We start from the raw sequence: 131,577 nt of genomic DNA, 5'->3' as shown, positions 1-131,577 counted from the left end.
CCTAAATTTGCAAACCAAATAATGTGTCACCAATAAGAAATAGGCACACTTATCAATGTTTAACCAATAATTCACTCATCAACTTTCATATAATTTAGTCTACAAAATTTAGTCTACAAATTTTGTTTTCCTAGCATTACTCATTGGCTTATTACTTAAGCGTTAAGAAATGTGTTTATTCATATTGGTAACATATCATTTAGGTTGCAAATTTTATCTCCAAACTTAATCTCCTTAACATTTCCCTTTTATATATTAGAGAAATATTAGGTCGACCAACTTTTTAGACTGCATTTGTAAATCATGTAATGTGTTACCAATAAAAAATTAACACGTTAATTAATCATGTGATGTATTACCAATAAAAAATGAGCACATTAATTAATCATGTGATGCACTACCAATAAAAAATGAGCACATTAATTAATATTTAACTAATAATTCTAGGATTGTGATATCTACACATTTTTTTTACTTCTTCCACACCTTTTTGGTTTTCGGTCGTCGGATCAGATGAATTGAAAAAAATCAACCAACACAATTAACAAATGGTGTATAATAAGTAAAAAAAAATTGTGTGGATAGTAGATCCCTAATTTTATCATCCAACTGTTAGTGTCAGACAATATGATTTAAAAAAAAATATTCTTTCTATCAACAATTATTATACAGATGGACGGTCCAAAGGAAAAAGGGAAAAGAATAAAATATATTGGGCTGTTTCCCACCCCCAAAAATAAGAAAAATATCATGTTTGAGACGTAAGTGGGTCCCGCCCACCAAAGGTCGCGGCGGTGCTACGATATATGAGTGCTCATTCTTACCATAGCAATACCAAACAAGCAAAAAAGCAAATCAGGTCAATCAGGAAGGAGGAGGAGGAAGAGATGGATCCAAGCACAAAGTCACTAGTATCAGAATCAGAAGCAGCACCGGTCCGTCGCTACCGCATCGGGTACGCCTTCGCACCCAAAAAAGAGCAGACCTTCATCCAGCCCTCTCTCCTCCACCATGCCTCCCGATACGGCATCGATTTCGTCCCCATTTCAATCCCCGATTCCACCACCACCGCCAAGACCCTGATCGAGCAAGGCCCCTTCGATTGCATCATCCACAAGATCTACGGCCCCCACTGGAACCAACACCTCAAGGAATACTCGTCCCAGTATCCACAAACGCTCATTCTTGACCCGCCCGAGTCCATCGAGCGCCTCCACAATCGGGTCTCCATGCTCGACGTCTTCGCTGCCTTTGAATTGAAGCCGCGTCAGTCAGGCGACAAGTTCCAATCGAAGATCTCGGTGCCCAAACAGGTGCCGGTTGATCATTACCCGGAAGGCGAAGAAGAAGCTAAGTTGTTGGCTGGGTTGGAGTTTCCGGTGATTGCAAAGCCATTACTGGCGAATGGCAGCACCAAGTCGCACGAGATGTGTTTGATTTTTAGTCCCAAGGGGTTGCGCAGTCTTCTAGCCGATACTAATAGTCCCATTTTGCTGCAACAGTTTGCGAACCACGGCGGGGTGGTGTTCAAGGGTTACGCGATTGGGGAGCACGTCCAGTGCGTCAAGCGGAGGTCGCTGCCGGACATTTCGAAGGAGCGGGTGACCGCATTAGAAGAAGCGGTGCTTCCGTTTTCGCAGATATCAAATTCGGCGAATGACGAGCATAATCTGGCTCATGATCCTCACGAAATGCCTCCTCTGGAGTTTGTTGAGGAGGCGGCGAAGAGGATACGCGTGGGCCTCAAGCTCAACTTCTTCAACTTTGACATGATAAGAGATTCGAAGGACCCCAACAGCTATTTTGTGATCGACATCAACTACTTTCCTGGGTATGCCAAATTGCCTAACTATGAGCATGCCTTTACAGACTTTTTGCTGAATCTGCTTTCAACTAGTAGCCATCCCCAAAAGCAAAAGGAGCTGCTGCAGCTCAAGGAAGAAGAAGGTGCTACCAGTTTCGAGTCCGATGTCAAATAAAACAGGGGTCATGAGGAGGAGTGGGAGGACGAGGGAGAGGAGGAGATTTGGCAGTTGAAGAGTAATAAAAATTGTGTTACTTGGATTGGATTTGGTTGGGTTTTTCCAATTTAGGTACCTCTGATTTCTTCTTGTGATGAGAGACATACATATGGTCAATGTAGTGGAGAGTGGTGAGTGCATGATATGATATTTAATGGGTCGTCATCATCATCGTCATCATCATGAGCATACATGTAGATACGAATTACATGTACGCTGGGTAACTTGTAACATGTATCATCATGTGCACAAATAAATATTTGAATAATTGCAGCAGCTACCTTTAAATTTGCAAATCATATGTATGTGTCTATATATATATGGTTTTGGTCTTCTTATTTTCCCAGATGCGGATGTAGCAGCTGATTGTTTATGAAATGATAGATTTTAGGCTAATTCTCCCTCACTTGGCTATCTCCCTCCCTCGTACTCTCACTCATTCACTGACTCTCGGCAGAACAAGGATGAAACAATTAATTTTGAGAATTTGGAAAACAAGTGCAACCTCCTTTCGTTTGATCCTCTGGAGAGTGTTAAAATTGAATAATGCATGGTTTGAATCAAGGCTTGAGGTGTTAATATCATCTTAAAACGAAATCGCTGAGTTTATATTTAAATCAGATTATTAAAGTTGACCATGCTCTCTGTCTTTGCATACAAGGTTGATGCTTAAATGGATGAATCCTTGTCCTAAATAATTTGAATTAGGATTCTCTCTCTTCTTATTTTCCTCTTTTTCTCTTACATTCTTCACTTAATTTTTTTTTATGTATAAGAAAATTAACACAAGATATTAACGTAATTTAATAATGATCATTCAAATAAGAAGGAAAAAAAGAAAAGAAGAATAATTTATACGTGCCTCTGTACTTGTCGTTAACAACTTCAGCCCTTCAGTCCAGTGTATCGAAATCGATATAACTGTCTCTTTCCTTGCCGATTCCCGATTGCTCAAACAAAATAAATAAATAAAAATCCAAGTCCAAGGTCCCAGTCAATTAATTTAAGCCTATAACACACACACACACGTGTCTCGATGGTCTGATTGGCACGTACGCATGTACGGATCCTTTTCTAGGGATCCGGAGTATCCCGTAATCTTGTTCTTCCATCGTGCATCGTACGGTCAGTTTTCGTTAAGTACTATTTGTATTTAATTTTAAATCATTTTTAATCACACGATATACGATGAACGAATATGATTATGAAATCCTCGAATTCTCAGGAAAAGATCCTGCGAGGATTCTTTTCCGTGAGAATAATCTATACATATTTGGCAAGGATATAGGTATATATGTTAGTTGCTTTTACAGCTAGGTCAATACTCAATATATTTATAGGGTACCCTTGTTGTCGTTGTACAAGAAGGAATTACCTTGCTCTTGTAACTTGAATTGTCTAATTTTTCACTTACCAATTTCAATTGGTGCCTGGTTCGCGCGATCTGTACCAATTACCATACATGCATCCACCGTTGTTGGGAGAGATTTTTCAATGTAATTAATACATAACGTGTCATTATACAAATAGTATGATATGTGTACTAAAAAGTTAATCACTTAAAAAATAAAATTTTCCACCACTTCTATTGAAACACGTGATGTATCACTTGTGTTCCCGTCATATTTAAAAATTTCTCTATTGTTTGGTTACTAATTAATACTATGGCAAAGATCCCCTCTGGGTCTCTAGCTCCAACTAATACTATCGAGAATTCATGCACGATTAGTAATCATGTCAGGCGGACGGACACAATTAAATAATAAATTACAAAAAGGGAAAAATTACACGGATCAAGCATTAAGTAACACCTGATCATCATGGGGATTGGGATATTAGGGATTGGGGGTGTACCATCATCAGTCGGGCGCAGGACCCAGGGCTCAGGACTAGTACTGTACGTAACGTTCTTCTTCCCATTGCATGCATGCTTGTATTTAACCGAGATATATAATTTATATTACATGGCCGTCCAGCAGGAGGAAGTTCGTGGGTTCCAGACGGCGGGGAGCATGAACTTCATGCCCTTCTCTCCCACGGCATTGTAAGACCCACCAGTAGCGCGGTCGACCTCAACCTTGCCGGTCTTCCCTGGGACAGCGCCGCTTCCGAAGATGTTTTCGCACGCGGTGCCGGCCTCGACGGGGTCGCTCTTTCGTCCCGGCTTGAAGAATCCAGTGTTGAATGGGTTCGTGACGGTGGCAGCCAAGCCGGAGGCGAAGTTTAAGAGCATGGCGTCAATGCCCATGTTGCCGTTGGGGGGCTTCACCGTCACTTGATTAGGCGTACCGTAGTCCAGCCTCTGGAATGGCCAACCGCAAGCCCCGGGACACTCGATTTCGGGGTTTCCGACGACAAGGTAGGGTCTGTTCTCAATCAAGCCGTGCTCATAGCATTTGCCACGGCACAAGCTGTGCACCGTCACCTGGCTCCCGGTGAAGATCACGTTAATAGTGTTGGGCTTTCTGGAGCCGGCCTTATTCACCAGTCTCTTGATGAACTCAAAGGTTATCACTTTTCCGATCGAGTACTTGTCGTCGCTCTGCTGGGTCCCCACCTTGATGCGGAGTCTGGGTGGGGTACCTTTACCGGGGTTTGGACCAGCGAACAATTGGTAGCTCTCGATGACGTCCCACCACCTGTGCACGGCGGCGACGTGATCGTTCTCCGTGTTCTCGAGGGACCTCAGGAAACTCCGGATCACGTTCTTTTGTTCGGCTGTGAACTGGCCGTAAAATAGGATGGAAAGGTTAATGTCGCCGGTCATCAGAGGCCCTCCGTGGTATGTGATGGGTCCGCCACCTCCAGGAGCTGGGACGCTGCCGCCGGCAGCAGGTGCTAAACCACCAGCGTGTACGACACCACCGGGTTTGCCGCCAGCAGTGACAGGTGCACCACCTTTTCGACCGCTACCTTTTTGTGCACCACCACCTCTGTGTGCACCGCCACCTTTGTGTGTGCCACCACCTCTGTGTGCACCACCACCTTTCTTTGCAGCACCTTTATTTGCAACGCGGCCTCTTCCCTTGTTGGAAGCCAATACCAAAGTAGTGGTAGTAATATCGATGAGCAATACAAGGCAGAGAGCGAGAGCTGCAAGCCGCCGGTTCCCCAGGCGACTAGCCACCACTGGGAGGGAAGATGATGCTGCCATTATAAATTTATTCCTTGTCTCTTTCTCTTTTTTTTTTTTTTTTTTTTTTTTTTTACCACTTTTCTGTCGTTTCCTCTCTTCCGTATCTCGCCCCTACATATATATGGAAGAAACGTGTATGTATGCATGCATGCATGCGTAAGGCTGGGGGCTGAGTTTCCCTCCGCCCCACAAATTAAGGGCAACTCTCCCTCGAAATATTTTATTATCTTAATTAACGGACACACCACAAGACTAGACCACACACTAATTTTGTTTCTGTTTCTGCCAATAAAAAATGAGTAGACTATATTTAGTTGGGGTTGGGGAGGAGGAAGGGAAACTATAGGGAGAGTTGCCAAAAGTCCCCACCTTTCTACCTATTAATGGAGGCTTATATTCCCCATTTACATTTTGGGCAATATATACTAACGTTACGTGCACTCCAAAAATTTTTAGGTATTTTTGACTGGAGCCTGGAGGGAGGCGGAGATGACCTCGTCCTAAATCTTATACAATATGTGAGTCGACATTTAATTAAGATAAAATGTACTAATGCGTCGTAGAACGATTCTTTTCCAGATTCTTGAGGTTGAGAATAACTTAAAGATTAAAAAGAACATATGAACAAATAATCAAGGATCTCACAAGTGACACCCTGCTTGTTATCTTTAACTTCATCCAAGCCAAGTACAACGCTACAACGCTTATTACATTGACATGTTATTCCGCGGTAAATGTAAATGTATATTGGTATGGTTAAACCTGAATGCATGGGTAGAAAGCAGCATTTATAACTTTGCATCAACATAACTTCCCCTCCTGCTCACTCATTGCTCATCGCCGTCCGTTGATCCAACCTCTAACATGAACAAACAAATCAAACACACTCATACCCTGTACAGTCCGCTGCAGTCAGGTTTCTCCTGTTTTGTGTGATCGATATATGGCTACGAGTTTCTTTACATTTCGCCCACTTTGACACCTTCCTGTCATCGTTCTTCCGTAGCATTGCAAGCAGAGACTTAAGACCATTCATCATACAGTTCAGTGTTCCTGTAACCAGCTCCCTGCAACATAAAACAATCCCAAAATAAAAATCAATAACCTGTTCAGTTTCTAAGTACTTGACAAGACAGAGACTTTATTTTTTACAAGTATATAAAACCACAATGTCACATGCATCTAAGCTATGGTTCTCTCCACTATTGCATGTTTCTTATTATCTTCTACTATACAATCCTTTCCCTGCATCATTTTGTTGAGGAATCTCAACAAAAAATGTGTAAACTCTACGTTTTTAATAGCTGGACATACAGGTATAATAACTTACAACTTCAGAGATTCAAGATACCTATATCTAGCAGATAAATGCATATTAATAACAAAAATTAATTGAAAACTTGGTTTTTGTTATGTCTTTCTCCTAATCTTTTAAACTTGTTTATATATTCACATTGCCTCTAAAGAATGCAAATCCATGCCATGGGCCAATCGAGTGAGCTAAACATGTCCACTGCAGGTAGCCAAAATGTTTTATTTTCTAAAAAATCTGCAATCATCTTTTATTAAAGAAAAAGAAAAATATTTTCTTCATCAAAGCAACATGGTATATTAGAACAAACCAAAAAAGAAGCGTGTTATACTTACAATGGTGAGCAAGGAGATCGGCCACCATTTACATAGTACACAAACAGATATGAATCATAATGCTGACCATTGATCAAGTAAAAGCCTTGCAACCTTCTTACACACATGAATGACATTTTTTTGTACAAATGGATTGCAGAATTATTGTAAGAAATGACATGCAAGTAAATTGCTCGGCAGGTTGGAATACTTGAGGCATATTTTATGACCTCACGAATAAGTGCTGAAGCTGCAAGTCCAAGGAAAAAAAATTACCACATAGTGAAAGAAAGTCTTAGCCTCCATATCAAAAAAGAGACAAACTTTTACCTATGCCAAGATTTCTGAAAGATTCTACTACTCCCAGTGTCAAAATGTAGACCAACGTCTGATCTGAATTTGATGAGTCGAAACTGAGCAAATCCCCAATCTACAAGACCAATGGTTTTTTCATAAAAGAGTTAGGGTAATTCAGGAAACTTGAACAAAACAATGCAGCAAACCATACTTCCATATACTTGCAAAATCGTGAATGTAAACCTCTGTAAATACTCCCAATTTTCCAATGACTTCAATTAAACCAGAAAGACCAAATAATAACCAACATAATTTACAGTTAGTGGTGATTCCTCCCCATAAATTCACACAGGAAAGAAAGAGGCAGGAATATAGAGGACATACCTCACTTTCTCTTGCAAGAACAACTCGTGCAGTTACAAATCCAATAAGTTCATCACTCTGACCATTTGGACGACTTCGATCAACAGCTGCCCATGACACAATATCATGTCCATTGACGACATTTTGGAAAAACTCAGCCTCATACCTGTAGAGATTGGCAAAACCTTTTGTAGAAAGCTGTGTCACGGTAGCAAAGAACATGCCCATGCGAAAGTTGCAGATGAGATTATGTACCTAATGGGAAACAAATCGGCATGGATTTTCTCTAAGATCTCAAGGTCAGACGGTTGTATAGGCCTATAGGATATGGCTGGACGACAGGGAAGTTTTGGGTTCACCATTGGGATTGTGCTGTCAATCCCCAGCAAAGACTTGATATACTTGGAGAATCTGCCCAACTTCTCCTTCCATTTATGCCACATCAGCCACAGAGGCCATGCAGTAGTTTACGTCAACTGCAAAAGGAATGACGCCTTCCAATAATTTTCATATTTGCAAATCATAAATACAAACAGCAATATGACATTAACAGGTTGAAAAACCTGATGTGTCTATGAAATCCACAAGCTAATGAAGATTGGCACCTTCGAACTTTCAAATATCACTAGGTTGCCTCAAAATTTAACATAGAACTATAGAAGTTAGCAAAGTGAGGTGGTAGATGATTTTCTAATGTCCCATTTAATTTCCAAGAAGAGATTTGAAAAAGAAATCTTCTTCGAAAACAACATTCAGGTTCAACTACTCTGCAAATTCCAAATTCCCTTTCTTGATCTCATATTTATTGGCCGCTTGAATGTAACTTCTTTGCTTCCAGAATTGATAAGAAAAAAATTGGTAAAAAGCAAATTGAGAATAACAAGTTGAGTACATTATCCTGTACAGTTGAAGGCGAGTAGTGTACCACGTGGAGGTAACCGACGTAAGGGCAATGTTTGCCAAGATAATAAGCACAAGAACCATTACAGAGCAGGCACGCTTACGCATTAATACAGGAAAAGAGGTGAAACATAAAATCATGGGTACAACAAGTATTTACCTGGACTGACGCTTTCCTTGACAGTGAGTGGGAAAAGGGCTCTCGAGATGTTATCTGCAGAGTGAACTAGGGACGTCATTGCTTTTGTTTTACCAAAAATCAAGTCATGAAGTTTATTCCATAAGAAAGATTATCAGAAAGGTTTATGGGAGTGAATACAGACAGGATCGTGTATATTCAAGTCAAGATAAGGAACACGATATATTTGGAATTAAGAATATGAAGAGAAGAGGGCAATTGAGTAGTTGGGAAATTGTGTAATGGTCCAATTGAATCGAATTCTATGAACTGGAAGGGCCTGCAACTGTAAGAAGAACATCTTACAATCTTCTTATGATGAGAGAGAGACCAAAGGCGACAAGAAACAAGGTCAATTCCTCAAGTGCATCAAACCAAAGTGTGGAGGAATGATGAATTGTCATAGGCAACTGATAACACAAAGTGCAAAGACAAGAGAAAGAAATCATGTAATAATACTAATAGTCTAATAGTAATACCAACCAAATTGAATCGAATTGAATTCTTAGAAGCAAGAACCGCGTATTAATAATACTTGTTCCACAGAAGGAAAAGAATATTAACAAGCAATGCCTGACCTGAAGAATAATTTGATAAAAAAAAAAAAAGAAGAAGACAGAAAGCAAACCCAGGTGAGAGATCTCAGTCAGGTTACCTTGGTGGGGTGGGGTGGGTGGCTGCGACGCCGGAAGTAAGGGAAGGAAGGATGGGTTTCTGTGAGAAAATGGAGATTTGGATCCACTAAGTTTGTCGTCTCATCTCAGCTCAAGCTCTGTCGAACAAGGAAACATCAATCCATCAAAATTCCAATCCAACGAGACCAAGACTTTGCAGCAAGGAACCTTTTCCCTTATTTTAGTTTATTCTCTCTTTTTCTTTATTCTTATCTTTTCAAGATGGGTTGGGTTGAGTTTCTTGGGCTCAACTCTTATTCTCAAACGGGCTTACACAAACATAAAAGATCCAATCTTGTTTTCCCGCCAAGCTTTCCTTTTATTTACCTTTTTTCTTGTGTGTAAATCAATTAATTTAAGGGCATGTTTAATTATATAAAATAGGAATTCATTGGTTTTCATCATATGCACATATCTTTACAAAAAAAAAAAAAAAAAAAAAAAAAATGGAAACGGAAGTGGTTTTTCAACTCCATTTCTTTTTCTAGCCTTTGAATTTAATATATCAAAACAGAATAAAGGGACAGAAACGTGATAGAAACAAGGAAATGACAATAAAAGGAAAAAACAAGAGTGTAAAAATCCCCACCCTTTGAAACTTACAAAAGAAAAAATAGAACATATATCATTAGTTTACGGAAAAAATGATAAATACATCTGTTTGCTTGTTCTATGCTTAATGCTTCTAGTCTTGGATAGGGTTCAGGTTCTATACCCCACGTATACATAGTAACTGTTCAGGATGCCAACCACTCCAACGCCAAGAGGTGAGTCTGAGTCGTTTGGCATTAGCATCAGACCTAGTTCAAAGTTGAAAGAGAGGAGAGGAGACATGGAAAGGAGCTCTTCGTGCAAGGAAACACCAATACTTTATATATCATTCCTTTTCAACACTGCTCAAGCCACGACAACTATAATCACAATGATGAGGATGACTCCAAATATCACCAACAGCAAACAAGTCTGCCCAAATAGCACAAATAATTAGCAACCTCTATTAATCCAATGCTTTATATATAATAGCTGAAATAAAGAAATTAAACAACTACGCATATCAATCCAGCCAATATATCGCATCCTTTGGTTAAAAATGTTGAATAGCAACTTATCCTGGAGTTGAATACACAAAACAAGAGAAAAGAGGAATCGGGTTGAACAAACTCATGTTGAAGGAAAAGAAAATTACCAGAGATGAATTAGATCTTTGGGTCTTGGATGCTTTCACAAGGTGGGAGGTCGCTTGCACAGTTGCAGCGTGGGAGTTCTCAATGTTAGAACCAATATCATCTGAAACACACACATGTACAGACAGCATCGTTCAAAGTAGGGCACACAAAGTACAAGTGACTCAACAAACACAAATTCAATTTCTGAGTAACAATGAACAGAAACTGGACTAACCGATTATAGCTCCTTGATCATGGACCAGTACAGCTAGATCTTTGAAAATCTCATTAACCTCACTGATCTGTTGTTGAATTTCTTGGATCCCTTGCTCCCTTTCTTCAATAATGGCTTCATTGAATGCAATCTCATTGTCCGCAAGTACAACCTCTTGTCTGCATACAAAATATTCAAATCTATAACTTAACCATGGACTCCAGTTGCATCACATAAGACACTCAACATCAAGGGCAATAACTAATTTGCAGGGCAGGTCCCAATTACTGGAGAATGTTACGCAGTTAGAAGATGTGTTTCCATATAAAAAAAAAAATAAGAAAAAGGAGAAAACATCACCATGGGAAAGAATTTACATTCACCTGGCCTATCAAGGCTCACAAAACAATGAGAGGGGTCAACACAATCCATGTAACAATTTTACCGGTGAAATGGAGAACCTTTAGGATCAGGCACAAAAGAAAAATCCCAATAACTAGTTAAAAAGGTATTCCTTTCCTTTTAAGGGACGTGACTCATCTAGAAACTTGCTATGGTTTTAGGATGACGAATTTTCCTTCAGGGTATTACAGAGAGAAATAACAGAAGTGTCTAAACTTCTTGAAATATATTAAGTTGCCCACCTTTTTGATTCTAGAAGAAGAGCTTGCTGTTTGGGACTCCTAGATGAACTCATCTCCTGCTCATGGGCAGGATGACTGCACAATACGATGAAAGGAATTGATGAGTAGAACATATAAATAATAAAGAGAAGAATTAGAGTTAAATCGTCGATCAACTTAGACGTGCAAGTTTACACTATACAGAAACTTGAATGCTTGTGTAAAAGCTTGTTCCTTATATTAGTAAGAACATGTAACAAGATAATACCTGGATGGAAGAACATCTTTGGGAACAAAGGGAGCATATGTTGTTTCCCTTTCAGCTGCAAGCCTCTGAGCCTTCTGAAATTCTTTTAGAACCGCCTGGAAATCCTTTGCAAGCTTAGCATCCGCAATCTTTTTGACAACCTGCAGTTTGTCACCCAAAAAGGGTGAAGTCCGATAATAACAACTTACTTAAACATAGTTAGACAGGTATAATGAATTGAATGCTTACAGTAACTTGGGCATGGTGATCAGTTTCACTAGCTTGCTTGAGTTTGTCTGAAGTATCTTTCACCAACTGCCCAATGTGCGCCCTGGTCTTATGCCTGCCAGTGCCAACTCCCAATTCCCAATTTAGATAAACAGTGAATTAGGTCGGAACATTGATAACTCTCAATGTACAATCAATCAATCAATTAAGCAAATATTATGTTTAATTATGCAAACCTAACAAGAAATTGAAAAGAGGGGAAGAATTATTATTATTAAGAAGAAGAAGAAAATGAGAATATGAAAAGTAGTACTGACAGCTTGTCGCGGAGTTGAAGGGTGTCTTTTGGGGTGCCGAGGGAATTGACGAGGCGGTAATAAGTGGATACGGCGGTGTTGATCTGGAAAATCCCGGCAGACAGGGCCTGAGACGGCTCGTAAAGATATTGATTTCGATTTTGCTGCTGCTGCTGGTTCTGAATTGCATTCGAGTAAACGAATGGTCGTCGTTGTTGCTGCTGCTGCTGTTGTTGCTGCTGTTGCTGTTGGGGAGAAGAACCAGCCTCAAGATCTTGGAAACTCATTCTTCCTTCCACTTTTTTTGTTTGCTGCTGCTGCTGTTGCTGCCGTTCCCTTCCTTGTGTTATGGGGTTGCTTCCCTTGGATTGCGTTGTTTGGTGGTTGGCTGCAGACAAAGACTGACCAAGGAAATTTCGTTGGTTTGGTTTGGTTGTTCTTGTTACAATGCCTTTACAATAAGTACAGTTGATTCAATCCAATCACTTCTTTCTTCTCTTCTCTCTCAAATTAAAATTCACCTCTACTTGATACGAAAGGTCAAACTATGTTGTTATTCCGCAAGCAAGAAGGACTCACCACCTTCTCTCCCCCCACCCCCTAAATCTCCGCCTGTGGGACCCTCAAGCTCACCACAACGCTCTGTTAGGCCACGGCACAACCGCTGTTCAAGGCTTTAGTAGGCCTCAGAGCCAGCCCAATTTTATAACGTTGGATTGGGTTTTCGGCCCAAATTACAGCAACTGACATCACCTGACTCACTCGTAACATACTTTGCCACGCAGCCCTCCTGTCCCCCTCCCTAATAACTGCTTTTCCTCCCTCCCTCCGTCTCTCTTTTTCTTTCTTCTATGTGGAATCAAGCAAACTGCAAACACGCCTTCGGTTTGATGATGGAGGTGAGTGTAATGTCTTTTTTTTTTCAAGTGTATATGGTTTGATTCATTTTGTTATCTCCTTTCTTAAATAAATATCATTACCTTACCAAATTAAAAAAATTGGTTTTGAATGTTTGATCCGTTTTATGTTATGTTGTTTGATTTTATGATTTTAAGCTTTGTTTTTGTTTTTCATTTACAAATTGTGATGAATTCAAATAGAAAATTTGTTGCGGAATCTGAATTGTGAGTCTTTTAGTGCTTCTTGCATTTAGGAACACATCCCCTTATACAATATTAGTCCGATCTAAATTTTTTCTTTTTCTTTTCCTTTTTTTTTTTTTGGGAAAGGAAAGGGATTTATTTTAATTTCTTTAATTTGTACTAGAAAGCATTTCCTTTCCATAATTACACTTGTTCTCTTTATCGAAAGGAAAGTGCTTTTGTTTGTGGTAATTACCGTTTGAAACTTTGGCTGTAAGAGAACATAATATGGTTTTCTGATGCTTTTCAGTAGAAGGGCAGTTGTGCAGATGTGATCATCGTTAATATGGGCGTGCTATGATTTATACAATGTGATCGTCATTTCTTTACTCCGTATTCATGCTTACATGCATCTTCTCAATTTCACATGACAGATAAGGACAGTGAAAGTTAGCAATGTCTCCCTCGGTGCAACGGAACTTGATTTAAAGGACTTCTTTTCCTTCTCTGGTGATATTGAATACATTGAAATTCAAGGGTTGCATTTCCTCTCTCTCTCTCTCTCTCTCTCTTTTCCGTTTGCTAATTGTTTTAATGCATTGAGACGCAGGAAGTTGATTTCTTTTCTACTTTATTGCAGTGACAACGAGAGGTCTCAGGTTGCATATGTTACCTTCAAGGATTTCAAGGGGGCAGAAACTTCAGTGCTTCTTTCGGTCATTCACTTCTGAACGCTTCTTTAGTTTTCTTTTTTCTCTTCTTGTCCTTTTTCTCCTTAGTTGTTTAACTTATGTTCCCGACTTTTTACTTTTTTTTTCGCAAAACTTACCTATCTAATGGAAACCGGGTGGAATCTGATATTCTGATTACTCTAAATCAGTTTTATTGTCATCTCATCTGATTTTCTTAATTATGTGTCTTATCTTTCAGGGAGCAACAATTGTCGATCAGTCCGTTACCATAGATCTGGCTCCAGATTACAAGCTTCCAGCTGCTGTGGCTTCAGCACTTCCAACTGTAATATTATTTTCTAAGGGCACCTTTTCGTCTATCATCAATAATAATTGCTTCTGACGGCGTTTGGTTTTTCATCCTCCTCAGGCAACGGAAAATGTTAAACCTGTTGGTGCTCAACCTGCTGTTCACAACGCAGAAGATGTCGTGAGCAGCATGCTCGCCAAAGGATTCGTTTTGGGAAAAGATGCGATCAACAAGGCAAAGGCCTTTGATGAGAAACACCAGCTTAGTTCCACTGCAACGGCCACAGTTTCTTCTTTGGACCAAAAGATTGGTTTCACTGATAAACTTAGTGCTGGCACAACCATGGTAAATGATAAGGTGAAGCAAATGGATGAAAGGTTTCAGGTTTCTGAGAAGACCAAGATTGCGTTTTCAGCTGCTGAGCAAACGGTGAGTAGTGCTGGATCTGCAATCATGCAGAATCGTTACGTATTAACTGGGACATCATGGGTAACCGATGCTTTTAAAAGGGCTGCCAAGGCAGCAACAGAAGTGAGCCAGAAGACGGTGGATAAGGTTTCAGTGCAGGAAGAGGGTGGAAGGAAAGTGGAAGAAAGTGGTCCGGTCCATTAGTGAGTCCATTCTCCAACATCTGCTAGCTACTAAAAGCAACCTTCCCAGCCTAGCACGGAACCAAGGGTTCACGGTCTCATTTGCGTAAGCTTTTAAGTAGTGTTATACAAAGTTGATATTTCCTTCTACAAGTACACGGTTGGCAGTAGTAGCAGCAGTACTTTCCTGTTTGTTTGGAAATGGAAGTTGTAATTTAGAGGAGGAGGAATTGATGTTACGTGTGATGTTCTCATGAATGAAAACTTTGATGTTCTTTCGTTGCAGCTTATATAAATTCAAATTACGCATATACAGATAAGTATGTACAACATCAATTGTTTTATACATGTACCAGTCGTTTGCTTCATACGAGCAACCATACATATCACATCATTCTGATCAAACCATGTACATATAAAACCAATACAATTAACCAATATTTACAGAGACGTGTTGTAAACTTGCAGATGACTTGATCAAAGCTGTCCAACTACATTATTACTCGTTTGGTTATACTTTTAAAATGATTGAAAGCGTTTTAAACAAAAAAAATTTGGGTTCTAAAAGCACTTGAAATGTTTTCTGCAAGAAGCATCAGTTATGTATTTTTTCCAATAAGCACTTCTAAGTGTTTTTTTAATATTTACTTGCATTTTTACTAAAGATTAGTTCTAAAAATATTTTCACAAAAACGTCTTCAGTTATTTTAAAAGAACATCCAGAGCTCTTAGTTAATAGATTAACAGACAAGAAAAAAGGTTGTGGAATTCAGACTTGAACGTTTCCCGCTGCTGTTGCTTCCAAGTGAGGGTTGACTGGTTGTTGAGGGAGGATGAGGCGGAGGTTTGCAGGAGTTTCTAATGAGTTTACAAGTGCTTTGTTAAAATTAAATCTGAACCGTTGATTAGTTGACTGAAGAAACAGAGGCTCAGATTTGATCAAGCACACGAGCAGGGGAGAATATCTGGGTCCTTGTAATGCTAGTTTGCGTGTTAGTGGGGCAAAGGTTAGGATTCTAGGAATTGAAATCCGACGGTGCGAGATGAGAATATAAACAATTCGTCATTCAACAACTTTGACGTTGAGGACTGACTAACTGCCAATGAGAATAGTCCACGCGGCTTAGAAGCAACCGTTCCAACCCAATTTTTTATTTTCTATTTTCTCATTTCAATTTCTTCTTCTTGCCTTGAAGATGAAGGTATACCCCAATAGAAAAGTGTTTTTTTAATACTAAATGAATTAATACACGATGAATTAGTCACTAAAGACAACAACCGCTCCATGTAATAAAAAATTCTTAGTTTAGAGCGGAGTCACTGAACTATGTCATACATACGTTATTTCACATACATAAAAGGACAAAAATTATTACTCATAAGCGGTGTATGACAATTGACGAATTAAGGGATTTATTTCTATATTTTCTAAAGAGTAATGTTAAGAAAATTAAATTTATAGACTAAAATTACAAACTAAATGATATATCACCAATAAGAAATAAGTATGTTTATCAATGTTTATCTAATAATCCAATCATCAACTTCTATGTCATTTAATTTACAAAATTTAGTTTACAAATTTAATCTCCTAGGATTACTCATCTTCTAAAACCTCCAATTTGTTAATAATTGTTGTCAAATTTAATCACAAGATGGGAAAAAATGCCATCTGTCCTCCTAATTAATCAATAAACATGTACGCGCTTACCATCAGAAATATTGCTTTACTTATTGAGGACAATTGTAATTTATTATGATAATGAAGTGTGAATGCGAATAATTACATCTTTGATTTTTCTTACTTTTTGCGGGGTGTATGCCCTATTAACCTACAAATTGATTAACACGCTAAACAGAGGTTAGTGTAACCTTTAATTCTAAATCAGTGATGGTGCCAAATAATTATAGGAAAATGCCAAAAAGACTAAGTTTTTAAATCAAAATATACAAATTAAATGATGTATGACAAATAAAAAAATAAACACATTAATTAATACTTAATTAATAATTTGATGATCAACAACCACATAATTTGATATGCACAAAATTAATTTTAGAATTTGCCTCCCATAATTATATTTTGTTTTTCAAATTAATTAATTAATTAATTAAAAAGAAAAGAATGAAAAAAAATATAAAATATTCAGGTAGTGTAATTACGTTAGCGAACGTAGAAGAGAGAGAAAAGGGCGGTCAAAGGCTGAATGAAACTCCAAGGTAGGAAGGCGAGGGCCTTTCTTCACTTTACTGAGTCGTTGCGCCTTGTCATCTGAAGACTTGAGAGTCCCAACCGACCCCCCACTCCTACGCGCAGAGAAAGAGAGAGCTCCCATTTCCTTGCAGAGACAAACGAAGGAGGTAAGCAGGCACGCACTCAATTGTCACCCTCTGTTTTCAATTACGTATTCTTTGAATTTCCATCCAATTTTAAGTTTTAACCAAATATCGGATTCTTTTCCATTCATCATGACGATATCTGGTCTGATCGATTCCCTTTTTTTCATAAATACTTGCTTGGTTGCTGAGAAAAGCATATGAAAAGTCATCAAACCAAAAAAGAAAAAGAGCTTAAGAAACTAAATTATGGATTGTTGACTTTATATAGGGTTTTTGGAAATTAAAGTTACAGCCTTTGAACGGTTTCAAGAATTTTTATTTGAGGTATCCTTCAAGTATCCTCCTTTAATTGTTCTCTGTTCAGTTTGGTTGTCAAGAAAATTGAAGGGCAGAAAAGGGAGGGACTCCAGGAAAGAAAAGTTCCGGCGTTGCCAATCATTTTGGGGTTTAAGGTCGATTTTTATTACAGTTTTCTGCTTTTGATTTCATTCTTTCCATTAGTTATGGATCCTGGGTTTTGAGTTACTCAAAGATGGAGGAAAAAAAATAAAAATAAAAAACTAGAATTGTAATTAGATTGCTTGATCTTTAGGCTTGGCCCTGATAAAGCGGAGTGAAAATTCTTCTTCTTTGGCTTTGAATATTAGAAATCTTTATAATATTTCTTCTTTTCAGCAGAATTATATCTTTCCCATCTTTGATGACAATTAATTAGTATTTATCATACATTTTTAGGAAAACTTTTTGAAGGTTTTTGTTTAAGACTTAAAAGGTCTGCAACGATGAGCGACAATTTGATGGAGAAAGTGAGCGCTCTTGGTGAGCGCCTCAAGATCGAAGGCTCTGAGGTTGGTCGAAAAATGAGTGCTGGATTTAGCTCAGTGAGCTTCAAGGTGAAGGAGCTCTTCCAAGGCCCAAACCAAGCAGATAAGATCGTTGAAGATGCCACATCAGAGGCACTCGAAGAACCAGACTGGGCTATGAATCTTGAAATTTGCGACATGATCAATACTGAAAGAGTTAACAGTGTTGAATTGATTCGTGGGCTGAAAAAGCGGATTACGTTGAAGAATCCTAGGGTCCAGTACCTTGCGCTAATGCTGCTTGAAACATGTGTTAAGAACTGTGAAAAGGCTTTCTCAGAAATAGCTGCGGAGAGAGTTCTTGATGAGATGGTGAAGCTGATTGACGACCCTCAGACTGTTGTTAATAATCGCAATAAAGCTTTGATGCTGATCGAAGCATGGGGGGAATCGACTGGTGAGCTCCGGTATTTGCCTGTTTATGAGGAAACATACAAGGTACCTGTAAACCTTTGGTGCCTGTTTCATATATTGTATCAAATTTATCTTGCATCTTGTTCTTTCACGACTAGAACATAGTTAAGGACAAATACCACTTCTGTTACCCCTGAGTTTAGCTGGACACATAGGAAGTACTTAAAAATTTGAAACAGCCATCACAATTTGTCCTGAGGTTCTTCCTATGAGGTCTGATTGCAGCTGACCAGGAAATGTACAATTTAGCCTTGGTACTAGAGTGATCAGAAAATAATTTAGCTGGCCAGTTTACCATTGGTAAGGAACACAACGCTTAATGTTGAATTGAAAGTATACCGTAGTTCATAATTTATGTGGCTTTTATGCTACTATTATCCTTACCCACAATCTGATTTTCTTGAGCCTCCATCGTGTTGGGTGGTGCAGTTGTTAGATCTATATTTCTGTTATTTGAAGAAGTGGTTTCATGGTACTTATACTTTTATGCTTGGACCACCTCAATTTCAGAGTTTAAGATCAAGGGGGATTCGGTTTCCCGGTCGCGACAATGAGAGCTTGGCACCAATATTCACTCCCCCTCGTTCAGTTTCTGCTTCAGAATCAGATGCTAGTTTTTCCCAGCAGATTCCGGTTGAGATTCCTGCTCAAAGCTTTACGGCTGAACAAACAAAGGAAGCATTTGATGTTGCAAGAAACAGTATTGAGCTTCTTAATACTGTTTTCTCCTCTTCACCCCAACAAGATGCTTTACAGGTGATTTTTATTTTGTTTTCTCACATGCATATCCTCTTTGACTCCTGCATCTAATCTGTTAATATATGGGATTTCTGTCACCTACATTCTGTGAGATGCATGGAACTTTCAATGTCGCAACTTTTTCTTGTGTTATCTACTGATCAATATGATTTTTACTTGTTTTTTCTTTTTTAGGCAAGTCGGTTTTAGGGACACTACCTATACGCAAACTTAAAATGGGCCTTTGAAAATAGGTGAATATACCACTTGGCCTGTTCCATAAGACCATATCCCATCCAATCTAGAGCCAAGTGATACTGGGTTGACCTTAAGACGACATCTTCCATGGGGACAGCCAGTTCAAAGCTAATTTAACTCATAGTACAATGTCAGCCCAACAAGGAATATGAAAACCTGATGCAATTATAATGCTGCATGCGGGCATATGTTATCTTATTCAATTACGTATGTTTGTTCAAGAATAACTAGTTATATTTAGGAGCTAAGAATTAGATCAAAAGAGATATGGATTAAAATGTTGTTGCCTCATTGGCAGGATGACTTGACGGCCACACTTGTACAGCAGTGCCGCCAATCTCTATCCACTGTCCAGAGAATTATAGAGACAGCTGGAGAGAACGAGGCCTTGCTGTTTGAAGCATTGAATGTGAATGATGAGATCCATAAGGCTCTGTCCAAGTATGAAGAACTGATAAGGCCTTCAGTTGTTCCAACTGCACCAGAACCTGCAATGATACCTGTTGCTGTGGAGCCAGATGAATCGCCAAGTCGTGTGAGAGAGGATTACTTGATTAGAAAACCAGCTGCTTCTCGAGGTTTGGTTCATGCAGGGAGCAACGATGACATGATGGATGATCTTGATGAGATGATATTTGGCAAGAAAGGTGGAAGTTCATCTGAAGGAAGCCAAGATCCAAAGAAGCAGCAGACGCCAGCAAAGGATGACCTGATCAGCTTTTGATATGGTTTAAATTTATAATTCAATATGCTTACTGGAAAACTTTGCTGGTTAGCACCAGCAAAGTTAGGTGTTGATCGTTGGAGATGTTGAAGTTTGATGTTTGAAAGATTTCACCGTGAACATATATGTCGTCTCTTTTTTATTTTTATTTTTCCTTTCTTCCTGTTCTTCTCAGTACATTGACCATTGTTTCTGCACATTTTGTGTAAGTAATCGAATTTGGATGCACGGTATCTATGCAGTGGCCTTCATAGCTCAGATATCGTTGAGTTGTATATAATCGCATGTTTATCGCTTTGATTTATGTCTTGTGAAATCCGCACGGGCTAGTGCTTAGTTTTTAAGTATGTCACACAACCTCTTTGCTTGATGGCTACCAGATCAAGGCCTTGCTCGTAATCCATCCAATTTTCCTTATTTGTAAAACAAGTTTTAGCTGCCGGCCTTAACCATTCATTAACCCATTACCTGTCGACCTCCTAGTGAGTGCTTCTGTTCCAAGCTATAGTATGACATGTTATTTTTATCTCCTTCGTCACGTAATTTTAATATTTATTAAAATGGAGAATATGTAAAGGTCCAAGCAGGCTCCAGTGTGTCGATAAACAAGTGGGCATTTTAATTTGTATTTGCATCGCCGTCATCGGAGATGAATAAAACAATGAGGAGTTTAATAGTTGAAGAGAAGGCTCTCACAGGCTCACAGAGAATGCCTGCGAAGCAAATGGCTAGATCCAAATCCCCAGTGCTTCCCCTGCTTCTGGCTCTCCTCGCCCTCTCCCTCATCTTCCTACTCTTCTCCTTCCACAGCCCCTCCCCCGCCGACCCCTCTGCCATCCTCCACCCTAACCAACCCACTTACAAACCCGAAACCTCCTTCGTCGCCTCCCTCGAGCGCTTCCTCCTCGCCCACAAATCCCGCCCTTTCAAGCCCCGCGATGACACCGTCCTCACCACGCCCACCCAATCCCAACTCAAGCACCTGGACGATCTGGTCTTCCAGAGCGACAGCCACAGGTTGTACGCCGATCCATACTACCCGCTTAGCTTGCCCATGAGGGTTTACGTGTACGACATGCCCAGCAAGTTCACGTACGATCTCCTCTGGCTCTTCCGAAACTCTTACAAGGAGACCTTCAATCTCACCTCTAATGGCAGCCCCGTCCACCGCCTCATTGAGCAGGTTTTACTTTTTTTTACTTGTTATTGTTACTAATTCCTTTCTAATTTTCTTAATGGAGCATTTGGATGCGGATGAACTGAATTGACGGGGCTAATTTTGTGCAGCATTCAATCGATTACTGGCTTTGGGCGGATTTGATAGCTCCGGAGTCAGAGAGGCTGTTGAAAAGCGTAGTGAGAGTGCATAGGCAGGAGGAGGCAGACCTCTTCTACATCCCATTCTTCACCACCATCAGCTTCTTCTTACTGGAGAAGCAGCAATGCAAAGCACTTTACAGGGTCTGACTGCCACTCCTCCCAAGGTTTCCCTTAATTGTTTGCTAATTGCTGCACATCATCCATACATATATGTGTGTGTGTGTGTGTGTCATAAGTTCATAACATATCTCACATTGTTAGCATCATGTAATGCGCAGTCAACTTAAACCTTTGTGCCCTTCTGCGGGTTCGACTGTATTTTGACCCTTTCGTACTGCTAAACTTATCTAGTACTATTGTTGTTATTTGTGTACGAAGGAAGTTGTCAAGTGGGTCACTGATCAGCCTGCCTGGAATCGATCCCAAGGACGGGATCACATTCTTCCTGTTCACCATCCCTGGTCTTTTAAGTCTGTTCGCCGCCTCATGAAGAATGCAATTTGGTTGCTTCCTGATATGGACTCCACTGGCAACTGGTCATTATTCCACTTTATTTCCTTCCTGAGCTCTAAATTCACTAAAGATCATTACTCCACTCAAACTGATTTAACTCTATTTTGCTCTACTTATAGGTACAAACCTGGACAAGTCTATCTGGAGAAAGATCTAATTCTTCCTTACGTTGCAAATGTTGATTTTTGTGATGCAAGATGCATATCCAAGACTCGATCCAAGAGAACAACATTGCTCTTTTTTCGCGGCCGGCTTAAAAGAAATGCTGTAAGCCTTTTGACTTATTTTTGGCTACAAAATGTGTTGATTTGAACTGAACCTGCTGGAAGTGGTGTAACATTTTCTTTCGGGATTAATTAAAGCAAGAGACGCGTACACTAGAGGAGTTAGGCTTGAGTGCGTTCAAAATGATTTTAAATGATAAAAGAACATGTGCAGCTAAAGAATCATTGTGGGATAAAATTTTGGCCCATTCTCAGCTTAAGAACACCTGGCTCTTATTTGCAGGCGCACAAATTGTATTTCAACAGGTATAGCTAATTTATTGTGTTCTGATTTCAGGGAGGGAAGATACGCTCACAACTTGTAGCAGAACTAAGTGGTTCTGAGGGTGTAGCTATAGAGGAAGGGACAGCAGGAGAAGCAGGAAAGGCAGCAGCTCAGAATGGAATGCGCAAGTAAAATTTTTTGGATCCTTGCCCTGCCTTGTGATGTAATTTCATTGTATCATCGTTAATTTAGTTGAGTTGGTTTCTCTGTCAGGTCTGTCTTTTGCTTAAGTCCAGCTGGTGATACTCCATCCTCTGCTAGATTGTTTGATGCCATTGTTAGTGGTTGCATACCAGTTATAGTTAGTGATGAACTGGAACTTCCTTTTGAAGGAATACTAGATTATAGGAAGGTATGTATACCTAAACGTTCAGATTATTGCTCACAGTAATGTCTGTCGAAATCCATCTTTCATGGCGTTTACTTATATCGTTGGTCGTATACCCATTGTACTCAACAGTTGCTTTTTCATCTTTGCCTGCAGATAGCTTTATTTATTTCTTCTAGTGATGCTGTACGACCAGGTTGGCTTGTAACATTTCTAAGAAACATTAGCCATGCTCAAATAGAGGAAATGCGTCAGAATCTTGCCAAGGTCTGTGACTGAAAATTTGAAGTGAAATGTTATTATTTTGTTGTTGCTGCTATCTGTATTCGTATATCTTGTCAAAAGGTTGGAGTAGACATAGATCTTCACGGGGACTGATTTATACTATTTTTGTCTTTCCCAGTACTCAAGACATTTCCTCTACTCAAGTCCAGCCCAGCCCTTGGGTCCGGAAGACTTGGTTTGGAGAATGGTATGATTATCTTGGTCGACAAAACTGTATTGTCTATTACATGCAGCTGCATAAACAAACATAAGAAGCCCAACTCCGGTTTAGAAGTATTGATTTAAGGTTTGTTTGTTGTGCAACAGATGGCTGGTAAGTTGGTTAATATAAAGCTTCACACCCGGAGATCTCAACGAGTGGTGAAAGAGTCGAGAAGTATCTGCACTTGTGATTGCAAGCGTGCCAACTCTACAACCGCAGGTCACTTGTAACTGTAATTAAAGATATATGAAAAAACAAAAACAAAATCATATTTTCATCACAAGGGACAACCGGGAAGAACAGCCGTTATTTTCATTCTTCAATCCGGATCTCAGAGGCGGCAACGATTTGTAGCATGGGGGTGTAGGGTAAGATTAGGGATGGGCAAATACCCATCGGTTATGGGTAACTACGGTTATCCGCCCATTTAAATTTCGCGGTTACGGTTATGGGTAACCGTTAGGATAATTAAATGGTTATGGGTATAACCATTTACCCGTAAAATTTAAATGGACAGTTATGGGTATTAACCGCGGTTATAACCGTTACCCATTTACCCGTTTCTTTTAATAGGTATATAAATTCTCATGCTTTGAACCATTTGCTAGTATTCACCTCTCGGTATTTCTGGACTAGGAAATTGGTCCACAATATATCAAGTTGGCATGCATTCAGACTTAGTATCATTCCTTGGGATCTTTCAGGAAAGCTGAAGATTTTAAATTTCTGTTTCTCTTAACTTTGCACTGAGGATTGCTGAAAATTTTGGATGTAGACTATATTTCTGAGTCCTTGTCTTGCCAAATTTGGATACTTTATGACATGATTGGATGTAGATTCTAGTTCTGAGTCATTTTGACTCCGAATGATATATCAAGGGTTCATGTAATTTTTTCTCAAAGTTTTGATGGAGATTAGTAATTTCATTGTAAATTCCCATGTTGTTTTTTGTGATAATGACTACCTTGAGTTTTTAGAAGTTTTACTTTGTAATCATATGGATGTTATAATTGAATACTTACTTGGGTATGGAAGAAAAATATGTCGAAAATACATTAATTTTCTTTCCAATATGCTTGCTCAAGTAATGAGAGGTATTTTGTTAGTAAAAAATCAATTATTAGCAAATATATTATATTACCTTGATTGACTAAAACAATCGTTCGTCCTTATTATTTCAATTATTGGAGTTGTAACGGTTACAGTTAAAAAAAATATGTAAATAGGCGCAAAAAGGGGTAAATGGGTTAAAAAATGGATAAACGGATATACGGTTACTGTTAAATAGGTACACGGTAATGGGTATGGTTAATCGTTTATAAACGGTTAAGGGTATGGGTATAACCGTTTAGGTAATTATCCAACTGGTAAACGGTTATGCAAGTATGAGTATAAACGGCTATGGGTAAATAATCGCGGTTACCCGTCCATCATAATCATTGCCCATCCTAGATAAAATTGGTCATTGGTGTGGTCTTGGCATATCTTAGATCATTGGGAGCGGAGTACCATCAGTTGAATGAGTGTGTGGGAATGTAGAGCTCGGCCCAATGTAGCAGTGTTGATAGCGACATGCTCTGCGTGTATCTCAATTCTCAAGTTCAAATTTCAAATGCGTGTTTGGAAAAAGGTATCATCTCTCAATATAAAATGAATCTCTCTTTCGTGAAACCGTTTGTTATTCATACGACTGTACGAGCTTGGTTTGGTAAATGGTTGGGTTGGATTGGGTTGGGTAAAGAGACCAAATAAAGCATGTTTTTTTTCCCCCCTCTCTCTCTCAAAAGTTCAAAACAAAGAAAGGGCAAAGCGGTGGGGAATGCATGTGCTTGCTTGAATCGGGGGGCCCACGCGGTCACTATACGCCGAGGACCGAGGCAGGAGGGGCGGGCCAACAAGAAAGACAAACCTTGGACTAGACGTGCCCAACATTTATCGGATTTTGCTCCTCATATTAATAATTCTATCTTATTAGATTAATATAGACTTGCAAAATCTTCTCAAACCCACCTCATAATCCCATTTGAAATCTTTATATATATATATATATATATATATTTTTTTTTTTTCAAACATTATTTTATGAGGCTTTTAGATCTAGGTCCAAAAACATAGATGGTTTTTAGGAGTGAGTTCAGTTATCTAATTATATGTTTTTATTTCTTTTATACTCATTTTATATTTTTTTTTTAAATATTAAAAATCAATTAAAAATCTTCTAATATTATGCATTTTTCAATTCCAAAAAATCTAATTAATATCTTACAACAACAAAAACTAATATACTAACATAAATTATCTACAAAACATTCTACCTTAACTCAAGTAACAAATATATGAATATATACTATACCTATAAGCGAGATATGAAACATAACTAAAAGGTAGGAAAAAACATAATATATCTATAAGCAAGACACATTAATTTGTGACACGTTGATTATAAAAAAGAATTTGTCATATAGATACATAAAAATAATTAACATGTGATATAGGTTGATTATAAAATTAAAAATAAAATCTATAAGTTGGGTTTAAAGCAGGAGGAAGAACAAGAAATAATAAAAAATAAAAATAAAAAGAAATAATCAAAGAGATAATTATGAAGAAATTTGATTTTTATAATAAATCTTATCATTGAATAGATAATTATTAATAATTAAATTTAAGGAATTGGATCTATTTTAATAAATTGGACTATTCCTACTATTGGTAAAAAAAATTGGACTTATATCAAGTTTTTCCTTATTTTATTCATTAGTTTGTAGGCATTGTAGGTATAATTGTTTTCTATTTATTTAATAGAATTATACGTATAAATTATAAACGGAAGAAGAATATAAAAGAAGATACGTCGTGGCACCGATATCATGACAGATATGCCATGACAAATCGCACCAATATACGTAATACATGCATATATATTCATGACTCACAAGCAAAAACCAAATTTATTAATTTACTAGATAGGGATAGGATAAATTCATCTTTGGCTAGTGAGTATTTATATAAAAGGAAAATTAATGAAAATGGCTTGAAAGACAAAATAAAAGATAAAATGAATAGTATCAGGTTTGACTTTTTAATGTAAAAATGTAATTTTTCATTAAAGTGAACAGTAGTGTGAGTTTTTCATTAAAACTCCCTTATATAAAATGAAATACAAAGGGAAGCGTTGCCACAATACTTAATCACTTTTTTATAAGATTAGAGATTGCCCTTGCATCTTTGGTCATTTTCCTTTTGTCATAGTATTGCATTGCCATTTGGTAACCGAGTGGGGTGGAGTTGTCTTTTCCTCTTGTCTTGGTAAACTGGTAATACAGTTGTGTGTGTGTGTATAATTATTAGTTAATGTGAAATTTACAGGCTTTCTTTCTTCTTCTTATTCAAACCAAGTTTGATTTTGATTTCACACGTGACTTGAACACCGGCAGCTCATTATTCAGTAATCACTAACATCTCCTCAATACCCTTTTCTTTTTTATTTCTCCTTTTTTTTTTTTTTTTTTTTTTTTGATTCATGAGATAAGAATAAGAGATAGAGAAACTTAGAACAAGGCAATGGATTATCGTAATTGACCTGTTAGTGTTTGGCTCCAGATTCTCTTTGTGAGGATCCGGGAATCTTTCAATCACGTCCGTTCAGCATACATTGTGTGTTTAATTTTCGTCAGGTAATGTTTATATTCAATTTTAAATAAAAAATTACAATAATTTTTAACCGTATAATGTACGATAGCAAAAAACATAATTAGAAATTTCTTAAGATCCTTACAAAAAGGATAAAAAAAATGATCCTCATTCGTGTTATTCTCTTTTGTGTTTGGGCAACAGACATAAAGTGCTTAATCTCATTATATTTTTTATAATCACATGGAATGGAAAGGACAGGAGAGTGCCTGCTTTTTTAAGTATTTAATTGCTTCCCCTTGACCTTCATTTACCCTTACCCATTTGCTTTTTACTTTTAAGACTTTTAACCTTTTATATGCACGTTTATCTACATATTTAATCTTTCTTTATGTATAAAGTAAAAATAAAAAAAAACTGCCAGTTTTTGTTTAACCATTCTACAACTATGTTACTTCAAAAATTCAAACTTTTATTTTATTTTGAAAGATCGGTGACAATGTTATTTTATTTTATTTTGTATCTTTGATAGAATATGGAATATTCTTTGTCCAAGTTTCCACCCATAGAAGAAACGAGAGAGTCAAAACCTTACCATAAACTTATGGACACTGCAAAATCTGAGATGGTGAGGCTTCCCAATTGCGATAATAATAATAGTAATAAAAATGGAAAGACACCTAATCTTAGACTGCCACACGGAATTCATAACCATTAAGACTAAGCATCCATGAATGGGTCTTTCTTTCTTTCTAAATCAATAATAATAGTAATCAATCAAATAAATAAATGCGATATAAATCAACAAATTCACAATTGGAGGAAAATCTGCAGAGAGGGAGCTGGCCATCCACCGCGATTCTAAGTCATACCCACCAACTCAGAACCTTCTCTTTAATTGCCACCATAAATCCCATCGCATACATGAATCTATTGTTTTTTCTACGAAACCACTGTAATATGAATCTAAATTCGAATTCAATCAATAAATTATATAAAGTACTAATTATACTTTGCAATATATACTCAAGAGATATTCAATAGATAGCGAAAGAGAGAATCTTATGTCCAAGCAAACTTATAAAACTCACAATATAAAATTAGAGGTGAATGGAGCCATGATGCAAAGTGTGAACATAAGAATTTTCACGATGAGTGAGGGGGGCTTTTGACACGGTAAGCCGTTATATGCACAACAAATTTGGTGCTTATTGCTTAGATTAGGAAGTGTGTTGAAAAAATAAAAAGATTTCACATCAAAATTGACAAAATGTAATATAAAATGAATATTTTTATTTTTAATTACATCGAGACATTTGATGATGGAAGTAGGTGAGTAAATTGCAAATTTGAGACATTTGAATGTGATCATATTTAGTAGTGCTTTGTGTTTCTAATTTCTTAGACAATAATAATAATATGCAACTTTAAAGGATTGCATTTGCTAAATTTTGAAATACAAGGTCCAAATTAATACAAGGCCTGAATATAGGGACGTCAAATGTAATTTTGTAAATAAAAAGGAGAATTATTATTAGTATTTAAAAAATCTCATTTGGTACTTCAAATTTTATAAAATTAGAAAAAAATACACTTGTGAAGAGGGTAGAATGTAATTTTTAGAGTACTAATAACAATTCTCATAAAAAATAAAGCAAGAGATAGACCCGTTTGTATTGACGTGTTTTTATATTTTTATTTAAGAAAAATATTTAAAGTTTGAAATAATAGGTGAGAAAAGGCAACGATGTATTTATTAGTGCTTGCTTAGTGTCCTGCTCACGACCAAGTCCCCCAAGTCTTAAACCCCACTTTGAATATCTCTTTGTCTTCTCTTTTTTCCCTTCTTTCTTTTGTTCTCAAATGCTGCTGCTGCCTCCTCCTCCTACTACTAGATACTATAGATAGATACATAACTCAACGCAACGGACAATTGTAGAGAGAGAAAGAGAGAGAGAGAGAGAGAGAGAGAGAGAGAGAGAGAGAGATAACCGACTCGCCACCTTTGAAATTTGAATTGAACAATTCCCCTTGAGAGTTGAGAGACAAAACCCTTTCGCTTTCGTCGAGTCTCTTTGCAACTTCACCCTCACCCCCCACACACACATGTTTCAGATCTCCCTCCTCTTATAAACACTTCGCATTTTGTTAAGCGTTCCACCTTCTCTTCCTTTCTTCTCCCATTTTCTTTCACCCCTCTCGAATCGATTCGGACATGCTCCGATTTTTTCTCCACTAGACAACTAACGAAGAAAAAGGTAAAAACCTTTTTGTTTTTCTTCTTCTTGGTCCGTTTGGTTGCTGGGGAAAATAATGTCCATGGATTTCTGATGTGATGTGGTTTCTTAGACTAGCAGCTGGTTGCTGGTTTTCAAGATTTGGGGGTTTACTTTACTCACCCGATTCCATTCCATATGATGCGGGTTTTTAGTGTTTCCTGCTTTGTTGTCGAGTTTATGGGCAGCGGATCATATTTTGACTTTGCGTTGCTCTCCGTTGAGTTTTGATATTGACAAGATCCGCTGTTGATTTTGATTTTCTTTTTCAATTGTCTTGATGCAGTTTTGAATTTCTTTTTCTTTGTGAAAAGCAGCAACTAAGGATTAACCACTGCTACTGGTTCAAACATGGCGTCCAGATCGTTTAAGCCGAGCCGCTCGGATATGTCATCAAACTCTGATATGCCTGATTCCAACAACAAGACTCCAATCCCTCCAACTGTGACATTTGGCCGCAGAACTTCCTCGGGTCGCTACGTCAGCTACTCCAGGGATGATCTCGACAGTGAACTTGGGAGCGGTGACTATATGAACTATACAGTGCACATACCACCAACCCCGGATAACCAACCCATGGATCCATCCATCTCACAGAAGGTTGAAGAGCAATATGTGTCCAATTCCCTTTTTACGGGCGGATTTAATAGTGTTACGCGAGCTCATCTTATGGACAAGGTGATCGAATCTGAAACAAACCATCCTCAGATGGCTGGTGCTAAAGGTTCATCATGTGCAATTCCTGGCTGTGATGCAAAGGTGATGAGCGATGGACGCGGGGAGGATATTCTTCCTTGTGAGTGTGATTACAAAATATGCCGGGATTGCTATACAGATGCTGTGAAAACTGGGGGTGGTATTTGCCCTGGATGCAAGGAACCGTACAAAATCACAGATTTGGATGATGTGGCTGCGGATAACGATGCACGGCCACCGCTCCCACTTCCTCTGCCAAAAGTATTGTCTAAAAATGAGAGGAGGTTGTCACTGATGAAGTCTACAAAGTCAGTGCTAATGAGGAGTCAAACTGGGGATTTTGATCACAACCGGTGGCTCTTTGAAACAAAGGGAACTTATGGGTATGGGAATGCCATATGGCCCAAGGAGGGAGGTTTTGGGGATGAGAAAGAAGATGAAGTCGTTGATAGAACAGAGTTGTTGAACAAACCATGGCGGCCACTCACGCGGAAAATAAAAATACCTGCAGCTATTATAAGCCCGTATAGGTACATATCTTACCTTATGCTTGTCCAGTCTTTACCTCCTTAGCTTAAGATATACTAGGTTATGATGGCAATCTCATATGCAAAACTTTTAACTTCAACACATCACCATGCCACATCTGACTTTTGTTGAGATGCATTTCTGCATTAAGTGATTAGAAGATCCATAGAGTACGCATATGTAGTCCCGTGACTGTCAGCGTAAGGTAGTGATCACATGTGATCAAGGGTTAATTTTTTAGATTGGAGAATGCTTCCGACCTATGTGTCACCGCACCAAAATTTAATTGGCTAATGGGCAACATGTTGGTGTAGTTCTGCTGATAGATAGATAGCTCCATGACCAGTTATTTTGCATGGAAGTTGCTTTAATTTTTTTCATGGCCTATTGTTTGGATTACAAATATGCTGTGAATACTGACTTCTGACGAGTACCGGTTACGTAGTATATATAGTGTGTATTCATAAAGTGCATGCTTATGCTATTGTTTATGGTCTTCTAAAATTTACATACGCTCAATAGTTCCAAAATATCCAGACTCATTCGCTGTTTATCTGCCTGGTGAGTGGTGCTATTCCTTTTGAGGTCATTCTTTTCATTGCCCTGCAAATAATTGCCTTTTTTCTCTCTGTTACTTACGTGTTCACAGGCTTCTGATTTTTGTTCGTATGGGTGTCCTTGGGCTGTTCTTGGCATGGAGGATCGATAACCCAAATACTGATGCAATGTGGCTCTGGGGAATGTCAATAGTTTGTGAGATATGGTTTGCTTTTTCTTGGCTTCTTGACCAACTGCCGAAGTTCTGCCCAATCAATCGCTCGACAGATCTTAATGTCTTGAAGGAGAAATTTGAAACACCTAGTCCCAACAACCCCTCTGGGAAATCTGATCTTCCAGGCATAGATATCTTTGTGTCCACTGCAGATCCAGACAAAGAACCACCACTTGTCACGGCAAACACTATCTTATCTATTCTAGCTACTGATTACCCTGTTGAAAAGCTAGCTTGCTATGTTTCTGATGATGGAGGTGCCCTTTTAACTTTTGAGGCCATGGCTGAAGCTGCTAGTTTTGCTAATGTATGGGCACCATTCTGCCGTAAACATGCTATTGAACCCAGGAATCCTGAATCTTACTTCAGTTTGAAGAGGGATCCATACAAGAACAAAGTGCTGCCTGACTTTGTCAAGGACCGAAGAAGGGTAAAACGTGAATATGATGAATTCAAGGTTCGGATCAATGGACTGCCTGAATCTATACGCCGACGATCAGATGCTTATCATGCTCGGGAAGAAATCAAGGCCATGAAGCTTCAAAGAGAGAACAGGGAGGACGAACCAGTGGAGGGTGTGAAGATTCCCAAAGCAACGTGGATGGCTGATGGAACGCACTGGCCAGGGACTTGGTTGACTGCTTCACCTGAGCATTCTAAGGGTGACCATGCTGGTATTATACAGGTATTCCTCTAGTCCTGGTAACCTATATTATTTTGTTCTAACTGCAGATGTGAGATTGTTCTTACATATTTTGTATGTGCACACTATAACAAGTAGGGCAACATGAGGGTTAACATTTATTCGCCATGCAGGTGATGTTGAAACCTCCCAGTGATGAACCGCTGCATGGAGCTGATGATGATGCTAGGCTCATTAACCTCACAGATGTTGATATCCGTCTTCCCATGCTTGTTTATGTGTCACGTGAGAAACGCCCAGGCTATGATCACAACAAGAAGGCAGGGGCCATGAATGCCCTCGTTCGGGCCTCTGCCATCATGTCCAATGGCCCGTTCATTCTCAACCTTGACTGTGACCATTATATTTACAACTCTCAGGCAATGAGGGAGGGCATGTGCTTCATGATGGATCGTGGTGGCGACCGCCTTTGTTATGTCCAGTTCCCTCAGAGATTTGAGGGTATTGACCCTTCAGACCGATATGCCAATCACAACACTGTTTTCTTTGATGTCAATATGCGAGCTCTTGATGGACTTCAGGGCCCAGTTTATGTTGGAACTGGATGTCTCTTTCGTAGAGTTGCCCTTTATGGTTTTGACCCACCTCGGTCAAAAGACACTCACCCTGGTTGTTGCAGTTGCTGCTTCTCTCGTCGCAGAAAGAATACCTCAGTAGCCAACACCTCCGAAGAAAACCGATCCTTAAGAATGGGTGATTCTGATGATGAAGAGATGAATCTCTCCCTGCTGCCTAAGAGGTTTGGGAACTCAACTTTCCTCATTGATTCGATTCCAGTGGCAGAGTTCCAAGGTCGTCCACTAGCAGATCACCCAGCAGTGAAGAATGGACGACCACCTGGTGCTCTCACCATTCCCCGTGAGCTTCTTGATGCCTCTACTGTTGCAGAGGCAATCAGTGTCATTTCGTGCTGGTACGAAGACAAGACTGAGTGGGGAGAGCGCGTAGGGTGGATTTATGGATCAGTTACTGAAGATGTGGTCACTGGGTATAGGATGCATAACAGAGGATGGAAATCAGTTTACTGTGTGACCAAGCGAGATGCATTCCGTGGAAGTGCTCCTATCAATCTTACAGATAGGTTGCATCAGGTTCTGCGCTGGGCTACTGGTTCAGTTGAGATTTTCTTCTCCCGCAACAACGCGCTCCTAGCCAGCTCAAGAATGAAGTTTCTGCAAAGGATAGCATACCTCAATGTGGGTATCTACCCCTTTACCTCCATCTTTCTTATCGTCTACTGCTTCCTCCCGGCGCTATCCCTCTTCTCGGGTCAGTTCATTGTGCAGACCCTCAACGTTAGTTTCCTGACTTACCTTTTGGCCATTACTCTCACTCTATGCATGCTTGCCATCCTTGAGATTAAATGGTCTGGCATCGAGCTAGAGGAGTGGTGGAGAAACGAGCAGTTTTGGTTGATTGGAGGGACTAGTGCGCACCTTGCTGCTGTGCTTCAGGGGCTACTGAAAGTTATTGCAGGGATTGAAATCTCTTTCACCTTAACTTCAAAGTCGGGTGGTGATGACGAGGATGATGAGTTTGCTGACCTCTATATTGTGAAATGGTCCTCTCTCATGATACCGCCGATAACAATCATGATGGTCAACTTAATCGGCATAGCAGTTGGGTTCAGCCGCACAATATACAGCGAAATACCAGAATGGAGCAGGTTAATTGGCGGGGTGTTCTTCAGTTTCTGGGTATTAGCGCATCTGTATCCGTTTGCCAAAGGGTTGATGGGGAGACGAGGGAAGACGCCCACCATTGTTTATGTGTGGTCAGGGCTCATTGCGATTACCATCTCTCTTCTTTGGGTGGCAATCAATCCCCCTTCGGGTGCGAGTGGAATTGGGGGATCCTTCACATTCCCGTAGAAAGGGGGTCGTTCGTGTACTGTTAAATCTTGTGTGGAGTTACATTTCTTTATTTGTTTGATACCTGAACAAGTCAATCTTGCTTGTTCCACCATTTGAATTCTGTCTAGCAGACTAGCAGTAACAGTAAGGAAGAATGATGGGGACCAAACCGAGAGATAGGAGGAGGGATATGGATATATGATGTTGTCGTCTTAGTTGCTTTCTTTTTCTGGCATTTTATGGATGCTTTTTAATCAGTGTTTCGCCTTCACTTTCACTTGCTACACTAATTCCTTGGTCATTTCATATGCTCCTCACTTTTTATTCTTCTCACTAGAAATTATTTTTTATTTTTTTGGTCAAGTTTGGATTTATATGAACCCAACACTTGCATGTTTCTCATAAACTACGAGCTACAAGCCTACAACTTACGATTTTTAGTCGGTTTTGCAAATTTCAATAAAAAGTCGACATAAAATCTATTTTCTTGCAATCATTTTTCTCATAAACTGTGAGTTATAACCTACGATTTTTAGTCGAATTTGCAAATTTCAACAAAAATCCAACATAAAATCTAATTTCTTGCAATAATCGCACCACTGTAGGACATGATTCATGTGTCCAACAGTTGAATTTTGCTCAAAATTTGACTTGTAACGAATTATGCCATTATCGCAATTATAATCATGTCATTAATGAGTTTTTTTTATCCGCAATTTTTGATCCGTTCAGAAAATGTTTACAAGAGAATATCATAAAACCTATTTTTTAGTGTCAAATAATAATGCTAACTCGAAATGACCGAAATGGAGTACGTTCATGTTGCAAGATGCCATAACATACATTACAAGGACCAAAACTTGCAAATGTCTGCTATGCCTTAACTTTCTTACTGGATCCATCTTTCGATTTCTTTGACTTCCGTTTTTTCGTCGCTGCTGTTTCTTTCAACCGCTCAGAGGTCTTTCGCTCCTCATCTTCAGGTACGTTTATTAACGTCCCATTCTCATCGTCCGCAGCAGAGTGCATCAACGACTTGTCCTGCAATACTATTGTATCTGTCTCTGGTTCAATGACTGACATTCCAGTCAGAGTGTAGTTCACCAAATACGTGTTTGTTTCGTGCCTGTCCATTCTGCTAAAATGCCTCTGAGAATACGAGAGGAGACCTTCAAGGATTTCCCCAATGCCTTTTATCTGACAAAACCAAAAATCACTGTCAAGCCTTGAGCTATCTATAGAGCGCTGTGCTTTTCTTTGTAAGACGCGGGCTCAAAGGTATGTATAGCAAAGACAACTACCTCATTAATCTTTGTTGGACTGAGGATGTTGAAAACTTTGAAAAGCACAAAGTGTGCAACATGACAGAGCTTTGGCTTTGTATTCCATTCTCGAACATATTCAAATAGTAGCCTCATCTCTTCCTCGCCGAGGGCAAGAAGGGCTTTCTCCATCTGCTTTTCAGTTTCTCTCTTCCTGCAGACACTTTGAATAGGTTACATTCTCAAAGTTTACAAGACAACCATCAAGTGAAAAAAAAAAATAACATAAAGAGAAGATAAAAGCAAACCTCCAGATTTCAGAAAAGCACTGATAAAGCTTATGAGGCCTGCGAAGCTCAAATGCGACTTGAATTGCTTTAGAAAAGTCAGCATCTAATACAGCATTTTCTAGTTCTTGATTCTTTAAAACACCTTCCTCCTGTATAATCATGAAAATTTCCATTATATCCATCAAGTGAATTTGACATAACTAGATAAAGAAAATACAAATTGATAATCTGGTGCCGTGCGGGTTGCCTAGGAGGAATATTTATCCACATTTAATATCTTAAGACTTCACCTATCAATATAACTATAAATCTTTTGACCAAATCTTTCAATAACCTTACCTGACTTATTAATGAAATTCAGTTAAATATAATATCAATGGGCTTAGAGATGAATCCGTTCAATTTTTAACATTTTGCATTTGATGAAACCGTATTACCTTTATACACCAAAAATAAAAGCAATGTGATAACTCACCTCCCTACGAAAAGCTTCCTCTTTATCGGAAGCAGTACAATCATACCACATATTGATGACAGTATCGCTGCTGCCAGTTGCAAGCATTTCTGTCTTTTTTCCGACAGCCAAGGCATAAACCTGTAGGGTAAATCCTGTCAATGACAAGGAAAGCAAAAAACTACTTGGTGGGGAAGAAAGGAAGAAGACCAACATCAAGATATCTCAGCCAACCTATTTAGTTGCTATAATCCAAAGGTCCAATCTACAACTTGACCACTACATGTTGATGATCAGAATTTGACTACTACATGAATCTCACATGTTTTCCCGTGTATTTTCCAATCTTGTAGAGAACTTTCAATGAACTGATTAGAGCATTCTATAGATGTGACTACAACATGACGGTCATGTGTAAATGATTGACAATAACGAGAATTTCAAATTCCTAACTTCTAACCTATAACCTTTAACATCTTGTAATATATGAATATATCTAATGACGTAGCCTATAATATGCATTCTAGTGACAAGTAACTTGAGATACATATTTTCTGCACCTTGTCATCATGCTGATCATATGTAGCAATGCATTCATCAGTTTTGACCATCCACAGTTTTACCAACCCATCAGCACCTGAAAATGATAACATAGTCAATGTGTATATAATCAGAGTTTCAAGGGTGTGAGAAGAACCAAAGTGGGAACTAAGCCTCATTACCTGAAGAAATAAATTGGGTTCCACGAGTAAGAAATGATGCTCTTAATACACTTGATGTATGCCCTTCAAATGTTTTCAAGCATGAACCATCAGATATGGACCATATCTTTATTGTTTTATCACCAGAAGCCGTTATAACACATTGATCAACTGGAGAGAACTCTACAGACCAAACTCCCCTTTTATGACCCTTAAGTACAACAACTGGTACAAGATCCGGAAGCCTCCATACACAAGCAGTGCGATCCTGATCAATGAAAACCCAGAAAGTTTAATAAGGTAGTGTCATTCAGCGTATTTAGGATCTTCCTTTCTTCCAAAGAAACATCAACTATAAATAGAAATATGATAAAAATGATAGAACAAAGAAGCAGTGCCTCAAAGCTTACAAACCTGTGAGCCGCTACAAACTAAACTATCATTTGGTGCAACAGCTACTGAATTAATATCCTTATCGTGGGCCGCTACACCGGCCTTTGCTTTCAGATTCACTGGTTTTTCCGCATTGTCTGGAAGACCATCCAAACTCCACACCTTGAGGGTACGATCACTGAAAAAGAAATGATGTGGGTCATTTTAAGCACCTAATAGAGCTCAATAGAAGTATCCTCCTTGAGGTTGCAACCAATAGGGTAATCTTTCAACTATTTAAAGCATCACCAGTAACTCCAATGATAGCTTAGGTTACAATTGTAAACAAACTGTAAGACAGAATGCTGGTAAAAGGATGAGCTGCATAAGTGCTCACCTACTACCACTAACGAAGAAGTCTTTCCGCTTTTTTGAGAAAGCAATAGCTCCAATACCTCCCATATGACCTATGCCAAGACCAAGGCAACATTTGCTTGCTGAATCCCACAACCGAACCTACAGATAATGTAGTAAGAAATGTGAACAAACCACTTATTAACACGGCAATATAGAGAAAGAGAGAGATTCGCAGGGGAGGGGCGAGAATGAAGTGAAGTGTTTTCACACAGCTGTCGTCTCTAATAGAGTTCATGAAATCTATATGACTGCCCTATGAGAAGAACAGAAACTGAAACTTACAGTGTTGTCTTTGCTTCCAGTCACAATAAGTGGTTTTCCACAACTTGATACACAGGTGTCAAGGCATAGAACAATTCCGGTATGACCTGCCAATACGTACGAACATGACATGGATGCAATGTCATATACTCGTACCTGCATGTTTCCAGATTAAATAATACATCAATAACCAAATATATAACACATATTTCTTAATCACACATATACTTCAAGCATGCACACACATGGTAACTTCGCCCAACTTCAAATAGATAGGACCAGGTCACCAGGAAAACAACAAAAATGTACACTTGCGAACAATGTCAACAACAATAATTCCCAAATAAAAGACAACTGGAAATGAACAGATGGATATTCAGCTACAAAACACACTAAAAACAAAGAATGTGATCATCTATATCAGAATATTCATAAAAGAAGATTTGCACGCACCAACTCTAAATCCTCGTCAGTCAAGCAAGGATTTTTGCGAACATAAATGGTGGAAATACATAATGGTATACAGATTGAAAAAGGGCCTCTTATAGAAGATTTTAATGTCAAAACCAATTTTCACCAAAATTTCAGTTCACAGGTTTTAAGATAACAACGAAGAAACTTACATATTTAGTAGAAACCAATTCTACTAGAAAGCCACCAATATGCACAACTTAAGATAGATATGAATCCAGTACATTTACCTGTTCAAGATTTGTGGCAACAGCAAGAAATTGTTCCTCATCTCCGACAAACTTCATATCCACAATCTCATCGTTGTAACCTACAAGTCTTTTGCTCAATTCAAATTCCAGCGTCCCCTCTGGCAACTTAATTGGGGAATATAAAAGGAACTCCTGATCAGCAGTCACACAAAGAAACCCTTTATCTGAAGGAAGCATGACAGCTGCGGTGAAACCCCTATTTAATTGATCCACATCTGAAGATAGAGTAACATCTGAGGACTTTTGCTCATACAGGCAAACTGCACTGTCAAAATAAATAGAGTACCAGTAAACAAACTCAAAATAAAACAACCATTCATTCAAAAATCAAAATCACAATTATTTAATGCACAAGGAAAATTACTTATAACCAAAATTAATTCAAACGAAATAGTATAAGAACACTCTTAGGATTTACCCTTCAGAATTCCAAATCCGTACAATCCCACGGTCACCAACTGTTATAAAGCAAATTTCAGGTAATCCACTTTTCTTCCCACAAGGCTTCTTGCAGGAACCCAAATAGGATGATAATGGAGTTCCAGAATGGATTGCACACACAGCTTCAAGAACCTCATATGTTGTTACAGTCTTCATGCAGCTATAGTCATGAAGGTCCCACAAGATTACAACCTAAAACCATTCAGCAATCAATATCCTGTTAACATATCAACAGCATTGGAAAGTACACAGAAGGACAAATAATGCTCAGTGAGCTTTCCAGTGAGACAGAGTAAGTAGGCATTTGAGAAAATATGTTGACAAAAAAAAATTCAGGAGCGCATAACAAAAAAATAATTAGACAAAAGCATATTCTTATGTCAATACTCAATATAGAAAATCTGGTTAAGGTTGGCCACTGAAACCCTTCACTATCCATGATCTACTCATTCATGACCCAAATCAACCCCAGTCACAATATTTAATTGGCGCACACTCAGATCAAACTTAGCCACCACTATTACAAAGACTAAGGCTCAGAACAAACAAAGAGAATACTAGGTGGTACTGAATGAAAAAATAAAAGCGTAAACTGAGGCACACAGATGCATGCACATGTAACAGAAAATTAGCACTAAAGTATTGAGTGAACCCAAGATTAGTTCAAGCCTTACCTTATCTCTTCCAGCTGTGAGCAAAGTCCATCCGTCTTCAGACAGTGCCATAGAAGTTACTGTTGAGTCATGCGCATTAAGTGTCGCAACGCACTTCTTGGTTAATAGGTCCCAAACATGCACATTTGTATCATCGCTTGCGGAGAAAAGCTAGTAAAATAGGGATCAGCATGATGAGTCGTTACAAATGCACAAAAGAAGTAGTTTCAACCCACTTCATCTGGAAACATAAAGTTGGAAACAACAGGTAAGATCTATGTGGACATTGAGCTTACAAGTTGTTGAGTAGGATCAGGATGGAAGAGAACACTAGAAACGACCCCTTTATGGCCCTTAAAGTAATGAGTGCAAAAGCTGCCATCAACATCCCAAACAAGAACCTTCCTATCAGCTCCGGCAGTCGCAAGCAATCCACCAGACGGGTGACAAGACATTCCCATAACTGGCCCCTCATGACCCTAATCCGAAACCGAAAATGCCGTACTCAATAATTTTTCATTTTAGTAATAGTAACTAATTAATCACCAGCCAAAGAGAAGCATTTGATTTGATTTGAATTGATTAGGAAATTACCTTCCAAGAACGCACGCACTTCAAGGTGGAGAGGTCCCAAATCCTAATTTGGCGACTGTGACCGGCGGAGAAGAGCAGCCTGTTGTCGGGGCTGAGGGCCAACGCGGTAACTTCATCTGAGTCGCCTTCAATGGTAGACCGAATCGAGGCGTTCGATGAATCCACGATCTTAATGGATTCACCGCACTTGCAGGCGATGAATGAGCCGTCGGATGAGACGGCGAAGGGACCGCCGGAGTAGAACTGCTGCAGAGATGGCACGCACCGGTAGTTCTTCTTCAGAGGTAGAGACGCCATGAGAGAATAGGTGGAGCTCCGCTCTCAACGGTTGCAGAGAAAGAGAGAGAGAGTGAGTCTAAAACCGCTAAATGTGTCGGAGCTCAAATAGGGTTTAAGGATGCCGAATGGGGTTTAACGAAAAAGAAAAGAAAGACGGAGGATAGAGGGGGAGAGAGAGAGAGGCAGCCCAAAAGATGGGCCAAGGAGGTGATGGGCTTGACGTGGACTGGAGAGTTATTTTAATCCATTTTTGGTGGGCTTTTCGATGATAAAACTAGTGAGAACCATTAAATAGTTTCTCATCCAAAACCTTTCTTATCGAAAAACACTCGCATAAAATTTTGTATCAACATTTTTTTTACTTTGAGACAAAGAACAAAAAAGGAGTCACTCATGAAATTTTGATTAAATAAAAATGTCCTTAATAATAATAAAAAGTGCCCTTAATGATAAGAACAAGTTTTGCGAGGTGCTTTTTTTTTTTTATTGTAAATATTATTAGACAGTAGTGCTCCGTTGATTCTCATGTTAAATAATATGGTTATGGAGGATATAAAGACTTATTTAAGATTGCTTTTGAAAATATGTAGTACATTTATTCAGAATTCAATTTTTTTTAAACATTTGGAAGTGTTTCCTAAATAGAGGTGGACTATGTCCATTTATGTGTGACCCCTTTGTATTAAAGATGTGGTTAGCATTCGTAAAGGTGGTCACTAAGCGGGGTCCAAATAGCATCATTTTATAATTCATTTGTTTAGCACCATAAATCAAACTATTAATGACATGCCTACTTATTTAGAATATACACGGAAAAAATGATAGAATCCTCATATTGAAGATTACTATGATCTATTAAAAAGGTATTCCTTCTGGTGGATATATTTTTCAGTATGACCGGCACATGAAGTGGTACATCATGTGTCACTATACAAATAATAAATATGTGTGTTTAAAAGTTAATAACTTAAAAAGTAAAATTTTTCACCACTTATATAAAACACATGGTGTACCATCCATATTTCCGTCACAATAAAAAATTTCTCCTTCTAGTGTAAGTAAAATTTACTATCTAATACTACGACCCAATGGTTTTTCTTTTGACATATAAGTAAGAGGTTACATGACGAGGACTTGTTATCTTTGTGTTGAGTTTAGGTAGTGACCGACACATCCCATAGTATAGTCCAATCCCCTTTCTTTTTGAAGTAAAATTCACATGGAACGTGAAAGAAAAATCTTGAAAGTGAAATGGAGCAACAGTTCCCTCATGTTGTTAGACATCCATGTGGTACCTACCTTAAGATAGTTTCTCGTTTTAATGCATGCCTTGTTCGTATGTAGGCATATGCAGGAAGAAGAGTAGCTATTTGGTTTTCAACAACAAAAACTAGGGAATAAGAAGACCGTTGGGTACTTGAAATTGTATAATTGCCTGAGAAGGTCAGTTCTTGGGGGTGGAGGTAGAGGGAGGGGCTTTACGTAATAATCAATTAGTTGGAGGTGGGGAAGGCAGGCAGCTTGTTGAATTTTCATTTCTTTTGGTAAAATACTAGATATACTCATTATGTCTTAATCAGACTAATTATGCCTTAATCATAAGGCAACGCTCTAGCCATGCCTGGTCGACTTTGGACTTTGTTTTACTTTATCTTATGTTACTTTCAGTTATCTCCTCAATTGTTAATTATTTCATGATTTTTTTTTTTTTTAGGGTTAAACCCTGTTTACTACCCTGAAGTTTTGTAGTTTTTCAACATTTAGTACATCAAGTTTTTTTCGTCCCAGAGTCATATCTAAAGTGTAAATTTTGGAACAGTCTCATACATCCGTTAGTTGTTAAGTCTCCTGTTAACTGTGACGTCTATGTGAACAATGACTGGATGTCACGTGTCAATAAGGTTCCACGTGGATATTAAAAAAAAATTCTGGCGTTCATCCCCTCTATCCCTCCTGACCCCCTCCCTCATTCTGCCTCCTTCTCTTACCTGCACCCATCCTCCCCACACACCCACCCATTCCCCTCCTTTTCCCTCCCTTCTCTCCTCTGCAGTCCACACGGAGCTCTCCCACCCCTCCCTCCGATCCCTAACCATAACTTCAATCTGGTATAAAAAATTTTAAAAAAAAAAAACTTTAAAAATTAAAAATATGGAATTACAGGTCGTCGGACTTGATGGGTCCTCAAGGGGCCTTCGATCTCGCCTTCGTCCCAGTCCTCAAAGCAGGTGGAGGAAGGTTCAAAAGATTTGTGGATGGAGAATTTGAATCGGGAATCTGGTTGGGATCCGGGTCATGTATGGAGGATTAGTGGAGGGAGATGGGTTGGGTGAGGAGGTGGTGGTGAGGGGCTAGTTTTGCCGCCGTCGGGACGAGAGACAGAGATGATGGTGGCGCTCGGCCACTCCTCGAAAATCTGAGCGGGCTTGAAGGATAACAAACGGCAGAGAAAGGAGGAGGGCGACATCGCCGACTCCGATCGCATTTGGAGGTAGCAAGACCCACCCCCAAGATTAACTGCTCCGATTCCATTTTCCTGTTTTGAGGACTTGGAGATTGATATGGGGAGAGAGAAGGGAGGGGAGGTGAAGAGGGTGGAGGAGAGGAAGAGGTGGGTCGGAGAGTTGGAGAGGGAGGAGTGGGGGCGTCTGAAGAGGTGGGTCGGGGAGTTAGAGAGGGAGAAGCTCGTCCACTATGAAGGGTGGAGGAGATTTTTTTTTAATTTTTTAACATCCACGTCGGACCCTTATTGACATGTGGCGCCCAATCATTGTCCACGTGAACGTCATGTCATTAGTTAACAGAAGACTTAACAGTTTGACTAACGAATGTATGAAACTATTCCAAAATTTACACTTTAGGTATAACTCTGGAACTAAAAAAACTTTATGTACTAAATGTTGAAAACCATGAAACATGAGGGTAGTAAACAATCTTTTGCCTTTTTTTTTTAATTTAATGTGCAATGTACGATAAATTTTTATGCAAACAACTCTAACTTAACAAAATAATTGACAAAATCGATGGTTTAAAAGACAATGACATGCCATTTAGAATTACGGTCTAGTGGTATTTCTTTTCACTTGTAAGTGAAATGTTTTAGGTTCGATTCTCGCCAAAGACAAAATTGAACCACATTATTATGGCAATCTCATTATAACACATTATGAGGCTTAGTTCACATTCTTCCTTTATTGTAGATAATATCGTTTGTTTAAATAAAATATAAAAATAAATAAATAAATAAACAATAACATAAGTTGAAAGTTCAAAACATGCTATATAAGCAAATTAAAAATTTAAAAGAGAAACTGGAATAATAATGTCTAATGTTGAAAGGTCAATGTTGAAGGATAGGGACTAAGTAACAGCTATTGACAAGTCAACGATATCACTCTTGATATTTTGGCTTATTATAGGAGACAAATTTGCAATTGAATTGTATAAATTTATATTCCTTTTGAATATCGATAATGTAGGCTAGATTGTACTTGTTTGTCAAGAGAACCTCTTTGTATAAAAGTCTTCTTATCAATAGAAGAAAACTCACTTTTGCAAAACATGCTTTGTCCGCTATTTTATGAGCACTACTATTTATAACATGTTTTGTATTACATTTTCATACCATTTTTTATGTCATTTAATGTGGATAACTATATCATTTGAATTAATCAGATTTTTTAATTTAGTTCATTATCTAATAAACTAATAATTAAGAAAAACTAATTAATTAAATGATGATTGTGGTATAACATGTTTTGTACCACATTTTCGTACCATCTTAGGTGTCATTTGATGTGTACAACTACATGATTTGAATTAATCGGATTTTTAATTTAGTTAATTATTTAATAAACTAATAATTAAGAAAAACTAGTTAATTAAATGATGATTGTGGTACACGAAGAGTCTTTCTCTTTCATTTCCTTAGGTTTTGCAAATTTTTCAAATGATATGTTAGGTTTTGCAAATTTTTCAAATGATGTGGCAATCCATATCAGATGTCACCTAATATGAATAGCATTACTACTATTTTATATGGTATCAGACTTAAGTTAAAACCCTTGTTCTTTTGGCGCTACTCCCTTTTGTTGTTTCAAAGTAGCCTTTTTTTTTTTTTTTTGTCGACCATTGCCATGTCTAAAGACGAGCTTTTGAGCGGAAGCAATTGTGATGCCAAGGCTGACACTTCCAATCCATTGTTTATCCACCATTCAGATCATTCAGATCACCATCGATGATGTTAGTCTCGAAACCCCTGAACGGGCATAATTATATTACCTGGCTCCGTGCCATGAAGATCTTATTGGGTGTCAAAAACAAACTCGGCTTTGTTGATGGTACTGTCACACATGATAAATTGGTTACGTATAATATATGAATACGACAGTATGAAGGCTTGGTGGGTTGATGATTGCACGTGTGGTAAGGCATGCTTCTCCTCCTAACCCTTTTTACCCCTCAACCCCCACAAACTACATATTCAACCCCATCTGCCAAAACTCAACACCCCTCTCTCTCTCTCTCTCTCTAACACACACAGCAACCCTTGTTCCTACCTACCTCCTCCTCACCCCATCTGGCCTCTCCTCCTTTTTTCTGATCAACAACAACAACGACGCACACGTAGCTGCTCTCTCTCTCACACACACACAGAGCAGCCCTTGTTCATACCTACCTACTCCATCTTACCCGGCCCATCTCCTTGTATTTATTACTTCTCACAAACTCCACTTTTTGTGAGCAACAACAACAACGCGCACGTAGCTACTCTCTCTCTCTTCTCTCTGATCACCATTTGATTCATTTCTGCTAGCCTGCTATATTATATCAAGCCTCCTCTTTCTCCAATAATTCTTATTTTTCTGTATATTTCAATCTGTTTATTGGTCGATATATCACACACAAAGAAGCAACAGTCACCATGATCTCCATTGCTTCTAATTCCGTTGAAACCCAAAAGCCGGCAGACACATCTACCAATCTCATGCCTCCTCTGATTAATTCTACCTCCCAACAAAACCTAACCCAATTGCAACCCCCCGCCTGCACCAACAATATTATTGATTCCACCACCGCTACCGCCACCATTAACCATGTATTCAGATCAAAACTACCAGACATACCCATCCCCAACCACCTCCCTCTCCACACCTACTGCTTCCAGAACCTCCCCGAGTTCTCCGACAGGCCTTGCTTGATCGTGGGCTCCACCGGAAAATCATACTCTTTCTCCGAGACCCACCTCATTTCTCAGAAGACCGGCGCCGGCCTCTCCAACCTCGGCATCCAAAAAGGCGACGTCATCATGATCCTCCTTCAAAACTGCGCAGAGTTCGTCTTCGCTTTTATGGGCGCTTCCCTGATCGGCGCCGTTACCACCACCGCCAACCCCTTCTACACCACTGCCGAGATTTTCAAGCAGGTCAAGGCCGCTAATGCCAAACTCATCATCACTCAATCCCAGTACGTCGATAAGCTCCGAGAAGATCCCTCCTCCGCCGACCGTGCCGACCAGAATAAATATCCAAAACTCGGCGAAGACTTTAAGGTCGTCACGATTGACGATCCTCCGGAGAATTGCTTGCATTTCTCCGTCCTCTCCGAGGCCAACGAGAAGGAGCTTCCGGACGTGGTGATCGACGCGGAGGACCCGGTGGCCCTACCGTTCTCTTCGGGGACCACGGGCCTCCCCAAGGGAGTCATTCTAACACACAAGAGCTTGGTCACCAGCGTGGCCCAGCAGGTGGACGGAGAGAATCCAAACCTCTACTTGAAGGAGGACGACGTCGTATTGTGCGTGCTGCCGTTGTTTCACATATTTTCGTTGAACAGCGTGCTGCTGTGCTCGCTGCGAGCAGGGGCCGGAGTTCTGCTGATGCACAAGTTTGAGATAGGTACGCTTCTGGAGCTGATTCAGCGGTACCGAGTGTCGGTGGCAGCGGTGGTGCCGCCGCTGGTTATAGCGCTGGCGAAGAACCCAATGGTGGCGGAGTTCGACCTGAGCTCTATTAGGGTGGTGTTGTCGGGAGCGGCGCCCCTGGGGAAGGAGCTGGAGGAGGCGCTCAAGAGCCGAGTCCCTCAGGCAGTGTTGGGTCAGGTTAGTACAAGTGTACACATGACTTGTTTCGTTTCTCAATGGATTCTTCAGTCAATCATCTCACATTCATTTCATTCATGCTAGTTAAATTAGCACCGTCGATTCAGACAAAATCACTGAATATTATTACAAATCTAAATCGGATCGGATGACATTCATAGCCGTACGTAGTACGGCCCCCTCAAGACAACATTAAATATTGTCTAGCTCAATAACTCCCGCGTTGACCGTATGAATTGTAAATCTAACATTTCTTTGGTAGTAGTAGGGTAGAGCAGTACGAAAGTGTTGTCGTAGGGTAGAGAAGAATGACCGTTGGGAACATTTGTTGTTGTTGATATGCTGGTCAGTCAATTTACGTGATATGTGTACACAAACAATCTGCCACCAGAGAAACAAACTTACGTGGCTGTTTTGTTAAGTCGTTAGAGTGTGTGTCGAGAAACAAACTTACGTGTTCCTAATAATTTTTTCAAATTAATTAATTTAAGAGTAATACTAGGGAGACAAAGTTGTAGATAAAATTTGTAAACTAAATAATGTGTCAACAATAGAAAATGAGTACGTTTATCAACGCCTAAGTAATAATCCAATAAACAACTTTTATTTCATTTAATTTATAAATTTTATCTACAAATTTAGTCTCTATAATATTACTCTTAATTTAATCCTCACCCACATGGCATATATATCTATATACACACACACGCTCTCTCTCGTGCACCCCCAAATTGGCCGCTCCATAGCCTCAAACTTAGCTAATTCCCTTCAAAATTTGTTCTATGAAATGTTAGGATCACCTTATTGGATTACGGGTTATTAGTTGAATGAATGCATGGGGCTAATGGCTTGGAAATTTGTCTTTTTAAATTATATTTTTAGTTCTCTATAGTTTCGATAGAATTGTTGTATCCCAAAAAGAGTTATGATATGGATGTACGTGTTACAATAGCAGCCACAAAAGCAAGCAATAACAAATAAGATAGTTGAAGACGGGGACCCAATTAGGAATGGACAACGGTTATGCTAGACGGGTAATTGCGGTTATTTATCCATAATCGTTTATGTGCATACCCTAATTGCATAAACGGTTATACTCGTACCTATAACCGTTTATAAACGGTTAACTATACCTATAACCGTGAACCTATTTAATCATAACCGTTTACCCATTTAACCATAACCATTTACCCGTTCACCCATTTTTTAACCCATTTACCTTTTTTTCTTACCCATTTACCCCTATTTTTCACCCGTCTACATATTTTTTTTAACAACTTGAAAATTACAAAAGAAAAATTTGTCATAATTTTCGTTTTCTGACAATTAAACACCGTTATAGGTATATTTTAGCATGCATTTTCCTATTTTAATCATTTAAGTCCTCATATAATTCCAATAATTAAAATAATAGTTTACAAACGATATTTTAAATTTTAACTGTTGTATGTGATGCCTTTGCAAAGTGGCGGGGAAGTTCCATCCATGCAAAGAACTCCGCATGGTTTGGTGCTTCGGCGCAGGATGTTTGGCTTCAAAATGGCCTGCTAAGTTTTAAGCATCATGAATTCATGGAAGAGTACGAGTGTCCTTTGCAGTCGCCAAGAACCATTTGAGCTGTATAGATTTGCATGGAAGAGACACTTTAGTCGGGGCAAAGAGTTCAGAAACAGATTGAAATTTTAGGGTTTTTATTTTATTTTTTTAATTTTACATATATTAAATTAAATGGGTAAATGAATAACCGTTATAACCGCGGGTAATAACCATAATTGATGGATACCCGTTATAACTACGGGTAATACTCATAACCGTCCATTTAAATTTCACACATAAACAGTTATACCCATAATCGTTTGTTCGTCTAAACGGTTACCTATAACTGTAACCGTGAATCTTAAATAGACGGGTAACTGCGGTTACCCAAACCCATGAGTATTTTGCTTATCCCTAACCCTAGCTAATAGATTGGGGCCTCGGATGTATGGATGCATGCATGGAATCACACTCGTGGATAGCGATGATCAAGGGAATTAAAGACCACTCTTGTAAACCCTATTTTATTGGACCAAAACTTAATAGCTAATGTTTGATCGTTTAACAATTTCAAGGACTAATTAGAATCTGCTTACCAGTTATATTAACTGAGTTATGTGCATGTAAATCGTAATTAGTTGAAGCTATTAAGTGTTAACAACATGGTTAACTAATTAATTACTGTGAATGAAATGAATGTAGGGTTATGGGATGACGGAGGCAGGGCCGGTGCTGTCAATGTGCATGGCATTCGCAAAGGAACCGATGCCATCCAAGTCAGGTTCGTGTGGGACGGTGGTCCGAAATGCAGAGCTCAAGGTCCTTGACCCTGAAACTGGTCTGTCACTTGGCTATAACCAACCAGGCGAGATTTGCATCCGTGGCTCTCAAATTATGAAAGGTATAATTAACTACCTATCCTAAATATTATTCTGTGTTAATTAATTACTTATTGATCTCTGTTCTTTCTGATTAATTTCTTCTAAATAATTAACCATATATTACGTACGATGCGTACCCTACCAGGTTATTTGAATGACGTTGCGGCTACGGCAACCACCATAGACACGGAGGGCTGGCTTCACACTGGTGACGTGGGTTATGTGGATGATGACGATGAGGTTTTCATCGTTGACAGAGTCAAGGAGCTCATCAAATTCAAGGGCTTCCAAGTATGCATGTTATTATAATTTAATTTTCGTTAATGATGACTTAATTAAGAAGCTTGATATATATATAGCATTAATCTTTCAATTAAATAAAATAAAATAAATTCGAGCTTTTATGCAATCATTCGCGAATGAACGACGTACATATATATATAAAATCCTGTTTTACAGGTGCCACCAGCTGAGCTGGAGTCCCTCCTTATAAGCCACCCATCAATTGCAGATGCGGCCGTTGTTCCGTAAGTATTTTTACACAAACAATGTCTAGTTAATCCCATTAATTAATCACTAAAAATGCTCGCAAAACCTTGATCGAAGCATAACGTATTTGTGTTATGAATGATTGCAATTAACGAGCAGGCAAAAAGATGCTGCTGCTGGTGAGGTTCCCGTTGCATTTGTGGTTCGGTCTGATGGTCTTGAACTTACTGAAGAGGCTGTAAAAGAATTTATAGCAAAACAGGTACATCATACAAATATATATATATATATATATATATATATTTGCAATGGAATTGATAATAATTAATTTGTCTGGAATAGTGAAATTGAATGAATGAAACTGCATGCAGGTGGTGTTTTACAAGAGACTGCACAAGGTGCACTTTGTCCGTGCAATTCCAAAGTCTGCGTCTGGAAAGATCTTGAGAAAAGACCTGAGAGCCAAGCTTGCCACCGCAACCCCACCGCTGCCCTAATTTTGATGAACCATCTTAATTAGCATGTACTGTATCATAATGTTATTATTTTTCCCATTTGATGGTGAAAACAAGGCTCGATCATTCATACGTGTAATTCTTTGAAACACTATATCAAGTTTGGTATCCATCATATCATATCAAATTTGTTGATGAATAAGAAACATCACGATATTGGTACTAACCTACATACAACGTTTTAAGAAAGTTTTAAGGATGACTGTTATAAAAGAAAATTTGTTTTATAATTTTTTTTTTTGGTTAAGCCGGGTATGGCCGGCCAAAATTTTTGTCATTTTTTATTTTATTTTAAGAAAAGGGTGTAGCTTAATAAAATGAGTTAAAAAATTTATGTTCAACTTATGTTATAACAAAAATGTTGAGAGCTTAGATGGAATATGAACGAAGGATTGAAGTATCTGACCGGCCTCCGAAAATGAATACTGAAAGAACTTACCGGATGCACCATCGATCTTAGATAGGTCGACCAGGCAGGGGAAGAGCTAAAAAGAAAAAAAAACATAGTGGACGAGCAAAAAGCAAAAAGCAAATACCAATGAAGACCGAATTCTTATAATCTATTTGGACTATTATTTAATTATAAAAAAAATGAATAATATTCCCGCACGCATAAAATATTTTAGAAGCGCGAAAGTTACACAAACCCTACAAAAACACTCAACTGAAAACGTCTCAACCCGCCGTCTGCCGCCTTGTATTCTTTGCCAGAAAAACGAGGAAGGCGTTCATCCCCATTCGATGTGAGAGAGAATATTAGATTTCCTTGGTCATCAAGAAAAACATTTTTCTCCCAACAAACATAAATTAATTAAACCTCTCTAAAACCCTCCTCCCACTTTTTTCCCTTCCATAAATCCAATTAATTCCAAAGGGTTTTGCTTTTCACTAAAACCCCCAAAAGGAATTGCAAATATGGCCAAGCCCACATACACATTAGGGCTTATCACCGCCGTGGCAGCCTCCGCCTCCACCTCCTTGTCCAAGACCAACTCCAACTGTGCTTATGCCGACGGCCCTTTCAACTTCTCTCCCTTCTCTTCTTCTCCTTCCAATGCTTCCCAACAACCCTCCTCCCCTTCTTCTACGCTCCAATCTGCGCCGTCAGTTCCGCCGCCTTCGACCTCCCCGACCGGAGGTGCTGCCAAGCCCCCTCCCCCACCCAAGGTTCGCAATGATCAACCCAGGACATCTGCCGCTGGCTTCGATCCTGAGCCTCTGGAGCGCGCTGCTAAGTTGTTGGACAAAATCGCCAAATCTTCTAGTGCCAAAGAGGTTGCAAATTCAGGGCCTTTTCTTTGCATCTTTTTCAGGAATTATTTTTCATCTGTTTTTTTTAACTGGGATTTTGGGATTTGATCTTCTGCTTTATTGACGGGCTCTGTTTGTTATTTAGTTACTTTATAGCAATTTAATATTTGATGGTTCATGTCTAAATTCAGAAGTTGGGAATGCACTTATGGAGTATGCCATTTATTTCGTCTTATTATTTATCCATGTTTCATGTTTCATGTTTGTGCTTAGAGAGAAGTGACGGTATGTGTTAGAAATTTCATCAAGCAGCCCTTCTATTTTGATGGTTTTCCGTGAATTGATGTTTTCTTTAATGGTTGCTCTTTTGCCACTGCATAGGTCATCGGAGCTACGGTGAAGCATGAAGAGACAAGGCAGGCTGAGTTGAACGCAAAGGCTGCGGAGTATGCTGCATTGAAAGCCCAAACTGAAGCGGCAGGATGTTCTACTTATTACCCCCATTAGGCTTTTTTGGATTAATGACGCTCCTACAAGTTTGTAAATTCCCGATGTGATTTTGCCGGCACCAGTTTTTCTGAAGTCCTCTACTTCATGACAGGATACGAAGAAGGCCATCTACGAGGAGCAGAAAAAGCTAGCTCAGTTTCAAGCCCAAACAAATTCCCAAATGGCTAGGTATCAGGATGAATTGGCAAAGAAGAGGATGGAGGCAAGCTGACTTGGAACATTTTTTTTGGGATTTCACGCGGAAGCTTTTGGAGAATACGAAATTCAATTCTAGATTTAATTCGTTGATGTTAATGCAGAATGAAAATAGATTGGCAAGAGAGAGGAACCAAGAGATGGTAAAATGGCAAGAAGAATCAGCAAGTAGGCTGGAGCAAACTCGTCGACAAATAGAAGCTGATATCCAAGAGGATCGTCGACGGACTGCAAAGGAGCAGTCTGACCTAGATCGTAAAAATTTCTTGGCGAAGGCTTTGGCAGATGCAGAAGGGAGAGCCCTTGAAGCAAAGCTAACCGCAGAAATAAAAAGGGACCTGCTGTTAGAGAAAGCAAAAGCTGAGAAAGAGAAATGGGTTTCTGCCATAAATACCACCTTTGATCATATTGGAGGTACTTTCCATAGTCATTACCTATTCCTATATCTTGTACAAAGAAGGATGATTCTTCTTCAAACTAAAAAGGGGCAGCTCAGCGGCTCTTCTATTTGCCATCGTATAATCATTTGAAGTTTGAACTAGGAAAAGTTCATGTTATTTCTGAAAAAACTGTTGATGCAGAAATAGCTATTTTTTTGCAGGTGGCTTGAAAGCAATTCTGACAGATCAGAATAAACTAGTTGTTGCTGTTGGGGGAGTTACAGCTCTAGCTGCAGGTGTTTACACAACAAGGTCTGTGTTGATATTTTAAACCAATATTTGAAATACTGCATTTTCCCTTTACCTATGTGTGGCCTTTCCTTTGAAAGCTAGGGATCTATTTTTTTCTTTCTATACTCCTGGTTCATCCTCTTAATTTGCTTAGCAATTTTTGTATGTTTTCCATGTGGAGAAAGGAAAAAAAAAAACTGTGTTGGCATTTGACTCTCTCTCTCTCCCCTGGGACCAACTCGGACATGAAACTCTAGATCAGTTATTCCCTTAGTGAATGCCCATGAATTGTTAACTTCTGAAACTTAGTTTATTTTTCGTTTTGTTCTTCTTTTCTGGATTGATATTTGATTCACAGAGATAGACTTGCAGTTAAAGTCATAGCAGGTTAAGAGTCTACCTTCGTGAAATAACTTATGTACCTTGCCGTTTTCTTATGCACGTCTCATTTATCCAATGCAGAGAAGGTTCAAGGGTGATATGGAGCTACGTGGATAGAATATTGGGACAGCCATCTTTGATCAGAGAGTCATCTAAAGGGAAATACCCTTGGTCAGGATTATTCTCACATTCTATAAGTTCCCTATCTCTCGGTGGAAGAAAGGGTCAAATACAAAATGGGAAGGCCTTTGGTGATGTTGTTTTACACCCTTCTCTTCAGAAAAGAATCGAACACTTGGCTAAGGCAACTGCGAATACAAAATCCCATCAAGCACCGTTCAGAAACATGCTCTTCTATGGTCCTCCAGGAACTGGGAAAACAATGGCTGCTAGAGAGATGGCTCGGAAATCTGTATGATATCTGACCCTATCTTTAAAGCAGTATTAGTTTTAATTTCCATTTTGTTGCTTCTTCTGCTAGACAATAGTGAGCACTCCTGGACGTGCGGTTATTTAGGAAAGTGGTTACTTGCCATTAACTATAATAAAACTTCTAGAACTGTGTTTATGATTTTAATGTGTTTTTATATTATTTCAACGTAGTTTTTATGTTTTGACTTTTGCTTCAGAGTCCGTATCTTGAATGGAAAATTTCAGTAATTTGTTCCATGACAACTCCATTCATACTCATATGATTTTGATCTGCCAGCTTTTGTTTTGTTTTCATCCTTCATCCTCTTGCATAATCTTCCTTCTCATATTTGTCTAAGCTTGATTCAAATTGTCTTTAGGGATTAGACTACGCATTGATGACGGGAGGGGATGTTGCTCCACTTGGACCAAGGGCTGTTACCAAGATACATGAGTTATTTGATTGGGCCAAAAAGTCACGGCAGGGTCTGCTACTTTTCATTGATGAAGCTGATGCATTTTTGTGCGAGTAAGTCATTCAATTAACAGGCATGAAAATGGTGTTTTAATTTCGTTGTAGTCTCGTAGAAGTGAACTTGCACTCTCTGGCTGATCGATTGAAAACTCACCTGAGAGGGTTCGATGTGTTTAACAAAACTTGCAGGCGGAACAAAACCTATATGAGTGAAGCTCAAAGAAGTGCACTCAATGCTCTCCTGTTCCGCACTGGTGACCAATCCAAGGACATAGTCCTTGCCCTTGCCACAAACCGTCCCGCTGATCTGGATTCAGCTGTCGCTGATCGTATTGATGAAGTGCTTGAATTCCCTTTGCCTGGGGAAGAGGAACGCTTTAAGCTGCTGAATTGTATCTGGACAAGTACATTGCTCAGGCTGGTTCATCAAGCAGATCTGGTTGGTTCCGTAATTTGTTTAAGAAACAACCAGAGAAGATAGAGATGAAGGGGTTGACAGATGATATGGTCAGAGAAGCAGCGGCAAAGACTGAAGGGTTCTCTGGGAGAGAAATAGCGAAACTAATGGCAAGCATCCAAGCTGCGGTTTATGGGAGTAAGGATTGCGGGCTTGATCCAAGCCTATTTCGTGAAGTTGTAGACTACAAGGTTGCTGAGCATCAACAGAGAAGAAAATTTGCAGCTGGAGATAAAGGTAGCGTGTAGTGTGATAGCGTGTCCAGTAAGTTATTTTATAAATTATGGGGGAGGCAGTTTTGATTCTATTAGGTTAGGTTAGTAAACTAGGTAGAGATAAAAGACAGACCTTGATGTTTACCTGGAGAGAGAATCATAGAGAAGCCTGGCTGGGGCTTTTTAATTTTGGGCATGAACAAAACAAATCATGTTATTCATTATTTGCCCCCCATCATTGGTGGGGTTTTTGTTTAATTTTATAAATTTAATGCTCATGGCGGTTGACAAGTATTCATGCTTCATGCCACAGGCATATATTAGAATAAATTTACTTGTGTTCCCTTCCGTTCCCTTCCCAGGATTTTCAATGCAATTGAGATGTTACCGGTAAGAGAACAAACAGAAATAACCTTTGTAAATATTCAGCCCAGATAATGCACGTGTTCTTACCGGTAAAATGTGTAAATATTCATCTCAGATATTGAACGTGTTCTTACCGGTAAGAACACGTGCAAATAAAAGATGCATGTCATTACTTGTCTTGACATGCTAGGGAGCAAATGCATACGGATGCGGTTGTTGGAAAAATGAGATAGAAAGTAGTGGATCGCCAAGTATATGGACAACAAATCCAACCCCCCCCCCCCCCACACAAAACAACAAATTAGCATCTAATGCTGGACTCATTAACAAGAGTTTCGGCATTTTTTTGGTTCACTTGTTCTTGTGGTGCGGAGTGTTATTGCCAAATGAGCGGACGATTGTTGTATCGAGCACCAATAAACCATAAGCATTGTAATGAGGCGAAATATTATCTTAGTTTTGAAATGAATTCGTCTAAATTCACATCGAGTCTATGGAACTCCATTAAACTCCATAAATTACTCTTTTGAGAATTTTTTTTTGTTGTGTGAGAGTGGTCTTTGAATTAAAAGCATACTAAAACTAGTAGCTGGATTGTTGTGGAGTATTGATTATTAACGCAAATTGTGACGATATTTGTCAAAATACGAGTGATGCAAATGTGCTTGAAAGAGATGTTTGTGCACTTCTTCGATTTGGTCTTGGAAACTACGATTGTCGTGCGCTTAATTGTGACATAAACTATTGACTTTCGCGATTCATGACTTTGCACGTCCCATGTCAGTAGAGGTGGGTGCGACACAGAACGTTCATGTCGTACCTGTTATCTGGACACCATCATATGATGAATGAAACCAACAATCAAATGCTGAAAGACAAACGATGAACAATAATATAGGACACCGTACAGAAGAAACTGTCAAATTAATCGTATGATTCTATTCTTGTACGTAGGTGGACAATTCTCTTCAAACTACATAAACAATCCACTTTGAATTCTATTACAACGAAACGGAGGCCTAAAGACGGTAAAACTACAAAAAGAATGGGATAAAAATTACAATAGCACATATTGGACATGCAAAGCAAAACGAAGCATTTCCCACAGCCAACATCCTCCCGAGTATCAAACCAACCAAGACTCATCTGCTTGTTTGTAACCTAAACTACATCCAACTTATGGCAATATCTAACAGCGATAATCATGAGGGTGCGTGATGACCTATTCACTTCCGGCAAACTACTCCCGACAATATACAGATGCTAACACTATTGTCCATGGTGCTCATGCTTGACACGTGCTTTCAGTATTCCGGGAAGGGGTGGTGACATGGGTGGTGGTCTAATTGGCGTGTTTAACATTGAAGAAAGAGGGATTTGTGGCTGATACATGTCCGACATGCTACAACCTTCGCCTCCATCTACAATTAAATTTTGTGTCGCATCATCACCCTGCTGCCTATTACAAAACTTCATTGCCTTCAAAACATAGTTGTCATCATGGAGCTCAAATGGGGTGCTGCAAAAACAATAGATAAGAAAAATAATGAGTGCAAAACCTTTTAACAATTGAAAATACTTCTTATTGAGCCATTACACAGAGACAGAGTTGACCCATTAACAGCGGACAATCATGCATAGATGTTATGTTACTACCAAGATATTAACATCCATCATGTCGTTCTGTTTACAACAGTATAAGAATGAAAGTTACCTATTGAAGTCAAAATGCACAAGCTGCATATCTTCTGATATTTCCACCTCGACAGTTGCATGAGGGCGAGTCTAGGGATAAAAGAAATAGATAAATAGTAAGTACGAGGCATGATAAAGCAACTCAGAGTCTTGGGAAAACTCAAATGCCAGACCATAATATAAGGCACTTCTGATATCTCCAGGTAAAAGTTAAAAGAAAAACACTTGTACATCCTTCTAAAGCATCTAGGAAAAGAGGAGCTCAATCAGTGCACGAGTTATTAGTGTGACAACAGAAGTAATCAAGAACCAGATAACAACAAACTTGCATAAAAGGATTTCTGGCAGCATATTAGTCAAGTAAAGCTAATCATATGCTTGTTCTTCTTTAGAACGGGATTGAAATATGACGGTTATAGTTGGTATAAAATATAATAAATCTTGTATCAAGCAGAAGGTTACACGTCACATATCACAAACCAACCAACCAAATCACACCAACTCTTCAAATCCAAACCCTTTTGTTTTCATGCATCATACGTCAAAAAAGTACTAAATTCTGAACTATTTCTCAGAATGTGTAGTCATGAAACAAGGGAAACCTTGAGAAGAAAACTTGCCTGCACAAGAATGAAAGGTAAAGCCACACCTCCACTGGGCGCATCTCCAGAGTGGTATAATTGCTCATTCCGTTGTATCAGATTTTGAAGACCCACGTACTGATAAAAAGAGATAAGAATGTTAGTGTGTGTAGACACTGATCTACATGGTTGAGTGCATTATATCATTCAGACATGTTTTCGCAGAACTACATTAGTAATTATAGTTGACAATAGCTATTCATTACTTGTTCCTCCAGCTCTTGTAGATAGGCAGCTTTCTTTTCGATCCTATTTCTCAATCCCATGCGCTCAGTCTGCATTTAGTACACGTATAACTAGTTTTATAATCTCAAAATTGGTCTACAATGGTCAACAGATAATAAACCACTTAATATACAAGAGAGGAAAAATAGAATGCAATCAGACCTTCAGTTCTTCAATATCATTCAGGCTTGTACGAGGCAAACCCTTCCATTGTATTTCTTTTTTATCTTTAGATATAATATCCATTGCCATAAGAACATTGAGGGCATCATATACCCTTCGCCTGATGTTCTTCTCATCATCTTGTTGCTGCTAAATGAATTTGAACCCAAGACAGGAAAAAGTTAGCAAGTTCATTCCGGTTTTTCCCCATAAGACTGCAGATGCATCAGCTTAGTTATCAAACCTGATCAGGGGATGTAACAGCATTGCTAGGGTCAGCAAACTCCGCTACAAGTTCATCTGCAACCTGGAATGCACTTCAAACTCTTAGGTTTAAGATTGTACTCAAACTTCTTTACCAATAAAAAAAGAACAAATATTGTCTCAAAATAAAAGATATATGTTATACACTAACGAGAAAAGAGAAATAAATGGGGGTCAAAGGAACAGAACTTATATACATGTGGATCTTGCGAAAACTATTTTCTGTTATGTCAGTTTTAAATCACATTGCACTGCTCTCTTAATGCTAACACCATTGCCTAATGAGTCCCCTTTGCTCCAACAGCTATTGTTCCCAAGCAAGCATTTGATACATTACTCCCACTAAACAGCATGGCTTCAGATGATGTTGAAATTTAAGTGACCTCTGAGATTATACCACCCTCTGTAACAAGAAGGTCATTCATCCACACATGTCTAAGGACTAAGGAGTAAGCAACACCTCAGCAATCAGAGGAGGAACACCTCAGTATTTAGAGGAGAAACATTAGAGTCACTAGCCTGCGAATGCTAGCCTACGAATCACCTTTCTTTAGCACCAAACAGGCAGACACACATGTCAAGTGGTTGCTTGATAAGAAGAATCCAAATTTGTTAATTACCAATCCTTGATGGATGCTACAATAACCCACTTCAGTAACCCATTAGATCAAGATATGCATGAACTCTACTAGTTTCTACATGCAAACAAGTACTGAGGAGAAAGAAATGCTCCCTGATATCATGCATAATCCATTTGATACAAAGGACCAGGAGTGAGCACTCTTAGGGCAAAACGGAAAAAGATCAATAAACACAAACAAACAAACTGACTTGAAGAAACCATCCAACCTCATTATAAGTGGTTCTTCCTTTGCTCTCCACTTTCTCGCACACTGGACACGAGCAACACAGAATCAGACAATCAGGGAGACGAAGTATAAGCATGGACCAAAATAACAACAGTGTCCATCCCCTTAATGCAATACATAAGCAGTTAAATTCAACCACCTTTTTGGAAGGAAAAACAGAATGCAACAAGGAAATAAGATAAGACACGAAGGCGATCTATGAAGCACCTTTCATGCTGAATTGGCGTAGTCCTCTTCCATTCTTATCACCTGCCACGGCGCGTTGACCTCGCTTCTTCTTCTTGCTACTGTTCAAAAGAAATTTAACAAGTACTGTAAATGAATCTGTCAATTATCAAACAAAAGTTTTACAAACATGTGCACACATCAGAGTCCTGATTTCGGCTCTCTCGTCACCATATCGTAGTAGCATAAAGTAGAGTGCTAGTTAACCCAATCTAATCGGTGACGAGAGAGTCAGGACTCTGAAACTAAACAATGTGGCTGCATATTCTATGAATACATGCAGTGGACATGCATATAATCAGAGATTCAGGGGACTCAAATGAAAAACAAAATCAAATTAATAAGCAAATATACCATATACAACAGAAATAATATTAGACAAACAAGAAAATGAGCACATAAATATAATATATATATATATAATTATACAGAAATAAATAAAAATAATTTGTTTCGGTGCCCTAATAAGGCCGGAAGCAGAAAGAGAAGGGAGGGAGGGAGGGAAGTGACTGACCCAACGGCGCCTTGGGAGCCAGCGTCGTCGCCGTGAACGTCGGGATGGTTCAGTCGGAGAAAACTGTTGTCGCCGACGGGCGTGGCCATGGTCTGCTCGCTGCGGCTGGAGGGCGAGCCCACGCTGCCGCTCATGGAGACGGACTGACCCCCGGCCATGTCGTCGTCGTCCTGCCCTACTCGCTCTCGGCCTGGTTGCTGCTGGGACCTTGTCCCCATCCCAATTCCAACCACAGCACACCACTGGAATCTGGTATTAATCGGAGAATTAATTAACTAATAATCCGTATTAATCTGTAATTACGGGACGAAACCAATTGAATTGAATTCAATTAAGGTAAGCTGATCCTTGCAGTTTAGGGGTGTCTGTTGAATCTTGATTCTTCAAACCTCTTTCAAGATTACAAAAACAAAGAAGAGGAAGAAGAAGAAAGTGAAATCAATCAGTCGCGAGCAGTCCTGGAGAGACCCCTAAAGCTCGCAAAACCACATGCCCCAACTAAAGTCTTGCCCTTTTTCCTTTTTTGTTTTTTTTTTAATCTTAATTATATATTATTATTCCCTGCTTTAAGAAAAGAAAGAAAGAAATATTAACAGCATTTCATTTTATCTTAGGGTATTTTAGCATTTTCATCTCGTGATAGTATTTTCCAAAGTCAACATGTGAGGAAATAAGTCACCAGACAATTTGAACCACAGCTTATCCCTTTCTGTTAGCTTATCTTTTTCTGTTAGTGTAAATAATATTGTTTGTTTAAAAAAAAAAAACATTATGTGAGATGCTCATTGTGAGACTAAGCTCACCATTCCTTGTTAGGGTAGATAATATCGTTTGTTCAAAAAAAAAAAAAAATCATGTGAGAAAAGAATGATCATTGGATATACTATCGTCCACTAGTTAATCCAATTCTAAAAATTGGGTAATTCCATTACTGATTCTAGATGCTCTAATTAAAGATTTTAATTTCTATTTTTAAAGGACATTTTTTGTTTTAATTATACAGGGGAGAGTAAGGTTGGATAGAGATTTAAAACCAGGACACACACATTATCCATTAAGATATTAGATAGTATGCAAAATTTGATGGATTTTAATTTCTTACATGCAAATAAATGCAAAAAACACTTAGTATTACAATTTAATAGTATTGCTTTTTACTTATAAGTAAAAAAATTTAAGTTTGATTCCGGCCAAAATCGAATTTTAACCAATTCTCATGTTCACTCGTACGGTCGTACCACAATGTCAAAATACAAAGTCATATTCAATGTAAACCTAAACAGGTCCTCATTCTCTCACTTGGCATGAGTGGTTTCGAGAAATATTGGGTAAGTGATACTTAGATCACTTAGTTTGATATTTCATTTTTTTTCCCAAAGTATTTGATTTTGATTTTTTGATTTTGTTGGGAAAATCAATAAATCTCGGCAAGAAATAAAATATCTAATTTATAAATGTTAGGAATGAAGAACTGCATCTTTTGTGTGAACTCTTAGATAAAAGAAACATTATATTATCTTCGTAATATGGGAATAAAATTCGAATTGCGGAAATTTTATTTCTAAAATTTGTTGTGTTTAGGTAAAAAAAAAAAAACGTTATATTGGTTTCGTCATTTGTTGTGTTAGATGAGAAAATTTAAAATTATTAAGGAAATCTAAAATTTGTGAATTTTCTTGTTTTGTTAACCCAAAAGAACAATGAAATTTGAATACGAAACTTAATATGACTATAGTCATTAATAAACAAATATAAAGTAATTAGAAAGTGGTGGTGGTGGTGGCGGCGGCGGGTGGTGGTGGTGACAACGATGATGGAGGTGGGTGGTGGCAGCAGCAATGCTCGCCATAAACGATATGTGGCGGTGGTAGGGGGTGGTAATGGTGATTATGATGGTGGCTGGTGGTAATGGTGATCATGATGGCAGGTGGTGGCAATGGTGATGGTGGTGACATGTGATAGTGGTCGCAACTAATGGTTAAACTTTATTGTATTTTTTATTTTCAAACTCTCGCTCATATAAATTTGGAATGACACATATTTACATGAAATTTAAACTTAGAAATTAGAAGTCTCAAATTCTAGTATCTTTTTTCGTGTGGAAATTCTAGATTTTCATATTTATGAATTCAAACAAAAAATTGATCCATGTCTTTCATCTGAAGTCCAAGCTTTTAACCAAGTGGTCGGGGGTTCGATTCCCACATACGGCACCAACTGTTAATACATAAAATCGGGCCGATATTGGACCAACTAAATTCAACCGTAAATCACACATACGCATAAGAATACAAAGATATATTATCAGAGACAATCCCTGGCCGGAAGTGTGCCGATGAGGACATCAGGCCCCTAAAGAGGGTGGATTGTAAGATTCCACATTTCCCAGGGGTGAGGATCCTGTAAGCTTTATATGTATATTCTCATCCCTGCCTAGCACGAGCCTTTTTGGGAGCTCACTGGCTTTGGGTTCCATTGAAACTCTGAAGTTAAGCGAGTTCGCGCGAGAGCAATCTCAGGATAGGTGACCCATTAGGAAGTTTTCGTGTGAGTTCCTAGAAACAAAACCGTGAGGGCGTGGTAGGGGCCCAAAGTGGACAATATCGTGTTACGGTGGAATCGAGTCCAGGATGTGGTGGGGGCCCAGGCCGGGATGTGACATATATCATGGTTCGCCTCAAGTTGTGGTTACGTCCACACTGGTATTGATCCATTTCCACCATGTAAAATAAGAGTTACATTGTATGTGAAGGCTTGTTTCTAGGGAGGCTAAGGTTTGTCATCCTTTTAAAGTGAGGGTGTAGGATCCCAATGGTTTCCTCCCCTCTTACATAAATCATAGGTTAAGTAATGAGACTCAATATATGATAAAACAAGAACTAAATCATCTCACTTCTCACATAGAGAGAAAGTTGTAGCAATAATCCCTCAACTTTACCTAATTGGAGCAATGGTCCTTCAACTAAAAATTCATGAACATTGGTCTCTTAATTCATCAAAATGTGCAGAGATTGTCATGTGTATTGCTACAATTGCGTGGCATGTGTCATTATGGCGAAAGTTCTCATGGAGTTAACGAAAAATATCATAGTTGCACGTTTTGATTAGTTAAGGGACTGATGATCACGAATTTTTAGTTGAAGGACTATTACTTTAATTGGATTAATATTGATGGATTATTACTACAATTTGCTCTCTCACATAATAAGAAGTGAAAAAAGTACCCCAAATTAAGTTTATAATAAATTTTTTTTTTCAGATAACTTGAAAAATAATTATATATACACGTTTTGGTGCGAATCCTCACCGGTTTTACTCCCTCTTGCCAACTAACCATAACATTGTAAACAAAAGTTACATTTTCTTTTTCAAGATAGAAACCAAGTGATTTATACAAAGAATAATGCTAGAAAGATCAAAATTTTAAATTAAATTGTGTAAATTAAGATTTAGTTTTTGATGATTGAATTATCAATTAAATATTAATTAAAATATTTATTTTTCATTAATGATGCATAATTTGATTTGCAAATTTAATTTAAATTTAATTTCCTACGTAAGAACGGGAGCTTGTATGAGGCCCGGCAACCCAAACGACGGTGTAAACTCCTTTATCATATCGATGGCTGGGTCCGCCACCTCGACCGGCGGGAGCGGTCCGTCGAATCCTCCGAAAATCCTACTAGCAAAGCCGGGACTCGTGCCGGGGACTCCGGTGGCGGGTAAATTCGGGCGTGGCGGCACCGGCGACGAGTACACGACGTCGCTTCGGTCCCGTCTCCCTTCTTCTATCGGATCCCTCAACCTCCTCTCTGATTCCTGGGACTTCCACATCGACCGCTTCCTTCCGGTAACCAACCAATTTCACAAACACTCTTTAATCTTTTGTTCGTTATTTTTGCTATTGGTATTCCTTGAATAATTGAATTTCCGGCGGAAAATTGGCGCAGTTTTTGACTGAGAACACTGAGTTTACGGTGGTGGGGGTGATCGGTCCAACGGGGGTCGGCAAGTCCACGATTATGAACGAGCTTTACGGCTTCGATGCCACCTCACCTGGTCAGTTGTCACTCCTGACTCTCCTTGCTTGTATTTTCTATGGGATTTATTTGCCTTTGTTTTTGGACGTTCTTGTGTGAAAGTGAAACTGTAACTATTTGAATATGATAAATGAAGTAAATTGGAGAAATTGCAGGAATGTTACCCCCATTTGCTATAGAGACGGAAGAGGGTAAAGCAATGGCAAGGCATTGCAGCATGGGCATTGAACCCCGGGTTTCTGCTGAACGCATTATCCTTCTCGATACTCAGGTCTGCTACTTCTGCGTCCTAACCTTGTTCTAATCTGATTATCGATATTCAATCTTGATTCGTGATGTTAGTATGTCATATTTGTGTAACAAATGACTTACTGAGGGGGATGATCAAGTCTCCTTGTTTTCACTGGCAGCCTGTTTTTAGTCCTTCTGTTTTAGCTGAGATGATGAGACCCGACGGCTCATCAACCATTCCTGTTCTACCTTCAGCCGAGTCTTTATCTGCTGAGTTAGCTCATGAGCTTATAGGTATTCAGGTAAACTACAAAGACCAAATGAAACCAAATGATAGATGTTTACTGCTTTTGTTACCTGTATGCAGTGTTTAATCAACTTTTCTTTTTCTTTTCTGGGTGCTTTGCTGCAAGGAATTCTTATAGCTTGGTGTTCTTCTGACCTCCATCTGTCACTTTTTGCTGGTTATATCAGACGGAGTTCATGATCATAAAATGTGGCGTCTAATGTCCACGGTAATTCTCTCATCTCCATTAGGTATCGTCATATTTCAAATCTATCTTTGAATAACTTCATTTGCATGCAAGTTGTTTCTGTTAGATCCATCTTTTCAGTTTCTACACTCGATGCGTAGTTTTCAAACCAAACATTCTGATACTCCAAATATCATTTCATTTTAATCAGGCACTTGTTTAGGTTGATTGTTCAGATCCTCCGTTGTGTATTGCTCGAGTGTACTCTGCGTGATGAACCTAATATGATATTGTTCTTGATTTGATAGTGGATATATGCTCCCCCAAAGCTATGCATTATTTTGTTTTTCTTACTTGCTTTAAATGATCAGGAATTTCATAAATTCCTTCCATTGTATATTTATGCAAACTTCACAGGTTTCTTTGAGAGCGTAACATATATGTTTTGAGTGCAAAAGGAGGCCAGGCTTCGAGCCATCTTGGTTTTGCTTCTGGAAACAGCTTACAAAGGTCTTTTAATAATTTTAAACATTATGTCTTCTGACTGTAGGTCGACCTCTTGAAACATGGCATTCCTGATCCATCATCACTGACCCTTGCCCCTTCCCAAAGCTCTAATACAGGGCCTGAAAAGGATAGAGAGAAAGTTCATGAAGGCAGAGAATATATGGCTATGCCCGTCTTTGTGCACACAAAGTAAGCTTTAAATGTTGTTCCTCTTCAATTAGATTGGCAACATAATGATACAAGATTGTGCTCTTACTGTTAATTAGACTGCGTGATCGTGATCTTAGTCCACATAATATTGCGCGATTGAGGAAGGCACTTGCACAATATTTCAGTACCTCTTCTCTCACGAAGGCAGACAATGGAAACACGTCCATAAGTCGTGATCCAGATTCTGTGGCTCCTGGTACTCAAAGTCATGATCTGGATTCCTTAATGCCAAGTTTGTTTGTAATCCCAACAAAGAATAAAGATGACTCCCCAGGAGATCAGTATGAAAGTTATACCTCTATGCTATGGAAATTGCGAGATAAGGTCTACCTCTCTGTCTGCCCCTGTAAAATTGGATCCATTCTGTAACACATTGCCGAGTGTTGTAACAATATTTCCTCACATCTTTATTCAGGTTTTATCAATGAATTCTCCTCCATTTGGAAGGACGGTGACGGAACGTGACTGGTTGAAGAATTCTGCAAAGATATGGGAACTGGTGAAGAGCTCTCCGATCATTGCAGAATACAGCAGAACACTTCAAAGTTGTGGAATGTTTAGGAGATAAACAGCTTCAATGACTGATGCCCGCCTTTCTTAACTCTCAAGGTGACAATGTGGTTTGTTCGACGTCAATTATTTAGTTAGTGGTTAGCATGCCCTAATTTTTAACATCTCCATTCACACTCAGTGTCTAGTTTAGCACTTGATTAGCGAAGGAGATTGAAAGTAGGAGAACTTGATGTGTTTTTTTTTTTTTTAACAGATTCAATGATAAGTTAGTGCTCCCGTTTTCCTTTTCTTGGTGGTTTGTGTACTTTTTTGTCGTACTTAATGGTAAATCGAAATATATGAGTATCGAATGACCTGATATAATTGGTAAACAATAATTTTTCGTTGAAATGAATAGTGCACCACGGTGGCAAGTTCCGGTCTTAAAATGCATTCGATTTTCCAATTAGAGAAAAGCATTACACTCGGATGGGGTTGAGTACAGTGTTGACAAGATCTCTCATAAGCTAGATACAACTAATCTACTCTAGCATTGCATCCCCTGAAGTTTCGGCAGTAGCAGCTGCCGCCTTCTTCGAAGATTTTCCTTTATTCTTACCTGTCCATTGAGAAAAACAGCAAATTTGAGCACTCACAGAAAATGATGACAGCAAAACAAACATAACAACGTAAGACGGGAAGAGACGCGAGAATATCAAAGTAACTTTTACCTTTGCGTTGTAGTTGTTTGAGCTTGACACTCTTCTTCTTCATGGGAAACTTTGAAGTTGTCTTGGTGTCTTTAGATTCTTCCCCTTCTACAAACAAAAGACCTTATGTCAACTTCTTGATGCAATCTCCGTTGGATTTAACAGAAACAAGTTAACTAGCAATGCGTTGTTTAATTTGGTGTACAACGATTAAAGATTAATTAATCATGATTTTGAAGCTTAAGATCAAGATTAAAAATTCAACGGAGAGATTGAGAGGAGGAGTTACCATCAGCATCGGCAGCAGCCATTTCCACATCTTGCATAGTTATCAGTCCCTTTTTCACAGCCTCGTTCTGGTCCTGAAATCAAAATTTTAAACTACACAAAAATTAACAAAATTATAATTTATAACAACACGTATAAACAGAAATTAAATTTGATTTTGAATCTTTGATGGAGTAATTAATTACGGGTCAAGGAATACAAATTAAAAGTTAATAATGAGAGGAAAACGTACTCGGCGCCATTTTTTCAAGAGCTTGCGCTTGCGCTTGCCGGAGATGGAAAGGGGTTGGGGCTTGTTGTGGAGCTTCCCGGTGGTTGCATCGCCGTGAACCGCTCTCTTCTTCTCCGCATTCTGCGCTCGCTTCCTCTTCTGCACCTCATTAAACTTCGCCATCTCTCTTCTATCTCTCCTCTCTCTCTCGCACTAACCCTAGCCACCGCCAACTGCTTCAACTTAGAGGAAAACATACTCGAGTTGTTTTACGACTACGACGGCTGATACGGATCGGATCTCCTTGGTAAGCCCAGCCCAATACAATATACGAAGAAGGAGACAGTGCTGGTTGACCCCAAGGGCCCCCGCAAGTTCAAAATTTTGGTTGTTGCGAAGGGCACCCAAGTGTTTCTCAACACCACATCCAACACTTCAAAGAGTTTCAAATAATTGTCTTAAAAAACAATAAGGCTTTTAGCCAAAATGATTATTGATATTTGTCTGACTACTCACTTTGGTTCATGATATTTTGAAATCAATAGAAATGGTCTCTGAGGTTGTCTACTATCAATCATTTTGGTCATTCGATGAAAAATTATGTTAAATAAGGATTCAAATGACAAAATTACCCTCAATATGATAAACAATAGACCAAATAATTTTACAAAAATTGAGTGTATTTTTGTCATTTTATCCTTATTTTATGGAGATTTTTCATGAAATGACCAAAATGATTGATTATGCACAAACTCAGGGACCAATTATATCAATTTCAAATAAACAAAGTGAAGAGTTATACAAATCTCACCATTTTGGCTAAAAAGCCAAACAGAAAAAAAATATGGTCGTTGGAAATCCAACGGCTTTCCATTCACCACGTGTCCAAGCCGTTGAAAAGCAATCAATGCTCTACTACAGCGAGGCCCGGTGCTCTCCTGTAGTGAGGCCCACCGCTGCAGTTTTGTTGGCCCACTCTGTCTTCTTCACACGTGTTACACTTGCTTGACAAGAAAAAACGAAATAAAATTGTGGCTAACATCAGCCTAATGTTGGCACAAGCATGAATTTGAGAAGAATATGCTTTTGGGTGGATAATGGTTGGCCCACCACTTGTCCTTGCTTTTTTAGATTGCCAGAGAGAGTTTTATGAGCTGTATGGCAACATTGTTTCCTTCGCTCATACCTTCACCAACAGGTGGAGATGCTCTTAGAGAGAATTTAGTAGGACAAGTTTTATATTACAAAAAATATGGACCTGCCTCTCTTACTTATATATTACAAGAATATATATATATATATATATATATATATATATATATATATATATATCTATACTACGTCATATTTAGGTGAAGTATGATACGTGAAGATTTGGATCACAACTCTAATGACTAATGTTTGGTTACACCACCACCAGAAGTCCAGAAGTCCAGATGGCCTAAAGGCACTTGGCCTCAATTTCCTCAAGAGTAAGCCCCTTGGTCTCTGGGACGATGAAGAAAATGAAAAGTAGAGATGCCACTGCTATTACTCCAAATACATAAAACAATATTCCAGCTCCCAGCAATGCCTGTTTCAATCAACCCAATATTCATAAATTATCTCACTCACGATACATGAACGAACATTCCCAAACACAATTTAATCAAGAAAATCCTGAAAGAATTAACACGGCTGGTAATCTTAAGCACCTTTAGAGGAGAAAATGCAAATGTCACCAGTGCATTTGCAGCAAAATTCACAAGCACTGCTATACTGAGTCCTCGTCCCCTTAACCGTAAGGGGAATACTTCTGATATCATTAGCCAACCAATGGGACCGAAAGATATCTGCACAACAAGTCTCCATGGGTTAAACACCTCACCTATCTCAAAGGAACAAAATGGCGTAAAATTCAGCACGGTATACAACTTTCTGATTACCTGATAACATCCAACATACAACATCAGTGCAACTACAGCTGCAACCGGTGCATCATCAAAGAAAAGGTAATATGATCCCAAAAGGAATAATGAGATGACCTGTCATGTGAATAAAGTACATAAATTTCTCATGGTGCTCAACGTTTGAAGATTGTTGGTTCAAGTCTTATAATTCATATGAAAAACAAATAAAAATGAAAACATCAAACCCAATGAGGACTTACCATCCCCGTAACACCTCCAAGTAGTAGAGGTCTCCTCCCGAGTCTATCAACAACAAGAACAGCTGCTCCAGTCATTATTAACTACAATAAGAAAAGATCAATTCAGACATATCTTTTTTGGGAGTCAGTTTCTTCAATAGGAATGCAGACACACTTCTGAGCAGGGAAATTAAGCAGAAAAGTATGGAATCTGCATCTGGATAAATAGCATGGCATATCTTTTAGAAAACATACCTTGAAAACACCAAGTAAAATTGAGACCCGTGTTGCATCAGATGCTTCAGAGAATCCTGCACTCTATTAAATTATATGGGTTATGATGAGAGACATTTTCCTAGGAAACCCTCGGAAGGGATAATCTTTCCAATCAATGTCCAATCAGTACCCTAGATCTAATAAGCAGGGTACCTGAAAAATCGATGCAGCATAGTACAGCACACTTGGTTGCCCTGTGATCTGTCATAGTATAGACGAAGTAAGTATAAGCCAAGATTTCAACAGATTACAGCAGATCATATTCCTTGAAACTACCTGTTGGAACAAGACCAATCCAGCACCAATCACAAGGGCTTTCAAGCATTTTCCATGAAACATCTCCCCTAATGTGGCTTCTTTCTCGTCACCAACATAAGCAAGCTCAACCAGCATCTCATCTACTTGTGCAGGAGCTGAATCACCAATAGCACTACCCCTAAGCCGGCACAAGCAACTGATTGCAGTCAATTTTAACTCATCCATATTCCCTCTTCCCTGAATGGCACGTAGAAGGATCCATCTGGGTGATGCTGGTAGCCACCACATTCCGATACCCATAATTATTGCTAAAGGGCCAGTAATTCCATACATGTAGCGCCAACCAGCTACTGTGTCAACTAAAAGGCTACCAATTCCATAACCCGCCTGCATAAAATTCAAGGTGCTTATGATTTTCTGGCCTTACAAAAAATTAGTAACATAAAACTTTTGAAGAATAAGCTTACAAAAAAGAGGAGCAAACTTGAAAACAAGCTTTTAGTTGGCTTCAGTGCATGTCACGAACAAAAAAAAAATCATATACTCTCAGATGGAATGTAGAACTTACAACCATCCCAAGCACTATGAAGAACTCTTTGAGCGATATTAAGCGACCTCGTATTGCACTTGGAGCTGTCTCTGCAATATACATCGGAGCCGCATGCATTGCCTAAAGAGAACAAATTGAAAATTTATACATTCCAAGTTTCATAGAAGGAGCTAAGTATAGCTTTGCATTGAAAAAAGCATTCTATTCATTACCAGTCCAATTCCTATACCATATATGAAGCGTCCAATCACCATAACAGGCAAGTCGGGTGCTAATGCTGTTACTAGGCCTCCAAGAAGATACAATAAAGCAGCCAAAATCAACTCCCTCCTTCTTCCTTTATACAGATTAACCATTCAAACTTCATCAGTAGTGGAAGACATCATCGGTTTTACTTGTATAACTCGGAATGTATTAGGAAAAGTGAAAACCCCACCTAAGAAGTCAGCAACGTTAAAGGCCAGCAAAGATCCAATCAAGGCCCCATATAATGAGCCACTAGTCTGCAAATGAAACAGGTACCAATTAGATACATTAACCTGCTTTGAAGCCAAAGAAAGATGCACAAGAGAACTAAAAGGAAAAACACTCGTAGAGATTTCAGTGACAGCAAGGAAGTTTGTTGTAAACTTACTATGAGACCAATTTCCACAGATGACAAGTTGTACCATGATACTCCGCTTAATGTGGCCGACTGCATTGGGTATGTTCTAAGTGAATCAGCAGTTACAAATAAAAATGAAGACCGTGCTATATGAGTAATAGCTCATGCATACCTCTATTGAGATTGTAGCACATGATGTTGCGCCAATATCATAGCCATATAGTAGTCCTCCAAAAGCTGGGAATAGAAATCTGACATCATTAAGGAGCAGTGTAAAGCCTGACTAATGTGGATTATCTGTAAAATGTTCAGTCTAAACAGAAGATTAGAGCAGATAAAACTGAAAAAAGAATACTCACGGTAGGATTGCGGCAATAAGAGAATAGTTTTCTGAATTGTGAGCCCCATCAAGAAGTGGCTCCTGTGCGTCGCCAATTTCACCTGAAGATTTCCCCACCTGAAAAATGGCAAACCATTAACAACTCCCAACAGAGAAGAGTTCTAAAACATGGATACGGATACGGTGACGACAGCCGATACATAAAATCTCTACAAACTAGGATATGGATACAACAACAACAACAACAACAACAAAGCCTTTTCCGACTAAGTAGGGTCTGCTATATGAATCCTAAAACATTATTGCGCTCGGTTCTGTGTCATATCTTACGTTAGATCCAAGTACTCTAAGTCTTTTCATAGAGTCTCTTCCAAAGTCCTCCTAGGTCTTCATCTACATCTTCAGCCCTTAATCTCTGTCTCGTAGTCACAACAAACTAGGATATGGATACGACAATAAAAATAAATAATTTAAAACATTTTAACATGAAGACATCCAAATTCAAGTTCATTCAAAGTTATATTCCTTGTTTCAATTAGAGGCAAGCTCTTATGTGTTCATCAACTTTCAACTAAATCTTTGTTTCCTATTAATTTTTTCCTCAAATTTTTCATCTGAAGTGTAACGGTATCTTAAAAACCGAACACTTTTGTCCGGAGTATCCGACAAGTATTGCATCCGATACGGCACACGCGCCGCGCTCCATAGATTGAACGTTCGGTAGTATGTTCCATCAGCGCAAAGAAAAAAGGAAATGAGAAAGTGCAAAAGAATAAAAATTGAGGGTAGAAAAATGAAACCTTTCCGAGAGAAGAGGGCGCGTGTTGCTCAGGATCGGACTCCATTGCTGCCTGCAGTTCACTGCACCAAACAGCTCCCTAGAAATTATGTGATGAATCTGAGCAGCGCAACGGTGATTAACGACAAGTCTGTGAAACTGAATTGAACGGAGGAGAAGGGTAGTTAAGTAGGGCAAGTTATTGACAAAACCGAACTAGCCGAGTTGGGAGGTTGCTGTCCACTCGAGTATTTACAATATTTGTAGTCGGGCGTATGAAAGAATCAGAAGTGAAGAGAAAGTTATCGAAGCTGGAACTGGGAAGGGAGACGAGGTGGGGTCGTAATGATAAAGTTCATAAGTTGTTAGGTGCGTACAAATGCAGATGCAGTGGTCAATGTCATGCAGCACTGAGTCATGACTCGTGACTCAAACACTCACTCGAGAGAAGAGAAGGTTGGTTGGTTGGCTAATTAACTCGTTTACGTTAACGGTTATTTACATTTACACACTTTGCTTTTTGAAAAATTTACAGTACTTGTCATGGTGCGGTTAATGTCATAGAATTATACGGGTCTAGATTCTCTCTATCTCCTCTTTTCATTCTCTTTCGTCGTTTCCTCTCATATTCTTTATTTTATCTCTTTTTTTTTATAAGAAAAATTAATATAAGATATTGAAGCGGCTCACGTTCAAATAAGAAAAAAAAAAAGAAGAGATAATCCTACTCTTTATACGTAGACGCACCACATCTCTAGCTTTTGGCCCTTACACTAATTTTCTAAGATAAAATTTGGTGTAAGATGTGATTTTTTAGGTAAAAAATTGCCATAACATTTTGGCAATGACTTATTGCAAATGTAGCTATTATCTAGAATACTAGAGAAGCATGTCGAGAAGCGAAATGTAGCGGAAGTTGGACTTACATGGTTCGTTATTATACCACGTCATTACTTAATCAAAACGCGACCATTTCGACTAGTAAGCTTCTCCTTCACTGGCTTGTTAGGCCAACTCGTGGTGAGTGTGAGTTCTCCACTCTCCGGTCCATTCACTCCCCTCAATAAAATTCAGAGAAATCTTTTTGCCATATTTACTTACTTAAAATGATCGGAGGAGCCATAAATCGGTATAAAAAAAATGAAAAAAAGAGATATCTAAGTAAATCACAAAGAACACTCTTCTTTTTACCATATTACGAATCAATGTGTGATCCACATACTTTTTCATTCATTTTAAATTTATTCTTTGTATGTAAGCAAGCCGTTTATAGAAAGAGATCCTCTCTCGATCTGTGTCCGAAACCGACAGACCGGAAAATTTGAACCACTCAATTTAAATCATGCGCCCTCAATAACCTATTCCACTAGCTTTCCTTACACAAAACCAAACCCTCTGGTCCACCTTGCACAAAACCAAAACCCTTGAACGGCGTGTATCTCCCTCTCTTGAACGGCTCGGATTTCCAGGTCTATCAACTCCGCATACATAGATCCAAAGATGATCTCAACTTCCCTTTATATAACTGTCTGTTTCACTCTAACAGCGTACCCTTTCATGCCTCGAGAAAACCACCGAGTGGAGATTGCTCCTACTCTTACTGTGAAACACAACCCTTTAGATTTGAACTGAGATAATTTACCCTCAACAAATCAAAATACCAGCATTTCATTAAACTACGAAGTTCGGGACTGTTATTTCCGTACAGCAAGCAATCCAAAGGATTCACAGCTATCAAATGATTCACATGCCATTTATTAACCGAATGGAATACACAGCACAATACTGCCGAATTTTTTCAAGTTCGAGCACGCACATGCCATAGAAACAACTCACTCCTTCTTGGCTGGTTCCCAAGGTTGGTACCTGGTCCAGTCTCTCTGCCCCGGATTGAGGCTGTGCCCTTTGGAATGGTAAATAAACTCATCACCCTCCCCGGTGAAATTCTCTTTGTGTTCAATGCTGTACCTCTTTGGTTTTAGCATCAAAAGCTGCAACAGGAATTCATTTGTTTGTAAGCTACATGTAACAAGTTTTTTCACAGCATACGCGATCAAATATCTAAAAAGGAAGCAGGACTTGCCTCATCTCCCGTATGATCGGTTATGTAGTGCAGCCAACCGTGCCATTCTGGTGGTACTTGAGAAGCGTTATAGCGACTTTTCTCTGCATATTCAACCCATCTGTGTCTTCCTGTAAAATTCCTCCAATCAACTAGTAAGCTGTGAGCAATGAGCATACCTACCACAATAACCTTGAAGCAATGCAAAACTTTAAACAATGGCACATTCCCAATGCATCAAAGAGGAAAATGAGAACAGTCTTATATAACTCATGGCAGCAACTCACATGGATGTGGTGAAATCATATGCACCAAGGCATGTAAGCATCTAAATAAGCAGTGTTCAATTGCTTGGCCAACCCCCACCAGTAATTTGCTTACATTCTTACAGAGAAATATGGGACCAATTGTATCACCAGGAAGAGGAATTTGCACACTTCCTAGGAAACTAAAATTATTTCTTTACATTCTTTCATAAACTTAGTAATAAGGAATTAAGATTTGAAATGATACATACGATCAAGAATTGTATCATGATTTGAATATGGCTTGTGCTTGGAAATGCTAATTGACACCAACGGCACAACTCCAGTGTGCAGTAAAGAACTAATATTCTTATTGCTACAGTAAGAAAGGCTGGGTGAAATGTAGAAAACACTAACCATATTGAGTGTCAAGCTTCTCATAATATTTATTGCCAATTTGATCAACACCTACAAGCCTCGCCCCAATATTGTGGATCTTAGTTTGCCTATACGAATCAAATAAAATTTGTTAGATAAACTAGAGAAACAAAAATGACTAAAATATTCCAACACAATTAAAACCTGAAAACCACAAGGAAGCAAAAGTATTCCCTCATTTCAATATTAATTCAGATAGCCTTCTTTAGAAAAGAGAAACCATTAACCGTATCAAACTTCCAGAATTATGAACTAATCCTTACAAATTCTAACTAGCCTACCAGTCACTATTCGATGTTTTATGTTCTCCTTCGAGTATAATACCAAATAAATTTCTGTGACGTAGAATTCACTAAACACCTTAAACTTTAACAAAGATGGGATAGTCTGTTGAATGGGCACATAACTTAGGTTATTTTAACAAACATGACTTTGACGAGACCTTACATTCAAAAGAACTAAAATTCCAAATATAATGTAAACACTGCACTTATGCTCGTTTGTTAAGAAAATCAAGTATGAGGGAAGTAATGTAACTTACGTAAGGTTTCCATCGAAAATACAGTTTCTGCAAGATTTGGAATAGTATAAACAGTCAGCACAGTATAAAGAATCAACGATATAGGATACGAAACCAAAAAACGCAATTTAAGAGCCATTCAGCGAGCTACTAAAAGACATCTCAGTGAACCCTGTACATCAGAAAATGCTCCAAATCCCAAAACTACAATTATAGCAAAAGATATCGTCCCTGAGCGCCAAAGAGTAAAACTTTATGACAAATGTTTTAGCTTTTCATTTGTTTTCTTTCCTACATTTTCCTACCAAGCCAACAGATTATCATTAGAGAACAGAGCAACAAAATTATCTCAACCCACCCAGCTCAACACCTGTTTGCTTCAGCACCTTTCGAAGTTCGAACTCCCAAAAATTATTGCTTTTTTTTTTATGCAGCAAAAATAAGAAAAACCCAAAACCAAAATCGAAAATTCAAAATCTGATTTGCCATCCCAGTTTGATTTATCAGGTACCAAGGAGGACAAATTGGATTCAGAAACACTAGTTGGAATAAGAAAAACACCAACGATGCTCTTGGCATCCAATCATATACGTTGCAGAAGCAAATTTTAGATCTTTGACATCCCCCAAAGCATTACATTAACAAAAATGAATAAATCAATCAATTCAAAAAGCTAAAGATAGAGAGAACATACAAGAAGCCATCCTCCTTGAGCTCCTTTAAGTAGCTGCGGAGACCTCTCTCTCTGATCGCCTTCACGACGCTCTTCACCACCGTCGCCATTTCTCTCTCTCTCTCTCTAGCTCGCTCTGTATTTCTCGCAGATTTGGGCAAGCACACAAGATAGGCGGGCCGGGCCAGGCTCTCGATCTCAGCCCGTTGCTAATCTTTGACGGGCTCGGATTTACGTCGGGTCGGAAAGAAAAAATAAACTCGGATTGGGTGCTGTTTGAGTCCTTCACACGTGGCAATTAATCATTGGTTAACCTACATCATTTTTGTTTTCCATTTTTTTGTTGGCCTGATAGCATTTTTTTTGTTTGTCTGAAAAAATAAAAGCCGGGAGGAAGAAGAAGAAACAGCACAAAACCCAAAACTTCCACAGAGCGAGCTTCTCACAGGTACTCTCAGTTGCTTCAATTTTTCTATGAATTCTCATTTGTTAAGATGAAATTATTATTTACTTTCTCAAAATTGCTTTCCAATTTCCGATTTTTAATATTTGCTTCGGATTTAGGGTTCATTTGAGGATTTTCATTTGTGTTGTTTGAATTTCTAGGTGTCACCTTGATGGCACTGTAACATTATTTAATCTGAATCTGTTCGGAAACCGAATCGGAAACTGGTCAATAGTTGGCCTGTAAGAGCAACCTCATCGATTAGTTTTGAGGAAAATGATGAAGCTGCAAACCTATGCCGGGATTAGTTTGGTAGCAACCCTAGCGATTGTTTATCATGCATTTAGCAGTAGAGGCCAGTTTTATCCGGCAATGGTGTATTTGTCGACGTCGAAGATCAGCTTGGTGTTGCTTCTCAACATGGGTCTGGTCATTATGTGTACTATGTGGCAATTGACTAAAAAGCTCTTCCTTGGATCACTCCGGGAAGCCGAGGTTGAGAGGCTTAATGAGCAGTCGTGGCGGGAAGTCATGGAAATCCTCTTTGCCATCACTATTTTCAGGCAGGACTTTTCGGTCTTGTTTCTTGCTATGGTTACGGCTCTGTTGTTGATCAAGGCTTTGCATTGGTTGGCTCAGAAGAGGGTTGAGTACATCGAGACTACTCCGTCTGTGCCCATGCTGTCTCATGTTCGAATTGTCTCCTTTTTGGGTTTCTTGCTTGTTCTAGATAGTCTCTTTTTGTACAGTTCAATTAGCAACTTGATAAGCACACAAAAGGCCTCGGTTTCCCTCTTCTTTTCGTTCGAGTAAGTGATCCATCTTAATGCTTTGTATTTCTGATTCTTTTTGTTTGCATTTTGGAACATGCTACATTTTATTTGATCAAACTTAGATCACTTAGGCATTTTTTAATCTGATAGTTAATATTGCATTAAGCTTCATTATATTGGAAATGAGTGGAGCAAGTCTATTATGTTGTTGTGGAAAGTGGTTGATAGGGCGAATGATATGAAGGTGCATTGAATGATTTATGTCGAGTACGAAAGGCAATAGGGGAGAACTAATAGTTGTAATGGGATTATACAGAAAGCATTAGATATGAAAAGCCAATAATATGGACAAGTCATGAATTTCTGCATTCTTCAGTCTTTCTTATTTTAACAATGTCCATGATTTTGTATCTCAGGTACATGATACTAGCAACAACAACAGTGTCAACATTTGTGAAATATGTTTTCTATGTTACTGACATGCTTATGGAGGGACAATGGGAGAAGAAGCCTGTCTACACGTTCTACTTGGAACTTATTCGGGACTTGCTTCACTTGTCTCTGTATTTGTGCTTCTTCCTTGTGATTTTCACGTGAGTATTCTGTTTATCTTTAGGTTTAGATAAGTTGCTTACACAGAATTTTTTTTTGCTAAATATGACACAATTTGGAGTACATGTTGGGCTCAATCTGTGTTGAATGCAACTTGTTTGGCTCCGTAGTGGCAGAGAAGCTGTGGACATGAAGTTAGAATATGATACAATAGTTGGACCAAAATCCTACCAATTTAAATTTTAAGCATATGGAGAATTTTGCTTGTTGACGTGAATAAGCTGAGGTTATTCTTTCTTGATTGACGTGGAGTATTGTCCCATCCCAGGTACTATGGTGTGCCATTGCACTTGATACGTGAGCTCTATGAAACATTTAGGAATTTTAAGATTCGCATTGCTGATTATATTCGTTATCGAAAGCTCACATCAAACATGAATGATCGATTCCCAGATGCTACGCCTGAAGAGCTTAATGCATAAGTTTAAAGTCTAATTAGTTTCAAGTGTTGTAATTATCAAATTCTGCATATTGGAGTCTTAGTTGTTGATGATCAATATGCAGAAGTGATGCAACTTGTATCATTTGCCGTGAAGAGATGACAACAGCCAAGAAACTATTATGTGGACACCTTTTTCATGTCACTTGCCTTCGATCATGGTTAGAGCGACAGCATACCTGCCCTACTTGCAGAGCCCTAGTTGTACCTCCTGACAGTGGGACTGGTACAGCTGGACATAGGGGTTCACAGTCAGATGCTCACCAACAGGGTAAACTTCTGAGCAGTGCAATTTGTGTTGTATCTTTTAGTTTCTGTGTGACAACCATAAGGTCTGATATTTGGTTATTAAAGGAAAAGAACTTTGTAGTTTTTAATTTCAGAACTTACATTTCCTTTTCCTTTATATAAGATAATTATTGAGGGTAAAGAAAAATGAAGGCACCGATAAAATGCCAGTTGGATTTCATGCTCTTTGTTTATATAATCTATTTTGATCATTTGAGACTCTGATCTTTTGTTCAGTATAAAATTGAAGCGAGTTGACTGATGATTTTAATTGGGAACATGGGCAGGCACAACGGCTCAGGGTGGTGGAGTTGCTGGTGATAATGTGAGCCAACATGAAGCCAGGCTCCGAGCTGCTGCTGCTGCTGCATCAATATATGAGAAGTCTTATGTATATCCTTCTGCAAACAGACTAGTATGGTAATGACACCGGTATCCTAAGTTAAGGTTTACATTTTTATTGGTGGAGTGATCATATGTGTCCATTGTATTTTAATTTATTTCTAGGTTGCTTGTGAGAGTGTGCTTGATGCATATAATTTGAATATGTTGCACTGCATAGAATGCTGCATGCCAGAGCCTTACAAACTATGCCCTCTTGTATGCAGGTCTCCTGGATATACGGCAATTCCTCAGGTTCAAAGACATACGGCTGACTACTCCTCTAATACTGAATCTAGTGGAGAATCTTCTATTGGACAATCACTGCCACAACTTGCAGCCCAAGGTGGAGCTGCAAACTTGTCCTTCTCTCAGTTTCCACCTTACATGTTTGTCCCCGGAGCCAACGTGGCCTATGGGGAGAGGTTGGGCAGCGATCCAAATCTGACAGCTTCTCGGCTGGAGGCCCAGAAAAAGCTTCTTCAGCACCAGATTGAGGTATTAAAGAGAAGATGAATAACTTTTGTTGTGATCTCGTGGTCGTTACCCCTGATTTCTCCTGCTTAGTAACTGCTTTTATTGTACAGATGCTGCAGAATCAGCTCCAAGTTTTACAGAAACCAAAACCAAATGAAAGTGTGGACATGGGTCCAACAACGGCATCTTTGGATGGCAAAGGAAAGAGTGTCGCAGCTTGTTCGTCTGTTTCAGACTGTGGACGTCATGAAGATCGGGTTGATTCGTAGATATGGCATAACTTTAGGTATATTGTATGACACAATATATGTGGATAACAAGGGATGAGAAAAATAGGTTAGGGATGAGTGAATAACTGGAGTTTGCTCCATGCGTAACGCCCTCTAGGTTAGGGATGAGAAAAATAGGTTAGGTTAGGGATAAGAATTTTCTTATCGTTTTCTACTTATAACATTTACCAATACCGTAAAATAATAAAATAGTAGCTTGCTCCATGCGTAACGCCCTCTAGATTTTTGTATGGGTTGCATTAAATGTTGCATATTTGCTTGCATTCCACGAAACTAATCAAAATCCTAGAAGATGCAATAGCCAGTCAACACCACCTCCACGCGGAGAGTCTCCTTCAACCATTTCACGACGTGGGAATTTTTTTATTGGAATTTGGATGCATACACTTTTTGAACATGTGACGTTACTAAAACTATAAAATAGTTACAAAAGAGTATTTCTCCTCCACAAAAACTATAAAATAGTTACAAAAGAGAATTTCTCCTCCACATAGTTACAAAAGAGAATTTGTCCTCCACAAAAACTATAAAATAGGTACAAAAGAGAATTTCTCCTCCACAAAAACTATAAAATAGGTAAAAAGAGAATTTCTCCTTCACATAGTTACAAAAGAGAATTTCTCCTCCACAAAAACTATAAAATAATTACAAAAGAGAATTTCTCCTCCACAAAAACTATAAAATATGATCATTTTTTCGGATGAGAATCCTCTCCGAATTCTCTTTGTGGGGATCATAGGAATCCTTACATCCTAGCTATTCATCGTACATCGTGCAGTCATTTTTGTCATGTACTATTTGATTTTAATTTTAAATAAAAAATTCAAATAATTTCTAACCGCACAATGTACAATGAATGATTAAGATATGAGGATTTCTATGATTCCCACCATTTGGATAGATGGGATCCAAATCCATTTTTGACATCAGATAGATATTAATTAATAAAGGAAAACTAATAAAAATGGTTTGAAAACTAGGAGTCTTAACGATAAGGACAAAATAAAAGGTAAAACAAATAATATCATGATTGACTTTTTAGTGTAAAAATATGATTTTTAGTTAAAATAAACAGTACTGTAAGTATTTCGTTAAAATTCTTAATTAATAATTGAATAATGGTGGATCAGGACACAAGACTGACTTTGACAAGTCCTCCAATGGATCTTCGCCATCTGGGCTTGTCCAAATCAACCTTGATGTGACTTCTCAACCTCAACTCTATATACATCCGTCCTCAACTCCTGCGAACTGCATCAGTCATAAACAGAAATACAGAGACTAGTTACAGAACTCCTGTGAATCCGTGATCATCACTAGTAGTAGTAACAGATACAGCTATAAGACGATCGATCGGAAAGCAATCATCAATATCGTCGTAGATCAACATGAATATTTTAATTAGCTTGCAACTTGTAGTGGGCTTGCTATTGTCTACTGTTGGCATCTTCCATTGCCAAGCTTTGTCTCCTCGTTACACTTTTGTGGTAATTACCTGCTCATTATTTCCTTAATCTCGATGCAGTTCAGTTCTAAATTCTGATGCATATGTATGAATTGCATGCATCATGCATGCATGCCTATAGTTTTACATGCATACATATATATATATATATATATATATATATATATATATATCTGTGTGTGTGATATATATGTATATACACTTTGTAAACGATGCTCATGCATGTATGCTGATTTCAAAAATATTAATGAACTCATATCTTGCGTTTGTTTGCAGTTCAGTTTTAAATTCTGATGCATATGTATGAATTGCATGCATGCATGGCTATAATTATACATATATTATTCATGCATGCATCATGTATGCTGATTTCAAAAATATTAATGAATTGATGATATCTTCTGTTTGTTTGCAAAAATTAATTGTAGGTAGAAGAAACTTCATACAAACGATTGTGTAGCACAAAAAATATCTTGACTGTAAACGGTCAGTTTCCGGGACCAACATTGTATGCTCGTGCTGGAGATACTATCATAGTGGATGTCTATAACAAGGGCAATCGTAACATTACCCTCCATTGGTAATTCATCAACTTTATACAATGCATGTAATCTCACGCGGCTTTTATTTATTTTCATGACACCAGTACAATTCTGATCCATCTATATTTCAGGCATGGAGTTAGGCAACCGAGGAACCCATGGTCGGATGGTCCCAATTACATCACGCAATGTCCTATTCAACCAGGAGCTAGGTTTACCCAAACCATTATATTTTCCTCAGAGGAAGGGACCCTATGGTGGCATGCTCACAGCGAGTGGGATCGAGCCACCATCCACGGTGCTATGGTTATATACCCCAAGAAGGGAGCCACTTACCCTTTTACCAAGCCTCACGCAGAATTACCAATCATCTTGGGTATGCAAATCAATTCAATCTTCTATCCCAAAACCGCTTATAAGATAGCTAGTGCTTTTCAATAACTAAAAACACTTGTGACAACATTGGTTGCTAAAGTTAAAAGGTTTTTTTTGAGAATTTTTTACTTTTACTTTTATTAATTAAGAATTTCGATGTGTTCGAATGAAAGGATTTCTCGTAAAAGAGCTTATGAACATAAGTGATTTCTATATAAATATTTCCAAATTACCATCCTTATTTTTCTACAATTCGTTAATTTGAAAATTGTAGGAGAGTGGTGGAAGGAAGATATTGGACAACTTTACGATGAAACGATTCAAAGTGGAGGGGACCCTAATAATTCAAATGCTTACCTCATCAATGGTCAACCCGGCGATCTCTATCCTTGCTCAAAACCAGACACATTCAAGCTCACAGTTGATTACGGCAAAACCTACCTGCTCAGACTAATCAACTCTGCCGTGCAGGAGATGATGTTTTTCGCCATTGCCAATCACAACGTCACGGTTGTAGGCTCAGATGCTAAATACACCAAGCCATTTTCAACAGATTATGTAACCATATCTCCCGGGCAAACTATTGATCTCTTGTTAAATGCCGACCAAAGCCCCAACAACTACTACATTGCTGCTAAAGCCTATGTTGCCTCGGCTAGAATTCCCTACGACAACACAACCACCACCGCATTACTCCGATACAACAGAAATTCTAGTTCAACCCCTACTTCGTTGCCATATCTTCCTTCCCATAACGACACCAACGCATCAGTTCACTTTACTAGTAAACTCAAAAGCTTGGCTGATAAAAACCACCCTGTTAACGTGCCACACAACATAACAACTCATTTGTTTTTTGCACTATCCATCAACACACTACCCTGCCCGACTAATTCATGTACTAGGCCTAATGGGACACGTTTTGCCTCCAGTATCAACAACATTAGCTTTGTTGACCCTACCATTGACATATTGCAAGCTTACTATTTCCATGTCAATGGGGAATTTGGAACTCGCTTTCCAAATTTCCCGCCCTTGCTGTTTAATTTTACAGCTCAGGACTTGCCATTGTACCTACAGACGCCGAAGCAAGGGACGGAGGTGAAGATACTGGAGTACAACTCAACTGTGGAAATTGTGTTTCAGGGGACAAATTTGTTTGGAGGAGATGACCATCCGATGCATCTCCACGGATTCAATTTCTACGTTGTGGGACGGGGGCTTGGGAATTTTGACAAGGACAAGGACCCTTTGACTTATAATCTTGTTGATCCTCCTCTTAAAAACACCATCGCTGTCCCTATAAATGGTTGGACTACCATTAGATTCAGGGCAAACAATCCTGGTACGTAATTATTGAAGATGTTCATCATCTCTAGTGCCGTTTGATAATAACCATATCATTTTCCAGTTTCCAGTTTTAGTTAACAGCCCCTAATTCGTTATATATTAATGAATGATAATTAGATCATGTAAATTGTTGTTCTTCTTCTTGTTGTGTGTAGGCGTTTGGTTTATGCACTGTCATCTGGATCGACATATGTCATGGGGCATGGATGTGACGTTCATAGTGAAAAATGGAAAGGGCCTAGGAGAGAAAATGTTACCTCCGCCACAAGGAATGCCTCCATGTTAAAAACGGTTATAAAGCGTTCAAGCTGGATTCTGTTGGAAAATTATTTAATAAAAAGTATTATTATTTATGATTTCTTGTGGGCTAAGGATATTATAGTTTCTTACCCGTTAAGACTTGAGTTTGCTTTAGTTTTCACTATATATATAATGTTTATATATGTAGCTTCAGTTTGTAGCCGTCTCGGCAACCCTAATTATTTGTTTTATGTTTAATAAAATAGTGTTCATAGTTTATCTTCCGTTGGTTTGTAGTACTCTATTGTTGAACTTGTTCATGGCAATAAATTTGGACTACATGTAGTTAGTCCTTCAATACCATTTTGTACTAGGAACTCTGACTGGCAGTGGCCTTGCCCAGGATATTAATGTCATAAAAATTTACCTGGTTTTGTATTGTCACCAACTTGGTGGCCGTCGACGACTGAAGAACAAGATGAAAATTTTCCATCAAAAAAATGACGATCAATGCGCGTTGAATTAGCACTAAAATTAAAATTTACTTTGCCTTATTTTCAAAGATTGGTTCAACTTTCAAATATACATGGTTCATGAAAAAGAAACAAAGCTGACAGCCACAGCCCATACGCAATGGATTATCTAAAACAACTCTAGTGGTAAGCTTATTTTATACTCTGAAGTTTTAACCATTAGATCATTGCCCAAAACATATACTTTCAATAGTTGTCGGCGTGAACTAGCTTAGGAAGAATGTGTGCTGCCACACAACCTCCTCAATTCCCCTGCCACTTCTTCCATCGCGGGCCTTTCGGCACTACTCAACTTGAGGCAACTCTTTGCAGGCCCTGCAACTGCTCTGAGTTGCTCTCTGTTACCCTCGTTTACTAGTGGCACAACGATCTGAAAGATGTCATTTTGTTCTACAGAAGAAACGAAATGGGATGTTATGATTCTCCGGTTTTCTGGTCTGTTAAAATACCATTGGCATCTCTCCCGTCAAAATTTCTAATAAGACGACTCCGAAGCTATAAACATCACTCTTATCTGTCAACTGGCCTGCTTGGAGATATTCGGGGTCTAGATAACCAACTGTCTGCTGTACCAATGTGTTCATCTGGGATTCATTACTAGGGACCCGGACCAACCTGGAAGATCCAAAACCGAAGACCTTGGCCACAAAACAATCACTTAATAATATGTTGGAAGAGTTGACATTTCCATGAATGATCATTGGTTTTGATGTCTCTGCTGCAGAATGCAGATAAGCAAGAGCAGCAGCAGATTCTGAGGCTATCTTTAAAAGAATATGCCAAGGCAATGCTTTTTTTCCCATTAACATGATGAATGTAGTCAAACAAGGTCTCGTTGCAGGCGAGTACATAGACCAACATGAGTGCTTCAGTCTCTAAACAGCAGCCCAAGAACTTCACCACATTTTCATGGTTGATTTTGGTAAGAGCGACAATCTCATTTATAAAACGCCTGATTTGGCCCTCCTGCACTACTGTTTCCGTTATGGCCATAATCGCACCGTTTGACAAAAGTCCTTTGTGAACCTGTCCACTCTCTACTGGACTAAAAGTGTGAATCTGGTTGTAATGGTCAGCAGCCACCTTTAGCTCTTCGGATGTAAAAATTTTTGGGCTTCCATGTGAAGAAATGTGCTGCTCTAATAATAAACCTCCATTTTTCTGGAAGAACTTGGCTTTGGGATTAATGAACTTATGTTTCTTCACATTGAAATAAACCCCGGAGATCCCAAACATAAGAAATGAGCAAAGAAATCCAACTCCACTGTCGCGTGCTGGTGATGTTTGCGACTGTCAACGGAGGACAGATCAGCCTGGACTTGGATGCTGTGGCACCCAATCCCATAACAAACCAGAAAATGAAAGTAGCTGCAACAGTTATGTTTCCAGTAATCACTGCCTCAGGCACCGGAGACTTAATATTGCCTTTCCCCTTGGGAGTGGAAGAATTGCAACAACCCATGCGTATGATTGTGAACTTGTCTGCAGTGTCGGAGATTGCATGTGGTGTGGCAGTCAAGTACTCGGTCTCAGAGGCTGTGTTGTGGGTGCCAGGACCAGAACAGATTATCATTAGAGAACAGAGCAACAAAATTATCTCAACCCACCCAGCTCAACACCTGTTTGCTTCAGCACCTTTCGAAGTTCGAACTCCCAAAAATTATTGCTTTTTTTTTATGCAGCAAAAATAAGAAAAACCCAAAACCAAAATCGAAAATTCAAAATCTGATTTGCCATCCCAGTTTGATTTATCAGGTACCAAGGAGGACAAATTGGATTCAGAAACACTAGTTGGAATAAGAAAAACACCAACGATGCTCTTGGCATCCAATCATATACGTTGCAGAAGCAAATTTTAGATCTTTGACATCCCCCAAAGCATTACATTAACAAAAATGAATAAATCAATCAATTCAAAAAGCTAAAGATAGAGAGAACATACAAGAAGCCATCCTCCTTGAGCTCCTTTAAGTAGCTGCGGAGACCTCTCTCTCTGATCGCCTTCACGACGCTCTTCACCACCGTCGCCATTTCTCTCTCTCTCTCTCTAGCTCGCTCTGTATTTCTCGCAGATTTGGGCAAGCACACAAGATAGGCGGGCCGGGCCAGGCTCTCGATCTCAGCCCGTTGCTAATCTTTGACGGGCTCGGATTTACGTCGGGTCGGAAAGAAAAAATAAACTCGGATTGGGTGCTGTTTGAGTCCTTCACACGTGGCAATTAATCATTGGTTAACCTACATCATTTTTGTTTTCCATTTTTTTGTTGGCCTGATAGCATTTTTTTTGTTTGTCTGAAAAAATAAAAGCCGGGAGGAAGAAGAAGAAACAGCACAAAACCCAAAACTTCCACAGAGCGAGCTTCTCACAGGTACTCTCAGTTGCTTCAATTTTTCTATGAATTCTCATTTGTTAAGATGAAATTATTATTTACTTTCTCAAAATTGCTTTCCAATTTCCGATTTTTAATATTTGCTTCGGATTTAGGGTTCATTTGAGGATTTTCATTTGTGTTGTTTGAATTTCTAGGTGTCACCTTGATGGCACTGTAACATTATTTAATCTGAATCTGTTCGGAAACCGAATCGGAAACTGGTCAATAGTTGGCCTGTAAGAGCAACCTCATCGATTAGTTTTGAGGAAAATGATGAAGCTGCAAACCTATGCCGGGATTAGTTTGGTAGCAACCCTAGCGATTGTTTATCATGCATTTAGCAGTAGAGGCCAGTTTTATCCGGCAATGGTGTATTTGTCGACGTCGAAGATCAGCTTGGTGTTGCTTCTCAACATGGGTCTGGTCATTATGTGTACTATGTGGCAATTGACTAAAAAGCTCTTCCTTGGATCACTCCGGGAAGCCGAGGTTGAGAGGCTTAATGAGCAGTCGTGGCGGGAAGTCATGGAAATCCTCTTTGCCATCACTATTTTCAGGCAGGACTTTTCGGTCTTGTTTCTTGCTATGGTTACGGCTCTGTTGTTGATCAAGGCTTTGCATTGGTTGGCTCAGAAGAGGGTTGAGTACATCGAGACTACTCCGTCTGTGCCCATGCTGTCTCATGTTCGAATTGTCTCCTTTTTGGGTTTCTTGCTTGTTCTAGATAGTCTCTTTTTGTACAGTTCAATTAGCAACTTGATAAGGACACAAAAGGCCTCGGTTTCCCTCTTCTTTTCGTTCGAGTAAGTGATCCATCTTAATGCTTTGTATTTCTGATTCTTTTTGTTTGCATTTTGGAACATGCTACATTTTATTTGATCAAACTTAGATCACTTAGGCATTTTTTAATCTGATAGTTAATATTGCATTAAGCTTCATTATATTGGAAATGAGTGGAGCAAGTCTATTATGTTGTTGTGGAAAGTGGTTGATAGGGCGAATGATATGAAGGTGCATTGAATGATTTATGTCGAGTACGAAAGGCAATAGGGGAGAACTAATAGTTGTGATGGGATTATACAGAAAGCATTAGATATGAAAAGCCAATAATATGGACAAGTCATGAATTTCTGCATTCTTCAGTCTTTCTCATTTTAACAATGTCCATGATTTTGTATCTCAGGTACATGATACTAGCAACAACAACAGTGTCAACATTTGTGAAATATGTTTTCTATGTTACTGACATGCTATTGGAGGGACAATGGGAGAAGAAGCCTGTCTACACGTTCTACTTGGAACTTATTCGGGACTTGCTTCACTTGTCTCTGTATTTGTGCTTCTTCCTTGTGATTTTCACGTGAGTATTCTGTTTATCTTTAGGTTTAGATAAGTTGCTTACACAGAATTTTTTTTTGCTAAATATGACACAATTTGGAGTACATGTTGGGCTCAATCTGTGTTGAATGCAACTTGTTTGGCTCCGTAGTGGCAGAGAAGCTGTGGACATGAAGTTAGGATATGATACAATAGTTGGACCAAAATCCTACCAATTTAAATTTTAAGCATATGGAGAATTTTGCTTGTTGACGTGAATAAGCTGAGGTTATTCTATCTTGATTGACGTGGAGTATTGTCCCATCCCAGGTACTATGGTGTGCCATTGCACTTGATACGTGAGCTCTATGAAACATTTAGGAATTTTAAGATTCGCATTGCTGATTATATTCGTTATCGAAAGCTCACATCAAACATGAATGATCGATTCCCAGATGCTACGCCTGAAGAGCTTAATGCGTAAGTTTAAAGTCTAATTAGTTTCAAGTGTTGTAATTATCAAATTCTGCATATTGGAGTCTTAGTTGTTGATGATCAATATGCAGAAGTGATGCAACTTGTATCATTTGCCGTGAAGAGATGACAACAGCCAAGAAACTATTATGTGGACACCTTTTTCATGTCGCTTGCCTTCGATCATGGTTAGAGCGACAGCATACCTGCCCTACTTGCAGAGCCCTAGTTGTACCTCCTGACAGTGGAACTGGTACAGCTGGACAGAGGGGTTCACAGTCAGATGCTCACCAACAGGGTAAACTTCTGAGCAGTGCAATTTGTGTTGTATCTTTTAGTTTCTGTGTGACAACCATAAGGTCTGATATTTGGTTATTAAAGGAAAAGAACTTTGTAGTTTTTAATTTCAGAACTTACATTTCCTTTTCCTTTATATAAGATAATTATTGAGGGTAAAGAAAAACGAAGGCACCGATATAATGCCAGTTGGATTTCATGCTCTTTGTTTATATAATCTATTTTGATCATTTGAGACTCTGATCTTTTGTTCAGTATAAAATTGAAGCGAGTTGACTGATGATTTTAATTGGGAACATGGGCAGGCACAACGGCTCAGGGTGGTGGAGTTGCTGGTGATAATGTGAGCCAACATGAAGCCAGGCTCCGTGCTGCTGCTGCTGCTGCATCAATATATGAGAAGTCTTATGTATATCCTTCTGCAAACAGACTAGTATGGTAATGACACCTGTATCCTAAGTTAAGGTTTACATTTTTATTGGTGGAGTGATCATATGTGTCCATTGTATTTTAATTTATTTCTAGGTTGCTTGTGAGAGTGTGCTTGATGCATATAATTTGAATATGTTGCACTGCATAGAATGCTGCATGCCAGAGCCTTACAAACTATGCCCTCTTGTATGCAGGTCTCCTGGATATACGGCAATTCCTCAGGTTCAAAGACATACGGCTGACTACTCCTCTAATACTGAATCTAGTGGAGAATCTTCTATTGGACAATCACTGCCACAACTTGCAGCCCAAGGTGGAGCTGCAAACTTGTCCTTCTCTCAGTTTCCACCTTACATGTTTGTCCCCGGAGCCAACGTGGCCTATGGGGAGAGGTTGGGCAGCGATCCAAATCTGACAGCTTCTCGGCTGGAGGCCCAGAAAAAGCTTCTTCAGCACCAGATTGAGGTATTAAAGAGAAGATGAATAACTTTTGTTGTGATCTCGTGGTCGTTACCCCTGATTTCTCCTGCTTAGTAACTGCTTTTATTGTACAGATGCTGCAGAATCAGCTCCAAGTTTTACAGAAACCAAAACCAAATGAAAGTGTGGACATGTGTCCAACAACGGCATCTTTGGATGGCAAAGGAAAGAGTGTCGCAGCTTGTTCGTCTGTTTCAGACTGTGGACGTCATGAAGATCGGGTTGATTCGTAGACATGGCATAACTTTAGCTATATTGTATGACACAATATATGTGGATAACAAGGGATGAGAAAAATAGGTTAGGGATGAGTGAATAACTGGAGTTTGAGCATATTATTGTACAAGTTACACTCTTTTCCTCTTGTTGAAAAAGAATTTTCTTATCGTTTTCTACTTATAACATTTACCAATACCGTAAAATAATAAAATAGTAGCTTGCTCCATACGTAACGCCCTCTAGATTTTTGTAGGGGTTGCATTAAATGTTGCATATTTGCTTGCATTCCACGGAACGAAACTAATCAAAATCCTATAAGATGCAATAGCCAGTCATCACCACCTCCACGCAGAGAGTCTCCTTCAACCATTTCACCACGTGTGGGAATTTTTTTATTGGAATTTGGATGCATACACTTTTTGAACAAGACGTTACTAAAATTATAAAATAGTTACAAAAGAATATTTCTCCTCCACAAAAACTATAAAGTAGTTACAAAAGAGAATTTCTCCTCCACATCAGAATGTTCGAGTGGTCCTTGACCTTATTGATCTTTGATCTCTAGTAATCATTGGCGTAGAAGGTTGGCACTGTTTTTGGCTGATTCGTGACCTAAACCAAACCATGCCCGCAACAATTGACCTTCCCTTGTTATTATTCTTGTTTTCAAAGAAATCAATGCCGTAGGACTGCTTGGTTTGGCATGCTGCAATTTGCGTTGATTGCTCAAATCTCGTTTATCAGGTTTTATTTGAATCATCATATTTGTATCATATTCGTATTCTTCTTCTTCATCGAGTGTTAACTAAATTGATTATGTTTTCTTAACAAATTTGTTAGGTATGAAACCCTATATATGGAGAATATTTTCCAGTGTGCTGGGAACATGACCTAGTACGCAAGTGTCATAATACAAATGATTGCATACTTAAAAAAAAAAAAAAAAAAAAAAAAAACCAGCCATTTGTATTGTGAGTCTATAACACTTGATGTACATGGTCGTGTTTTAGGCATACTAAAAAAATCTTCATATATATGATCATTTTTTACAGATGAGGATCCTCTCCGAATCCTCTTTGTGGGGATCATAGGAATCCTTACATCCTAGCTATTCATCGTACATCGTGCAGTCAGTTTTGTCATGTACTATTTGATTTTAATTTTAAATAAAAAATTCAAATAATTTCTAACCGCACAATGTACAATGAATGATTAAGATGTAAGGATTTCTATGATTCCCACCATTTGGATCGATGGGATCCAAATCCATTTTTGACATCAGATAGATATTAATTAATAAAGGAAAACTAATAAAAATGGCTTGAAAACTATGAGTCTTAACGATAAGGACAAAATAAAGGGTAAAGTGAATAGTATCAGGATTGATTTTGTAGTGTAAAAATATGATTTTTCGTTAAAATAAACGGTACTAGATGTATTTCGTTAAAATTCTCAATTAATAATTGAATAATGGTCAAACAGTTTAAAAAGTTGTATTTCTCTTCTTAAGATGGATCAGGACACAAGACTGACTTTTACAAGTCCTCTAATGGATCTTCGCCGTCTGGGCTTGTCCAAATCAACCTTGATGTGACTTCTCAACCTCAACCCTATATATGTCCGTCCTCAACTCCTGCGAACTGCATCAGTCATAAACAGAAATACAGAGACTAGTTACAGAACTCCTGTAAATCCGTGATCATCACTAGTAGTAGTAACAGATACAGCTATAAGACGATCGATCGGAAAGCAATCATCAATATCGTAGTCGATCAACATGAATATTTTAATTAGCTTGCAACTTGTAGTGGGCTTGCTATTGTCTACTGTTGGCATCTTCCATTGCCAAGCTTCGTCTCCTCGTTACACTTTTGTGGTAATTACCTGCTCATTATTTCCTTAATCTCGATGCAGTTCAGTTCTAAATTCTGATGCATATGTATGAATTGCATGCATCATGCATGCATGCCTATAGTTTTACATGCATACATATATATATATATATATATATATATATATATCTGTGTGTGTGATATATATGTATATACACTTTATAAACGATGCTCATGCATGTATGCTGATTTCAAAAATATTAATGAACTCATATCTTGCGTTTGTTTGCAGTTCAGTTTTAAATTCTGATGCATATGTATGAATTGCATGCATGCATGGCTATAATTATACATATATTATTCATGCATGCATCATGTATGCTGATTTCAAAAATATTAATGAATTGATGATATCTTCTGTTTGTTTGCAAAAATTAATTGTAGGTAGAAGAAACTTCATACAAACGATTGTGTAGCACAAAAAATATCTTGACTGTAAACGGTCAGTTTCCGGGACCAACATTGTATGCTCGTGCTGGAGATACTATCATAGTGGATGTCTATAACAAGGGCAATCGTAACATTACCCTCCATTGGTAATTCATCAACTTTATACAGTGCATGTAATCTCACGCGGCTTTTATTTATTTTCATGACACCAATACAATTCTGATCCATCTATATTTCAGGCATGGAGTTAAGCAACCGAGGAACCCATGGTCGGATGGTCCCGATTACATCACGCAATGTCCTATTCAACCAGGAGCTAGGTTTACCCAAACCATTATATTTTCCTCAGAGGAAGGGACCCTATGGTGGCATGCTCACAGCGAGTGGGATCGAGCCACCGTCCACGGTGCTATGATTATATACCCCAAGAAGGGAGCCACTTACCCTTTTACCAAGCCTCACGCAGAATTACCAATCATCTTGGGTATGCAAATCAATTCAATCTTCTATCCCAAAACCGCTTATAAGATAGCTAGTGCTTTTCAATAACTAAAAACGCTTGTGACAACATTGGTTGCTAAAGTTAAAAGGTTTTTTTTGTGAATTTTTTACTTTTACTTATATTAATTAAGAATTTCGATGTGTTCGAATGAAATGATTTCTTGGAAAAGAGCTTATGAACATAAGTGATTTCTATATAAATATTTCCAAATTACCATCCTTATTTTTCTGCAAATCGTTAATTTGAAAATTGTAGGAGAGTGGTGGAAGGAAGATATTGGACAACTTTACGATGAAACGATTCAAAGTGGAGGGGACCCTAATAATTCAAATGCTTACCTCATCAATGGTCAACCCGGCGATCTCTATCCTTGCTCAAAACCAGACACATTCAAGCTCACAGTTGATTACGGCAAAACCTACCTGCTCAGACTAATCAACTCTGCCGTGCAGGAGATGATGTTTTTCGCCATTGCCAATCACAACGTCACGGTTGTAGGCTCAGATGCTAAATACACCAAGCCATTTTCAACAGATTATGTAACCATATCTCCCGGGCAAACTATTGATCTCTTGTTAAATGCCGACCAAAGCCCCAACAACTACTACATTGCTGCTAAAGCCTATGTTGCCTCGGCTAGAATTCCCTACGACAACACAACCACCACCGCATTACTCCGATACAACAGAAATTCTAGTTCAACCCCTACTTCGTTGCCATATCTTCCTTCCCATAACGACACCAACGCATCAGTTCACTTTACCAGTAAACTCAAAAGCTTGGCTGATAAAAACCACCCTGTTGACGTGCCACACAACATAACAACTCATTTGTTTTTTACACTATCCATCAACACACTACCTTGCCCGACTAATTCATGTACTGGGCCTAATGGGGCACGTTTTGCCTCCAGTATCAACAACATTAGCCTTGTCGACCCTACCATTGACATATTGCAAGCTTACTATTTCCATGTCAATGGGGCATTTGGAACTCGCTTTCCAAATTCCCCGCCCTTGCTGTTTAATTTTACAGCTCAGGACTTGCCGTTGTACCTACAGACGCCGAAGCAAGGGACGGAGGTGAAGATACTGGAGTACAACTCAACTGTGGAAATTGTGTTTCAGGGGACAAATTTGTTCGGAGGAGATGACCATCCGATGCATCTCCACGGATTCAGTTTCTATGTTGTGGGACGGGGGCTTGGGAATTTTGACAAGGACAAGGACCCTTTGACGTATAATCTTGTTGATCCTCCTCTTCAAAACACCATCGCTGTCCCTATAAATGGTTGGACTACCATTAGATTCAGGGCAAACAATCCTGGTACATAATTACTGAAGACGTTCATCATCTCTAGTGCCGTTTGATAATAACCATATCATTTTCCAGTTTCCAGTTTTAGTTAACAGCCCCTAATTCGTTATATATTAATGAATGATAATTAGATCATGTAAATTGTTGTTCTTCTTCTTGTTGTGTGTAGGCGTTTGGTTTATGCACTGTCATCTGGATCGACATATGTCATGGGGCATGGACGTGACGTTCATAGTGAAAAATGGAAAGGGCCTAGGAGAGCAAATGTTACCTCCGCCACAAGGAATGCCTCCATGTTAAAAACGGTTATAAAGCATTCAAGCTGGATTCTATTAGAAAATTATTTAATAAAAAGTATTATTATTTATGATTTCTTGTGGGCTAAGGATATTATAGTTTCTTACCCGTTAAGACTTGAGTTTGCTTTAGTTTTCACTATATATATAATGTTATATATGTAGCTTCAGTTTGTAGCCGTCTCGGCAATCCTAATTATTTGTTTTATGTTTAATAAAATAGTGTTCATAGTTCATCTTCCGTTGGTTTGTAGTACTCTATTGTTGAACTTGTTCATGGCAATAAATTTGGACTACATGTAGTTAGTCCTTCAATACCATTTTGTACTAGGAACTCTGACTGGCAGTGGCCTTGCCCAGGATATTAATGTCATAAAAATTTACCTGGTTTTGTATTGTCACCAACTTGGTGGCCGTCGATGACTGAAGAACAAGATGAAAATCTTGTTAGAAGTTGGTATAGAATCCGAGAAGGGTTCCTAACTGGTGTGGGAGTTCTAATTGTAATAGGTATGGGAAACTTGGACGCAAGTTTCAGATAGGTTTAGGATTCCAACTCAGTTTAGGATTAGGTTTCGATTTAGTATAAAAGGGTCCTTAACGTTAGGGTATAAAAAGTGTGGTCATAGTGTGTGAGAGACTTATGAGACAAGAAAACTATTTGTATGTGTGAGTTTTCTTGTATTCCTTTATTCAATCAATAAAGTGTGCTTCCATTGTTCATGTTTTCTGTTATTGGTTTGGTTTGATCTTAGAGTCAGTTACAACAAGTGGTATCAAGAGCCTTAGGTTGCGTGGTCAAATCAAAACGATGACAAAAACTGAAAGTGGAGATGATAGGGGTACTGAGGTAACCAAGACCTCGGTGCAAAGTGCTCGGTTTGAGATTGAGAAATTCATTGGGACAAATAACTTCGCTATGTGGCAGTGCGAAGTAAAGGATGTACTGATTCAACAAGGTTTACTGGTGGTGCTTGAAGACATGCCTATAACAATGAAGAAGGAGGAATGGCAGCGGCTGAATGCACATGCATGTTCCACGATTAGACTATGTCTTGGAAAAGCACAAAAATATGGTGTAATGAATATCTCATCAGATAGAGAACTATGGGATACGTTGGAATCGAAGTACTTGAAGAAGAGTGCAGAAAACAGACTTTATCTTAAGAGTAAATTGTATCGTTTTCAGTACAAGGAAGGAACTAAGATGATTGATCATCTTGAAGAATTTAACAAGATGATTGCTGAACTTCTGAACCTAGAAGAGACGATCAAAGATGAAGATAAAGCATTAATTCTGATGAATTCCCTACCTGAATCTTACGAGTCGTTTGTTACGACATGGATTTATGGTAGAGAAACTCTTAAGTTTGATGAAATCTCAAGCGCAGTGATGAATCATGAAGTCCACAATTTAGACAGACAAGAGAGAAACAATTCCGAAGCACTAATGGTAAGAGGAAGATCAAAGGAAAGAAAACCAGCAACTAAGAAGAAAGGCAAGTCTCGTTCGAGAGGTGCCTCAAGCAACAGAAAGTTTCTTGATAAAGATGAGTGCGCCTTCTGTCATGAGAAAGGGCATTGGAAAAAGGATTGTCCCAAAATCAAAGCCAATAACAAAGAGAAGAGATATGAAGACTCAGAGGCAAACATTGTCGAGGCTGACAATGAAGATTTCGTCTGTGCCCTAACTGCATCAGACGGAATAAATTATATGAATCACTGGGTGCTTGATACTGGATGCACGCATCATATGACCTCTCAACGTCATTGGTTTTCTTCGTTCAAGACCCTCACTGGAATGGTATATATGGGGGATGATAATCCATGTGCAACGAAAGGAATTGGTAGTGTTAAAATCAGACACCATGATGGTGTAGTCCGAGAGCTACAAGGGGTAAGATATGTCCCAAATCTTAAGAAGAATTTAATCTCGCTTGGAACTCTTGAAGATCAAGGTTGTAAATTCTACTCAGAAAAACAAACATTGAAGGTTGCAAGAGGAGCATTAGTGATAATGAAAGCACCAAGGAGGGGTTTGCTTTATTTGTTAGAAGGCACCACTATTGAATCTCCGATGGCTATGGTAGCAGCAAGTGATTAATCAGATACATCTTGTCTATGGCATATGAGGCTAGGGCACGTAGGAAACAAGGCATTGCAAGGATTGATTAAACAAGGGGTCCTAGAGGGAGCCAAAAGTGGGAAGATCGATTTTTGTGAACATTGCATTCTTGGCAAACAAACCAAAGTAAGTTTTGGCACGGCAATACATCAAACGGAGGGAATCCTGGATTATGTACACTCAGATGTCTGGGGGCCTGCGAAGAATGAATCCCTAGGAGGAAAGAGATGGTTCGTATCTTTTATTGATGATTATTCACGAAGAGCATGGATTTATATGATGAAGCACAAACATGAGGTGCTGGATATTTTCTTAGAAAGGAAGAACACAGTCGAAAGGAAGACTGAGAAAAAATTGAAAGTCTTAAGAAGTGATAATGGGGGAGAGTATACGTCTGATCCCTTCTTTGAAACCTGCAAAAAGGAAGGTATAACACGACATTTCAGTGTTAGAGAAACTCCTCAACAGAACGGAATTGCAGAACGGTTGAATCGAACACTGTTAGAAAAGGTCAGATGTATGCTGTCACAAGCAAAACTGCATAAACGTTTTTGGGCAGAAGCATTGAGTTATGCATGTCACATTCTAAATCGTCTTCCTTCTTCAGCCCTAAACGGAAAGACTCCAATGGAAGTATGGTCAGGACAAATTGCTCAAGATTATGACAGACTAAGGGTATTCGGGTGTGATGCGTATTACCATGTGAAAGAAAATAAATTAGACCCGAGAGCAAGGAAGGCTATCTTTCTAGGGTTTAACAGTGGCATCAAGGGATTCAGATTATGGAGTACAGAACTCAAGAAGGTTGTAATAAGCAGAAATGTGACGTTTAATGAAACCCATATGCAACTAAGAGAAGATCGAAAGATTGTGCAAGAGGTGGAGCTAGCAGAAGAACAAACTGAACACTCAAGAGATGAAGACAAACACGACAATGAAGGTCAAATCAGTGTCGATCAAGAAGAAAAACAAGAAGAGGACAGTATGATTAATGATGTACCAGATCAAGAAGATTGTATCGCCAAGAGAAAAGGAAAAAGAGAGGTTGGACTTCCTGCAAAATTCAAAGATTGCGTCTCCTGTATAGCCTACGCATTGACAGTAATCGAAGTAGACATCCCTACAGATTTCACAGAAGCATCAAGGAGTAAAGAAGCTAAACTTTGGCATGAAGCTATGGATGATGAGATGTTGTCACTAAAGAAGAACAAAACTTGGGATCTGGTGGAGCTACCTAAGGGAAGAAAGGCCATTGGATGCAAATGGGTATATGCAAAGAAAGATGGAATGCATAATGCAAGTTCAGTAAGGTTTAAAGCCAGATTAGTAGCAAAAGGCTACGCTCAGAAAGAAGGAATAGATTACAATGAAATCTTCTCTCCCGTGGTGAAACATTCATCCATTCGAATCCTCCTAGCACTGGTGGCACAGTTCGACCTCGAATTAGTACAATTGGACGTAAAAACTGCGTTTCTGCATGGAAATTTGTCTGAAGAAATTTATATATGTCAACCAGAAGGATACGAAGAAAAAGGAAAGGAGAATCTAGTATGCAAGCTCAACAAATCTCTATATGGTTTGAAGCAATCACCGAGGCAATGGTACTTGAGGTTCGACAAGGTTATGAAGGATTTTGGCTACACTAGAAGCCAATACGATCACTGTGTATATCACAAGAAAACAAGGGAAGGTACATATATATATCTACTGATTTATGTAGATGATATGCTCATTGCTTCGAGTGATAAAACAGAAATCTCAAAACTCAAAACTCAGATGCAAAATGAGTTTGAGATGAAAGACCTTGGCGAAGCAAAGAAAATTTTGGGGATGGAAATCACACGGGATAGAAAGAAAGGGCTGGTGTGTTTATCACAGAAACAGTATGTGGAAAGATTGCTACACAAGTTTGGCATCCGTGATGAAACCAAACCTGTAAGTACACCTCTGGCCTCTCACTTCAAGATGAGCACGCAGTTATGCCCTAAGTCTGATGAAGAAAGGACTAAGATGAAGGACGTTCCTTATTCTAGTTTGGTTGGAGGGTTGATGTATGCCATGGTGTGTACTCGACCGGATATTGCTCATGCAGTTGGATTAGTGAGTAGATTTATGCATAATCCTGGAAAAATGCATTGGGAAGCTGCTCGATGGATACTGCGATATTTGCATGGAACAAGAAGCACGGGAATTTGTTTTGAGCGGAATGATAAAGGAATCGAGAAGTTCTCGATTGGATATGTAGACTCTGATTTTGCTAGTGACTTAGACAAAAGAAGATCTACCACAGGATATGTGTTTACCATGGCAAATGGTCCTATATGTTGGAGATCAATTCTTCAACCAACTGTTGCTTTATCAACTACAGAAGCTGAATATATGGCAATGGCAGAAGCAATTAAGGAGGCTATTTGGACACTGGGATTAATAGCAGATTTGGGAGTTAAACAGCGCAAGATAGATGTGCATTGTGATAGTCAAAGTGCTATTTACTTGGCAAAGTATCAAGTGCATCATGCAAGAACCAAACATATAGATGTAAGATATCATTTTGTTCGGGAGATTATAGCTGAAGGCGAGATTCTTGTAAAGAAAATTGCTTCAGCAGATAATCCTGCAGATATGTTAACAAAGGTGGTTAGTGCATCAAAATTCAGTCATTGTCTGGATTTGGTGCATGTAAGACAGGTTTGATACTTGAAAATGGTGGAGCGATGGAAGCAGAAGAAGTCTCGAGGCGGAGTTCTTACCAAGGTGGAGTTTGTTAGAAGTTGGTATAGAATCCGAGAAGGGTTCCTAACTGGTGTGGGAGTTCTAATTGTAATAGGTATGGGAAACTTGGACGCAAGTTTCAGATAGGTTTAGGATTCCAACTCAGTTTAGGATTAGGTTTCGATTTAGTATAAAAGGGTCCTTAACGTTAGGGTATAAAAAGTGTGGTCATAGTGTGTGAGAGACTTATGAGACAAGAAAACTATTTGTATGTGTGAGTTTTCTTGTATTCCTTTATTCAATCAATAAAGTGTGCTTCCATTGTTCATGTTTTCTGTTATTGGTTTGGTTTGATCTTAGAGTCAGTTACAACAAATCTTCCATAAAAAAAATGACGATCAATGCGCGTTGAATTAGCACTAAAATTAAAATTTACTTTGCCTTATTTTCAAAGATTGGTTCAACTTTCAAATATACATGGTTCATGAAAAAGAAACAAAGCTGACAGCCACAGCCCATACGCAATGGATTATCTAAAACAACTCTAGTGGTAAGCTTATTTTATACTCTGAAGTTTTAACCATTAGATCATTGCCCAAAACATATACTTTCAATAGTTGTCGGCGTGAACTAGCTTAGGAAGAATGTGTGCTGCCACACAACCTCCTCAATTCCCCTGCCACTTCTTCCATCGCGGGCCTTTCGGCACTACTCAACTTGAGGCAACTCTTTGCAGGCCCTGCAACTGCTCTGAGTTGCTCTCTGTTACCCTCGTTTACTAGTGGCACAACGATCTGAAAGATGTCATTTTGTTCTACAGAAGAAACGAAATGGGATGTTATGATTCTCCGGTTTTCTGGTCTGTTAAAATACCATTGGCATCTCTCCCGTCAAAATTTCTAATAAGACGACTCCGAAGCTATAAACATCACTCTTATCTGTCAACTGGCCTGCTTGGAGATATTCGGGGTCTAGATAACCAACTGTCTGCTGTACCAATGTGTTCATCTGGGATTCATTACTAGGGACCCGGACCAACCTGGAAGATCCAAAACCGAAGACCTTTGCCACAAAACAATCACTTAATAATATGTTGGAAGAGTTGACATTTCCATGAATGATCATTGGTTTTGATGTCTCTGCTGCAGAATGCAGATAAGCAAGAGCAGCAGCAGATTCTGAGGCTATCTTTAAAAGAATATGCCAAGGCAATGCTTTTTTTCCCATTAACATGATGAATGTAGTCAAACAAGGTCTCGTTGCAGGCGAGTACATAGACCAACATGAGTGCTTCAGTCTCTAAACAGCAGCCCAAGAACTTCACCACATTTTCATGGTTGATTTTGGTAAGAGCGACAATCTCATTTATAAAACGCCTGATTTGGCCCTCCTGCACTACTGTTTCCGTTATGGCCATAATCGCACCGTTTGACAAAAGTCCTTTGTGAACCTGTCCACTCTCTACTGGACTAAAAGTGTGAATCTGGTTGTAATGGTCAGCAGCCACCTTTAGCTCTTCGGATGTAAAAATTTTTGGGCTTCCATGTGAAGAAATGTGCTGCTCTAATAATAAACCTCCATTTTTCGGAAGAACTTGGCTTTGAGATTAATGAACTTATGTTTCTTCACACTGAAATAAACCCCGGAGATCCCAAACATAAGAAATGAGCAAAGAAATCCAACTCCGCTGTCGCGTGCTGGTGATGTTTGCTACTGTCAACGGAGGACAGATCAGCCTGGACTTGGATGCTGTGGCACCCAATCCCATAACAAACCAGAAAATGGAAGTAGCTGCAACAGTTATGTTTCCAGTAATCACTGCCTCAGGCACCGGAGACTTAATATTGCCTTTCCCTTTGGGAGTGGAAGAATTGCAAGAACCCATGCGTATGATTGTGAACTTGTCTGCAGTGTCGGAGATTGCATGTGGTGTGGCAGTCAAGTACTCGGTCTCAGAGGCTGTGTTGTGGGTGCCAGGACCAGAGCGCAACATTAATAGTGCTGCTCCAGTTTTAGTGGTGTTGCAGCTATTAGCAGAAACTTCGTTGTTTACGCATACCTCAAGTTCACTTTTTCCCACCCAGAATGGTCTTGGATTTGGTAGGATAAAAGAACATGATCCTTGGGAACTCGCAGACCAGTATTCGACCACAGAACATGATACTTTTCCTTTCTGGAAGCTGGGCTTGGCGTCGGCTTCTGATAATGCTGCCAACAAAAGGGAGAGCTAAAGTAAACCAACAGAGTTTGCGCATCCTTTCCATCTTAATTATCTTCCCTTCCTTAACTTATTCTCAACAGCAACGTGGTTGTAATTTGTAAGACTTATAACTTGACATGGGATTAGCTCATTCCCAATTCTGATCAGCTCCTACCTAAAATTTTGGTTTAGAGAACAACTTTGAGGGAACATCAATCTCTATGTGTTTAACAAAATCAACCTGCGCTCCTTCCGCGTTTGGTTTAGAGTGACCAGAATACACTTGTTCCCTTTTGGTTTCTTCCTTGAAATATGGAGGTATATAATATGTTGATAGAGATCTGATATATCGTAAGTGACGTATATGTTTCAACATCGTTATATTACACATATATACTGAGAAATATAATACACATTCCAAAATTGACAACCAAATAAAAATCTAATTTATTTACGATCAGGTGAGAGTGGTTCGTTAAATTAGTAAATAATTAACAAGATCTTATCAGATCTAATCCATTAATGTGGAGAAAATCCCCCAACAGTGACAACAATGGTTAACTTTTGGCTCTGTATGTCCTCAAGTATGTATGCATAATGCATTCCTCTTCTGTTGCCTTCCAGTGGGGTGGAAACTACACATCCAGAATGATCCACGTCAAGCGGGAAGCTTAAGCTCCTCGTGTTCCTTCCAGCTGAAGAAAAAGCAGACCAGCTTGTTATTAGAATACAACATCATCTACCAAAGTTGATGATTCATTATCATAATTTGTGTCACCATCGAATTAGTGTCATAATTTGTTACACCACTGCGTATGGAAATATGCTACAAGACCAAAGCCATTGCTCCGTATTCACATTTCTTGTTTCGGCGCACAGGTATGATACAAACTACTCTTATGGGGAGACGAGAGAATCGAGTAAAGTTACCTCTTGATATAGTAGTAGAAAAAATCAGCATAAAGAGCAGTCTGAACAAGGCCTGAAATCCAAGCTGTGTGTTGGGCATTTTACAACAAATTAGTTCACTCTGGCTAAAAATGCACTAAAAGATTATTAAGTGGAAGCTATGTGTAAGGATAACTTACGTATCCAGCGAACTGTGTGGAGTTCTGTGAAGAAACGATAAATCCAGTTGACAAGATATAAAGAACGATAAGCACTGCACAATGTTACCAAACAAAAATAACACCACAGATAATCACATGAGCAGAAATCCGAGAATCATGAGCAAATGCATTGCCTCAGCGGAGTTGGAACATACCCGAGAAGGAAAACATAATTTCCAGTTAAGTTGTCAATGTTTCTTGACCTCTGCAGTAATACCAACTGTGGTAAGATTGCCACAGCTTCAAGATATATTGAAAATGCCCACAGAACCTATTACAATAGATCAAGTTCTAATCAGACGGGTGTAAAAAGGAGCATCATCGTACAAAACTGGTAACTTAAGGCAAAAGAAAGGGCAAGATAAATGCAATGTACCTCAATTACAGTAAAAGCACGCGGAATCAGAAGAGCCAGCCCCAAGGATAAAAGTATGAGATAGTAATGTCTGAAAGTATCTTGATCCTTGTTGTAGGTTTGCTTCACTACTTTATGGTACCTCATGTGCCAGACCGTGGCAAAAGAAGTTCCGATAAAGATGAGCTTCCCCAGAGTGTTGTACACTGAGTAATACTTGACGATCAAGTCAAGGTATCGAGTAAGAAAGACCAACGCATAGAGTTCTTGAGTTTTGAGTGAAATTCCTGGTGCAAGTGAACTGGTATTGGACTTAAGAGAGGCATGGAACAGATCGAACATTCCATTTCTGGAGAACCACCAACTAAACAAGGTAGTATATTTACATTTGCAGATGGGAATAATTAGCTCTGCAAACGACCTATAATCTGTTGAAATCCCACATCAGCTAGAGAAAGAAAGGAAGAGTTTAAATACCCTAACCCTACTCCAACTAAGACCGAGGCCGTTTGTGATAAAACCCCACACCTGACGGATTGTGCAGGTGGTAATTACCAAGTTTGGGACAATGTTGGTGTTGTTGGGAGTGGACCTTTGGCCCCTCCTACATAATCCATCACTAACTTAAAGGTTTACAAAGGAATTCAGAAAATTAAGAAAGTTGAGTTTTGACATTAATGTTCCAAGAGTGTTTGAAACTGATGAACCTTCTTTCCTCTATCAAATTAGTATTGAAAAGCTATATGTTCATCAGCATGTGAAGAAATTCAAAACTTTCAAGCTAACGAATCCTCCATTGCAACTGAATAAGCATCATGAATGAATGATGTTAAAAAAGAACTAATCAAACCATTTGCAAATTAGCAATAATTAAAACAATCACAAAGAGAACTGAACATTTCAAATGAGTAACGAAGTAGCAAGTCACCCTTCTAATTCTAAAAGTACAAATGTTTAAGAAACGAGAATCGATCAATTGGGGATTACAAGTTTCAGCATTACATATCTGTAGTCCAAGTTTCATTACTTCATTCAAAGCGGACACGAGACACAATACATGCTAATGCCAATCACTAACTCTCGGCTAAAATATACATTTGAACATATTGATACCTGCACAAGATTTGGTGGAGCGGATCTTAAGGAACAGGACCAATATGCTGAACAAGTGGGTTATGTCTCCAGCCAACCTAAACAGATTCATGGCTTCTTCTCTAACTCGAAAATCTCCGTTTCGTTTCGGATTTCGTTGCTTCTTTCTTGCTCTTCCTTTCCTTGTTGGGTTTCGTTTTCCTTCAGCAGAGCAGAAATGTTATCGGACTTTCAATCCCAACAATGTAAGCATTTTTTACCCTGTTTGTCCAACATTGATCATTGACTTTTCCCCCAGGTCTTTGAAAATAGCCAAAAAAACACATTATATACTGCGTCCGATCTTCCTCCCTTTAACTGTCATTCTTCCCTTGACTACTTATCGTGAGAAGGGCTGGTACGGAAGTGCATTAGACACGCAAGTATTTGGGTTTGGGCCGCAAATTAGCCACATCGTTTTCTCCTTTGGGCTATTCTTTTTAGATATGGACACGGTTCAGTTTGACAACATTTTGAGTATGAAGTTTGAAACGAGCGGGCTGGTTTTGCATGCGGGTGGATAAATATGTCACGATTAGAATATACTAGAGGCGCTTTAATTATGAACGCGTTTAAACATGTTAATAAGTGCTTTTATAAATAGTGCTTGTACAAGTCATAGGCATCTTCAAGTGTTCGACGTGGCTAGAAAATCTTTTTCATTGATAGAAAGAGATTCAGTCACTCCAATCTCAAACAGGCCCGTAATTGAAGAACATAAGTCGTCGTAGCTGACAATCGGGCTAAAATCTCATAAAGCCCAAGTAATAAATCGCTACTTTTAAAAGCCCAAAAATGTCAGCCCGAGTTAAAGCGCCGGCAATCAGTGCCAACTCGGATCCAATAATATTCGAGCAGATTCTCGAGGCTTAACCCAGATCAGATATCCCTTCCAACCTTAAAACAGAAATTGAAAAAAGAAAAAAACAAAAAGAAAATCCCCGCTTTCCACCCTGTAAAAAGAAGTTCAAACCCAATTAAAAAATTAGTGGACCAATCTTAGAGTGACAATACGAGCAGCTTCAACTATAGCGTCACAAGCACGCACACCGGCCCTACCCTTTACTTTTTATTGTATTTTTAAATTTCGTCCGCTAATTAATATATTATTTAAAAATTTATTAAAATATAATAAAAATACTAGGATATGATCACATACAAAGTGTGAGAAAGTTTTTTATTTTTGTTTTTGAAATAGAAGGAAAGAGGAAGAGAATGATAGACAATGTGAGAGTGAGAAGTTTTTTTTTTAATTATTTTTTTAATTAGAGATATGTTAAGATTACATGTAGGTGAGGTTTTGATAAAAAAAAATTCCAAAATTTGGTTGTGTGAAATTACATTTTTACCCCATATTTCTTATTCATGTTCTGTTTTAATTAGAAGGGTAAACTGGTAATTTTATAAGGTTTTGATTAACAATGAGTGTTTTTTTAATTAGTAGAGATTATTTGATAAATAAGTGAACAAAAAAATTACAATATTACAACGTTATGTATAATTTCTCACATGATAATGCGTTATGATATCAATTACAAACATAATGACGTGCTCTGTGTTTATAAATCTATAGCCGTATTTGGCTCCATCTCATTTTTCTTGTTGTGGGCACCATTGATTGGGTAGAAACTTATGTGACATGTCACTTGTCCGCTAGCACACATGCATTTAGGTGTCGTATCCCCATTTTTTCATGAGAAAAACTAAAGTAAGAAAATCTTGAACACGTTATCCGTAAAATCTTTTTTAAGAAATATGAAGACTCTTGTATTTGATCTCATTCTACACGACCTAACGTTTATCATCATCTTTTTGAGTGCTGTCCTAAAAAAAGCAACCTTATTAAAATTTCAAATCCATTTTGTTGGACTCCAATATCATAGGTTCGTTTTTTGTATGTCGTGAGCGGACGAATAACCCGAAACAAAAGCCTATCAGAAGAATTTTTTATATTCACCATATTCTTAGGGCCCTCAAACGAACTTTTACTTTTGGTCACGCACGCACCAACAACATTTATACAACCGCGCACACACACAAACGAAACCCAAAAAATAAGAAGAGAGCGGAGAGGGAGGCAAACAAACACAAAACGGGAAAAGAAACCGAAAATTCAAACCCCACCCTCTTCTACTCTACAATTACAAACGCAACCCAAGTTGCTACTCGCTCCATCAGTCGCCCGCTCTCTCGCCCGCTCTCTCGCCCTCGTACGCTCCTCGTCCTCCTACATCTCTCTCTACTGCTTCATTTTCAAGCTGTCTTTATTTCCCTCCCCCCCCTTTTCTCTCTCTCTATATCCTTTTTCCTCTAATTAATATATAAATAAATACCCACACACCCGTTCGCTGCTTCCTCGGCACTATTCTCTTTCCTTCTCTCTCCTAGGGTTTGGGTGGTTTCAGGTGTCTCTGTTTCGTCGTCTCCACACCAGCTAGCGCCCTCTAGGGTTTATCGGTTTGGGTCTCTACGATCGTCCTTGCTTTTCTTTCTCTCTTGCTCACTCAGTGGCTATGGCGGCTGAGAAGCTAAGGGACTTGAGCCAGCCGATTGACGTTGGCTTGCTCGATGCCACCGTCGTCGCCTTCTACGGCACCGGATCTAAGGAGGAGGTGAGCGATTGCTGCTTCTGTCTATCTTTACTTTCTGTTTGTTTTCCGACCAAGTGTGCCCAATTTGCAACTGCAATCGGGGTTTTTGTGCCGAGGGTTTAAGCTTTCTGTTTGGGTTCTTAGAGGTTGAGGGGAAATTGAAGTTCTCAGCCCTAGGGTTGAACACTTGAAAACCTTCATTTGGGGAGTTTTAACTTTAGGGGAAAATGGAGCCTAACTTCAATGTCTTTCATCGGGGAACATTTGAGCGTTTGATGGATTACTGGACATTAGCTATATGCCTATTTTTGGGTTGTTAGGTTCGGTGGGTTTGGAAGAGAGATATTTTAATGGTCACGCCGCGTAAAATTGTATGCTCTCAAATAATTCATATACTATTAAGTGAATTGGTAATCGGTTTCAGTATAAAATTTGGAATAATCAATCTTTCATCCTCAACACTTCCGGAACTAAACATACCATGATTGAGTAATGATGGTGAACTGGTTATTTTGTGACTGCATTACATTATTCTGTTTGAAAAAATATGAATGCATTGCAATGTTTATTGAATGCTTAATACCAGGATTGCTCTTTGTTTAGACGAACTAGGTTTACAAAAACATTTCAGCTTCCCTTACCAAAACGATTATTAGTATTCATATGGTATTTGAATAACGGAGGTGTTGGTAAATTATATGCTTAACTTGTAATTTTGTGGCCCTTAGTTTAGTTCTCCAAGTATTTTATGTTCTAAGAGTAATTTTGCTCCATGTGTTGACAATACAGAGGACAGCTGCAGACCAGATATTGAGGGACTTGCAAAACAATCCTGATATGTGGCTCCAAGTTGTGCACATTTTACAGAGCGCAAAGAACCTAAACACCAAGTTCTTTGCCCTGCAGGTCAGTTGTGTTGCATAACAATCTATGACCAGTGCATTTACTTTTTGTCTAACAAGGCCACTGTCAGATGCCCAGATGGTCCTTGCAGTTGGGCAGCAAGGCTGAAGCAAGCCAAAAATAGAATGCCTTTATGTGGGTACAACAACAACAATAATAATCAAGTTGACTGCTTAGGTGTAGATTTTGTTCTTTGTTAAACAAGGCATCAGATAAAGTCTACAGAATGCTTATACCATCTAATCTTGTTGCATATTCATTGGCTTTCTCATGGTTTGGTGCTTTGGAAAAAATTCTATGCAGCTTTTCATTACAACCTGTATAAATCTTTCTATTTGTAATTTAAGGTGCTGATATTATGAGGGTTTTCTTTGCATCCACATTCAGGTCCTAGAAGGGGTTATCAAGTATAGGTGGAATGCATTGCCTGTTGAACAGAGAGACGGAATGAAAAATTATATCTCTGATGTCATTGTACAGGTATGAATCATGCAGTAAATATAGGAGGATTGCAAGTTTTGCTCGTTTAGATAGTCATGTAGTAAATTTCCTTTCTTACCTTTGGTTCCTTTTGTGAAGCTATCAAGTAATGAGGTCTCTTTTCGAATGGAAAGACTTTATGTCAGCAAACTCAATATTATACTGGTTCAGGTATTTCCTTGTTTCTCTCCCATTAGGATTATTGCATTGTTGCTTTTTTTGGTTAGTTTGTTGTATCAAGCACTTTGTTTTCTTTTCTGTTTGTCTGTTGGCTTTTTCTATTTGATAGTATCTGAAATTTACTTGTTATATTCAAATCTGTAATTGCTTGCTTTGGATATGTTTGTGATGTAATATATCGACATTACTCCATGTACAGATTTTGAAGCATGATTGGCCGACTAAATGGCGAAGCTTTATTCCAGATCTTGTATCAGCAGCTAAAACTAGTGAAACCATTTGCGAGAATTGTATGGCCATATTGAAGGTAAGTGTTTTTAATGTTGAATGTTAAAGATTGAAATCCAATTGATTATGGCTTCATTGGGTCGGTGCTAATTGCTTGAATGTGTTACCTTCAGCTCCTAAGTGAAGAGGTTTTTGATTTCTCAAGGGGGGAAATGACACAGTTGAAGATTAAAGAGCTTAAACAATCATTGAACAGGTTATTGGCTGCTGAATTTGGTATCTTTGTTCTTAATTGGATGGGGGTGTCAATTTATTCTGTTTCTGACATGCCATACTTTTACTTGTTGATTTATTGGGTGTGTTTAATGTGTTTATTTACTCTCTATTGGGTGTTTGATTTTCTTTTTTCTTTTTTGCAGTGAGTTTCAACTCATTCATGAGTTGTGCTTATATGTACTATCAGCCTCTCAACGAACTGAGCTGATACGTGCAACTTTATCCACATTGCATGCTTTCCTTTCATGGATTCCCCTGGGCTATATTTTTGAGTCCCCTTTGGTGCGTATAACACTGTTGTGGTTCTTGATTACCCTTCCAAATGATTTATCCTTATCTTTCTGTATTGTGGCTGTATTTTACAGCTTGAAACCCTTCTGAAGTTTTTTCCCATGCCTTTATATCGGAATCTTGCCCTTCAATGTCTAACGGAGGTACATTGTTATTCCATTTGTATTAAGCAATTATGTGGTTGTTGCACGTATGCAAAAAGCAACGAGGAGATCGTGTGATATTGCTGCTTCCAATTATTTAGTATTTATATCTGCGATTTTGGTTTTCAGGTTGCAGCACTTAGTTTCGGTGAATTCTATAATGCACAATATGTTAAGATGTACAATATATTCATGGTGCAGTTACAGGTGTGTAAATTTATCAGTTTTCTTTTATATTCTTAGTTCTTACACCTAGTTTTAGCTCCACATTCAGTGTTTAATGTGTAGTTATGAATACATGGAATGAGAAAAATACATTTAAGAAACACACGTCTAATTGGATAAGTTTATTGTAAAAAAAAAGGTTAAAGTTTCAGCCAAATATGAAAGTGGCAAGTTTATAAACTTGGTTTGCTGATTTATAATTTAGTATCTAGTTTATGGGTTTAAAGTACTTAAAGAAGTATTCAATTTTTAATCATTTTATAGGGAATTGTCATTGGCACTTCAAAAATCTAATTGTGGAGTCCAAACTTTCTATGTTTAGAAAGCAAAATACTCTTATGGGAGTGCACAATTAGATTTTTGGAGTGCGGATAATAGTTCCCTTTTTATTAGATTTCTAATGTTTTGAAGAAAATAACCAATAATTGAAAACTATAAAGGCATAAGGATTGCTGGAGTAAGTATACTCACATAAATTGTGCATAATTTTAATGGACATATCCTAGGGCAAATTTTCTGATTCGTCTACTCTTGCAATATAATTTGACTTGCATCATTGTCTGATTCTTTCCATAATGCTTTTGACTTTTTTTAATGAAACAATTAGACTATTCTCCCATCCACCACAAACATCCCTGAAGCTTATGCAAATGGATCTGGCGAGGAACAGGTACAATTTATCTAATGATTGTGGGCTTCCCTATTGTTTGTGTTTGTGTATTGAACTATTTTCTTATGGTGTTGTTTTGTCAGGCATTCATTCAGAACTTGGCACTGTTTCTCACTTCGTTTTACAAGGCAAGTTTCTTCTCTTTCAGATGAATATGTTGATGTACTGCCTTGCCTTAACGAGCTTTATATTAATCCTTAAGCATCTGTTGAGGAGTGAAGACATTGCTGATTGTCTCTACTTATATTGCAGTCGCATATTCGTGTTCTTGAAACCACACCAGAGACTATAGCTGCATTGCTGATGGGTCTTGAATATCTTATAAACATCTCATATGTGGATGACACCGAAGTTTTTAAGGTATGATTAATTGTGACTTGTTCTCCCTCTCTCTCTCTCTCTCTCTCTCCCTCCCCTCCTCCTTGAACAGATGATTTTAAGATTTGACTTGGACTTCGTTGTTTTGATCAGGTTTGCTTAGACTATTGGAATGCCTTGGTTTTGGAACTGTTTGAGGCACATCATAATCTGGATAACCCTGCAGCATCTGCCAATATGATGGGGTTGCAGGTATTTGAATACTTCCATATTTATACTAGTTGTTGCTTTGAGTTTCCCTTTTATACCTACATGAGTGTATTCTAGTTCACTTACAAATTTGTCATTTTATATTTTTTTTATGTTGTACTTTGTAGATTTCCTTTTAATTCCATTGCAAGAATAACCTGTATCATACATTGATATGCAGATGAATTTGCTTCCTAGTATGGTTGATGGCCTTGGCTCACAACTTTTGCAAAGGCGGCAAATATATGTTGGTATTATGTCAAAGTTGAGGTTGCTCATGATCTGTCGTATGGCTAAGCCAGAAGAGGTTCTCATTGTTGAAGATGAGAACGGGAACATTGTTCGTGAGACCTTGAAGGACAATGATGTTCTAGTTCAATATAAGGTGATAAATCTTGTATTGCTGATATATTTATAACTTTTTAAGCTATCAAGTTCATGGTAATCTTTTCTTGTAATGAAAATATGGGCGCTAGTCTCTTCTAGATGAAGTTTATTTGGCATTTCTGTATATAAAGAAATAATATAATATTTGTTGACAAGGTGGGGGATTCTAAAGAATTGGATAGCTTCTTTTTAGGTGTCATTGTCAATACATTGTAAGGGTGTTCCTGTTGTTTTGAGTCAGCATGATATAGTGGGTGTTTTAGCTTAGTGTATTTGATATGATTTGATTTTGGCACAAACTCAGTTTTTATCATATGCTTCTTTGTCTGAATAATAGAAAATTATTGAATTATTTATGATTTTCTCCCATCAGTTTTTTCATATTTCATTCTGTTATTGTTATTGTTCATGATCTTGCAGATCATGAGGGAGACACTGATATATTTGTCACACCTTGACCACGATGACACTGAGAAGCAGGTAAAGGGTAGTTTTTTCTTTGAAGTAAAATTAAACAATAACTAAGGTTCATTCTACTTGTTGATTCCTTTGATGCATAACCCTGCAAGATGATGCTTTTAGCATTATGTTATCTTGCCTTGATAATTTTTCATATAATTTGAAATAATCTTCTTTCATATGTGATCTAACTCATCATGCACTGAGAATATTCCTTTTAATATAATCTCTGTTGTGGGGAACCACTAAAGTGAACTTATTTTTCCTGTTTTGTATTTCTATCTGATATTTCTCTTTCCACTGACATTTGGAAACAGATGCTAAAGAAATTAAACAAACAACTGACTGGTGAGGATTGGGCATGGAACAACTTAAACACATTATGCTGGGCAATAGGGTCCATATCTGGTTCCATGATGGAAGAACAGGTATGCTTTGTCTTTAATCATTTTTATTATTTGAAGAATTGACTGAAGTAATTTTTTTTATGATGATTTCATTATGTCTTGTGCTTTTTATACCGTTATTGTCTCAGAATTTGTTTTGATGCTTCTTACCCTTTGCTCTTCGCAGGAAAATAGATTTTTGGTGATGGTCATTCGCGACTTGCTGAACTTGTGTGAAATCATAAAAGGGAAAGATAATAAAGCAGTTATTGCAAGCAACATCATGTAAGTATTTGTGGTCCTACCAATTTTTTTTAGCTTAAGCTAAAGGTTTCACTGCCCTAAATCTGTTACCAATAGGTTTCACTGACCTGTATTTTTATAGGATAATATCCTTATAAATGAAGCTTTGCTTTGTTTTCAGGTATGTTGTCGGACAGTACCCAAGGTTCTTAAGAGCTCATTGGAAGTTCTTAAAGACTGTTGTGAATAAGTTGTTTGAGTTTATGCATGAAACGCATCCTGGAGTTCAGGTGATTTTTTTTATTATCACGTTTAAGGTTGCTTTTAAAATTTTAAACTTAAAATGTACATGTTAATTGATGCAAAGTTTTTTATGGTATTGCTAGTGTTATTTAAGTATTTATGATAATCTGGGACTATCTTTTTTATTGGGGTTGTCTGGGGTGGTCCCTGGTGTTCAGTTATATGCACATGTTTCCTTAATATCAGTCTTCTATAACTGTTGTTGCATATGTTTCAGGACATGGCCTGCGACACATTCTTGAAAATTGTTCAAAAGTGCAAGCGTAAATTTGTTATTGTACAGGTGTTTTCTCTTATAAGTTGGCATTAGAATCGGCCTTGTCATAGAAGTTGAGATTGTTTTCTCATTGACTGCTTCTATGATTTACAGGTTGGAGAAAATGAACCATTTGTGTCTGAACTCCTGACAAGCCTGCCGAGTACTGTTGGCGATCTTCAACCTCACCAGATTCATACTTTCTATGAAGCTGTATGCCTTTCTTATGTTCTTTTTTCTACATAGTTAGACCAACGCCAATGGTTGGGGTTAAAACCTAAATTTTTAGCCCAGAAAATTTAGGTTCTAATCCAAAATAGTTTTTCTCCTTCAGTGGTTTTGGCTTAAAATTTTAGCCTGAAATTATATTAAAGAATGATTTTGGGCTAATTTTTTTTTTTCAGTAACTTTTTTAAAAATAAAATTTATTTAGATTTTCCTTATTCATTTTTGCGAACATTTTAACCTAAAAATATTTAAATTCCGATAAATAATGAAAAAACACAAAACCTAACTCATTCTTACACATATGCACTACACGAAAGAACATGGAAAACCACAACCTACTCCATTCTTAAACACATAGGTGGGTAGAAAGAAAAAAAGGAAGAACTGTTTGGCGAAAGTGAATTTTGTGTCGATGTTTGAACAAATTCATAGGTATTTGTAGAGTTTTTAGGTGAATTTTGATTTAAATAATATCTTTTAATTGTTTTAGCCAAATTTTGGGTTGGTTGATCTTTTTTTACCATTAGATTTACTGTATTTATAGATTTGATTTAAAAAAAAAAAAATAGAACCAACGGTCCAACCACGTGGGCTGTCCCATAAAAAAATAGTGGTTGGTCTTGCCGCAAGCCGACAAAATCAGCAACTGGGTCCCAGCGCTGAGTCCAGCCACTAACCTTGGTTCATTTTCTGGGCTAAATTTGGCCCAAAAATAAGTTTCAACCCAAACCCTTTTTAGCCCAATGATAGAGATCTTTGGTCGAGTTTAAAACCTAAATTTTGAGTTTTAACCCAACCTTTGGAGTTGGTCTTATACATAAAAATTTGTTATAAACAATTGCCTGTTATTTATCTTAGGTGGGTCATATGATTCAAGCAGAGTCTGATCCCAAGAAGAGAGAAGAATATCTACAGAGATTGATGGGTCTCCCAAATCAGGTATATTTCGATATATGTGCAATGTGCATGACTGCTTGCAAGTGCTCAGAATAGCTTGTTGCTTATTATATTAGCTTGTTCACCAGAAATGGGCCGAGATTATAGGGCAAGCACGCCTAAGTGTTGATTTCCTGAAGGATCAGGAGGTAATTCGGACTGTGCTTAATATATTACAGGTATGATTTTCAAATTTTGTTATTTAGGTATTCTGTAGTCAACCATATCATGGATCATGGAGATATTATTGATAAGATTATTGACTTAGCTTTGTTGTATCTTGTTTTCTCTTTTCTTTTTCTTACTGTTCTGTTGTCAGTTGAACTTGTTTATGTTAGATTGTGCAGTTTCTGTTAGGTGAGCTGTTGTTTTTGTAGCAGCATCTTTCTGTGAACTTTACTGCATCCAAAGTGGGCCTTATATGTGTCATGCTTTTATTCTTTCCTTTACATACTTGGTATTTTACAAGGATTGTTCATCCTATTGTGTCGTGTCAATATCAAATGTGATTGTTCTTGTGGCTGTAGCCACTTTTGATTATATTTTAGTCTGTTGTTTTGCTTTTGAAAGGATTGTGAGTACCTGGTGTGATTCTGTTGTTGATTTGCAGACAAATACTAGCGTTGCGAGCTCCCTTGGAACGTTTTTCCTGTCTCAGATCTCAATGATCTTTCTGGACATGCTTAATGTGTACAGGTATGACCGATGCTTTCAGGCATAGAAAGATTTTCAGATGTTTAATTTGGTTTCTTTTTAACTAATACGGTTATGCGTGGCACTATTTATTTTGTACAGGATGTACAGTGAGCTTGTATCTAGTAACATTGCAGAAGGGGGTCCCTTCGCTTCCAAAACATCCTATGTTAAACTTCTTCGGTGGGACCTTTTGTACAAATTCCCCTTCAGTTTAACAATTAAACCTCAAATACCATGTTTTGATTTAGTCCTCCAACAGGTCGGTGAAGAGGGAGACTCTCAAGTTGATTGAGACATTCTTGGACAAGGCAGAAGACCAACCACAGATAGGAAAACAAATTGTGCCTCCCATGTTGGATCCAGTCCTAGGTGACTATGCCAGGAATTTGCCTGATGCTAGAGAGTCGGAGGTTTTGTCACTTTTTGCCACTATCATAAATAAGTATGTTATCTTTCTTTCATTATCTTGTCTTTTTTGCTTTGACTACAACTAGATATGATAGTGTCGTGCTAAAAACCACAGCCAACTAAAAGGACTAGTAAGCTGCTGCCTACATTTTGCTTCTGGCTAAAGAATTTGCTATTTGTTTTCTTTAGTGTCTTCCGGTGCCTTATATTTGTACCCCTTGTTTTTAGGTACAAGGGTGCAATGATAGATGATGTGCCAAGAATATTTGAAGCTGTTTTCCAGTGCACATTGGAGGTAAGAATGTGGCCCATTCAGCAATGGTCCAGAACAATTGTGATTTTTTTATTAATGTTCGAAGCAATATCAATAATACTGCCTTACATTTAGATGCCACACACGTCTACTCCCTATATTTTTGTTGTATGAATGTATGTATGTATCTTTGCCAAAGCATTTGAAAGTCTGGTCATGTGCCATCCTTTATAAAATTTTAGAAGTAGCATATCAAATTATGTGTTTGTCTTTTGGAGTTGATGTGATCATCAAGTAGCATAAATCAGTTAATTTGGTTTCTACTTCCATGACAGTCACACTACATTTCTGGCCGAACATGTTACTATATGTCCAAGTTCTTTTCGCTATCCCTTTCTCCATAAGCATTGGTGAAGAGGATGGATCTCAGATACGTTTATTTGCACATCCTCTGATACCAAATAGCGTTTGGAGTGATGGCTAAATCTGAAATCATTAAAATTCGATTTGGCTGAACATGTTAGTATTCTTACCAAGGCCCTTTTCGGCATGCCCTTCTCCACAATGCATTGCTGAAGAGGGATTTTAGCATCGTGGTGTTGGTGTTATGTTTATGTTGCATCCTCTGAGGTCTGATGCCAAAGAACCTCTGGAGTGACAGCTAAAATTTTGAAAATTTGATTTGTACCTTAGTTGTTTTCTTACATGTCTTTAATCTGTGCCGTTGCAGATGATCACCAAAAATTTTGAAGATTACCCAGAGCATCGATTGAAGTTCTTTTCTTTGCTTCGTGCCATTGCTGCACACTGCTTTGCTGCATTGATTCGATTATCGAGTCCGGTACGTGTTTAAATCTTTCCCACTTGTCTGTCTGCCATTATTGTCAATGTCAGCTGGTTAGATGAGGGATTATTGGCTTCTGTTATAATTAAATTTTTTGTATACTTCAGCAACTGAAGCTTGTCATGGATTCAATTATATGGGCGTTTCGGCACACTGAAAGAAATATTGCTGAAACTGGGCTGAACCTGTTGTTGGAAATGCTGAGAAACTTTCAGGTGTGATATCGTGCATTTTTTTCATTAGCCATGTTGTAATGCCATTTAAGCTCACTGTCTTGGTTGATTTGACAGAATTCAGAGTTCTGCAATCAGTTTTACCGTACATACTTTCTGACAATCGAGCAAGAAATATTTGCTGTCTTGACTGATACATTTCATAAGCCTGGGTTCAAGTTGCATGTCTTGGTTCTCCAACATTTGTTTAGCCTGGTAATGTATCTTGCCATAGCTTGGAGTTCTTTCCTTGATTCATAAGCTTGCATAAATTAAAAGTTACATATTTACTGTTTACAGGTGGGAAGTAATCTGTTGAAGGAGCCTTTATGGGATGTTGCAGCTGTTCCTTATCAATATCCTAATAATGGAATGTTTGTTCGTGAATATACGATAAAGCTTTTGAGTACTTCATTCCCGAACATGACTGGGGCGGAGGTATATAACTATGAATACTATTATGTTTATCTCTCTTTTTTTCTAGGTATATCACTTACCTGAAGGTTTTTTTCCAGGTTGCTCAATTTGTGAATGGACTATTTGAATCGACGGCTGACATACCCACTTTTAAAAATCACATCCGAGACTTCCTAGTGCAATCCAAAGAATTTTCAGCACAGGTAGGATACCAGAAGCATCAGTTGTTTGGACTCCCAAATTCAGAGAGATGTGCATTTTATTATTAGTTTCCCATTCAGTCAAGGAAGATTAGATATTCATCTACGTTGACTAATTTTTTATGTTGATGTTAAATGTTGCATCTTCCATTCTCGTAGTCTTTTGCTGGGATGAGGCTAATATGGATGTTAAACGGTATGTTGTGATTGTGCAGGACAACAAAGATCTTTATGCCGAGGAGGCTGCTGCTCAGAGAGAGAAAGACCGGCAACGAATGCTTTCTATTCCTGGGCTTATTGCCCCCAGTGAGATACAGGACGAAATGGTTGATTCCTAGGCGGCTGATTTTAATGATGAAGCTAATTTCGTGGACAATAGATGGAGATGCAAATGGATTCAATCCTCGGAATCTTTCAAATGCAAATACGGCATTTTTTTCCCCTAATTAGTTTCCATTTTGTTTCTTAGTTCAAAATTAGTTTAGATCACGAAGGCGCCCGTAGAGTGGTGTTTGCACTCTGTTGCCTTTTAAGTCTACTGGGATGGCTGTAGAGTATTTTTGGTGCTGATTTAGGGAGGGAGATATTGAGGAGTGTTTTGCTGGATCAAAATTAATCATGTGTAGTTTGAACTCGCCAGGCGGGGTGGCATTTATGTTATTTGCCATAGGTGTAATATATACTACCCACGCTGGGTTGCGCACAAGTAGCTCATATTATTTTTGTTTTGTTTCGTTTCCCAATAGAACGTGGTTGTCTCGTTGATTTCATGAGGTGTAGGATGCAGATTTTTTTTGTTACTTGTTAAGAGTTGTGTGAATTCTGTAATTTGATTGTGCTTACTACATGTTTCTATTTCATTTATAAATCCTCTCCCAATTTTTTTTTGGGTTCATCAGTTATGTGATGTCTCTTTCTTTTCTGCTTGGTTGCTTTACTAACCGTAGGAATTGACCTTGTCAGTATCGGTACAAATGACCCTTCCCTTATGTTCGGCTTTAGCAATAGCTCCAGAATCTAACGCCACTTGCCATTCCAATTCAATTCCAACAATGCACTTTTCAGACCGAGAAAGCGGAGCCACAGCTGTAGATATCGATATTTTGACGATCAATAGTTAACCATGGCCTTGATGGGTAGGTTTGATGGAATAGGCAATAATAAGATCAAGGTTTTAGTAAATGACTTGGAGAAGAGCAGTGACATTGATCCAAAAGAAATCATTTCATATAAATCAGGGAGTTTTAACAAAACACTCCCGGTACTTTCCTGTTACTATTCACTATACTTTCAAAAAAAACTTTTCATTGAAAATGAAATTTTTTTGAATTTTTCTTAATTTTCCTTACAAATAAATATGTCCGCCCGTAGATGGTACATAATCATTGCGCTAGATAAAGGTATTATAGGTTGTTATTTATGGTGCTACGTAAAGGTATTATAGGTTGTTATTTATGGTGCTACGTTTATTGTCCTCGCACTATGCTTTCTTGGATCCTGATATAACATCCAACAACGATTTGAAGTTCCGAGTGGAGCTCCCCTGTGGTCCAAGCGCCTCTACTGCGAGTTGTTTGACCTTCTTTATAGTGTCTCTGAATTTCCTCCCACTTTCTGCCAACAAAACCACTTCCAAACTTTTTACCAGCCCCTCCGTGGTAAAAACTCCTCCCTCCACATTTACCCCTATCTCCAACACGTCCTCCACCATCCTTGCATTAAGCCTGTGGTCTCCAAAAAATGGCCTACAAATCATGGGCACCCCTCCGGCTATAGTCTCCAGCAGCGAGTTCCAGCCGCAATGTGACACGAAAGCTCCGACCGAAGCGTGGGCCAGGACATGCGGCTGAGGAGCCCACGGCACCACCATCCCGTTCAACTTTGACAATCTTTTTGTCAAGAACTCTTTCAGCAACGGTGTCTTGAAGTTGTCCTTGAGCGACCACAAGAAGGGAGCCCCCGTGGCTTCCAGGGCTTCCGCTATTGCTAGCAGCTCCTTCTCCGGCGGGGTCGCCACGGACCCGAAACTGACGTATACGACGGAGGATGGAGCGTCTTGCTTGTCAAGCCACGACAAGCAAGCGTCCGACGGTGGCAGCGGGGACGCTACGTTGGAAGGTCCTACGTTGAGGAGTTTGTTGAATTTGGACTTTAGGTCGTTTGTTACGGGGAGGTCGAGTTCTTCGAAACAGTTCATGAAAACTGCGGTGGCGCGGGGGAGGAGCCGACCCATTTGAAGTAGCATGCGGGAAAATACCGAGTCCAAGTTTCCGAAAATGACTCCTTCTTGTAAGTCTTTGATTCGCACATTGGACAGTCCTTGGATGTTCACATTTTTGTCGACGATGAGCTCGTTTTCACGGCCTGTAATACCTGCATGATCAAACCTTAATGCTTAGAACGTAAAATTAAATTTCTCAGTTTTTCTAATAAAAGTACAGAAAATTTCACTTTTAATCCTTAAAATAGATGAGTTTTAGATTATAACCTTGTAAGATTAAAAATCTAATTTTAGTCCCTAATACATTTAATCATCTCATTTATTAATTATATTTTTTAATGTTTCGCCTTTAAATACAGGATAAGTATAAACGTACGCACCTTGAGTTCCGATAGTGTCCCGGATGAGATCGGTATGCACGTGAACAGAGAGGGAGTTAAGCCCGGAGAGCCAGAAGGGGACCCAAAGCGCTCCCAAGTCGTCAGCCAAGTGGACTCCAAACCAAAGGAAGGCGTCGGTGATCAAGCAGCTGATATGCTTCCCGGTGTCAGCCACGGAGGCGTCTAAGCTCCTCCGTAAGTTTTCCGGTGCCGCGTTCATGAAGAGCTCTATGTCCTCCTGCGGCTTACCCGCAAAAACATACCCCTCGGGCACCCCGTCAGCCACATCGTACACCCTTAGGTTAGGCGGCATGTTATTATTGCTGTTGTTGGAAAAGAGAGAGCTGTTGGATTTCGAAGTGCTGAAGAACGAGAAGAGAGTGTTTGGGAGGGCGGCAGCTAGGCGGCGAACGATGTCAAGCATGGGACTTGCATGAGTGGCAAAAGGGAAGGCTGCGGCTGCCACGTGACGGTCGTAGGCGTCGGCGAGATGGGGCTGACCATTAGTTGTTTGTGGCTCGATTTTGGTGGGCGGCGGCGGTGCCATTACAACTTACAATGCTAATAAGAAAAGAAGTTGAATGGTAGTGCGGTTGGATGGGACTGGACTTTATATGGTCGTTAACAAGAAATGCATGCGCTACTCGCCACCTCCAATAATTGTAGAGCAGTTAGCAAGCAGGCTTACTAGGAGGACTGCTTGCCTACCATTCATTCATCGCTGGTTTCCCCTTACCTTTCTTCTTCTTCGTATGGTATTGGTTATGTCCACGATAGGCCGTGACTGACGGTTGCTATAGGCATTAACCCAATGCGGTTTATAACCCCCCAGAGGGCCCACCGGATTACTATTTGACTGGGGTGGCAATACGTGACACCAAAAGACCGACAACAGGCCACGGCACTCCCAATTTTACTAGGTAGGCAGGAGGACCACCAAGACTACTTGATTTGCAATGAATTTGAGTGTTGCGTGGACGATCATTTGCCCACCAACTGAACCGTATCTCGTGAACATGATAAAGACTAGCAATGATGTCCATGCAATGCTGCGATAAGACATGACATTTTAATTACATAATAGAAAATAATAGAAAACTAGAAATTGTAAAAAGGAAATTGATCATAGTAAGTCTTCACAAAAACCTACTTGGCAAGATTGGAAAATTGGCGAAAGTAGAAGCCATCAACAAAGAAATGTAGAAACAAATTAGTAACCTAATTTAGATGGCATCAGGATGAATTCTGGAAATATGACTTTAACCTCTCAAATTCAAAATTTTCCATATAAAACCCGATATAAATTTTTTACTAAAAAAACCCCAATGACTAGGATCCACCTAAGTGAATTCATTAATTATATATTATTTTACACATTTTACATTTTTTAGATGCCTAAAATACCCCTATTGCATATTTGATGTGCACAATTAATTCTATGTAGATTGTAAGGAGACAGTTAATGATTTCTCAAAAAGAAAAATAAGACCTTAATTTAAAAAAAAATTCATTGCATATTAATATCAAATGTGAGAATTGTTGGCTTAATTTTATGTATCTTGCATTATGAGTTCATATATACAAAAAAAAAAAAAAAAAAAAAAAAAAAACCCTGATACATGTAATAATACATATAAAAAAAGTAATTTACGTACCATGTACAAAAATGCTATTTGATTCAAAATGTGTATAAATATTGTACACCAACAACAAAATATTGCATAAACTTAGGAATTGGATCATGCTTTTGATTCCACAAAATGCTTTTAATTTGAATTATGCATATTATGCCATGATTTATTTAGTTTTACAAATGCTGTTACGTAGTTGAGATTTATATATTGTCAAGGCATATGCATACGCATTTTACTTGCTCATAAATATTATACTAGTGTGAAATACTGAAGTAGCCCTACGGGAGGCGCATGTAAGTTCAGGTAAGTTTATTATGTGGATTGGAATTATTGCATCATTATGGCATGCATATGTTCATATAGTTCACTCATCATTGTTGCACCCTGGTGTTAGTGCTCCCGCCCCGGGCTAGGGCCAATACTTCTTGTGATGATCACCTCCGCACCGCACGCTCACCTTGGATCCAAGTAGGTGCTAATCCTGTCGTACATGTCGCATTAGGCGACTCCGACTTGTAGGTGACGCGCATAGTGCTAGCCTTCATGTGATCGTAGTACTGGAGCGTATATTATTACACCTAACCCTATCGTACAGGTCACACTAGGCGACTCCGACTTATGTGCTAGCTTAGATTGATGAGCAATAGGTGCAGTTGTACATGTCACATTAGGTGACTCCGACTGACATACTCGCTTAGATTTTGGAGCACATGCCTATATTTATATTACAGTTGACTTATTGTACTGTGGCATACTTCTGTATTTACTGTTGGCATGCATTTGATTTCATACTTATACGTAGTATGTTTTTGGAAAACTATATTTGTTTTACAGCGAGGGGTTAGTATGTTCCGAAAATAAATGGATTTTCAAAACCTTTGTTTTTGTGCCCACTCACTCTTCTATTTTTCACCCCTCCAGGTCCTAGTTAGCTGATTATCTCTGTGGCATACGAGGAATAGCTGGTGATTCTGACATACTCCAATTAAAAGTAGGAACTGTTTCCAGTTGTGTGCTAAACACTTATTTAGTTTCGACTGCACTACTGTTGATATATATGCTCTGAATATTTGTATTCTATGGGTTCTACCCACTACTGCGCACTCACTTTATTGGTTAAATTAAGTCCTAATTTCGGTTTTAATTTATTCACATTCTTATATCACTTGCACGTTTGGTTACGTCACCTTTGGGTGACGACTAGCATGCCTCGACTCCGGTCGGGGTGTGTCACCTACCATGTATGCAAAAATGTTATTTGATTCAAAATATATAATCTAGGTTTTCTCAAAAAAAAAAAAAAAAAAAAAAAAAACAAAACAAAAAAAAAAAATATATATAAAATCTAGGTGTAGTGTGTGTGTATATATATATATATATTTTTTTTATATAATTGGAACAAATTAATTTACCTACCTACAAATTTATTTCCAATAATTTACCTACAAAACATTATACCCCATGTGTCACATCCCGGCCCGTGGCAGATCACTTCCCCGGCCCGCTCCACCACTGTAGCATGATATTGTCCGCTTTGGGCTTACCATTCCCTCACCGTTTTGTTTTTGAGAACTCACGAGCAACTTCCCAGTGGGTCACCCATCATGGGATTGCTCTAGCCCCCATCTTGCTTAACTTCGGAGTTCATACGGAACCCAAAGCCAGTAAGCTCCCAAAAGGCCTCGTGCTAGGTAAGGATGAAAATATACATTTAAGGATCACCACCATGGGCGATGTGGGATGTTATAATCCACCACCCTTAGGGGCCCGACGTCCTCGTCGGCACATCACGGCCAGGGTTAGGCTCTGATACCATATTGTCATATCCTAGCCTGGGGGGAATCACTTCCCGGCCCGCTCCACCACCGTAGCACAATATTGTCCGCTTTGGGCTTACCATTCCTTCACGGTTTTGTTTTTGGGAACTCACGAGCAACTTCCCAGTGGGTCACCCATCATGGGATTACTATAGCCCCCATCTCGCTTAACTTCGGAGTTCCTACGGAATCCGAAGCCAGTGAGCTACCAAAAGGCCTCGTGCTAGGTAGGGATGGGAATATACATTTAAGGATCACTCCCCTGGGCGATGTGGGATGTTACAATCCAACCCCCCCTTAGGGGCCCAATGTCCTCGTCGGCACACCACGGCCAAGGTTAGGCTCTGATACCATATTGTCACATCCCGGCTCGGGGGAAATCACTTCTCGGACCCGCTCCACCACCGTAGCATGATATTGTCCGCTGTGGGCATACCATTTCCTCACGATTTTGTTTTTCGGAACGCACGAGCAACTTCCCAGTGGGTCACCTATCATGGGATTGCTCTAGCCCCCATCTCGCTTAACTTCGGAGTTCCTACGGAACTCGAAGCCAGTGAGCTCCCAAAAAGCCTCGTGCTAGGTAGGGATGAGAATATACATTTAAAGATCACTCCCCTAGGCGATGTGGGATGTTACACCGTGTGTAGTATAATATCTTCTTTTTTTTTTCACTAATACATGGAGAATAATTTACCCATAACAAGAAGAAATGTAATTTGATGTATTATATTGAAAAACATTATGTCATGCCTATATTTATACAACAATAAAACGTGCCCAATATATGTAACAATACATGAAAAATAATTTACGTACAAGTTAGAGAAGTGTTATTTGATTCAAAATATATAATATGAATTTATTATAAATTTTTTTTAATAATTGGAACAAATTAATTTACTTCTCAATTAATGCAAAACATATATATATATATATATATGTCACAAAAAGGTAATTTTTTGGTATGATATGGATACAATTAATGCAATACAACAATTTATATACTTTATTTCACTTTTTCTACAATTTTAAATTTGGAATAAATTTCGCGATTTGGGAAAATGGCATAGGTGTAAATAAATTGTATTAGTAGGTCAATAGTGTTCCGATGTGGCTGCATATTTTAAATTTGGGCTTTTATTGAACGTTTATATGTAAATGGGTTTTTATCTATGAATCATGAGTTGTAAGGGTCAAAATCTAAAGCACCCTTATGTTAATTTGTTTATATAAAGTGATATGTCTGCTTAGATTTCTTGTTTTATGCAGCAGACAATAGGTTTTATGGCAGAAAATTGAAGTTTTTGAGGAGAAATATTTTGTTTATTTTGAAATGTGTGATGACATATAAGAGTATAACAGGAAGATGGAACAAAACAGGTTCATTCTTGAGAACAGATTAACTTCCAGGACGGAAAGGTGTTGGTCTGTCGGAGAACATCAGAAAATAAGCAAAAAACCAGCTGGGAAAAATTGTATCAGAAATTGTGGTTTCCAATTTTTTACAATTTCTTTTTATGGCAGAAGATTGAAATTTTTTAGGAGAAAATGGGTTGTATAATATTGGTTAAAATTGTGCACATTGTATATATGTAGATTAAGGAGAGTGGAAACATACTTGTAATTTGTACCAATTGGATACTCGCAATATCAACAACGACAGATTAAGAAAACAATTTTATCGTGTTCAATTTTATAAAATTCAAATTGTTTAATCGATCACCCATATCATCAGTGTTATCAATTTAGTTAAAAAGCAAATGAATAAAGTTGGTGATGGTCAAATTGGGCGTTAATGTTGTTAATTAAGCAATGTGTGCTCTGGTTGTATTTCGTGCTTATTGTTTTGTATCTTAGTTTTACCTAATGCAAAGTATTTTACTAAAAACTATTTTGTCTGTTTCGAAGCGTGTGCATGTATCTAACAGTAGCAAAAAATGGAGAGATGTTCATACCCAGCTTGATAAAACAGAGCAATAAGTTGCTCTTTGAAGGACCGGCGCTTGTATGATGTTGGTCAAAGGTTGTGTCAACACAGGAAAAAGATAAAAGACAATAAGTTTGATAAAAGGTTACAAAGAATGTACAAATTTAATAAAAAAAATAATGCGTTAATTTGTAGGCAAGATGAGAATGGAAGAATTAAAATCAATAAAAATTGGTGGGAAAGTTGTATATAAACTAAAGCAAAACACTATGATTTACACTGAAATGGAAAGTGAGAATATGGTGAAAAAAGATGTGGAAGACAATTTTGCGTTGTCTTTATTGTAAGAATGGCAATAAACGATATTCAGAGATGGATCAGTTTAGGATCATTCGATCTCTTAGTGTAAGATAGAGATATAATTTGTTGAATCATTTGAGCTTCCATTATCTCAAGTATAATCATCATTTCTATCTCTCATTTTTAGAGGAATTGGTTGTTACCAATTTATAGACAAACACTTTCTTCTTTTGAACTGCTGCAAACATGTGATTAATTGCTTGATTATTCGCTGGGGTTTAAAATGGACATCCAAAAGTATGAATCTACGCGTTTTAACCATAGATGCAACAAACTATCCATAATAAGATGATTCAAATTTGCCATTGAAGAAAATCGAACCTAAGACCTTTCACTTACAAGTGAAAAAAAATATCATTAAACCGTAGTATTAAGTGACATTGCCAAATTTATTAGGTGAGGAGGGAAGAGCAGTCGAATTTAAGTGTTGCGGTTGTTGCCCGTGTCTTCAATTTCACCGCCAACTGAACCGTATCTCATGAATATATGATAAAGGTATGGAATATGACAAAGGGAAAAAAAAAAATTCTTTATTCTTCTAATTCTAATATAAATATGCCTCAAATTCGTACGGTTGCATGGTAAAACAAGATTAGAAAGCTTTCTAATTTTACTGGTTTAATTTAAAAAATTATATTAAGCTAATAGCGTGAAGAATGTCGAGTCTCTACATTTGCAGCATTTCATTTATTTTATTTTTTTAGATTTATGAGTGTTAAGTTGAAATTAATCTAGTGGTAGGTGTCCAAATTTAAAATTTGACATGTCACGTTAGATTAATAGAATTGTCGAGATCTGCAGTTAAATACGAAATGCGCAGGTATAGAGACTTGGAATCCCCAAGTAGGAGTGAGTCATTGTATTTTGGTCTTCCGCCTTGCATTGGGACGATTCTGGTCATTGGCGGTACAGAAATTGGACTGCATGTCATGAAGCCCACTTATTCTTCAGTCAAACCCAATGAAGCCTGCTGTTGAATATTGATAGACAACCCCCCAAGGCTGTAAGCCCAATTAGGTGCATGGAATATGGGCCGCTTAACCATGGGAAATGGACCGAATATTCTAATTTACCATCATTTTATTTCCATTTCTGTTTCAATATAAAATTAATAATTAGTAATTAAATAAATGTAAAAAATTGGATGAAATCTTTCTTTTTTTATAAAAGGTAATGAAAATAACTTAAAATTTTTAAATTTTAATAATAAAATCAAAATAAAAAATAAATTAATAGCACAAGATTGAGAGAGAAAGACGAAGAGAGAGATCTAGCTTTCCTTTTTCTCCTTCTTCCAGTATTGTTTCGTCGCCATGGGTCAAGCTTTTCGGAAGCTCTTCGACACCTTCTTCGGCAACACTGAGATGCGAGTACTCTCTCTTTCTCTCTTTTTCATTTTCTATATTCTTTTGTATTTCGGGAGAATTTTGTAGCTTTTTTGTTCTATTTTCCTACTCTTTTTTTTGGTATTTTGATATTTATATCTGTGCAGGGATATCTAGGGTTCATACCGTAATGGTATTTTTGTGTGTGTGTTGTTTTTACCTTTACTGGTTCAATTCTTCGATCGGTGAGTTGATGCCGTCATTAATTAGTTAAACTTAATCATTTAGGAAATTATTTGGCTTTATATTTCTCAAAATAATCCATGATTAGATAATATTCGCCCATTTAATTGTACATGTTTGTATTCCTATAAAGTGTATGACTAACGGCTTTTGTAAGCGTGCATTCGTTGTATGCGAAATGATCGACTTCCGGTTAGATTTTCATTGCCTCCATTTTATTCAGGAGCATAATATGTTTAGTTGGCGATTGACATTACTCTGAACTGCTTTTCATATTTCTGCGGTGGCATAGGTTGTAATGCTTGGCCTCGACGCAGCCGGTAAAACAACCATCCTTTACAAGCTGCACATTGGTGAAGTTTTGTCAACTGTCCCTACAATAGGTGGGTGTCTCTGATCACTAGAATAGGGCATCTTGATACATGAGGGTTTTGATGTTGGGGAGTTCTTGTCTCTGTGATATATGTCAACGATTGTGATACAGGTTGTTTAGATTTTCTGTTAAGGCACTTCTTCCTTTGTATTAACAGGTTTCAATGTGGAGAAAATTCAGTATAAGAATGTGATGTTCACCGTTTGGGATGTCGGTGGACAAGAGAAACTAAGGCCACTCTGGAGGCATTACTTTAATAACACGGACGGGCTGGTAATTGAAACTTTCTCTGGTCTTCTTCTTCTGGATAATAATGGTTCTTGAATATTGCTAGTCAGTTGTCCCTTTCTTTTCAAGTTACTAATACTTGTCTCACTTCCCAGTTCACCTTTCTCAGCTTTGTAATAGTTCAATAAATAGAAGCTTCTAGATATCCTTAACATGTTTTATTTTCCATATGTAGATTTACGTTGTTGATTCCTTGGACAGAGAGAGAATTGGAAGAGCAAAGGCGGAATTTCAGGTTGTATGCTCAGCAATGCATACAGTTTAAATACAAGTGTGCGTAGTTGTTTCTCACTTATCTATCTTTATTCTTTTCAGGCCATCATCAGTGATCCTTTTATGCTCAGCAGTGTCATCTTGGTGTTTGCTAATAAACAGGATATGGTATGTTGTAGTATTAGTTTCTGATCTGCATATTGCTTGATAATTGTGAAGTTCATGATTTCAACCAACATAAGAATGTGCAAGGTGATTGCCCACATAAGTTCTAGGGGTGTCTGACTTATTTATCTCCAAGTTAGAGGATGGCACAGGGTATTATTGTCTTTTTTCAGTATTCTATTTTTGACAGTTATTTGCTGCATGGGATGTTACTCTCAAGCAATTAGGTCTCAAATCAGAGTGTTAAAATTACAATTTACTAAATGGTTATAGTTAGATGTCAGATGTTGCGGTACTGGGCTGCTGATTGCTGTCTTTTTTCAGTATTTACATCCGTTCCAAGCACTGTCGAGTCCTTTTCATTGCTTTTTGGAGATGGCCAAACTTTTGGTTACAAGGGGAACTGAACCCAAGACCTACCCCTTCATTCCATGTCACTCGTGCAATTTGAACCAAGGCTCATAGGCGATAACACTTCACTTTTGTAATTCACCTTACATACCAACAATAATGAAAGTAATTTACTTACTGATCTCCTAGCAGAGCTCATGTCCTTATTTCTTGTGGGCAAGTTTTATTCATGCCATTCAGCCAGCATACACATGATTTTGAAACGCTGGTTCCTTGTCAACTTTTTGCGATGTATTTATTTGTCATTTTGTATCCAGAAAGGAGCTATGTCACCAATGGAAGTGTGTGAAGGACTAGGCCTATTTGATCTCAAGAACAGAAAATGGCACATACAAGGGACTTGTGCCCTTCGAGGCGATGGCCTTTACGAGGGCTTGGATTGGTTAGCTAGCACGCTGAAAGAGATGAGAGCTGCTGGATACTCTTCAGTGGGCACCTCGTCATTCTAATAGTTGAGGTCTATACTTGTACATTTTGATGTTTTACCAGCTTACTTGGCAAGGCAAGTCCTCAAGTAATTGTTTATTCATTGTGTTTCTGTAGGTTTATTAGGATTCTTGGGGCTGGTCAATTCAAATTGACGACGAGCTGAAGAGTGGTCATTTGTGCGTCCAAAGTCCCGGGACTCCTGGACTTGCTTTGACATTCAGACATGTAAACCCATTCCAATGTATATTCAAAATCGCCAGGTTGTGCAACCGATGAGTATTTGCTGATATTATTATGTATGATTTGGAGTTTGCCCCTTCAAAAGTGTTGTTTTGCGTATTATTTGTAGATGACTGTTCTTACACAGGTGCCTACTTTTTGACAGATTAATGGGTATAATTGCTCGTGTTGCGTTATCCGTCTGTCCAAGACACATTAATGCGTATAATTTCTCATACCTTCTTGTAATGGAGTGAGTACAATATTTATATACTTATTAAAGCTAATATCATCTGTAAATAAACAGCTCAAATCAAATATTTTTTAACAACTCTTTAAAGGTAATAAAAAGTGAGAAAACTACTGCACTTTGAGAATGAGAAAGAGAAAATATGAGGCAAGTATGTAATTCCACGTGTCAATGTCTGAAAGATTCGGAAGAGAGATCTTTATAGCGGCTATGGAATCATGTAATGCAACGGTCACTTGTCTCCTTCAACAGAATTTTTCTTTCTTAAATATTTTGCATAATGATCAGGGGTAATAATAAAAGGCAATTGAAAGCGGTTTATCATTTATTGAGCTACAAATATATTTTTAATAGAATATCGAAAACTAAACAATAAATAAACAAATATTATAGAAGGGTCTAAAACATTATCGAAACGGGACTCTATCTACAAGAATATTAATAGGAAGTCTTACATGGTTTTTCAAAACCTCATTGTGTGGTGAAGGTAAAAGCATTGTACAATCAAATCCAACTATAAACCATGATGAGAAAAATACAACTTTTTAATTTTGGCGAAAATTTTACTTGAGCAATAGGGAAAACTTTACAAGGCATTTGGAAGCGGTTTTCGGTTTATTGAAGAATAAATATATATTTAGTATAATATTTAAGCCAAATGCTTAAGTGAAAAATATAGTAGCGAGGTCAAAAATATTGTTAAAAAGGGGTTACACCCTCAAAAATATCAACAGAAAGTCCTACTGTAATTTTCAAAACTTCACGGTGAGGCGAAGGTGAAAATATATAATTTGAACGATGATTTATTTAGGAATTTGCAAAACCTACTAAAAACCGTGAGTGTTAACCCACGTTTTTTGGGAAAAATACAAATTTTTTATTTTCGCGAAATAATTTCCCTAACCATTAAGGAAAATTTTATAAGGCATTTGGAAGTGGTTGTATGACTTATTGAGCAACAAATGTATATTTAGTAGAATATTTAACAAATGTATATTTAGTAGAAAATTTAAGCTTAAGGCTAAAAAAATAAGTGAAAAATATAGTAGTGACGCCCAAAACAATGTTAAAATGGGGTTACACCTTCAAGAATATCAACGGAAACTCTTACTTTAATATTCAAAACTTCATGGTGAGGCGAAGGTGAAAATAAAGAATTTCAAATGATGATTTATATACGAATTTGCAAAACCGACTAATTACAAGCCATTTGGAAGCAGTTTTACGGTTTATTGAAGAATAAATGTATATTTAGTATAATATTTAATCCAAATGCTATGAAAATAAGTGAAAAATATAGTAGTGAAGCCCAAAACATTGTTAAAATGGGGTTACAGCCTCAAAAATATCAAAGGAAAGTCTTACTTAAATTTTCAAAACTTCACGGTGAGGCGAAGATGAAATAAATAATTTGAACGATGATTTATATACGAATTTGCAAAACCGACTAAAAACCGTGAATGTTAACCCACGTTTTTTTGGGAAAAATACAAATTTTTTATTTTCGCAAAATAATTTCCTTGAGCATTAGGAAAAAATTTACAAGGCATAATCTTCGTAGCCCACGAGGCAGGTTCGACCCAACGACATGATTTGCGAGTGGAGCTTTGCTTTTTAAATATTATATATTTATTTAGTTTCCATTTATATGTTTGATAAAGAATTTTCCACATTACACTTAGATTAAAATAACGTTTATAAGAATTAGCGTATTAACAGAATTTATGGAATTATGCTACGTTTATGGGATGCACAAGTACACATATTATTATTGATGCCTTAATTGGATTTACGGTCATGAATAGTAGCATTGACTAGAATTATTGAATTATCGATTTACCATTATACGATTATAATTACATTATCTGCTCATTGTGTGCTACACTGGTGTTTGTACTCGTCCGAGCTAGGGCCAGGCTTCACGTGTATGTTCACATCGCATCGTACCCTCACTTTGGATCCATTGTAGGTACCGGTCATGTCCTAGACTGCTATGGGCAATTAGGACTCGCATGTGACACGCTTAGCGCCAGTCTTCACGTGATTATAATACTAAAGTGTAAATCATTATTACACCCAATCCTATTCATGTCAAAATACCTCTGCATGAACTCGTGTGTCAGCATATGTCGATGAGCACCCAATATTATATGTTCGTTCATTCAAGTTATGGTGATTACCGATGGTCATGCATTTTGTATGCTGAATATCGTGAATTGTTGGATTATGGTGATATTACTATTTATGATAAACGTTTGCATAGTATATGTAGTATATATATTTGAAAAATATACTTGTTTTACGGCAAAGGGTTATTACATTTTCGAAAAGGTTTTACAAGCTTTATTTTTAGGCCCATTTACCCTTGTTTTTCGCCCTTCCAGGTTTTAGTGGCTGAGCTTTCGTGTTGACGAGGATTCATGACAAATCTTGGTTTAGGAGTTTACCTTCGATGGTAGAATTCTCATTCTACTTTATTATACTTTACGTATGCTCTAACATAACGTGTGAAATGGGTTCATTCCCGCTCACATGCGCACTCTTGCATTTAGGCACTTTTAGGTTTAAATTTATTTATATTTTCCACATCACAACACTATATGGCTTCGTCGTCTTTCTGGCGTCGGCCAGCACAACTCGATTCAGAGTCCAAGTGGACATTCCGAGTTGGGGTGTGTCACCCAAAACATTGTTAAAATTGGGTTCCACCCTCAAGAATATCAATGGAATGTCTAACCTTAATTTTCAATACTTCACGATGAGATGAAGGTGAAAATGAATAGATTAGACGACGATTTATGTACGAATTTGTAAAACGGACTAAAAATGTGAGTGTGAACCCACATTTTCTATCAAAAATGCAAATTTTTTATTTTCGTGAAACATTTTCCATGAGCATAATGGAAAACTTTGTAAGGCATGTGGAAGTGGATTTATGATGTATTGAGCAACAAATGTATATCTAGTAGAATATTTAAGCTGAAAACTAAAAAAATAAGTGAAAAATATAGTAGTCAGACCCAAAATTAGGGTTCTACCCTTAAGAATTTTAACAGAAAGTCTTACCTTAATTTTCAAAACTTCACGGTGAGGCAAAGGTGAAAATAAATAGATTGAACGATGATTTAAATACGACTGGACGAGGATCGGTAACGTGGTATCGATCTTTCCCAATTCCATTTTTTTTATTTATTTTCTGCTTTTTTCTTATTCCTTTGAGTTTTTTCTTCGTACATTACTTTATTTGAGTAACCACTATTAAATTCAAATATCTTTAAATTTAGGTTTTAAATCGTTGATTGCAAATGTTTAAATATGTATGATAATAGATTTTTCATGAAAAAATATATTTTGAAGAATATGAGTTTGATAGTTTGTTGTTATGGTAAGAGAACTAAAATAAACATAAGCAAAACAAAAACTAAAAAACTAAAAAGAAAAAAATTGAAAAGAGGGGTTCGGTATGAAGATAGCGATTATTTTTGAAACTGTCGCTAACACGCTAGCGACACTTATTGAGGACAATTGGTACCGAAGTACTGATCATATCATTTTCTATTTC

At 38.3% G+C, this 131,577-nt stretch overlaps 23 protein-coding genes and 2 pseudogenes across 30 annotated transcripts; 14 read left to right on the top strand and 11 right to left on the bottom strand.

Moving 5' to 3' along the window:
- The first annotated feature begins 768 nt into the window (after positions 1–768).
- LOC137733915 (inositol-tetrakisphosphate 1-kinase 2-like) lies at positions 769–2,289 on the top strand. The gene has a single exon (XM_068473132.1). It carries the CDS (start codon positions 807–809, stop codon positions 1,977–1,979), a length of 1,173 nt encoding a protein of 390 aa, XP_068329233.1. The 5' UTR covers positions 769–806; the 3' UTR covers positions 1,980–2,289.
- A 3,475-nt stretch (positions 2,290–5,764) lies between these two features.
- On the bottom strand, positions 5,765–9,388 carry LOC137735170 (histone acetyltransferase MCC1-like). Its single transcript, XM_068474566.1, has 7 exons — positions 9,177–9,388; positions 8,504–8,931; positions 7,699–7,919; positions 7,465–7,609; positions 7,114–7,213; positions 6,805–7,033; positions 5,765–6,224 (listed from the first exon to the last, which is right to left on the bottom strand). Exons 3-7 carry the CDS (start codon positions 7,884–7,886, stop codon positions 6,035–6,037), a joined length of 852 nt encoding a protein of 283 aa, XP_068330667.1. The 5' UTR covers positions 7,887–7,919; positions 8,504–8,931; positions 9,177–9,388; the 3' UTR covers positions 5,765–6,034.
- A 266-nt stretch (positions 9,389–9,654) lies between these two features.
- LOC137734955 (syntaxin-22-like) lies at positions 9,655–12,500 on the bottom strand. The gene is made up of 7 exons (XM_068474298.1): positions 11,991–12,500; positions 11,695–11,788; positions 11,467–11,606; positions 11,220–11,294; positions 10,597–10,754; positions 10,382–10,482; positions 9,655–10,158 (listed from the first exon to the last, which is right to left on the bottom strand). Exons 1-7 carry the CDS (start codon positions 12,254–12,256, stop codon positions 10,093–10,095), a joined length of 900 nt encoding a protein of 299 aa, XP_068330399.1. The 5' UTR covers positions 12,257–12,500; the 3' UTR covers positions 9,655–10,092.
- A 285-nt stretch (positions 12,501–12,785) lies between these two features.
- On the top strand, positions 12,786–14,923 carry LOC137735585 (binding partner of ACD11 1-like). The gene is made up of 5 exons (XM_068475017.1): positions 12,786–12,868; positions 13,486–13,589; positions 13,692–13,767; positions 13,982–14,068; positions 14,153–14,923. The coding sequence occupies exons 1-5, from the start codon at positions 12,821–12,823 to the stop codon at positions 14,642–14,644; spliced, it is 807 nt and encodes a 268-aa protein (XP_068331118.1). The 5' UTR covers positions 12,786–12,820; the 3' UTR covers positions 14,645–14,923.
- A 1,902-nt stretch (positions 14,924–16,825) lies between these two features.
- LOC137734012 (TOM1-like protein 1) lies at positions 16,826–20,263 on the top strand. Of its 2 annotated transcripts, XM_068473252.1 has the most exons (5): positions 16,826–16,983; positions 17,327–17,414; positions 17,698–18,263; positions 18,750–18,995; positions 19,534–20,263. In XM_068473252.1, exons 3-5 carry the CDS (start codon positions 17,745–17,747, stop codon positions 19,957–19,959), a joined length of 1,191 nt encoding a protein of 396 aa, XP_068329353.1. In that variant the 5' UTR covers positions 16,826–16,983; positions 17,327–17,414; positions 17,698–17,744; the 3' UTR covers positions 19,960–20,263. The 2 variants fall into 2 exon arrangements, with proteins under 2 accessions (XP_068329353.1, XP_068329354.1); XM_068473253.1 differs by lacking the exon at positions 17,327–17,414 and having other exon boundaries at positions 16,834–16,983.
- Positions 20,264–20,405: 142 nt separating this feature from the next.
- Positions 20,406–24,115, top strand: LOC137734011 (probable arabinosyltransferase ARAD1). Its single transcript, XM_068473250.1, has 9 exons — positions 20,406–21,142; positions 21,247–21,420; positions 21,658–21,815; positions 21,912–22,059; positions 22,354–22,469; positions 22,555–22,693; positions 22,826–22,936; positions 23,073–23,141; positions 23,261–24,115. The coding sequence occupies exons 1-9, from the start codon at positions 20,609–20,611 to the stop codon at positions 23,384–23,386; spliced, it is 1,575 nt and encodes a 524-aa protein (XP_068329351.1). The 5' UTR covers positions 20,406–20,608; the 3' UTR covers positions 23,387–24,115.
- Positions 24,116–28,580: 4,465 nt separating this feature from the next.
- LOC137733454 (cellulose synthase-like protein D3) lies at positions 28,581–33,894 on the top strand. Of its 2 annotated transcripts, none has more exons than XM_068472605.1 (4): positions 28,581–29,047; positions 29,383–30,291; positions 30,939–31,746; positions 31,878–33,894. In XM_068472605.1, exons 2-4 carry the CDS (start codon positions 29,417–29,419, stop codon positions 33,633–33,635), a joined length of 3,441 nt encoding a protein of 1,146 aa, XP_068328706.1. In that variant the 5' UTR covers positions 28,581–29,047; positions 29,383–29,416; the 3' UTR covers positions 33,636–33,894. The 2 variants fall into 2 exon arrangements, with proteins under 2 accessions (XP_068328706.1, XP_068328707.1); XM_068472606.1 differs by having other exon boundaries at positions 29,352–30,291.
- A 392-nt stretch (positions 33,895–34,286) lies between these two features.
- On the bottom strand, positions 34,287–40,180 carry LOC137734711 (protein TORMOZ EMBRYO DEFECTIVE-like). The gene is made up of 14 exons (XM_068473975.1): positions 39,785–40,180; positions 39,487–39,669; positions 39,212–39,361; positions 38,515–38,729; positions 38,076–38,361; positions 37,396–37,530; positions 37,094–37,212; positions 36,739–36,895; positions 36,346–36,592; positions 36,184–36,260; positions 35,645–35,764; positions 35,188–35,318; positions 34,919–35,093; positions 34,287–34,814 (listed from the first exon to the last, which is right to left on the bottom strand). The coding sequence occupies exons 1-14, from the start codon at positions 40,079–40,081 to the stop codon at positions 34,491–34,493; spliced, it is 2,616 nt and encodes an 871-aa protein (XP_068330076.1). The 5' UTR covers positions 40,082–40,180; the 3' UTR covers positions 34,287–34,490.
- A 4,390-nt stretch (positions 40,181–44,570) lies between these two features.
- LOC137733766 (4-coumarate--CoA ligase 2-like) lies at positions 44,571–49,766 on the top strand. Its single transcript, XM_068472947.1, has 6 exons — positions 44,571–46,163; positions 48,402–48,600; positions 48,726–48,871; positions 49,040–49,107; positions 49,229–49,331; positions 49,441–49,766. Exons 1-6 carry the CDS (start codon positions 44,988–44,990, stop codon positions 49,564–49,566), a joined length of 1,818 nt encoding a protein of 605 aa, XP_068329048.1. The 5' UTR covers positions 44,571–44,987; the 3' UTR covers positions 49,567–49,766.
- A 438-nt stretch (positions 49,767–50,204) lies between these two features.
- LOC137734732 (uncharacterized) lies at positions 50,205–54,428 on the top strand (annotated as a pseudogene).
- Positions 54,429–55,433: 1,005 nt separating this feature from the next.
- LOC137734062 (transcription factor-like protein DPB) lies at positions 55,434–59,621 on the bottom strand. 2 transcript variants are annotated; one of them, XM_068473320.1, is made up of 9 exons: positions 59,112–59,621; positions 58,580–58,659; positions 58,353–58,396; positions 57,484–57,546; positions 57,240–57,389; positions 57,059–57,127; positions 56,832–56,930; positions 56,231–56,301; positions 55,434–56,035 (listed from the first exon to the last, which is right to left on the bottom strand). In XM_068473320.1, the coding sequence occupies exons 1-9, from the start codon at positions 59,327–59,329 to the stop codon at positions 55,786–55,788; spliced, it is 1,044 nt and encodes a 347-aa protein (XP_068329421.1). In that variant the 5' UTR covers positions 59,330–59,621; the 3' UTR covers positions 55,434–55,785. The 2 variants fall into 2 exon arrangements, with proteins under 2 accessions (XP_068329421.1, XP_068329422.1); XM_068473321.1 differs by having other exon boundaries at positions 57,240–57,386.
- Positions 59,622–62,677: 3,056 nt separating this feature from the next.
- Positions 62,678–65,371, top strand: LOC137734999 (uncharacterized). Its single transcript, XM_068474348.1, has 8 exons — positions 62,678–62,961; positions 63,062–63,170; positions 63,307–63,422; positions 63,562–63,684; positions 63,808–63,897; positions 64,406–64,551; positions 64,629–64,896; positions 64,988–65,371. The coding sequence occupies exons 1-8, from the start codon at positions 62,686–62,688 to the stop codon at positions 65,138–65,140; spliced, it is 1,281 nt and encodes a 426-aa protein (XP_068330449.1). The 5' UTR covers positions 62,678–62,685; the 3' UTR covers positions 65,141–65,371.
- A 77-nt stretch (positions 65,372–65,448) lies between these two features.
- LOC137735000 (uncharacterized) lies at positions 65,449–66,529 on the bottom strand. The gene is made up of 4 exons (XM_068474350.1): positions 66,295–66,529; positions 66,064–66,136; positions 65,796–65,882; positions 65,449–65,683 (listed from the first exon to the last, which is right to left on the bottom strand). The coding sequence occupies exons 1-4, from the start codon at positions 66,454–66,456 to the stop codon at positions 65,607–65,609; spliced, it is 399 nt and encodes a 132-aa protein (XP_068330451.1). The 5' UTR covers positions 66,457–66,529; the 3' UTR covers positions 65,449–65,606.
- A 564-nt stretch (positions 66,530–67,093) lies between these two features.
- Positions 67,094–71,586, bottom strand: LOC137734714 (D-xylose-proton symporter-like 2). Of its 2 annotated transcripts, none has more exons than XM_068473979.1 (14): positions 71,230–71,586; positions 70,449–70,546; positions 70,262–70,340; positions 70,120–70,179; positions 69,922–69,988; positions 69,698–69,822; positions 69,504–69,605; positions 68,954–69,322; positions 68,831–68,878; positions 68,657–68,719; positions 68,423–68,503; positions 68,199–68,297; positions 67,968–68,105; positions 67,094–67,846 (listed from the first exon to the last, which is right to left on the bottom strand). In XM_068473979.1, the coding sequence occupies exons 1-14, from the start codon at positions 71,272–71,274 to the stop codon at positions 67,715–67,717; spliced, it is 1,506 nt and encodes a 501-aa protein (XP_068330080.1). In that variant the 5' UTR covers positions 71,275–71,586; the 3' UTR covers positions 67,094–67,714. The 2 variants fall into 2 exon arrangements, with proteins under 2 accessions (XP_068330080.1, XP_068330082.1); XM_068473981.1 differs by having other exon boundaries at positions 70,262–70,326.
- A 1,265-nt stretch (positions 71,587–72,851) lies between these two features.
- On the bottom strand, positions 72,852–75,315 carry LOC137735059 (probable NADH dehydrogenase [ubiquinone] 1 alpha subcomplex subunit 12). Its single transcript, XM_068474423.1, has 5 exons — positions 75,167–75,315; positions 74,494–74,520; positions 73,932–74,020; positions 73,291–73,400; positions 72,852–73,198 (listed from the first exon to the last, which is right to left on the bottom strand). Exons 1-5 carry the CDS (start codon positions 75,253–75,255, stop codon positions 73,040–73,042), a joined length of 474 nt encoding a protein of 157 aa, XP_068330524.1. The 5' UTR covers positions 75,256–75,315; the 3' UTR covers positions 72,852–73,039.
- Positions 75,316–75,458: 143 nt separating this feature from the next.
- LOC137734782 (ERAD-associated E3 ubiquitin-protein ligase HRD1B-like) lies at positions 75,459–78,942 on the top strand (annotated as a pseudogene).
- A 1,284-nt stretch (positions 78,943–80,226) lies between these two features.
- LOC137734122 (laccase-15-like) lies at positions 80,227–85,432 on the top strand. Its single transcript, XM_068473410.1, has 5 exons — positions 80,227–80,337; positions 80,744–80,895; positions 80,989–81,233; positions 81,507–82,577; positions 82,738–85,432. The coding sequence occupies exons 1-5, from the start codon at positions 80,239–80,241 to the stop codon at positions 82,866–82,868; spliced, it is 1,698 nt and encodes a 565-aa protein (XP_068329511.1). The 5' UTR covers positions 80,227–80,238; the 3' UTR covers positions 82,869–85,432.
- LOC137734588 (wall-associated receptor kinase-like 22) lies at positions 83,567–84,348 on the bottom strand. Its single transcript, XM_068473825.1, has 3 exons — positions 84,205–84,348; positions 83,805–84,119; positions 83,567–83,725 (listed from the first exon to the last, which is right to left on the bottom strand). Exons 1-3 carry the CDS (start codon positions 84,346–84,348, stop codon positions 83,567–83,569), a joined length of 618 nt encoding a protein of 205 aa, XP_068329926.1.
- Positions 85,433–85,589: 157 nt separating the features above from the next.
- LOC137734710 (ERAD-associated E3 ubiquitin-protein ligase HRD1B-like) lies at positions 85,590–89,122 on the top strand. The gene is made up of 8 exons (XM_068473974.1): positions 85,590–85,724; positions 85,883–86,530; positions 86,911–87,087; positions 87,375–87,524; positions 87,611–87,816; positions 88,121–88,253; positions 88,442–88,712; positions 88,802–89,122. The coding sequence occupies exons 2-8, from the start codon at positions 85,998–86,000 to the stop codon at positions 88,958–88,960; spliced, it is 1,629 nt and encodes a 542-aa protein (XP_068330075.1). The 5' UTR covers positions 85,590–85,724; positions 85,883–85,997; the 3' UTR covers positions 88,961–89,122.
- A 1,482-nt stretch (positions 89,123–90,604) lies between these two features.
- On the top strand, positions 90,605–93,577 carry LOC137734121 (laccase-15-like). The gene is made up of 5 exons (XM_068473409.1): positions 90,605–90,822; positions 91,223–91,374; positions 91,468–91,712; positions 91,986–93,056; positions 93,217–93,577. The coding sequence occupies exons 1-5, from the start codon at positions 90,724–90,726 to the stop codon at positions 93,345–93,347; spliced, it is 1,698 nt and encodes a 565-aa protein (XP_068329510.1). The 5' UTR covers positions 90,605–90,723; the 3' UTR covers positions 93,348–93,577.
- Positions 93,578–98,815: 5,238 nt separating this feature from the next.
- LOC137734587 (wall-associated receptor kinase-like 22) lies at positions 98,816–99,597 on the bottom strand. Its single transcript, XM_068473824.1, has 3 exons — positions 99,454–99,597; positions 99,054–99,368; positions 98,816–98,974 (listed from the first exon to the last, which is right to left on the bottom strand). The coding sequence occupies exons 1-3, from the start codon at positions 99,595–99,597 to the stop codon at positions 98,816–98,818; spliced, it is 618 nt and encodes a 205-aa protein (XP_068329925.1).
- A 1,211-nt stretch (positions 99,598–100,808) lies between these two features.
- LOC137735045 (ER lumen protein-retaining receptor-like) lies at positions 100,809–103,188 on the bottom strand. Its single transcript, XM_068474404.1, has 6 exons — positions 102,958–103,188; positions 101,866–102,131; positions 101,645–101,760; positions 101,469–101,542; positions 101,311–101,374; positions 100,809–101,075 (listed from the first exon to the last, which is right to left on the bottom strand). Exons 1-6 carry the CDS (start codon positions 103,046–103,048, stop codon positions 101,039–101,041), a joined length of 648 nt encoding a protein of 215 aa, XP_068330505.1. The 5' UTR covers positions 103,049–103,188; the 3' UTR covers positions 100,809–101,038.
- Positions 103,189–105,202: 2,014 nt separating this feature from the next.
- Positions 105,203–116,647, top strand: LOC137733760 (protein EXPORTIN 1A-like). The gene is made up of 32 exons (XM_068472939.1): positions 105,203–105,587; positions 106,356–106,472; positions 106,857–106,949; positions 107,049–107,120; positions 107,329–107,436; positions 107,531–107,613; positions 107,777–107,915; positions 107,999–108,067; positions 108,197–108,274; positions 108,900–108,962; positions 109,046–109,090; positions 109,215–109,322; positions 109,434–109,532; positions 109,711–109,914; positions 110,337–110,396; positions 110,693–110,803; positions 110,949–111,046; positions 111,186–111,294; positions 111,525–111,590; positions 111,678–111,776; positions 112,650–112,730; positions 112,817–112,906; positions 113,338–113,423; positions 113,523–113,603; positions 113,683–113,865; positions 114,060–114,126; positions 114,815–114,925; positions 115,036–115,143; positions 115,219–115,356; positions 115,441–115,578; positions 115,656–115,760; positions 115,973–116,647. Exons 1-32 carry the CDS (start codon positions 105,489–105,491, stop codon positions 116,093–116,095), a joined length of 3,231 nt encoding a protein of 1,076 aa, XP_068329040.1. The 5' UTR covers positions 105,203–105,488; the 3' UTR covers positions 116,096–116,647.
- Positions 116,648–117,179: 532 nt separating this feature from the next.
- LOC137734857 (anthocyanidin 3-O-glucosyltransferase 2-like) lies at positions 117,180–118,924 on the bottom strand. The gene is made up of 2 exons (XM_068474165.1): positions 118,359–118,924; positions 117,180–118,130 (listed from the first exon to the last, which is right to left on the bottom strand). Exons 1-2 carry the CDS (start codon positions 118,903–118,905, stop codon positions 117,238–117,240), a joined length of 1,440 nt encoding a protein of 479 aa, XP_068330266.1. The 5' UTR covers positions 118,906–118,924; the 3' UTR covers positions 117,180–117,237.
- Positions 118,925–125,339: 6,415 nt separating this feature from the next.
- Positions 125,340–127,888, top strand: LOC137734005 (uncharacterized). Of its 4 annotated transcripts, none has more exons than XR_011068557.1 (7): positions 125,340–125,469; positions 125,960–126,050; positions 126,198–126,313; positions 126,504–126,563; positions 126,644–126,709; positions 127,031–127,222; positions 127,375–127,511. XR_011068557.1 is itself a non-coding variant. In XM_068473245.1 (7 exons), exons 2-6 carry the CDS (start codon positions 125,966–125,968, stop codon positions 127,564–127,566), a joined length of 519 nt encoding a protein of 172 aa, XP_068329346.1. In that variant the 5' UTR covers positions 125,340–125,465; positions 125,960–125,965; the 3' UTR covers positions 127,567–127,574; positions 127,661–127,888. The 4 variants fall into 4 exon arrangements, 3 of the variants coding, with proteins under 3 accessions (XP_068329346.1, XP_068329345.1, XP_068329344.1); XM_068473245.1 differs by lacking the exon at positions 127,031–127,222 and adding an exon at positions 127,661–127,888 and having other exon boundaries at positions 125,340–125,465; positions 127,375–127,574; XM_068473244.1 differs by lacking the exon at positions 127,031–127,222 and adding an exon at positions 127,661–127,888 and having other exon boundaries at positions 127,375–127,568.
- The last annotated feature ends 3,689 nt before the right edge of the window (positions 127,889–131,577 follow it).

Source organism: Pyrus communis, chromosome 5 (genome assembly GCF_963583255.1).
Source record: "Pyrus communis chromosome 5, drPyrComm1.1, whole genome shotgun sequence".
Lineage (NCBI taxonomy): Eukaryota > Viridiplantae > Streptophyta > Magnoliopsida > Rosales > Rosaceae > Pyrus > Pyrus communis.
This window is presented reverse-complemented; position numbering and strand designations above follow the sequence as displayed.

What these genes read in the sequence shown, in the direction of transcription:
- LOC137735585 (XM_068475017.1), top strand. Translation starts at nt 12,821, where the DNA reads ATGTGGAATCAAGCAAACTGCAAACACGCCTTCGGTTTGATGATGGAG. An exon ending in AAACTTCAGTGCTTCTTTCG is followed by an intron (nt 13,768 to 13,981) that starts GTCATTCACTTC and finishes CTTATCTTTCAG; the next exon opens with GGAGCAACAATTGTCGATCA. An exon ending in TGGCTTCAGCACTTCCAACT is followed by an intron (nt 14,069 to 14,152) that starts GTAATATTATTT and finishes CATCCTCCTCAG; the next exon opens with GCAACGGAAAATGTTAAACC.
- LOC137734999 (XM_068474348.1), top strand. Translation starts at nt 62,686, where the DNA reads ATGAGGCCCGGCAACCCAAACGACGGTGTAAACTCCTTTATCATATCG. An exon ending in TTATCCTTCTCGATACTCAG is followed by an intron (nt 63,423 to 63,561) that starts GTCTGCTACTTC and finishes TTTCACTGGCAG; the next exon opens with CCTGTTTTTAGTCCTTCTGT. An exon ending in ATGAGCTTATAGGTATTCAG is followed by an intron (nt 63,685 to 63,807) that starts GTAAACTACAAA and finishes GAATTCTTATAG; the next exon opens with CTTGGTGTTCTTCTGACCTC.
- LOC137734955 (XM_068474298.1), bottom strand. Translation starts at nt 12,256, where the DNA reads ATGAGTTTCCAAGATCTTGAGGCTGGTTCTTCTCCCCAACAGCAACAG. An exon ending in ATCACCATGCCCAAGTTACT is followed by an intron (nt 11,607 to 11,694) that starts GTAAGCATTCAA and finishes GACAAACTGCAG; the next exon opens with GTTGTCAAAAAGATTGCGGA. An exon ending in CTTCTTCTAGAATCAAAAAG is followed by an intron (nt 10,755 to 11,219) that starts GTGGGCAACTTA and finishes TTTTGTATGCAG; the next exon opens with ACAAGAGGTTGTACTTGCGG.
- LOC137734857 (XM_068474165.1), bottom strand. Translation starts at nt 118,905, where the DNA reads ATGGCACCGCCGCCGCCCACCAAAATCGAGCCACAAACAACTAATGGT. An exon ending in GGACACTATCGGAACTCAAG is followed by an intron (nt 118,131 to 118,358) that starts GTGCGTACGTTT and finishes TTGATCATGCAG; the next exon opens with GTATTACAGGCCGTGAAAAC.
- LOC137734005 (XM_068473244.1), top strand. Translation starts at nt 125,413, where the DNA reads ATGGGTCAAGCTTTTCGGAAGCTCTTCGACACCTTCTTCGGCAACACT. An exon ending in TCGGCAACACTGAGATGCGA is followed by an intron (nt 125,470 to 125,959) that starts GTACTCTCTCTT and finishes GCGGTGGCATAG; the next exon opens with GTTGTAATGCTTGGCCTCGA. An exon ending in TTAATAACACGGACGGGCTG is followed by an intron (nt 126,314 to 126,503) that starts GTAATTGAAACT and finishes TTCCATATGTAG; the next exon opens with ATTTACGTTGTTGATTCCTT.
- LOC137734062 (XM_068473320.1), bottom strand. Translation starts at nt 59,329, where the DNA reads ATGGGGACAAGGTCCCAGCAGCAACCAGGCCGAGAGCGAGTAGGGCAG. An exon ending in GGCTCCCAAGGCGCCGTTGG is followed by an intron (nt 58,660 to 59,111) that starts GTCAGTCACTTC and finishes TCTTTTGAACAG; the next exon opens with TAGCAAGAAGAAGAAGCGAG. An exon ending in ACGCCAATTCAGCATGAAAG is followed by an intron (nt 58,397 to 58,579) that starts GTGCTTCATAGA and finishes GCTCGTGTCCAG; the next exon opens with TGTGCGAGAAAGTGGAGAGC.
- LOC137735000 (XM_068474350.1), bottom strand. Translation starts at nt 66,456, where the DNA reads ATGGCGAAGTTTAATGAGGTGCAGAAGAGGAAGCGAGCGCAGAATGCG. An exon ending in TCTTGAAAAAATGGCGCCGA is followed by an intron (nt 66,137 to 66,294) that starts GTACGTTTTCCT and finishes TTTTGATTTCAG; the next exon opens with GACCAGAACGAGGCTGTGAA. An exon ending in GGCTGCTGCCGATGCTGATG is followed by an intron (nt 65,883 to 66,063) that starts GTAACTCCTCCT and finishes TTTTGTTTGTAG; the next exon opens with AAGGGGAAGAATCTAAAGAC.
- LOC137733454 (XM_068472605.1), top strand. Translation starts at nt 29,417, where the DNA reads ATGGCGTCCAGATCGTTTAAGCCGAGCCGCTCGGATATGTCATCAAAC. An exon ending in GCTATTATAAGCCCGTATAG is followed by an intron (nt 30,292 to 30,938) that starts GTACATATCTTA and finishes ACGTGTTCACAG; the next exon opens with GCTTCTGATTTTTGTTCGTA. An exon ending in ACCATGCTGGTATTATACAG is followed by an intron (nt 31,747 to 31,877) that starts GTATTCCTCTAG and finishes TTCGCCATGCAG; the next exon opens with GTGATGTTGAAACCTCCCAG.
- LOC137734011 (XM_068473250.1), top strand. Translation starts at nt 20,609, where the DNA reads ATGAATAAAACAATGAGGAGTTTAATAGTTGAAGAGAAGGCTCTCACA. An exon ending in GCTCAGAATGGAATGCGCAA is followed by an intron (nt 22,470 to 22,554) that starts GTAAAATTTTTT and finishes TTTCTCTGTCAG; the next exon opens with GTCTGTCTTTTGCTTAAGTC. An exon ending in AAGACTTGGTTTGGAGAATG is followed by an intron (nt 23,142 to 23,260) that starts GTATGATTATCT and finishes GTTGTGCAACAG; the next exon opens with ATGGCTGGTAAGTTGGTTAA.
- LOC137734587 (XM_068473824.1), bottom strand. Translation starts at nt 99,597, where the DNA reads ATGGCCATAACGGAAACAGTAGTGCAGGAGGGCCAAATCAGGCGTTTT. An exon ending in AAGCACTCATGTTGGTCTAT is followed by an intron (nt 99,369 to 99,453) that starts GTACTCGCCTGC and finishes ATTCTTTTAAAG; the next exon opens with ATAGCCTCAGAATCTGCTGC. An exon ending in TGACGGGAGAGATGCCAATG is followed by an intron (nt 98,975 to 99,053) that starts GTATTTTAACAG and finishes GACATCTTTCAG; the next exon opens with ATCGTTGTGCCACTAGTAAA.
- LOC137734012 (XM_068473252.1), top strand. Translation starts at nt 17,745, where the DNA reads ATGAGCGACAATTTGATGGAGAAAGTGAGCGCTCTTGGTGAGCGCCTC. An exon ending in TTTATGAGGAAACATACAAG is followed by an intron (nt 18,264 to 18,749) that starts GTACCTGTAAAC and finishes CCTCAATTTCAG; the next exon opens with AGTTTAAGATCAAGGGGGAT. An exon ending in CCCAACAAGATGCTTTACAG is followed by an intron (nt 18,996 to 19,533) that starts GTGATTTTTATT and finishes CCTCATTGGCAG; the next exon opens with GATGACTTGACGGCCACACT.
- LOC137734121 (XM_068473409.1), top strand. Translation starts at nt 90,724, where the DNA reads ATGAATATTTTAATTAGCTTGCAACTTGTAGTGGGCTTGCTATTGTCT. An exon ending in CTCCTCGTTACACTTTTGTG is followed by an intron (nt 90,823 to 91,222) that starts GTAATTACCTGC and finishes AATTAATTGTAG; the next exon opens with GTAGAAGAAACTTCATACAA. An exon ending in AGAATTACCAATCATCTTGG is followed by an intron (nt 91,713 to 91,985) that starts GTATGCAAATCA and finishes TGAAAATTGTAG; the next exon opens with GAGAGTGGTGGAAGGAAGAT.
- LOC137734710 (XM_068473974.1), top strand. Translation starts at nt 85,998, where the DNA reads ATGATGAAGCTGCAAACCTATGCCGGGATTAGTTTGGTAGCAACCCTA. An exon ending in GTCAGATGCTCACCAACAGG is followed by an intron (nt 87,817 to 88,120) that starts GTAAACTTCTGA and finishes GAACATGGGCAG; the next exon opens with GCACAACGGCTCAGGGTGGT. An exon ending in TTCTTCAGCACCAGATTGAG is followed by an intron (nt 88,713 to 88,801) that starts GTATTAAAGAGA and finishes TTTATTGTACAG; the next exon opens with ATGCTGCAGAATCAGCTCCA.
- LOC137735170 (XM_068474566.1), bottom strand. Translation starts at nt 7,886, where the DNA reads ATGTGGCATAAATGGAAGGAGAAGTTGGGCAGATTCTCCAAGTATATC. An exon ending in GCCGATTTGTTTCCCATTAG is followed by an intron (nt 7,610 to 7,698) that starts GTACATAATCTC and finishes CAATCTCTACAG; the next exon opens with GTATGAGGCTGAGTTTTTCC. An exon ending in TTCTTGCAAGAGAAAGTGAG is followed by an intron (nt 7,214 to 7,464) that starts GTATGTCCTCTA and finishes TTGGTCTTGTAG; the next exon opens with ATTGGGGATTTGCTCAGTTT.
- LOC137734122 (XM_068473410.1), top strand. Translation starts at nt 80,239, where the DNA reads ATGAATATTTTAATTAGCTTGCAACTTGTAGTGGGCTTGCTATTGTCT. An exon ending in CTCCTCGTTACACTTTTGTG is followed by an intron (nt 80,338 to 80,743) that starts GTAATTACCTGC and finishes AATTAATTGTAG; the next exon opens with GTAGAAGAAACTTCATACAA. An exon ending in CGTAACATTACCCTCCATTG is followed by an intron (nt 80,896 to 80,988) that starts GTAATTCATCAA and finishes TCTATATTTCAG; the next exon opens with GCATGGAGTTAGGCAACCGA.
- LOC137734588 (XM_068473825.1), bottom strand. Translation starts at nt 84,348, where the DNA reads ATGGCCATAACGGAAACAGTAGTGCAGGAGGGCCAAATCAGGCGTTTT. An exon ending in AAGCACTCATGTTGGTCTAT is followed by an intron (nt 84,120 to 84,204) that starts GTACTCGCCTGC and finishes ATTCTTTTAAAG; the next exon opens with ATAGCCTCAGAATCTGCTGC. An exon ending in TGACGGGAGAGATGCCAATG is followed by an intron (nt 83,726 to 83,804) that starts GTATTTTAACAG and finishes GACATCTTTCAG; the next exon opens with ATCGTTGTGCCACTAGTAAA.
- LOC137735045 (XM_068474404.1), bottom strand. Translation starts at nt 103,048, where the DNA reads ATGAATCTGTTTAGGTTGGCTGGAGACATAACCCACTTGTTCAGCATA. An exon ending in GTGCTTTTACTGTAATTGAG is followed by an intron (nt 101,761 to 101,865) that starts GTACATTGCATT and finishes CTATTGTAATAG; the next exon opens with GTTCTGTGGGCATTTTCAAT. An exon ending in AATTATGTTTTCCTTCTCGG is followed by an intron (nt 101,543 to 101,644) that starts GTATGTTCCAAC and finishes AACATTGTGCAG; the next exon opens with TGCTTATCGTTCTTTATATC.
- LOC137733915 (XM_068473132.1), top strand. Translation starts at nt 807, where the DNA reads ATGAGTGCTCATTCTTACCATAGCAATACCAAACAAGCAAAAAAGCAA.
- LOC137733766 (XM_068472947.1), top strand. Translation starts at nt 44,988, where the DNA reads ATGATCTCCATTGCTTCTAATTCCGTTGAAACCCAAAAGCCGGCAGAC. An exon ending in TGGCTCTCAAATTATGAAAG is followed by an intron (nt 48,601 to 48,725) that starts GTATAATTAACT and finishes GTACCCTACCAG; the next exon opens with GTTATTTGAATGACGTTGCG. An exon ending in GCAGATGCGGCCGTTGTTCC is followed by an intron (nt 49,108 to 49,228) that starts GTAAGTATTTTT and finishes ATTAACGAGCAG; the next exon opens with GCAAAAAGATGCTGCTGCTG.
- LOC137734711 (XM_068473975.1), bottom strand. Translation starts at nt 40,081, where the DNA reads ATGGCGTCTCTACCTCTGAAGAAGAACTACCGGTGCGTGCCATCTCTG. An exon ending in TTGCCACAAATCTTGAACAG is followed by an intron (nt 37,531 to 38,075) that starts GTAAATGTACTG and finishes GGAAACATGCAG; the next exon opens with GTACGAGTATATGACATTGC. An exon ending in AGGAAGCTTTTCGTAGGGAG is followed by an intron (nt 35,319 to 35,644) that starts GTGAGTTATCAC and finishes ATGATTATACAG; the next exon opens with GAGGAAGGTGTTTTAAAGAA.
- LOC137735059 (XM_068474423.1), bottom strand. Translation starts at nt 75,255, where the DNA reads ATGGCGACGGTGGTGAAGAGCGTCGTGAAGGCGATCAGAGAGAGAGGT. An exon ending in ATTTTCGATGGAAACCTTAC is followed by an intron (nt 74,021 to 74,493) that starts GTAAGTTACATT and finishes TGATTCGTATAG; the next exon opens with GCAAACTAAGATCCACAATA. An exon ending in GAAGCTTGACACTCAATATG is followed by an intron (nt 73,401 to 73,931) that starts GTTAGTGTTTTC and finishes GGAATTTTACAG; the next exon opens with GAAGACACAGATGGGTTGAA.
- LOC137734714 (XM_068473979.1), bottom strand. Translation starts at nt 71,274, where the DNA reads ATGGAGTCCGATCCTGAGCAACACGCGCCCTCTTCTCTCGGAAAG. An exon ending in CTGTGGAAATTGGTCTCATA is followed by an intron (nt 69,989 to 70,119) that starts GTAAGTTTACAA and finishes TTTCATTTGCAG; the next exon opens with ACTAGTGGCTCATTATATGG. An exon ending in TGTATGTTGGATGTTATCAG is followed by an intron (nt 68,106 to 68,198) that starts GTAATCAGAAAG and finishes CTTGTTGTGCAG; the next exon opens with ATATCTTTCGGTCCCATTGG.
- LOC137733760 (XM_068472939.1), top strand. Translation starts at nt 105,489, where the DNA reads ATGGCGGCTGAGAAGCTAAGGGACTTGAGCCAGCCGATTGACGTTGGC. An exon ending in GCACCGGATCTAAGGAGGAG is followed by an intron (nt 105,588 to 106,355) that starts GTGAGCGATTGC and finishes TTGACAATACAG; the next exon opens with AGGACAGCTGCAGACCAGAT. An exon ending in TGATTCGATTATCGAGTCCG is followed by an intron (nt 114,926 to 115,035) that starts GTACGTGTTTAA and finishes TGTATACTTCAG; the next exon opens with CAACTGAAGCTTGTCATGGA.